The sequence below is a fragment of the Homalodisca vitripennis genome, chromosome 7 (genome assembly GCF_021130785.1).
Source record: "Homalodisca vitripennis isolate AUS2020 chromosome 7, UT_GWSS_2.1, whole genome shotgun sequence".
Lineage (NCBI taxonomy): Eukaryota > Metazoa > Arthropoda > Insecta > Hemiptera > Cicadellidae > Homalodisca > Homalodisca vitripennis.
This window is the reverse complement of record NC_060213.1, coordinates 25,990,387-26,134,565: the sequence shown is the minus strand read 5'-3', so window position 1 is coordinate 26,134,565 and position 144,179 is coordinate 25,990,387. Positions and strand designations below refer to the sequence as shown.

Below are 144,179 nucleotides of genomic sequence, written 5' to 3'. Positions count from 1 at the left end.
TATTCGTCTTATACTGTACAATTTTAGTTGAAACAATGCCGGAGAAGTGGAAAAGTATGTACTGGAAAAGTAACAGAACAGGAAAAGTAAATGTATATATATTGTGGTGTGTGTGTGTGTGTGTGTGTGTGTGTGTGTGTGTGTGTGTGTGTGTGTGTGTGTGTGTGTGTGTGTGTGTTCTGTCTGGCAATATGTCTTTCTGTACCAGTTTTGAATTACACTAAGACAAGTTCCGATAACATACATTACTTTAACGTTAACCGCGTACAATAATAATAATCTTAATCATATTATTTACTATTAATATTATTACTATTAAGTACTTTGTTTATCCAAACACTTCCAAATCAAAGCTTTGAACGTTTGCTCTACAAAACAGATAGATATTGTGAAACATAAAACATCGATTAATGATGATGTTTACGTTATCATCACTACTTAACTATTCCAAGAGTAATAATGAGCTGCAGTCTATTTGTATAAATAAAACAAACGTTATTTCATTCACAACATAGCAAAGAAAACTACGTAATCCGGTAATTAGTTAGATTACAAAATAATATCACAGTCAAATGTTTCTAAGTTTGTGGGTTTAGCCATAGATATACACCTTAATCATAGGCGCATCCGGGGGGTATTTAATCTAAAGTTTGTATTTAACCCCCCCCCCCCTATTAATACAAACATTCAAGGTATATTTTAACTCGCGTTAAACTTAAAGTATACTCGTAGTCGAACAATGTATCATAGTACAGTTTTTTTTTTTAATTATTTTCAGTATTTTTACTATAACAGCTGACATAATATAATAAAACACAGGACGCATAATTCGTAAATTTTCGGAATTTACGAGTCCGTCTGCAACCCGGGGGGCTGACACATATAATACAGTCCTCACTTCCTGCACTTCGGGCAATACGGAGAGCGAGACCACGAATGCCTAGTTTTAACGTAGTTCTCATTGCTTTCGTTGTTGGCGGTAGTCGTTTTTTAGTCAATTTTGCCATTAATGAATACCGATGTTTTTTACTAACAAAAATAAAATAAAAGTACAAAACCTCTAGATTGCCTATTTTACCATTTATAAACATTACAATTCTTAAAAGTGATTAAATTTTACTCGCTGTTACTTTTCCACTTCTCCGGTATTGTTTCAACTAAAATTGTACAGTATAAGACGAATACAATATAATATTCTTATCAAAACGTGGTTTGTAGTTGACCTAACTGTAGATATAAGACAATGAACTTGCAACCCTTTGGTAGTGAACTTCTGATACATCCGAGGTTACGGAATACCCCATTTAATTTATTGTATAACACTTTTTAATCAAATATTCACACAAACTATAAGTCCTCAATCAAAGTAAAGAAATATCGTGGTAATTCAAATATTAAATAACTTGCAATTTTTAGTGTTTTATATTACAAACAAGAACATGTTATGTTTAGGTCAATTTCAGGAATAAAATATAAATAAATAATAGTAACAAAATAGAATCGTTGATAATTTTCTGGTTGCCCTCAAAGGGTTGCCAACAGCAACAGTCAAACCCCTGGCATGGTCAAATTTTACTCTAACAATAAGTTTTATGTTCAAACTTCTTTATTTATAATAATTATTGATTATTGTGTATCATTGATATGTAAAATATAAGTACTTTGAAGTTCTCGTTTGTTAATTTTTCTATTAAACGAATTTGGTCATAGAAAATTATGTATTTGACTTTCAACATCTCTTTCAATCAATACTTTATTCCAATTTTTATTAAGTTGCTGTGTTTTTGATACTTTTCCTACTAAAACTTATCAGTTTTATTTTTTCAGGTTCAGCGTACTTGCTTCTATGAAACTGCTAAATAAAGAACCTGGCTGATTTGTTATTAACAAAAGTGTTATCTATACCGTGCTCCCTTTTCAGATCTCAGGTTGACGTTTAGTTACAACTATAACATAATTGTTAAACAATCTAAATTTTAAATAATGTAACATAATATGTATTTACATTATTTTACTATAACTTTTGCTAATAATAATATATACTGCTTAGTTATTACTGATTTAGGTTAAAATTATGTTTGAAATGCAAGAAACAATCATACTAATAGCTAAAATTTGATCCTTATAAGTTTTTGTATATTAGAATAACAATCAATTGAATATTTTTAGATTCAGTATCACTACATAATCGATTATTTGTTTTTTGTCATTTCACATAATCTAGTCAAACATATCGATTATAATATGTGATCGATTATCCAGCCGTACATATTAGATCGAGTTAAAAATATCGATGTCCAGCTCCTAAGTAATTGTAAATATTAGATTCTTCTTATCATTTGTTCTAATAACTGGGTGTAGTGTTTATCAGGCTATTACAATATAACATTCAGTCGGGAGTGTTGACGTTTAGTGTAGGCCTAGATAGTTCAATTCAATTAAAAAAAAACACAATAAGTCAATAGTCATAGTCAATAATAAACAGATGTTTCAATTGCATCGCCGTTTAATATATACCTTTTATTAAAAAAACTTACCATCAAGCTAGAGTTCATTTGACCAAACTTATTCATCCTCATTAAGCTGCAATTCAACACTTAGGTGAAAATGACTGAGTGCAGCTCTCAAATAATTAAATCCAAGTCCGCTAAAGTGGGCTGGTGATTACATGTGTAAGACACAACACAATAAATGGATATTTAATAACAAACTACAGTTATATCAGCGGACGCAATCTTCTTAAATATGTATACATTGTTGCTCTGTTTTATTTCATTTTGTACTACACACAATATATATTACTTGGGCTAAAAATTAAATTGAATTTATTTTTTATTTAATTGAAGAAGGATGTGTATTTTTAATTTAAATACGAATAATATTTACTGCAAAAGAAAAGTACAACTATAAAAGCGCTACCTACCAGTTTTAGTTCAAACTAACTCGGCCTTGCAAATTACATATATAAACAAGCACGTTCAAAGTATAAACACACAAATAGTGTTCTAGTATTGGGTATTTTTATCGTTTTATTGTTTTGCACATTGAAGATTGTGATTTTTTTTCACTGAATTGGAGATTCCCGAGCAGGGAGACATAATTCATGGATTGTAAAACTAAGTTATATACATAATAATACGCAAATGTTTACCATTTACTCTATACATCTTTAGGCAAATAATTAGGCCAATTTACGTTTATAACATTCATACAAAAAATAACAAATTAAAAAAGTGTTATGATATTTCAAAAAGATTTTAAGTGTATCGGTCCTATCTGGTCAAATGTCTCAGAATATTTCAAAGCTAGCAAACTCCATTTATTTATGTTGATTAAACCATGCCTCTATAAATTCTTCCAACACCGTAGTTTTAACATGTTTCTGATATAAAAATAAAACACGTTATTTTTTACAATTTTGAACATACTGTACAATATAAAAAGTATTAAAAACTTATACACAGACTTATCTCCCTTTTCAGTGAAAAATTCCCTCAAGTTAGAATAAACCCTTCATGATGGTAAGATATATATTTCTTTCGTGTGTATTTATTTTAAAGGAACTGCAGTGAAATCTGCGAACCGATATTTGTTGTTTTAAATTCAGTACATAGCATATGTCAAGTCTGTAAATGTATACACAATGTTGTATGGCCTCTTATATTATATACGTCATCCATATTACTTAGGTCTATACACTCATTTATCCTTAAAAGTAATTTTCCACCTAAATTCTCTCGAACAGTCCAAATCCTTTGCCTCTTTAGCTTAATATCTACTGTTCAGCTATTACTGATTTACTATTATGTTTGAAATACCAGAAACAAGCACAAAAATAGCTAAAGTTTGATTGGATTATTACTTTTTTGTCATTTCACATAATCTAGTCAAACATATCGATTATAATATGTGATCGATTATCCAGCCGTACATATCAGATCGAGTTAAAAATAACGATGTCCAGCTCCTAAGTAATTGTAAATATTAGATTCTTCTTATCGCTTGTTATAATAACTGGGGTTAGTGTTTATAAAGCTATTACAATATACCGTACAGTCTGGAGTATACGCGTTTATGGTACACAGGCATAGTCAATAATAATGAAATGTTTCAATTGCATCACTATTTACATACCTTTTATAAAAATAACTTACCATCAAGTTACAGTTTATTTGACTTAAGTTATTCATCCGCAATAAGCTGCGATTCAACAGGTGAAAATGACTGAATGCAGCTCCCAAATAATTCAAACAGATTAACCTTCAAATTCAATTTCCTGAACTGACATGACATAGAGAAATTAAAAATAAACCACAGTTTTATCTGCCGACGCGCTCTTATAAAATATATGTAATTTTCTTGCTTTGTTTTATTTTAATTTGTACTACACACAATGTATATTATTTCCAATAAAAATAATTGATATTTCTTTTTTCATTTTATTGAAGAAAGTTTTGCATTTTTAATTTAAATACTAATAATAGTTACTATCAAAGAAAAAGACAACTATAAAAGCGCTACCTACCAGTTTTAGTTCAAACTAACTCAGCCTTCCACCTGGTGGGCAAGAACTGAACTAGCAATACTGTCGACTTGCAAAATAAACAAAATTGGGATTTCTATTTAATAAAATTAAAACTGAATACTGAAAATAAATTTTGGACATTTCCCACATCTCCCATGAAAACTGTTTTTATAAGTTTTTAAATGATCTACTCATATAACCGGGAGTATAAAGATAATAAAAAATAGATTTTTAATTTAATTTTTATTATAAAACTTGGTCATTTCTATACCAAAAATTAATAATCACACTATAGGTGCTGTACCAGTGGCGTAGCGAAGGGGGGAGTCCAGGGGGTCCGGACCCCCCCCCGAAACTTTAAGACAATATATTAAAAAATAAAGCATGGAGCAGGAAAAAGGAGAGTTATAATTTACTCTTGTCTACAAACGTTTAATTGATTGAAGTGACCGTTGTTAAAAATATAATTGTCCTTTTGTTTAAATCATAAAGTATCAAACGATACTTTTGGGCTCGGCCTTTCGGATAGTGTAGTGTAATCACGGTATTTCTATAGGGCGCGGTCACGTGACGTCGCAAAGTAACCTGAACCGTAACACGGCGAACAGTTTAAATTAGCGACCACTTCGTTCAAATTCGTCTTGGGGACGTAAAATGACTGCTTAGAATTAAGTTGCGACGTTGATTTTAGGTGTCATTAAACTGTAAACGTGTATATAATTATCAAAAAATATAAAAAATCACTTTCGGTCGGAAAATACACTTGAAAAACTCTACTGGCTAGAACTTCAACTAATTTGGACTTCAGTGATTGAGGTAAACGTGGTGTTTTCGATTGAGTTAGGACAACGATTTTTGTTATCATTAAACTGTACTCGAATACCTATATAATTATCGAGAAAAAAAATCACTTCTGTTCACTAAATACCGAAGAAAAGGTCTCTACAGATTCAAGTTTTGACGATTAACTCTGATGATTAGAATTTCAACTACTTCGGACTTCGGTTATTGAGATAAACTCAATCAAAAATACCACGTTTAGAGTTTTTCAGGTGTATTTTATTTCCGATCGAAAGTGATTTTTTTTTGATAATTATATACTCGTCTACAGTGTAATGATACAAAAAAATTGTCATTATAACTCATTCATAAATACCTCAATCGGTGATATCCAAAGTAACCGAACTTCTAATCAGTAGAGTTTTTCCGGGGCATTTTCCGACCGTTAGTTTGATCTATACCCGAGCAACGCACGAAAATTGCCCTCCTTTTCTAAAGGGTTTTCAGCCGTCAGTGGCCCAATTTCCCCGAAGGGGTATTTCATTTTCTCCACAGAATATTGTTGTGTCAATTATACACTTGAGTGAAGCTCTGTTTTGTTCTTTTTCTTTCTTATCCAGTGAATCCAACATCACTTTGGTGCCTTCTACTTGGCCAGAATCGAACTTCGTAAAGTTTCTGTAGCTATTCAAGAAAATTTGTGGTACGAGAGTTGCTGTGAGAGTTGAATTTGCCTATTACATCTTTCCACTTTCTATAAGGCGTAGTTACTAAAGCTCCATATTTTTGGTATTTACCTTTTACCAGTGAATTCATTGGCAAATAACACACAAAACGTCCCCCGGATCCCCCGGTTTCGGACCCCCCCCTCCCCGAACGAAATTTCTGGCTACGCTACTGTGCTGTACATTAACATAATATGTATTTACATTATTTTAGTATAACTTTAGCTAATATCTACTGTTTAGCTATCACAGATTTACGTTATTTTTATGTTTGAAATGCCAGAAACAAGCATGACAATAGCTAATGTTTGATCTGTATAAGTTTTTGTATATTGGAATAACAATCAATTAGGTAGTATTCGATTCATTTATTTCAATATCACCACATAATCGATTATTTGTTTTTTGACATTTCACATAATTCAGTCAAACATATCGATTATAATACGTGATCGATTATCCAGCCGTACATATTAGATCGAGTTAAAAATAACGATGCCCAGCTCCTAAGTAATTGTAAATAACGTATTAGATTCTTCTTATCGCTAGAACAAGCGTAACTGGGTTTAGTGTTTATAAAGCTATTACAATATAACGTACAGTCGGGAGTGTTGACGTTTATTGTACATAATCATAGTCAATAATAAACAAAGGTTTAAATCGCATTGCTATTTATATACTTTTTATAAAAATAATTTACCAGCATGTTACAGTTTATTTGATAAAACTTTTTCATCTCCAATAAGCTGTGATTCATAGACTAGTACACAAAACTTAACTAAGTCTGTACAATATAATTTTAGACTGGTAGACTGCTTTGAAATATACTAACCAATTATAAACGGGTTACTTAAAATTTTCACTGCACAATACAGTTATTGTTTAGTATACAGAAACAGGGGTGCCCAGAAGGGGGGGGGGCATGGCACAATTTGCGCCATCAAAATTTTTTGGGGGCATGATTTTTTTTATGTTAACATTTTAAACCATGACGATAACCAGAGAAATGAGAATTATACTCAACAGTTAAGTTAAAAGTACTGATTAATCATTTAACCATATCATCAAGATTCAAGATCGAAATTGCCATAGCTAAATATTATTCCGCCGTTTAAACTAACTCCAGGATCTCTCCGTGTAAATCCTTAAGAGAAATATTTTTATTTGTTTAGGGCGATTAGGTTGGCAGTGGCTCAACTGGCAACACTGTCTTGTCTGCCGTCTGCTGTCTGTCACAGTCACATCACAGCCGTTAGTGATGTACTGATGTGAATGTGAGTCGTGAGTTTTGAGTTTGAGTACCTATTGCAACAGAACAAAACTGTCTCGTTTGAAGAAGCTCGGATACGGACGTTAATGAAGGTTGAATGTGCGTGTATTTGTTATGCGTAATGGTATGTCTTATGTTATGTTGTACAGTTGTAGATTTGTGATTTGTTCATAACTAAAACTAAAGATGCCTAAGAGAGCAAAAACGTTGTACAAATTTTAAATGCCTAGAAGTGATGTGCAACACGATCCATCGCAAAGACAAATGGTTTGGATCACTGTAAGAAGAAACATAGTTACAAGTTTAAGAACAATTTAAAAATCAATTATAAAGTGGTTGAAATAAAAGTCGACAACGGCCCATGGCAAAAATACGTTCCAGACCCAAGCCCAAGCCAATCTACATCCCTGGATGACATCCCTCATACTTTGACGAGTAGGCCTACCCAAGACCAAGATGAAGATGTTTTTTGAGCCAACATCAGAAAGTTTCCAAGATAAATCTACCAGCGAGATCGAGACTGATGCAATTACTCTACCACTACTAGAAGTCACAGACTCTGAACTAGAAACACAAAGGTTAGGCCTAACTTTGTAATAACTAACTAATGTAAACCTAAGGGGCAAAAACGGTTTTTTACTTAGTCAAAATTTTAATAATGTCTAGGCCTAGGCGCAGGGCGCAGGCTGTTATATTGTTTTTATAGAGGCAAACACGATTAACACGAAATACTAAGCCTTTATGTATCCAACCTACCTAAAAACATAATATCTTGTAAAATGTATGGTATAGCCTAACTTACCCAAGCTTGTATTCTGAGGAGTCAAACCAAAGTCTGATTTGGTTCTGCCGTATTCACTGGTATAGGTATTTTGGTACTGTTCAGCCACTCTGTGGAGTTAGGTTAGGTTATAACATAGGCCTAATAGTTATGTACCCAAATAGTTTGACCCAAATACTGAATACAAATATAACCGTGTACAACATTCTTGACGTTCTTCACTGTCTGAATATTGTTGTAGTTCGCCCAAAGTCCCGTTAGAGTTCAGAAGCTTCTTGGTTGGTTTATCTATCGACGGTAGAGCATAGAATTGGCGTGCATAGAAGGGTTAATTTTCTTCAGGCATATGTTGGAAGTTATAGGCAATAGGCCTACCATTTTTTGAGAATTTTAAAACCTATTAGCTTAGGGCTTAATAACTTCTCACAGACTAAACAAATTTTGTATATAATTTGTAGATCAAACCAAGAACTGGAAGAACAGGAACCTGAAAATTTTTGGAACAAGTGATGTAGATGAACCAGACTCGGATATTTCATCTAATGAAGATCACAGTGATCCAGCTTCATATGCTAACCTCAATCTCTCTCCTGAAGACATAAATGTGGCTCTAAATTTTGGAAAATCAAGACTTATCATCAATAGAATTTCCTTCAACGGGTGGAAGAAAATTTAATCCTCTGTGGAAAAATTGTATATTGCCCAATAACAGTGTGAAACCTAGGAAGTGGCTAGTGTACAGTAAAAAAAGGACGCTGTATTTTGTTTGCCTTGCACACTATTTGCACTTCCAACTGAACGGTCTGTATGGGGAACAACCGGCTACAGAGGGTGGACAGAGCATAGAGCAGAAAGAGATTTTTTTACTCCACGAGACTTCCAAAAATCATATATCTGCAGAGGTTGCCAGAATTCAATGGATCTCACAAAAGAGGATAGATTCGAGCCTTGCTCAACAATGTAACAGAGCAGTTTGACCAAAACCGAGAAGTCCTGTCAGTTGTCATTGATTGTTGTAGCTACTTGAGTGAGGAAATGATTGCCTTTCGCAAAAACGATGTTTTTAGAAGGAAAGCTGTTAGGGTTATTTAGACTTATAGGAAAATATAGCCCAGATGCGAGAGTTTTACCTTGAAAAAAATTGATAGAGCAAGGGCTGAGAATGTAAGACTGGGATCTAATTTCTTGAGTTACAGGGAATATTTTTGATCTTATCAATACAATGAGTGACGGTGGTAGTTAATAAAATTGTAACAAGTGTGAATTTAACCAACATTTATTCGATTATACTAGACTCTACCCAGGATGTGAGTAAAAAAGAATGTACCACTATCATAGTTCGCTACATTGAGCACATGGATGATACACAACAAACTACAATATCAAACGTAAAACCAAAAGAGCGCTTGGTCAAGGTTTTTACAAGTGGGGATACATCCGGGGAAATGTTGTTTAGAGAGCTAAAGAAATGCTAACAGCCCTAAACCTTGATCCCAAAGGTATAGTGGGCCCAGAGTATGGACGGTGCAGGGAACAATGAGAGGGCAGTTCAAAGGTCTCAAATCACTAGTCACAAAAGAAAACCCTAAAGCTTTTTATGTATGGTGCTGCTCTCACAGGTTCGCCCTTGTTGTAGAGCAGTCCCTTGATATATGCTGTCAAATGAGGAATTTGTTTTCATTCTTGGAAGATTTGTATGTTTTCATGTCAGGCCACAGGAGACACCACCTTTTGCTCGAAAATCTAGAAAAGGGGGAAAAAAGAAAGCAAGAGACGCTTAAAAAGAGTACAGACTACTCGTTGGTCGAGGTAAAACTGACGCCCTTCAAACCATTGTGAGTTGTTTTGAAACAATAAGAGATACATTGCAAGATTTGTCGACTGACAAGAATTCTGACAACAACACCAAAGCCAAAAGCAATAGGCCTCCTAAAGCAAATGACAGATTTTGAAAATATAAGCACAATATACATAGCATCTTCTTTGTTCAAAATATTGTCTCCCATAACAATTTGTTTTCAGTCACCTACCATTGATTACAGTATAGTCCCAAAAGTTATTAAAGAAACACAGGAAAAACTGGCGTTCATGCGCCAAGATTCGTCGTGGGAAAAGATTGAAAGTGGCATTACTTCCTTTGCTGAAGAACACAACATTTCTTTACCCACCAGACAACGAATCAGAAAAGGAAAAGATTCATGGACGAGTTGGCAATTGAGGAATGCATAGAAGACCCTATTAAGAAAGTAAAGGTTGATATTTATTTCAACGTTCTAGACTCTCTCTACAACCAGCTAAATGACAGATTTCCAGAAAGTTCTCTGGCTATGGTGTCGCAGATGGGATATTTTTTCTCATGATGGAATTTTGAAGATGGTAGATGATAAGAAAAAAGGCCTAAAATGTAATCCATCTTCAATTGAGAATCTTTGTGAAATACTACAATCTAGACAAGGAATTGATTGTAGATTAACTAGACATCTTCATTGATGTTTTACAAAGCTACTCACTTGGACATAGATATTTCTGATGTCATGTCTGAGAAGAAGAAATCAGAGAGAACCAGTACTGCTAAACCCCGAGGATAGTTTAAGTTCTGACCATGATGAAGATGAAGAACAGGAGGACGTTACAGTGACTGACAAGTTCAAGAAAAAGAAAAATGTTGACGACTGGGTGAAAAGAGGATTTATTAGACCATACAGGTGCCTATTGAATCTATCAGGATTCCCTCATCTCAGTATACTTATATAGGATACTGTTGTCTCTGCCAGTCACAAGTTGTTCTGCTGAGAGAACTATGAGTCGGTTGGAGATAGTTAAGAATCGTCTAAGAAGCACCATGGGGATAGTTGGCTTTCAAGCTTTGGTCATTCTTTCTTGCGAGAAAGAAATTCTAAAACAGATCTCAAATGAAGAAATCATCAACAGGTTTGCACTTTCAAGTGTGCAAAGAAAACAACTTCTTTTGTCAAAAAATTTAAGAAAAGTATCAAATGAAGCCAATTTCAACCTTTCAAATTTACACTCTATTTACCACACAGTAATCAAGTAACTATTGTAATGTTTTATTACTTTTTTCTTTTTTGTAAAAGTTGTTATTGTTATTGGTATTAGTAGATAGAATTTACAAAATGTACTTGTTCAGATGATATCTTTATTCCAAAAATCAAACCATTTAATGATACATTTTGTTAGATTTTTGTTATTTACTCTTGTAATGTAAAAGTAAATACAACCTACAACACAACATCAGTAACAACCTGTTCCAATTTATAATAATTTAGAATACCTAAACTTGCCAACATTATATATTAATTTACAGCTATGTTTATTCCATTCACTTGTGAAAACTCTGGTTATTGTTTAAACATGATGCCTCCACCATAATAGAAACAAAATTAAATTAATACATTTATTAAACTTTTTAATACATGCCGTTTTATGAAATAAAATTTACAACACTATTTGGATTATAATATGTTTGTACTATTTGGATTGTATTGTATGATCAGCTGTAAATTGTATCTCATTGTTTTTCATGACAGCAACATACTAGACTAGTGACTATAATGCTATTGGAACTACAGTATAATTACTTATAAGTAAAAGTGTTTAAAATGACATATACATTGAAGATTGAAGTGCTATTATTTCATTGCCTTAACCTTTGATAACCTTAACCTTCAGTTCTTCAATTCTTTTTCAATCCTTTTTTGGTTTTTTGGCTGGAATCTAACTTTTTATAAACGTTTCCAAAATTGTATGAATGTTTACCAAAGTTGCTATGCAATATTCTTTTGCAATAAAGAATTATCAATGATATTATTATTCAACTTTTTATAAGTAACCTTAACATTTAAAAGGCAAAGCCTCCCTTACTGACCTTTTAATATCCTATTAAAATATTTGTCATGTAGCTATTCCTGATGTAATCTAGTACTTTTTGATAAACATATAAATATTAAAAACTATAATAATTGTTTACTACTTTTTTAGTCCTCCCGTACAAAGAACGGGTGCACTGCTAGTGTCAAAAATTATATCAAAATTCAAAAAGATACTTTATTTCTATTCTAAAAAAGATAATAAACAGTGGTATAATATTTTTTACAATAATGAAAACAGAAAGAATTCCCCTCACAAGACCAAAGGTAAATGATGTCTTTTGGAAGATTAGAAATGTAAGATGTGAATTTTTATTGTCATACACTGACTAATGTTAAAAACTAAAGGGTTGGGTATTGGGGTACTTTGGGGGGGGGCATTACACTTGGATTGGGGGGGGCATGCGCCATTGCCCTTGGGGGGGGGCTGGGCACCCCTGTACAGAAACTTAACTAACTGACTACAATGTAATATTTGTATTATTAGACTACTTTTTTTAATAAATTTTCCGATTATAGCCTACAATTAAATGACAAATAAGTTTAGTTTGTTTTCATTTTTCCAGAAACAATTTTACGTTTCTATTTATTATTATTTATTTATCTATGATTATTCAATTCCTGCTCCCCTTACCATCCAGCTCACTTCACTACGTTATCGGTTTCTCAGTAACCTAATACCAGTAAAGCGTTACCAGAACTGGTCCGTTCCTAGCCTAATTGCTCGTACGATAATAGCCTCAGCTGTTACTCACTAACCAGGTTACCGAGTGACTAATGCAAAAAAATCGTTATGAGAATGGCAAATCATTCGACCCAGTTGTTACTGTAATAAAGGGTGTTATAACACGTTATACCGATAATAGGTTACCACTGAATAACTACGTTACTAACACTAATGCAGTGTTCATTTGACTAAACATATTCATCCTTAATAAGCTGCGATTCAACACTTAGGTGAAAATGACTGAACGCAGCTATCAAACAATCTACAAAGATGATGATAATAACAAGTGCATAATAGGAGGAATAAATATATATATATTAAAAAACTACAGTTATATCTGTGGACGCAATCTTCTTACATTTAAGTAATTTCTTAATCTGTTTTATTATTTTTTGTACTACTTACAACATATATTACTTGCACTAAAAGTTAAATTATATTTATTTTTTATTCTATTGAAGAAAGTCTTGAATTTTTTATTTAAACGCTAATAATATTCACTACAAAAGAAAGTACAACTATAAAAGCGCTACCTATCAGTTTTAGTTCCAACTAACTCGGACAGTATTGCCATCTGGTGGACAAGAACTGAACTAGCAATACTGTCCACAAGCAACGTAAACAATCGGGATTTCTATTCAATAAAATTAAAACCGAATACTAAAAATAAAGTTTGGAAGTTAGCCAGGTTTTTCATGAAAACTGTTATAATTTTTTTCAATTATCGACCCATATCACCGGGATCAGCTATTACAATATAACATAAAGTTGAGAGTGTTAACTTACATAGTCATAGTCAATAATAAACAAAGGCTTCAATTGCATTGCTATTTATATACTTTTTTATAACAATAACTTACCAGCATATTATAGTTCATTTGACAAAACGTATTCATTCTCAATAAGCTGCGATTCAACACTTAGGTAAAAATGACTGAATGCAGCTCTCAAATAATTACATACGAGTTCAATCAGAGTATACAAGAAAATACAAGTGTATGGCATAATACAACGAATTGACATACAAAAACAAACTACAGTTATACCTGCGGACGCGATCTTCTTAAATATGTGTAATTTTTTGCTCTGTTTTATTTTATTTTGTACTACACTTAATATATATTATTTGGGCTTAAAATTAAATTATATTTATTTTTTATTTAATTGAAGAAGGGTTTGTATTTCTAATTTAAATACTAATAATATTTACCATCAAACAAAAGTACAACTGTAAAAGCGCTACCTACCAGTTTTAGTTCAAACTAACTCGGCCTTCCATCTGGTGGACAAGAACTTAATTAGCAATACTGTGTACTTGCAACACAATGCAACAAACAATTGCGATTGTTTTCAATAAAATTAAAACTGAATACTGAAAATAAAGTTTTGACGTTGGCGAGATTTTTAATTAAATCTGTTATTATAACTTTTCAATTATCGACTTATATCACCGGGATTATAAAGACAATCAAAGGAGAGATTTTGAATTTAATTTTTATTACAAAACTTGGTCATTTTTATACAAAAAAATTAGGAATCACACAATATATTCTGCACAGTTCTCACACATTAGTGCCAAATTTATTGAAGGTGAGATTCCGTTGGGGTGTTATTAACATTAAATACAAATAAAGTGACTCGTTTGAGTAAATTAAGTGTACAGAGCGGCATATAGTCAAAATTACTTATCAGTTACATTTCATAGTAGGCCTATACATTACGAAAAACCATGAAAGTAATCTTTTACATTATATTTTGACGTGACAACGTCTTAAATTAGGTTGCGGCTCGGAGTCACTCATGAAAAAGTGTAACGCCCGGTAACGTTACGATGCCCGTCCAGTGGGTCCGCCGCACGGGATAAAGCAGATAACTGTGGGTCCGCCGCACGGGATAAAGCAGATAACTATGTTTATTCGTGAAAATGTGGAGTGCTTAGGTTCGTCATTTACAACAACTACAACAATAAAGGTAAATAATTGTACACTGATATTTCATTATCGTAAACTATGATTGATTGATTAATTGTTAGATTGACACAAAAGTTGAGAAACTGAGTTTATAGGTTATGTCATACTATTGACAAATGTACAACAATAAAGGTAAATAATTGTACACTGATATTTCATTATCGTAAACTATGATTGATTGATTAATTGTTAGATTGACACAAAAGTTGAGAAACTGAGTTTATAGGTTATGTCATACTATTGACAAATGTTGATAGTGTTAAGTAAATTATTAGTTTAAATCACTCTGCAATCAATCGTAATTCAGTCGATTGAGAAGAAACAGCGCGTATTGCTAGTCAAACATTTAAAATAACAAATTATAACCTCTAACCTGTCATAACAGTGCGACCAAACAAACGAACTAAACCGACCAATCACCACGCGCGGAGTTAGAATTTAACTGTGTTTAGCAAGAATTTCAAATTCCAATTTTAGTAAATGTTTTATTCAACTTTACCATTTACAATAACAAATTTTAATTAATTTCAAATTATGTACAATGTTTTAGTAAACAAAATATATTTCTATAGTTAAAATTTGTGCAATTCTTATTTTCATTCAATTCCTTGTTCCTATTGTGCAATTTAATAATATTCATATCAATAAATATTCTACCGAGAAAAAGACGTTGTCACGTAAAATCTTCGCCCGTAAAACCGACTTTACAGGCAACCATAATTTTTTTTAATAATAAAAGCAAAATCGATTATTTTCACAAATATTTGATTGCATCATGATAAAACAATTCATTGAACTAATTGTTTATTTTTAATTGGTTTATTCGATGATCTGATCGAGCATACGGAGTGAGTGACGTCAGAGATCTGAAGATCCGCCTCATTTCGGTGATCCGATTGAACCGGGTCATTCCTAAGACATATAAGTCTATAAACAAGGGCGTAGCCAGCGAGAGGGTTTCAAAGGTCCAGAACCCCCCCCCCCTCGAAAGCTTTAATTTCTTTCAATGACTTTGTATCAAACTATTATTATTATTTAAATAATTCAGTATTACTATTTTAGCTCTTACTTTTATTTTATTTTTAAATCACTTTAAAATTGTTTTACTACGCACCCTCTTAAAGCCCGACTTCAGTTTATTATGACTGTCGTTACGAGCTATTATATACCGAGTTTCTCGACAGTAGTTATGACAATCAGTCCTTCCCACATATGTTTCGTTTGTTGAAAGTGTTAGGAACACTTCAATTATAAATCCTCCACAGCCTACTAAAGCAGTGCCTCCACATTTATGAATAACAATCAAAAATAATACAAACTACTCGAAGACGTAAAAACTTTGTGCAAAATTCACTATTTTGCGTCTTAAGTTTCAAAGTTTCTAAGTTTTCGAAGAAGGCCCCCAATTTCGTCTTCCCCCTCCCCCACATTTTTCCTGGCTACATCCTTAAATAGTATGAGAAATATAATAAGATCGTTTATTGTGCTTGTCATATAACTTTATTGCTAGAAACTTTTGTGTCGTCTAAATATTTATTTAATATAGTAATTTACAAGTAGGCCTATAGTATAAACCATATGTCATACACGATAGTCAAATTATCAGTTTATCTTATATTTCATACTAGCGGGCCCGGCGCGCTTTGCTGCGCATTTCAATAATTTTTTGCAAAAGTTGCCCGCGGCTTCGCACGCAATTTCCCGTTGAAAACAGTACACTATATTCACTTATTCTTTTTCTATCACATTCTAAACATTGCTGAGATAATTGATAGTCGTTCCATCGTGAGCCTCTTGGGCGTATTATGAAGGAATGTACCATATTCCTGCCTCTATCTAGCTGTTACCCACGGCTTCGCACGCAAATCTTAAGAACCGAAGTCCTTATATTACTTAATAAATTTTTTTTTTACTATAATAAATTTTAGATTAAATTAGTTATATCTCCGATGCCACGATTGAGCTTGCTTTGTTGTCTCGATCGAGAGAATATGTACACACGGAGTTTTGAGAACCATACTTCTGTCAAAAAAAACAACTAAGGTTGATTTTATAACATTCTTTATATTTGTAGCCAACGTAAGATAGTAATTATGATATCTGCATTACTCTTCTGATCAAGCATGAGCATGGTTTATATTAAATAAATATTGCAGTTAAAGGTGAATTTTTACGTCAAATTTGAATTGTATTATCTGGATAGTAAAGTCTATGTTTAACAGTGATTGCAAAAACAGTTTAAACAAAATTTGTCGTTTCTCTTAAGCTTACTCTATGCTTTAAAACTATAAGTGTAATATATGTTTACAAAGAACAGCTGATTAAAAATTTGAAAAGACGTTAACATATGTTTGCTGCAATGCATTTCTTATGGGTATTTCTGTAACCAGTGGGGCGGAATCCTGAATCGGGAAAGGGATGGGCACAGCTTATAAACCTTCTCCGTGGAAAAATACATATACGTACAAATTTTCATCATGATCGGTCCAATAGTTCACGATTCCATAAAGGACAAACATACAAACATTCATTTTTATATATATAGATTATAAACACCAAGCGTGAATTGAGTCAATTTATAACTGGGTGAACTAAAAATGTTTTCAACATGGTTACAATATTACAAGAAACATTAATTGTGCTAAACAATTTAATGTTTGAAAAAGAATTGATTATCACTTGAAGTGAACGCCAAACTATTAGACGATAACATGCACACAACAGTAAACAATATTTAAATCAGTTTTACCATTAGTACAAATTTCACCTATTCTGTAGTTAATCACTTAAGGATCAATGAATCTTTTACGAGAAACAATTCAACCGTGAGTTTAATAATTGTATTTCTTACTAATTGAATTATTCGGTTTTAAACAACAGACTGTGTTACTTAGTTTAACAGCCGAAAGAAGTTGATTATGAATACAAGTTCATATCAGTAATATCCAAATAATAATTTAAATTATTTATATCTTAAACTAACTTGGTACAAGATTAGAAATGCTCTCAGTTGCTCAGTTGTTGACCTACGCAGAAGTTACTTGCAAATTAGCAATGTGGTGGATGTTTTAATGATATAAATGTGACTTTTGTTTTAGATAATGAAACATGCTCAATATATATTATTCGATCACAGAAAAGTAGTCGTTTTATTAGTAAAATCTTATAGCCCTCGTTCTGTCATTCCAAGTAAAACACACGTCGTTGTTTGGGTATGAACAGACCATGGAGTGTCACAGTTATGAATTAAAATTCATTTAATCAAACATACATTCGCTTTCTGCACAGTTTTGTTCAGAATCAAATTTTATACAAGTTTTATTAAACATTTTGAAATCTTTCTTGGTGAAACAAGTTCCTGTTGCCCAAAGATGAAACAATGTATTTTTCACTAAACTTTTTGCGTTTGGCACTAGTTTTCTCAAAAACTACTTAATTTACAATTCTGGGGCCTGGCTTATTCAATTGATCGGGTCACAAACCGAATAGAAACGATTGAATTCGCCCCTTAATCTACCTCACCAGAATTTCAAAAAGACCTCGTTTTACATGGTAAGCTGAAATCTTTCGCTAGCCGTAAAATAATGGAAAGATAAACCCTTTTCTCTGAGTTCTCAGTTAAGTATTTTATCGCAAATAAATATCCATATTTTACCATAGTCTTCAATTTTGTTTTTTCCGACAAGGAGCTCCTCATTACTTCAAAATTCGTCCGAGATACCTTAAACGATAAGTTAGTCACCGACTCGAGAGTGATAAGCTCATTATCACTATGGGCTGATGAAAGATCGTTTATGATCTTCAGTGTGGACTCTAGTGAATTGTAAAGTTACTTTAATTTTAACAAACATTATGTATAATTGTGACAATCTACATAATGGTTGAATAACTTCGAAACTATAGTTATGTATAAGTCATAGTTCAATATAGAATTTACTGTTCAATACTCATACATGTCATATTATTTCATTCTACTTATCTACTTCCTACCATAGAACGATGTCATATACCTGTTGGTGAAGTATTTATATTTCAGTGTACAACTAAACACAACCTGGGGACCAACGGATTAAAGGCGACTTTCGAACTACCACCAACAGCCGGGCAGACGGGCTGCTTGCAAGAACAGGATCGCTCAGCGGTCACTCATCCAAGCAGCAGCCACGCTCGATGTTGCTTGACCCTGTTATCCTGTGATAACCGTCGTACCCGCTACACTGCGCCAATGTCGACCTTAGCAGTAGCAACTCTGTATTTTACTCACAGATAATATGTTTTCTAGTCCTATGCTTAATGTACAACGTAAACACCTGACGATACAACTGTTGCGTGCCAATGTTGACGGTCGTCTGTTGAGACCACTGACATTGACACGTTTTTCATCGCCCAACTAGAACGAGCCTCAGGTTCTCATCGACATCTATCAAAGTCGTGCTACGGGCCTGAATGACATTTTTCTCCTTAGACATTTATCAATCCTTTATAAGAATATAAACTAGATGAATGTCACAGTGAAACGATCCCATATATTTTATATACAAATGTTACTAGATCGGGTCATTCCAAAATTTCTAACGCTGAAGCAGACCCGGGCCCCAACAAAAATACCCGAGAAATCCGGTCTAACTACGACTCTGGTTAGCATACAATAGTTTTTGTATTGACTAATTCACAACAATATACGAGTATATTCAACTATATAGACTTATCAAAAATTGTAAGTTAGCTTTAAAGTACTAATTTAATCGATATTACTTTTCCGTAGAAGAAAAACTGAAATTAATACTGGTTAGTTAATACATCATAAAGATAATATGTGTGCATGAAGAACTTAAAACAAGTTTTGTCAGTAAATTATAGTTTTGATTAGTGCTTTTAACAATAGCAGGCAATAAATAAACATATAAGCAAAGGCTGGCCAGTTGCATTTTCAATATAATACATAGGTTATGTATTTTATTCACTTTCTGCTCATGTACATGAATTAATACACAGGTAATAACGACGGAGCAGGGCCGGATTTAAGCATAAGCGATATAGGCGCACGCAGAAAATGCAATGGGTTGCAAGCGATTGTTTTTAGAAGAAAACCGTTTAGCATGGATACCTACCGCTAACATTCATTGAATTTATTACTACAGGCTGCAGCCGGTTGTTGTCTTAATGATGTAAATTCTTTCGATTTGTCGGAAAAGATTTTTGTATATTTCACTGCCTCAAGCAACAGATACCAGACTCCAACAGAGTGCTTGAAACAAGCATGACTTGATAAAACGCCCTTGTACCAAAGTAAAACGACAACAATATCATAGTCATGTTGAGCTGATGCTACCAAAGCTCTTTTGCGAAGAGATCAAGAAATAAAACAGGCACTGGTGAAACTTTCAGAAGACATGGAGGATTCAGAGATATTAGGAGTAGCTGCTTTGGTGTTACTTCGAAACATAAACAAGTTGGAGACAGAGCTGAATTCCGTTTTTGGGACAATATTTGCGTCAAGTATACAAAATTAGTGAATCTTTATAAATCCCCAAAATCGGCGTGAACACAGCCGCATGACTGTTGCAATTTTTGAAAAGTCTGATTCAAGTTAAACGGGAAAGTTTCGAGGAGTATGAGCAGAAAGCTATCAAACCACAGGAGAACAAAAGAGGTACAATTATAAAATAGAAAAGTTAATTTGTGCAGTAGGCACAAAAGACAAAGGCGGGCACAGATATGGTTCGATCGTGATACATTTAGAATAGTTAATTGAGGAACAACAGCTGATTTATTTCACTCCTCCATCGCTTAGACAGAATACATATATTTAAATAAGAATATTATTAAGTCTACTTAAAACTAAATATACCGGCTCCCTTGAAGCAAACAAGTTTCAACGTTAAAAAAACTAGACACATTTAAGCGTAAGAGTAAAAGCTAAACTATATATATATATATATAAAACACTTGGGACGAACGTGAGATTAAGTTAGTTTAAAGGATATAGGAGCACCTTAATCAAAGAGCGTTGAATGTGTTCACTGGGAATCTTGAGTATGATCTCGCGTACTACACCATATGATCCCGTATGATCAACACCAACGCCCTTTTCTTGAGGGGTTTGTGACTAGCTTCTACTTGTACCATTGATGTAGAGTGTGCTCATATTCTATTTTCTAATTCGCCAAAACATCTGAGACTTAGTTGTTCCACCACCTACCTGAAGCACACATTTAGCGTCTATAGAAGGGATAAAACGGTGGAACTTTGTAAAACCCCAACTGTTTTTGCATACAACTACCTACTAATTATATCAGAGAATATTGATGCTTATACTCATTTCACTGTTTTGGATTGAGCCGAGTTTATTAATTTCTAGTGGAGACTGTACTCCGTGGAGCTTATCAGCGTGTCAACAATAAATTGTGAACGCCATAACACGCTGTAAGGTCATCCATGACGAGAGCCTATGAAGGAGTTCCCAATCTGAGGGAGTAACATAGTAAATACAGGATAGGGACATCTGTAGGAGTACAACAAATGTTTAGGTATTCTTTATGAGAATGAAGAACCATTTAGGACCACGCCACCAAAGAAAGTTGTCACGTAGTTGAGAGGTTAGAAGTCTTCAAGAGGCGCAGTCAAAGAGATTATCCTGACTATGGACATAGTGCCAGTATGATGAGGCAAAAATCTTGAATTCGAGAGACTTAATCTGCCACGTAAGTTTGCGTAAGTGAGTGATGCGATGGAATTTGCAGCTATGCGAGGACTACTCAAGAGTCGCACCGCATAAAGGTGTTAGAGAAGTTCATTTTGTTTTTAAAATTGAGTGACAGTACACAATTTAGATAGTAAGTGAACTCCGTACGCATAGTTCTAAACGTAGTTATTTGACGCGTTTAAAGGGAGATACACGTTTTTGAAAGTATTGGTTCGCTAGAACTTCGCCACTGGATAAATTACATCGAAAATACAGCAATGATGCACGTCCACTCTCACTTTCATAAGGAAAAGTAAGTAGTTCAAGGTGGAGAGTAATGTTAAATTCAAAAGAGTATGGAATCTGAATTTCAGGAAAGTTTTCAGAACCCGTAAAAAAAGTTTCATACAAGATCAGGCGGAGGGGTGCCTTTTCAATTGTAATCTGAAACCTATAGCAGTTGCATCAGACGTTTTGCTAGCATTAGTATGGAAGGAGCTAAAAGTCTACAGGGGTCATATATCTTAGCTATGACGCTCAGGATATTGCGTTTTTTTGGAGTTACTTGAGAGGAGTTAAGCTTGCAAGAACAATTATTAGAGTTAAGAGATCATTGAAATCCGAGAATTGAAAGGTGGTTTGTTGCGATTTTCATAAAGATTGTACAGAACTCTGTACAAGTAACTGACTGATTAACACTTCTTTGCAAATTGAATAGTAAGTATAAAGCAAAAGCTGCTCTCAGAAAGTTTGAGAATTCTACAATAAAAACTATTTCGGGTTTACAATAAAGCTATTTCGGGTATACGAGTAAGTACTATAGTGAGATCAAGTCCAGTCAAAATACCATTTTTATAAATTTAATTCAGGATTGTAAGATAAGAACATTTCAGTAAACCTTAAATCGTTGCTTTTTATAATTTTATTATTTATTTTCTCATATTAGCCAATATTAATATGATTCTCAAGATTTCATTGTAGCTTGCAAGCTTTCTGAAACAGTTAAACATACTTCTTCGCTGATTTCGATGATTTATTTAGTCGATTCTTATTATTATGAAGGAAATAATTTTAAATTAAATCCTCATAACTAATATAGGAGTTTTTATTCAAATGGTTAAAAACTATTTACAATATCCAGGGATAGGTATATCCAGATTTAAAGTAAGAAATCAAAGTTAAATCCAATTATACTAACTAATACTCATGAAACACAGCGCGATCAACTTTAAGTTTGGTAATAGCGGTTTTGTGTTTGTATTACAAGTTATTTTAAAATATACTAACCATTCACAAGTAAAGAGTACGTTATTTACTTTCACTGTGACGTGTAATTTATATTATTTAATTTTTTTGGCTTTACAAACAGTTTGATCCAGAGGTTGTAATAATTGTAATTCCTAATAAAAAAAAGTATGAGTACTAGATTTCGTAGGAATAAATGACACGCCTTACATAGAATTTGCGGGTTTCCTATTAATTATAACTATTAAAATGTATAAGACTTTTTGAATGATCATTCTAACTAACGGTAAAAATATTGACACACGTTTATATTTAATTTGTTTTTAGTAACATATTTTGAGCCACCGTTAATCAAAATGCAATTAGAAATAAAACAACTGTTCCATCTGTTGGTCAAGTAGGCAATGGAATGGAGATCATAATAATTTAGTTTTGTGGATAGTATTATTGGTTCTAAGATTATTGAATTAGTTGGTGTTTATGCCATTGAATTAGTGTCAGTGATATTATCAGAGTGTAAAGAAGCTAATGTTGTGAACTAAGGTAAGTTTACATTGGTTGTATTATTTCTGTAGATAGTGAAATAAGATACCAAAGGGGATCCTCTGCCATTCACCTTTCCAGCTACAGGTAGCTTTAGTGAAAAACGTTCTATAGCTGAATTTGTTTCATTTCATACAGTTATTTCTTATATTTCAATAAATTAAACAACCAAACCACCCTTAGTGGGCAAACTATATTGATATTTTAATGCACACAATTATATTACCTAGGTTAGGCTATTATAGTATGCCACATACATTACATTATTATAGATCTAATATGTATTAGGAATATCAGTACATATTACCAAATTATGGCAGCTAAGAGTGGTTTTTATATGAAAATCTGTTAAGAGAGCTGTTACAATTAGTAGTATTTTTTCAAACCAAATATTTTATTATCAGAACATTACAAAATAGATAGTATACATCCTGTCATAAGATCATGTTTTACAATTTTAAAAATTAGGATGATATTGAAACCCTAATCAAGCATTAGCCTACTGGAATCTAACTTGCACTTTATTCATTAATATCAAATTTTCTATTGCCCTATTATACATAAATTCTGATGGGTTTATGGCAACAAGTTCCCAAGCAAAACAAGCTTTTAACACATTAGGTGTCATGGCATTTTAAATTGATTCTGGCTCTTTGTTGACTAAATGAAGAATTTGATCAACTGTTTATTGCCTGTGACGGTAAGTGTTCTCAATGATCATCCTGTTTGCAGTATAATAAGTGACCAACATTTGAATGATCGATAGCCTAATATTGAATCATGAATATCCATGACTAAAGAATCCTCGATATAACTACTTAAACCAAATTACATTATAGGCCTAGACATTTTAAATTAAGTATAAAAAGTATTATTGACATGGTGAATAAAAACAATCTAGGCTCTCTGTATTTATAAATATTACAAACGAAACAGTATATACTAACATTTCTATTATTTGAAAGATAAACGTGTCTGACACAAATAAAGCTTGTACATAAACATTCTACATACTGCCATTACAGATGGGCATTACTAGTGTCAGTAACAGGTAACCTACCTATTACCGGAAAACTGTTATTTCAGTAAAAGCTGGGCTAAATAATGTGTGTTCTCATAACAACTTGGTTTTAGGTTACTCTGTAACCATTAGCCAAGGCCATTTCATGCAGGCAATGAGACTAGGAATAAAAATATTACCTTATGAAAAGTTATTATGTGATATAAGTTGGTTTAGGTTAGGTTGTAGTAATTATGTTATTAAGTTAGTGGTAACAAAGTTAAACAGCCCTTAATAGCATTCACGTGATCCGAGCTTGAATTTAGATACTATATCTAGGGATGTTTTTCTTATTTGGTCAGAAAATACTGATAAGAGTTGCCTCTGGTCATCAGTGCTGGATTCGGTGGCGTCTGCCACCCCACGCTTTTGGTGAAATAAGAAAAACATCCCTCAAGATAGTACCAAAATTCAAGCTCAGATCACGCCGTGAGTGCTTGTAAAAATTATCTAACTTATTATATTTATAATACATATGTATGTATAGCCTAATATCAAATAGTAGATAAGGATTATGTAGTACCCAATAATTGTGTTGTTTAGTGAAAATTTGAATTAACCCGATTATAATTCTATCAGTCTATGTTACATTGTAGTGAGTTAGCTAAATATTTGTATACTAACATGTTATCATGGTAACAGGTTACTGGAACCTAATACCTCAACACTTTATTTTGTAATAGGTTATTGACCTAAAGAACAGTATTTCTTGTCTCTACCAGCCATTGTTTAAATACCATGCTCATGATTTAACTAAGTTTAAATTAATTTGGAACAATGATGTCAAACTTAATTACGTTATGGATTTTTAAGATAGCATCATAGTGAAGCACAATATTTTTATATGTCAAAGAAATATACGCATTTTAGATTATTGAAAATAATACAACTTTGTTTATATTAAGTTTGAGCAGCATAGTACTTAAATCACTTAATAGGGTAACATGTTAGACAGTATTTAAATCGTTCTTATCGTGATTCGAAATTATCGATTATTTGAGTGGACGCTTATTATGCAGCAACCTCCATCCTGTGTCTGTTAGTTCGGTAAATGTCCTCCACTTGTCTCATACATATGTAGACCAGGCTATGTCTCAACCACTATTTATTGTAGATTACATTTCTACATTTAAACATACAAAATAAAGTTGTTTCTATAATGTAAAGAATACGAAGAGTGAACAGTCATAGTTTTTTTAACGTTTCTTTGTATGATTCTCTGAACTTCAAATCTGATAATGTGAATTCCTTGTTTTTGCATTTGAACGTTCCAAATAACTGGCTGTTTGCGTTGGTTTCGACTATACCAAACCGTAAGAAAGTTTGGGTATTGCATTGTTTGACTAAGAACTTCAAAACAAGAATGCCTTAGTATATGAGCACCTAGAAATGTAGTGTAAAAATGGAAGTATACTACTAGGCTATAAGAAACTGTTAAAGTGAGATAGTTTTAGGGAACATGTGTAATGTAAATTTTATCCCAAATATTGTCGGTGTGCACTGTAATAGTCAAATTACAACATTTGAGAAACTAGTAAGCTACCAGGGAACAAAAAACTGTTATAAATGTATGTAATATATTATATACAAATTTGTCTAAGCCAATGTAGGCTATCTATTGAAATCATTGTCTTTATAAGGGTAGCCTGACATAAGTGGCCCAATTTATTGATTTTCAGAAACATTAATATTCTATAGGCCAAAACCATAACATTTTGATCAGTAGGAGATTCCTTTTATGCATATGAAATGAATGGCTGTATTTGGATATTAGCATGATGTCTTCTTCTCACATATCTTTGCAAAGGTGCATCTTTTAGATAGACATTCTTGGCTACCCCTTAAACTATCAATATTCAAGCGACAGAAATATATATATATATATATATATATATATATATATATATATCCTAGTAATATTTTTATCTTTGTCTCATTCCAATAACGCCATAGCAAATATGTTTGTATATTTTTTTGTGTCAGTGTATTCTCCTGAACACATCACAAATGGAATGATCAAATTCACTTTCCCAAGACATGATATCCTCCTGCCACTTTAATACCGAGGATGTATTGAAGGAGCTCAACAGTCTCGATGTCACCAAGGGCCCATGTTCATACTCAATTCCTCCATCCGTAATTAAACACTGCACAGAACTGCTTGCTCAACCTCTCACCAATTTATACAATAAATCTCTATCCGGCAGAGTTTTCCCTCAGATCTTCAAAATAGGCCATATAGTGCCCATTCACAAAAATTGCTCTACTAGTGGCATAAGAAATTATAGGCCCATAACAATATTACGAATCTTGGCAAAAGTATTTGAGAGAATTGTCCTGAATAAGATTATTTTCCAAGTCAGAAATATGCTACATCCAAGTCAGCACGGGTTCCTGTCTAACAAATCAACAACCACTAACCTCGTACAGTTTCAAACCTACATCATAGAAGCTTTTGCACAAAGACAGCAGGTGGACTCAATAGAGCTGGACTTCTCAAAGGCTTTCGACAGGGTATGCCACTCCATCTTGATCCGCAAACTTGAGGCTTATGGCTTCACAGGGCCTCTTCTCAGCTGGATTGACAGTTACCTGCGTGGGCGCATACTTCAAGTTAGATACAAGAATACCTTGTCCCACAGCTTTCCAGCTTCATCTGGCATCCCACAGGGTTCACACCTTGGCCCCATCATGTTCAACCTATACATTAATGATGTTGTTATTGCCCTCAAATGCAACCTGATCTTTGCCGACGACATAAAGCTATTCATGAAGATTTCTACCGAACTTTATGCGGCTCTACTGCAGGAGGACATCAACTTGGTTGTCCGTTGGTGTAGTACGAACAAAATGTCTTTCAATTTCAGCAAATACACGTCTATTACTTTTCATCACACCATTAATCCAATCATATTTGATTCTTCAATCATACACCATTGGTCAGGGTCAGTGAAACCAAGGGTCTTGGTGTTATATTTACCACCAATCTAAGTTGGGAGCAGCACGTTCTGAACACATGCAGCAGAGCCCTCAAAATTCTTGGTCTTCTCTTCAGAGTTTCTAAGCCTTTCTCCGACCTGCGCGTCTTGAAGACGCTGTATTGCTGCTTAATATGACCACACTTTGAATATTGTTGCATGGTGTGGTCCCCTCACCAGTTGTACTTGAGGGATGGCATTGAGAGAGTGCAGAGGAGGTTCCTGAGACTTGCGGGAGTGCACCTTGAATTTAAGTATCTGGATGTCCCAGTACAAGAAATTTCGTCTTATCTTAACCTACCTTCACTTGAAACAAGACGCTCCATTCAAGATGTTCTCTTCTTGTACAAGCTGGATAATGGAGTCATCGATTGCCCAAATCTGCTACAGAAAATAAATTTCCAAATTCGCACTGGCACAAGATCTAGGGTCCCTTTTGCAAGAACTTTGGTGACGACTTCCTATGCAGCCAACTGTCCTGTGATTAGGATGCAGAGACTTGGATGCTTGCTACCAGAACACATGGACTTTTTCTGCGCTTTCTTGGCTTCCTTCAAGAGAGCTCTATGTACTTCTCAGTGCTTAACCGCTCAACTTTAAATTTCAGAATACACACACGCTCGTGCACACACACACACACACACACACACACACCTGTGCTCTTGTTTAGTTTTTGATGGTGCCTTTAAAGGGCCATACCCATAAGTGTGATCGTGGTCACCCAGTGCAGTGTATTGATGGCACCTTAAAGGTCCATACTAACTGTCTTAGTGGTGCAAGGCTCGCTGTGCCTTATTGCCTGGCAGTGGGAATTTTTGTTTTTGTTATTGAATTATTTATATTGTTGTTAGTATATCCAATTTATCATTTTTATATTGTTCATATAGTTTATCTATCCAATTTATCATTTTTATATTGTTCGTATAGTTTATCTGTTTCTGTTTTTTTTTTTTTATTTTTTTTTTATTAGTATTTACGGCTGTTCCTTGTTGCCTTTTGTTGATATTTATTATTGTTTATTGTATCTCATACACGTATTACAAGGCAACTATCCATACACCTCATTTATTTTTTATTTTTGTGTTAGTCATTGTTACTAACTTATTATTATTATTATAAGTTATTATGCTCGCTTTTGTAATGGTTGATCCGTTGGAAATAAATAAAAATAAATATTATAAATGTAAAGGTACATGTGTTTTGCTTTCAGGTGTAAACTATTATTATCCAATTGTATTTACAGATTATTACATGGACATTCTTAGGATATCTGGTATGAATATAGGTCTATTGTTATTTTAAAAATTCCTTCAGGTTACGGCCAAGTGGTCTACAAAATAGCGAAAAATTCCATCTTGGTCTGTTAAGTTGTGGAATATCAAATAAAAAATGCTAACATAATCAACTTTTTTGTGTAAACATTGTTTTATGGCACCACAATAATTATGTGTTTAACCCTAGAACTGGCAATGGTGTCACTCTGTACTAGCGGCTCTATTTTAACAGCCTCGCAGACGTTTCTTATAATGTATCACATTTCATAACTATTAGTCCAAACATAACATTTAAACTATTAGTACAAAATGTAAGAAAAATTTTTTTTAAAATTTTTTTTGTAAATATTCCGTTGTGTAACTGCTTAACAATAAGCTTTACATCAAAACCGTAAATGTATAACTTATTCGAAATTTTGTCCTGATTCCAAAAATATATAATTATTGTAAATTTTACCTCAAAACGTATGTGTTACAGGGCTTTGTATGAAAAAGCACCCATATTTACTTATTTTCAAAAATGCGTACATTTCTAAATAAATATTATTGTTTGAGGTTAAACATAATCTCTTGACTGCATTTATATAAGTATGACAGTTAAAACAAAAATAAAATAATAAATTTTAATCTTACCTTATTTACATATGTACAATATATATACAAAGTTTCATTTTTCACTCAGCGTCACTAGATCCCGCCCTGCGAGCTCTCTAAGATCATTTGATCGGTCTCACTTTTTCACCCATACTGAACAACTAAAACTATAACCTAAGAAAGCTAAAAAAAAAATAATAATAACAACACCAAATACTATTGGATTCGTAACCTCAAACACAAAACCCAGCACTTGTTTACAGTTTCACAACAATGTGGTTGACCCGTACTACGTTCATGTCAGCTGTCCAAAAAAAAAACAATGTTTTACGGTAAACAAAGTAGACAATAATCGAAGTAAGAACAGTAAATCGGTACTATAGTTATTGCTCTTCCAGAATATATCAAATAAAAATCATTAATATGACCTTAATTGCCTAAAATTTCAATAACTGTACGTGTCTACTTTGGCGACGAATATTCGTCGTTGCCAAATCGGACAGGCCTTTGGCGACGAAAATTCATTTCATACCAGCTCTAGGGTTAATTAATTTCAACACAATTTTAATGGTAATAATGATGTTTCATAATCCAAATTTAATTGACACTAATTGGCTGTTGACATTTTTATGTTTTCTTTGATGTTCCAGCTGAAGTAGCCTACAGGTCTAAGAGACTGATACATTTGTTTACATTTAAATTTTATAATATAAGTGCTTTATTAGCAGTATGATGTGTATAACATAGCCAAGATATCCTATAACTTTTATTCCAGATTGAGCCAGTGAGGAATCAAAAACGTTTAATGAATTGGAAGTATTTTATTTAAAGTTTGTTTCTGGGAATGCTATTAAAACACTGTTAATGAGGAAAACGAGACTTCTACAACTCAAAACCTATCATAAATGATTACTGAAATGTCAAAACTTCCTAAGGATTTCTTCCTTATACCAGGAGTTGATATCTTTTTACCATAGTAGACTTCTCAATCTAAGTATGTATGTATATTTTCTTCATTGTGACAACAGGGCAAACTTAACTATGACATTTGAAATATCTTAGACCATAAAAAGATTTCATGAGACGTAAGTAGATCTTTTTTTTAACAGAAGTACACTAGGTTTCTGAGACCTAAGTGTATTTTCTTGGTCTTAACAATAAAGTAAACTCAAATTTGACACCTTAAATATGTTAGACCTGAAGTATATATAAATGGCCTGAAGTAGACGCTTTTTGGCCAAATTAGGTTTCTGAGACCTAAGTATATTTTCTTGGTCTTAACAATAAAGTAAACTCAAATTTGACACCTTAAATATGTTAGACCTGAAGTATATTATAAATGGCCTGAAGTAGACGCTTTTTGGCCAAATTAGGTTTCTGAGACCTAAATATATTTTCTTGGTCTTAACAATAAAGTAAACTCAAATTTGACACCTTAAATATGTTAGACCTGAAATATATATAAATGGCCTGAAGTAGTAGATGCTTTTTGGCCAAATTAGGCTTCTGAGTCCAAAGTAAAGTAGGTAAATATATTTCCTTTATCGGGACAACAGAGGTAAAGAACTACGGTATGGCACTGGAAACATATTAGACCAGAAGTAGATCACAAGAGTTGGAAATAAGTTTTTTTTTGTTTTTTTTTTTTTTACCAAAGTAGGTTTTTGAGACCTATATCCATATTTTCTTGATTGGGGCAACTAGGCAAACTCAGCTGTATTGTCAGAAATATAATTATTAATTTCAACCAGAAATTCTCCTTTACACGTAAAACTTGATATAAATTATTCCCTCAACTTCTGATCGTCTAACCATAAATTTTGAAATAACATGTAATCATATGTCTACAAATAGACAAATAGACAAATTCTTTAGACTACTTATTGTTATTCTTTGTAGACTACTTATGTTTGAAAAATATAAAAAATACATAAGTTTATCAACTAAATAGGCTACCGATTTTAAAAATTGCTTGTGAAGTTGTGGGTAACAGCTAGTATATATAGCTTTTGGTTCATCCACTAGGCTTATCTACTGGCCTATTTTTAAAATGATTAATTATTCGACCTTGACATTACTATAACTATTTCAACTGCAATGAGTAGGTCTACCAGATGTTGATGGTTGATTTCATACAATGGTTTCCCATGATAGAACTTGCCCTCTAATGAGATAAAAACCTAACCCTCACTCACACCCAACTCACTTTTAACAGTTTATCAGTTTACTATACCATAAATCACAAACACTCATTGTTCTTCACATAAACAAAACTAACAATAGAGAGAAGAAACACAATGTAAATAATACTATTTATGACGTAAACAAGTCTTAGTATCAGTCAGTTTATTTACCCGTCTGACCAAGAGGTAGCAGATAGGCAACATTGCAGGAATTTAGACACAGAATAAATTAATGAAAATGAAGTTAATATTTTTTTAAAGTACTAATATTTTCTAAATTTTCTATAAATATTTCACGCAATACATTATCAAATGCCTTAGTAAGATCTATAAAAATACCAGTCACATTATTCCCATTATCATTATTGCCTTCTAAGGTTTTAATAAAATCCGTTCCACCAATTACGATGATACAAAGCAAATTGATAGTAATACATTTTGCCAGAATCAAAATTTGTTATTAAAAATAAATTGTAAACAAATTAAACACTAAAAAAGACTCATGGAAATAATTTGACACCTGTAGAATACAAGGCATAATTTAAAAAGTCTGTAGTGTAAGTAATATATCTGTTTTTTAAGCCAAAGTATGAATCATTTTGTTTCCAATGTAGCTCTTTATGTAAATGCCATTTTTTCACATGAAATCTATTTTCTTCTTTCTTTTGTGTAATGTTCGCTGTAAGTAAAGTATTAGCTTGAAATGTTTTTTTTTTTTTCATTTGAATGGAAATTCATTAGGCATATTTATGTAGTTATTTGGAACAAATAGCAGAAAGTCCAATTAAGATCTCTGCAAACTTTACAATCCATCATTGGTCAGCAGTAAACCTTTTAAAACATTTTTTGTTTATTTTGTAAAAGTTAAAAAAGATTTGAGTAACTTTAATAGCACTCCTATCAGTCTACAAACTTTGAAACCTCTCAAAACTAAAATGTTTTTTTTTTTCATTTGAATGGAAATTCATTAGGCATATTTATGTAGTTATTTGGAACAAATAGCAGAAAATCCAATTAAGATCTCTGCAAACCTTACAATCCATCATTGGTCAGCAGTAAACCTTTTAAAACATTTTTTGTTTATTTTGTAAAAGTTAAAAAAGATTTGAGTAACTTTAACAGCACTCCTATCAGTCTACAAACTTTGAAACCTCTCAAAACTAAAATGTTTTTTTTTTTCATTTGAATGGAAATTCATTAGGCATATTTATGTAGTTATTTGGAACAAATAGCAGAAAATCCAATTAAGATCTCTGCAAACTTTACAATCCATCATTGGTCAGCAGTAAACCTTTTAAAACATTTTTTGTTTATTTTGTAAAAGTTAAAAAAGATTTGAGTAACTTTAACAGCACTCCTATCAGTCTGCAAACTTTGAAACCTCTCAAAACTTTGTTCTATATTTTTAAAATATGTAGATGAGAGTAACAAAATTTGTTAAAAGTCTTGAAGTAAATTTGTAAATGACCCGGTTAATGTTAGCCAATACATTTTGAGATATAGCTGACCACTTGAGATTATAGAGTACTCGTTGAAGCGAGGCACCCGTGGGCAGAGTCAAGTGAGAACGAGTGTCATCTGCTAACGACCCTGTAAGCGTCTGTAATTGCATCACACGGCATTGTTTTGTCCCACTAATTATCGAGTTGTTCCCACCGCTTTGATTAGCAACAGTAATCCTGCAGAAGTACGACACGCCCGCAAGTCTCGCTCACTCGATTCTTATTCTATTATGTGCCTCAGAATTAGATTAAATTATGTGCAAGGGGAAAGATGTGTGAGATTTAGGTGCAATTAAAAGTTGGCCTTATTTAGTAATTGGTTGTCAATTACGTACGAGTCTCAATGTTAATTTTGCATTATTTTTCGTCTTTGTGTTTTCACTTGTTCTCAGTGTTAATGTAATTATTGTTATTCCGGATGTAAGTTTTATTTCAATTCAAAAGATTAATTTGAAATTGTTACTTTTCCCAAATTTGTTACTGTAGAGAAAGAGTTTATGTGTGCATTTACTTCAACTATTTCCATCACAGTTGATTTTGTTGGGACTGATAATAAATAACAACCAAATTAGTTCAGTAAAATAATAATTTTTTTTTTTCTTTTTATTACAAAACTATTGAAATTTCAGATTATTTATGATGAAAGTATATATATATATATATATATATATATATATATATATATATATATATATATATACTTTATATATATATATATAAACAATATTATATATATATAATATTGTTGTGCTCTCTTCAATAATGCAAATCCACCTTTCAGTGAGCTATGAATTATAATAAGTAGAACTGATACAGTACATTCTCCTTAAAGGTTGTTGTAATTGTTATTTGAATGGAAACTTTAATAATGTCATTTGGTAAGTAATTTTTACATAATTTTTATTGGAACTGGTTCATAAGATTGTGATTCAAACAAACCAAAACACCAAGGCCTTGAAAAGCCATTGTTGTTTATATTGATGTACTTGAAAATCGTAATTTTGTTCTTTACAACTGTTAAACAACTTGAGGGTTTTAGAATTTTTGACTAATCTTAGCTGTAATAATTGTAGGCTAGTAATCATCAAATAATATGTTAAAGTAATTCTGGGCTATGTGCATTAAAGAAAATCACATAATTTTGTGACATGCAACAACTCTAAGATAACAATTCTCAGAACTAAAACCTCTTAACGAACTACAATTTATATAAGTAGAATGTCTAAACAAAAACAAATGTGTTTCAAAGTATTATTTAAATTTTCATACCATATTGAAGTAAACATATTGCTTTATGACTGTTGAACTGAAAATAGGCAGTTTCATGCTGTATAAAAATTCAAATTTTAAATCTAATTCTCTTTACACCCTAAAGTTTCAGGGAAGTATCTGTATATAAAAAAAGTGTAGTATTTAACCAAGTATTGGAGAATATCAAATGAAACTCATCAATTCAAACCTGTATTTCTTCAATTTATTCTGTTTTATAATATTTGCATTTTTTTTTTAAATAGTTTATATTGCAAAAATTTTTATTTGAGTAATAACATAAAGTAAATATATTTGTGTGTGGCACATTACTTGTTAGGCGGACATGCAAGTATATGTATAACTTTACATAATGTGGATGGCATTGAATGATAAGCAGAACTTTGCTAATTATTGACACCAGTTACCAAACTTAACTATGTTCACAGTCTACTGACAATTGACACTGCCGATAAGATCATTGCCATAAATAGGTGCAGTTATAATATAGTATTGTTTAACAAATTTTGTATTTTAAATTATTAAGTTTAACATTTATTTTTTTTATAAAAATTTATTGAAGCATTTTTAAAATTGAATAGGATTCCGTATCTAGAGTATTATCCACCCAGTCTTCAATACTGATCAATATGAGAGGTATTAAAAGAGTCATGAAAGCCTAATAAATACAGTATGAGGGTACAGTTTTGTTATTATATTCTTTGGTGTGAAAAACTGTTTTGTTGTGTTAAATTTGTTTTATCTCCGTATATGTATACCAAGAGCAAATATCAAGATATGTTCCAAAAATTAATTTTGATTTGTAAGTAATTTCCATTTTAGGACTTTATTCTAAGTAAAAGAATGGTTTTGTGAAATTAATCATCCATGTACGTGTGTGTGTAAGAATAGATTAATACTAATAAAATAGACTGATTTTGATCAAATACAGGCATTCAAATTTAGTTGATGAATATCTAAATATAATTTGTCTCCTTAAAGTAATGTTATTAATTTCAAAATAATTTTTGTAAACAACCCCAACAGTTATGATGAAATTTTTATTTTTTATTAACGCCCTCATCCTTATTAACGGTTAAAAAATTGTAGTATCACCCTATGTACAACATTTTTATTCTGTTTTAGATTATTGCATTTTACCTTGAAAAAAAAAAATTATTACAAGCTGGAAAACCACACAGATGTGTTTTTATGAAATTTGCCATTTAAGTCTAATGAATAAATATCATCGCAGACTTTGTATTTATAACTTTAAAGCTTACAAAACTGATCAGATAAAATTGCAATGAGTTTGAGTTTAAATAGTTTAGTCTAAAAATATTGTAAAAAACTAATGGTATAAACAATTGGTATGTCGACAAAATATTCTTACTGTACGACATTCATGTAAAAATGCAATTAAAACTCTGGGAACCCAAACAATGTCCCAATGACTACCGAACAACTCTGGTAATGCAATGACTGTGGATTACTATATCTAGCATTTATTTTGGCATTATTTATTTTATTCCAACATAATTTGTTTTCATATATTATTTGTCCCAAAAAATCCTTGCAATTTCCAGACTAGAAGTGTAAAGTATCAAGTTTTTGTAAGAAACCCCTATTTTAAGGAATTACTGTTCGGTGGATATGTCCAGCTTTAAATCAGTTAAACGAAGTTCATAAACGTTTTGAAACTTATTTAAATATTTAACCATCTTTCTCATTCCTTTGTTCGGTAGTGCTGTAATGCAAAGTTCCTAGAAATTTCTTTTAAGGGTAAAGTGTCTATTAAAAATATTATTTTAAAGGGATTGGTTTGTTATTTTAAACGCAAGGATGTGATACCTGATCCCAAGAACCATATACAACTCTGTCCATATATAGTTATATCTGATAACAGTTTAATTTTTAAATATCTAATAAGTGTTTTTTTGTTGCAGACTGTTTGTAACGAGCATTCCAACGACCATTCCAGAAGCAACCAAAAGTTCCAGACATGTGATAGATGACCGATCGACTGATCTTGTAGACCGATGTAGTGACAGGCGAGTGTACAACGCGACGACATGGAGGGGGAAGCCAACAACCGATACATCGTACAGGTGTTTGTGGGCGCCCTCTCACAGCACTATGAAGCCCTCTCGGTGGAGGCCAGCAAGCAAACGACGAGTGAGGAGATCGTGCAGTGTATCGCGGAGCGGCTGTCGCTGTGTGGGGGTGGGGGGTTTGAGCTGGCCGAGGTGGTGGGTGACGCACTCGGTCGCGAGTGCAAAGAACGCAGACTCGGTCCCGCCGAGTGCCCCGTGGCTGTGATGCTTCTCTGGCCCAAAAGCACAATGACACAGCAGGAGTATTACAGGTGAGCTAGGTTTACAAGCGTACGATTAAGTTACATTAGTCTTATTGGTAACCATGTTGGCAACAAGGGAAACCCAAAATAAACGAATTAGCAGTCAGTGTAGATTATAAATAATAATCATGACTTTTTCATTAACTTAACAACGCATGGGATGAAGGTACTTGTTGTATTGATAGTTTTCATGAAAAACTTGAACATTTAATTTCAACCTGCGATGTCAAATGATTTAAACAGTTTAATAGGGTCTTTTTTATTGTGTTATGTTACTGGAATTACTGATTTAAAATGGAAATGAACAGACCATGGATCTCAGGTATGTTGGTTTATATTTATTCACTTTCTTGTCTCTGTTTAATGTAAATATGTTATTGATTTTAAACTAACCTTACAGAAGCATAGTCTTGAAATTTTGAACATAGCTCTTTAGACAAGCATGTTCTCCGCTGTGGAGCCAACGCGAATCCTCCCACGCAGACTCAAAGTCTGGCATGTGTTTAATCTTGTTTAACATTCCACAAGAAATTGTAGTTATTTAAAGTAGAATGTGGGGCATCAGGTCCGCAGATAAATGGTTCAAGGTAATGATATAAAATGTTTACAGTTGTGTATGAAAGATTACAGGAGGGGACGTATTTTAATTTTCTTCAAAACACATTTTAGAGATAATTTTATTCAAAACACAAAATTCAATCATTTTTCATAGGTCAGGTTATAGATTTTTTTTAATTTCCACTTTTAAATGCCTATAATTTCTTGTAAAATTATAAATAAAAATTTTATATTTTGTATGTTCTAGAGAAGTTCTGTTAAATTAAAAAGTTCTGTTATTATTCTGAAATTCATTTAAAGATATTATAATCAATACGTGTCCAAACACTTTTTAATTCTTTCCTAAATTCTACACCTTTTGAGTATTTAAACTATTAAGTTGGAACAAGTTTGGGATTTTTTTCTGAATAACCTAAAAAAAATTGTTAAGATGCGTATTAGTTGTATCTGTAAAATCAGAAATGTACCATAAATCTATGACTAAAAAATAAGGTAGTAAAAGTGTTAAAGATGTAAAGATTTAACATTGTTCTTGGGGCTACAACCAAGATTGCCATCAGTAAACCGGAGTCTTAACTTGATTGTCAAGAGAGACCAGCAACTATAGTCAGTGATGCAATTTGTCAAAGTCAGCTGCTGTCTTTGCAACAAACACATCAAGTAAGGACTCCGAGTAGTCTAGAGTGCTAAATCTTCCTACATGGAGCACTAGTGGTCTGGTATAGTTTTAATTTCTTCTCCACAGTTATTTGGGTTTTTGTTGTTATGGGTGCAGATGGGATATGGCCACACTTTTTTCTTTTTGCATTCATTAAAATTTTTATCCTTTCTTTTTAATGACAATCAAAGCTCATCAAATTTCTCTTATCATGCAAAATATTAGCACAGATCATATTTTTCCTCCATAGAGTATGTAACTAAAAATAGTATAATACTATTTATAAATATATTTATTGTGTTTTATAATTCTTATTTTTTATAAATACATGTCAAAATAATAGTGTTTACATAGCATTATGAACATATAAAGTTGCTAAATGATTTCAAAATGTATACCAATTTAGCATTTAGAAAACTCTATAAAAAAAATCATAAAATTGTTTTTAAGAGCAAAACCGTTGTGATCTATTAAAATGTTTTGTAGTTTTCAGGACTAAATCCCCTTAAACTATTATATGATGTATTAAGTTTTGATATTCTCCTCAGAATTAAAATGAATATATTCCTTAACAGTAAAAATAAACTACTACAGTAAACAAGAGGGACTAACAATTTCATATCCTGGAACATATTTTTCGTGGTCAACAATACAAAAATATCAAACAAAGAATGTAAATATAAACATGACAATGAGCTTCTAAAATTTGTTGTTCAGTGGAAAGCTAGTTGTGAGTTTCATGGTACCGTACTTGAAAGGAGTATGTCAAATTAAATTAGCTTCAACACTCCAGTTTGAAGTCACTCAATTGAGCAGAAGAATTGTGAAACTGGAGCCAGTCAGTAACTTTGATGTTGGTTTCACAAACAACATTTTTGCCAACACTCACTTCACTCCACTGATAGAATAGATCAGTCTCAATTTACTATTCGTCAGGAGACGTAAATTTATTTTATTTTTTTTTTATTTATTTATTAAAAAATGAAATAAATATTATAAAAATCTGTCAGGTGGTTATTGAAAAGAATTTTCTGAAATACTTACAAAATATACAAAAATTAGGCTGGATTTTAAGAGGGTAAGATAACAACATAGGATTTTTCCGGACATTTGCCATTGTTCAGTGAAACAAGATTGTTCAGTGAAACAAGAAGTTCTTGTTTCACTGAACGATGGCAAATGTCCGGAAAAATCCTGTTTCCTTCACAATCCTTCCATCGTCAAAAATAACCTTCAAACAAAGAATAACAACATAGCTATGACACTCAAAGGGTCAACAAGCCTATTTATACCATGTATAATGGACAAACCTTCTCTCAAGGAAATTAAAAATACTGTTATTTTCTAAAAATGAAATTTGTTATACATATAATATTAATAATTCAAATACTTAGACAAAACTGCTATCACAGACATTGGCTAGTAATTGCTGGGCTTTGCTTTATAACCTTTCTTATGTGAAATAATATGGAAAGATTTTGTGTAAATCTAGTAAATTTCTTCACTTAATAAGTTATTGTAACAAGTGTGTGAGAGGTACACCATACTGGGAATGATTTTCTTAATCAAATGTTATTTTATAAATGCCAAGGCTATCAGAATAACTTAACCTTTTGGTTGCGCATTGCCTGTATCATTAGGTAATAAATTTGTCTATTTAAATTGTACAGGTGCGTGATAAGCATCTTTCAGACAAGCCGTTATATAGACTAAAAAGTAAGGGCTTTTATTATATCCTTTATCTCATTCACAGAGTGTAAAAAATATATAATACGTTTTCTCAATAATATGAAGTAAGTCTATTATCAGTTGTGTCAATTATAAATTTTTGAAGAATAAGACGATTTTGCAGTTTTATTTATATTAAAATTCACACTTTTTGCTATGGTTTTCAAGTTCAAAAAGTTCACTTTCATTGGAATACTATCGTGGTATGAGGAAAGGGAGATATGTCAGATATTGTCATTTCCTGATTGTATTGTATGAAATAAATAACCAAAATAGCTATCACTTCTCATAGACTTTTAAAAATATATTATATAACAAGTTATATTAACTTGGTATTGGATTGAGAGTAATTACTTGAGTACCACATGTGTTTTAGAGATCAAGCTAAAAAAATATACTTGCATAAGATAAATATTGAAACTTTGTGTATTTAACAGGCACATGTAGAATGTTTAATTGTTTAGAGAGCTTTTAATTGGCACCAAACATGTACATAAAATAATAGTTTTAGATACATGAATCGCCATACAACAATCAAGAAATTATTTTAATTATATACTGCTTTTTAACTTGTGGCAACATAAATGTTATTAAATTTATTAGTCTTCTTAAACAAAAGTAGAATCATTGTCATTTATTCATTGTCTGATGAATAATATAAATTATGTTTCAAAATAATATCAGTATTTCCATCAGTAAAATATATGTTACAGTATTATTATTAGGCCTACTGTTATTTGATATCATCAATAAAAAAACAGAAACTTCCAAATAAAACAATATTTTTTTCACTTCACTCACCAGGAATCCAGTGAATTATTGAAAAGAATTTACAGTTATATTTTTAAAGTTTCATTTTGGTTTTCCAAAAAATTATTATAATTTTTCACAATTTTAGACTTACTTGTCATGCTGTCAGTCAGCTTTTTTATTCTTTCTATGTACAGTTTACAGTAAAACAAACACCATAAAAAAATAATTAAACCGATTAAACAACAGCAGATTATATATATTATATAAATGTTTTGTTAACTTATATATATATATAAAAGATTGATATTATTTGCTTGTATACACCTTTGTTGTATCCTTTTTGAAAACGACAATTAGTTGAAATATATATATATATATATATATATATATATATAGTACCAGATTATATTACTTACATGGTCTCAAACAAATCAAAAACTAAAAATTATTATGAAGAAACAAAACTTAATTTAAAAAATGCGTACTGCCTACATGGACAGATAGCTCGAGGGAAGCATATTGTACATTGAGATGGTGAGGGCCGCTCTCTAAAGCACTTGTACCATATCGAGTGTCAGCAAGATTGTTTCCCAAGAAACTATATACATCATATCCCACCAGCCTTGCCACTTTCATGGTTTCATACTTTTGAAATATGTCACACAAAACTGCATCTGTCCTATAGCCCTGGGGTGCAATTTCAAAGTTTTTCTTACTTGGCAGTCCCCAAAAGATGACCCCATACTGCAAAAGTAACTGAACACAACCATAATGAAAAGTCAAAAGTATATCCCTAATATACACTCACGTGAGTCAGACAGCCAAGCCCCTTTTGCACATCCTTTTACATTAGATTAAACATTTATCTATTTGAATCAGAGACTCAAACTCTGAACATGGTGACACAGACCAAGATAATAACATCCTGTTGTTTTATCATCAAGACTAGTTTTAGTGTTAAGACTAGTGTGATTGTGTTCAGGTCACTAATACGTGAACCACTTAGACAAAAATAATAATAATTTTAACTGTAATATAGTTTTCATTAGTGTTTTCTATAGATGTTTACTATGTTCCTGACAATGTCTATTGTACACTTGTGTGTTTTATGACAACAAAGCTTTTGGTTTCTTCTTGTAATGCATTTACTTAGAAACTATGTGCTTCAGAGTATGGGTTTTTGCTACTTATCAGCCTTTCATCTAGGGAAGGTAATCACAGCCTTTCAACTGCCTAGCAATCTGGTGCCCCTTCTGTGCATAGTGCCCCTAGCAATATTTCCCTGTTTGCACATACTCTTATGTGCAGCTGGTTATTAATTGTTTGTTTTTCTGTTGACTCACTTCTTTCTAGCTGTGCGGAAATGTGAAGCAATATCGTTACCACCAAAACTAAGTAATTAACTTAATTCAACTATGAGACTTACAGTCAAGGAACAAATATGAGATGAGTGAGTGTGTATGTACTGTTTAGTCTTGTATCAAAGTTTGTGAGATAGGCTAATTATAAAACTTCGTCAATTAATTACCAAAGAAATTAAATTACCTTCAGTTTAGTGTTGAGTCAAAACCAAGGAGAAAATAATGAATTGTGTGTGTCATCACCCTTCCATTTGTTCTTTTCCAAGCTCCGACTTTTCTTTAACACCTAATAAAGAGATAATTTTCGATTTATGTAAAGAAACTAAAAAATAGAAACTGTGCGTAGGTTAGTATCTGAAGTGTTTTAATATATTCTCTGTCTACAGCTTCTTGGACTCTGTGTGTAAAAAAAGTTGGGATGATAATTATTGATAGGTGATTTCTGTTGTAGTGCGCAGTGTAGTAATGGTGAATTTGCAACCCACTTACAGCTGTTTCTAGTTCCTTAATTTGGACAGGTGTTTATTGTTTCTAGGATGTTCAATCAAATTTATATTTATATTCATCAAAAATATACATGGCGTCAAATTTGTTATGTATAGAGTACAAGTTCTGTTAATAAAGTGTCGCTGTTTATCAGGAATTGTCAGTCGATTTTTGAGAGCCATATGACCTATGGAAGGCTCATCCTGTGTCAACCTAGAAAGGATTTTGCTTCTCCAAAAGAAGGCAATAAATAAATTAGCTTCATTGGGAATACATGATAGCGGCAGGAAAACCTTTCAAGATTTAGACATTTTTACAGTTGTTTCTCACTACGTTCTTGCAGTGATTTCGTCTGCTTGTTCAAATGGACTTCAAAGACTTGCTACTATTCACCAACACTATACCACATTTGTAAATACTGCAATCTTCCACTTCACTGCACAGCATTCTACGCTAAGAAACCAGCATACGCCAGTGCCAAGTTTTACAACCTTTTCCTTGATGAGTCAGAACAACCATGATCTCAGACTCCATTTGAAAAAATGGCTTGCTTGACGACCATTCGACACAGTGGATGAGTTCTTTTTCCTAGACAAATTTTGACAGATATATTTTATGCAACTTTGTTCTTCTAAAAATGTGATGTAATTTAATTGTTTTGTTGCCTTTCAAATTGTAATGATTTTGAGTAAAGTCTCTCTCTCTCTCTCATTCATCACTTGGATTTTCTATAAATACCTTTAAGGAGTACCACTGTGAGATACTTGGATTTTTGAAAGGCTCTTTTATAGGTTTATATTAGCTGTAGATTTTACAAAATCCTAATTGCCCGTTTTTCACGGACGAATCATGTTCCCACTGCTCCAAACTGAAATAGTAACTGTTAGCACTATTATACTAATAGCTTTTAATAATAGTAACAATAAGTTGTATTTTATTTGTGACACATTTAACGCTTATAAAAATAATTAATGAATGCCTTTTTAATTACATAAGCAACGATTTATTAAAAATGTTCATGTATTTTCCATAACACTATGCAAGCTACACAGGTAGATCTGTTGGTGGCAAGATGCATTAGAAAAACACAGGTATGTTGGCTGTCCTGCCAAAGATGGAATGAATGAAAGGTTTCAAATTATTAAATAAAAATTTAGTTTGTTTCTCTTTACCAACACTATTTTTCTTTAAATTCTTGGAAAAAGAAGTGGAGTTGATTTCGTAAAAGTATAAATCCATAACTCAGCCTGCTCCATATATAAATACCACTATTGTCTCCCAATAAACGACAAAACATCAACGTGTAGCGGCTTTATTTGTTTTTTATGGAGGGCTTTGTCTGTTTTATTTTCCAAGAAGTGTGCTGCCAAAGCAAGCCGACTGGTGACTTTACGTTGGCATTAATAATATTGTCACTGCAGTATGGCTGGCCGGGTGCCACGTCTATTAATACCCTTTGATATAGTGGAGAAGACTCCCGAAACCTGGCTGTCAGTGAGAACTGAGGGGGTCATCTCCGTGTTTGTGTCTCTGGTGTCACTCCGCACTTGTGTTTGTCGGCCGACAGTTGTTCTTGTGGTATGCATAGACTTAAGGCTATTTTCACAGGAACTGGGTCAGTTTTACACTGTTTTGCAATCATTTTTTTATTTATACCGAGTAATTAATGTTTATAGGTGCAGAGGGCATTGTATATTTGTATACGTGGCCTCGTTTCTTGTAAATGTAACAAAACCAAGTGCAAAATTTTATCATGTTATTGTTTTTTATTTCCACTTTTTGTTACTTAATTATTGTTTATCTCACCACAACGCAAGAAATAAAATCGTATCCAATATTCCAAACTTTATCTTTTGTTTATGCTGAAAAGGTCCATATTATGTAGTGTAGAAATTGAAACATTTTGCTCAGAAATCTATAAAAATTTCTTCTCTTACAAAATCCGATGCTATTGCTGGGTTATATAAAATTAAAGAGTTAAATATATTATAATTAGTAATAATTAATAGATTTCTTTGTTTATAGTTTGTTATTGATGATGAAGGTTTGAAAGGATTTCAGATATTTGCCATCGTTATATGTTACAAAAGTTATAACACCCTTTATACCTTTAACACATAATGATGGCAAATGTCCTATAATGCTTTCAAGTAATACCTCACATGAAAATCAGAATTTTAAAACTACATTCATTACATCTAGCATAATAATGTACAAGTAGAGCATTTAATTTTTTTATATGTTTTTGACATGTCATATATTAAAGGAGCAAATTCCAACTAGATATTATTTTACATGGCAAGTAAATAATATGCTAAACTATCACAAGTTACATAGTTTCTTTTAAACTGCAACTAATCCAAAGATCGTGTTTCTAGCATGACTTTCAATTCAATTTATAATCAAATCATTTATTGCCGAACTGCTTTTCATTACAGCCATCCATCATTTTGTTTTTACAGTTTATCTTACTAAAAATATCATTTTTACACTAAATACTAATACACTAAAGTTTTTACACATGATTCAGTTTTCAGTAATATGGAAAAAACAACATATTGCAGTAACATTAGTAAAAGAAAGATGATAAAAACAACACTTAACCCATAAAAATTAACAAATAACAATTAAAAACTTGATGTCATCTTCTATACAATATAAACAGTTTTCCGTTAGTTTATTGAAGTGACTACTTCTTTTGGCAGCCTATGGATGCATGTTTTGCATGGAGGGAAAATGGAAAGGCAGTCGCAGGACTGACTGACAGAAGTGACTACTTCTTATAATGAACTGTAAATAAAATCAAACACAGACTAAAATATATGGTAAAATACTGGTGTGAGTAAATCTACGAGCTAGTAATTTATTTATTAATTATTCCAACCTAAAATTGATTAACTTACTGCATCATTTAATAGCAGTATTTAAAGCTCATCAGATTCTAAATTGAATTTCAGCACGGTTAATATTAATTCCTATTCCAGTTCACTATTAGTTTCGTCCTGACAAGATTTAAAAAAAAGATTAAAAATTAATTGATTAGATCTTTCTAACTAACAAAGCCATAGTGTAAATTAATTCTGGAAGAAAGTTGGTCTTTCTGTTGATTGTAATTATAACCTTTACTCAATTACATTGGGCCTCACCTTACATTCACTTAAGAAATAAATTTCACGTAAAAACAGATTTTAATACAAATTTTGTTGAAGAAATCATTATCTGACTTTTTAAAAGATAAGTTAAATTTAACAATGTCAAACGATAAAAAGATAAAAAAAGATAAGTACAATGAGATTTAGAAAAACAAGATGTTTAAGCAAGATTTTAGTCCAGAGTTTTTCTTTCTTATTTAATTTATTATAAACCCATAATTTAATTTTTAGAATATAATGAGAATGATAATGAAAATGAAGTAATTATCTCGGAAATACAAGATTATAGGGAAAATAATACTGACGAAATTATAGAAACTAATACAAGCGATAATAATGAAAATGTATAAATATTTATTACTTTAACATTAGAAGTTAGTGATCATTGCAATATATGAAATGTAAAATATATTTACAAGATATGTATAAAAGTAATAGAAAATATAAAATTTTATTATGTTAAAGTGTTGAGTGTCTCATATTATTTTAAAATATAAAAAATAGTTTTTATTAAACTAAATTAAATTTAATTAAACTTAAATTAAATAATTAGCAAACATACTTTTTTAAGATATACATTCATACCTTGTCATAAGAAGTAGTCACTTTTGTCAGTCAGTTCCGTGACTCCCTTTCCATTTTTATTTTTTTAATGTCTTTTTAATGAAGTGAAGAGGAAGTTCTTTTATTTCTTTAGGCGAAAATTTAATGTTTATGTTACAAAAATCTAATGCTAGTAACAAAAAAACTTGATTAAGACTTGCTAAATAAACAAAAATTATGAATAAACTTACAATTTCTGGTCTAATGGATGTGTACATTTGGATAATCGTTAATTTTGTGTGTATTATTTTTCTTCCCCAGTTTCAAACTGAAAAAATAAATACAAGAAACTGTTAGAATTCTATGCTTTAAACTAGTTGTGAACAGTATTCATTATGCCTGGCTCCAGGCATGATTCACAAAGCTCTTTTCTGTAGCACAAATATGCGTGAGACTGACAAGTTATGCCCCCATACAGTAGTACAGTAAGAACGATGGGCATGAACGTGGGTATACTACAAACTCTTTAAAATATCAATTTTGTTTCTCCTACTTACTCGCAGAACTATAAATATTACTTTGCAAACTCGTTTTTGGTTATCCTATTTCAGATCTGACTGTATTTTTGTAAATCTCAAAAAATGTATTGTGGCAGACTCATGGCCATGTTTAAAGGGAAATTATATGTCTTAGTTATTTCATTATTTAGTTTTTGTTCAGTTTGTTGACTGTGCACCAGTTTTCCACAATTTCATATTTTACTATGTAAAATATCTCATTTAAATTAATTTGTAATGATTTGAATTCAAAGAAATGTCATTTACACAAATGTAACGGGAAATATCCAGACAATTAAAATTTTAATGACAGATAATTTATATAAATTATGAATAAAAGAGGTCCCAAAACCGATCTCTGTGGAATGCTGTTTCTTACCAATGACTAAGAAGCTCCATTAAAAAATACCGATTGTTATCTGTTTTAAAAACCCTAAGTGTTATTTTATCAAATTCGTAAAACTAAAATGCTATTATTTACTCTATCAGAAGCTTTTGTCAAGTCATATGAAATATAGGTTTCGACTGATTTTTGTTTTCAAGAAATGAATAGCAGCCTTTACTAAGACTAACCATTGCATCACAAGAACTTCTGTCTGGTCTAAAACCAAATTTCAGGAGAATTTTTTTATATTCTGTTAGTTGGCAATGAACTTTTCAATACATTTGAAAATATATTTATCAGAGATATGGTGTGTGTGTGGTAGCTTTCAAAAGATTTTATACTCCCTTACTTGTCAATGGAAATAACCTGAGAAATTTTAAGACTATTCGGAAAAACTCCATCAAAACATGAATTTAAAAAATGCTGTAGAACCTCACAAAGTTCAACAGTACAAAGTTTGACTATTTTGGAATTTAAATTTATTAATGTCAGCCCGTAGGACTGTATTGGCTTGTAATAAACTGAACAGTTCAAGTAATCTGTTAAAAAATATTGAATAATCATAATCAGGTGTATGGTAAAAAAGACTAGAATGACTCATCTACTAAAATTAACAAGGTACATACTTCAAACAATTTATCTTCAGCAAGAAATTCAAATTGACTAAAGTTTTTAACATCTAGATTGTTTTAGCATACACAGCCGAGCCTCCTCAGATACAGTTCTTTCTGCAGTAAGATGCAACTAGATTGTATTTCGTTAAGTTTATAGAAAAGACTCTTAACATCAATATTCACCTAAGCATATAATAACTATATTTTCTCTATTAAACGTTTCTCATAGTTGGACAAATACTTACAAAAAGTAAAGTTGTGTCTGAAAAGTTGAAACTGACATGGTTAGAAACTGCAGGGAAATGGCTGTAGTGGGATTCTGAGTTAACTTTCAATATTTTGTAAGCAAATTCATAAAATCTCCTTCAATGATAATGGAGAGTGATAATATGTGTTATACAAAGTCTATTGATTTAATTGTCAATCTTGACAGTTAGGTGCAACTATTCTATTAGTTTAAAAACGTTGGCTAAATATTCCAAATTTGTGGGTAGTTGTAGAGATGTGAGTGAATAAGTGAGTGTTAACTTGATTTGATCTACATACAGATCCACTATTAAATGTACTACACTCTTTTCCTTCATTTTTCATATTTTATTATATCACCACTCTTTTTTCATAGTTTTACGTGTTACTATTAAATAATTGTGTGTCAGTTTGAAGCAAGACTGTTGAGATTATTTGATGCGGGGAAAGTAGCTATAAAAATGTAGCTGGAGGAAGTAAATTACGAGATAACATCAGTGAAAATTACAACAAATAAACTTATCTGACATAATTACTGTGTTGATAACATTTATGTAATAATGTTGTCACAATAGACTGCAGTGTGCCAGTTTCTGTTGGCTTTGTTTGTTTACACATTTATACACATAGTACAATGCTTTATACTTAAATAGTTTTAATGGTTGATAAGAAAAGTGGAATAATTTAAAATGTTCCACGTTTATGTTTCTAGATCTTTACAATTCATTGTTTGTATTGATTTAGAATGTCATGGCAATTAGAAGAAGTAGAGTTCTATATATTTATCTCAGACGTAGTCCTCTCGGCCAACTATTTACAGTTATTATACTACTGACTTTAGTGTAGTTGGAGCCAAGACTGATTCTTACGGTGGAAAAGACAACACAAAATAATGAAGATATCAGTTGATCTTGTATAGTTTATCAATACGTAGATTTTTTCTCGAGGGACACTTACGTAAATTCTAGCACTGCCTCTTTCAAAATTGTCAAAGCACTTCTTCATAAATAATTCCATGGTATCACCATTTTTCAAATCCTATTGTACCGGTGTATTGAAGAAAGTTATTTTAACTCTTTTTTATTGAAGTTTTTATTTTATCTTGTTCAGTTATAAAACATTAATGTATGTGCACAAAGAGAAAAATAGCAATCTTTGGAATTAAACAAATAAATAAAGAAAAGGAAAAAATTGCAAAACAGGTGTTTTAGGGCTTAGTACAATAATGTATGTAAGAATATACTTATCCTAACAGTTACCATATAATCCATCATTAATTCCTTGTATTTGATTTAATCCACTTGGTAACATATGTCAGTGCAGAAACAAACTGTTGTGCCTGAAGCAAATCGAAACCACTTCCTAAAGTTTCTCTGCTTATATACCATGGGACTATCTAGGGCACAAGTCTAAACTGTAGTTATTATTTCATTCAGGTTCAAGAAATAATTGATCATTTCTGACGCTCAAGAGATATGCTGTTAGCCAACCAAAAGGGTTACTTTAATATTCTTTATGTGACGAAGCGCCAGCTTCTTTTGATATAACAATGGTACGAAATGTAAACAACTAAATATTGATTGTTAAAATGATTTTTTTTTTTTCAAAATTATGATATTAGAATAATGTGGAGTTTGCATTTAGGAAGGCATATGAGTAGTCTAGTAGCTGGGTGCCAATCTGCACAGTATAATCACACAAACTGGTTTTTCTTCAAATAGACAAATTTTTCTCAAGAAAGAAATTGATCATCAGCCACGCTATTTTTGCTATATGTCGTCGTCGACATGGGTGGGTATCTAGAAGGTTAGAAATTTAGAACGATTTTTTGTTAAGATTTTCCTTTTTCTACCTTGGTATACAGTACTTACAACTGACCATAAGATTTTAAAAATAATAAATATATCAACCCAATTGGATAAAAAGACTGAAAAGGGTCTGAATTTGGTTAGCTGATGCTGATTTAATGTGTCTGACGTTTGGTTTTAAGTGTGTGTCAACCTAAAAAAAATATGATTTGAGAAAAATGTATTATTTTACTTTTTTACTCTATGATACATTTCCATTTCAACCATCATCAAAACTGACAATACATTTCTTTCTTTTTTTAGGGAAAATTTATCTCAACTATATCAGTAAACACCCGACTGTCTGTTTATACAATGCAAATTGGCTGTTGGCTCTTGGGCTAACTAAACAAAACAATTTTTTATGATGACAAACATTCTTAACTATTTTTTAAAATGGGAAAGATGTATGAGGAATGTATAAGAAGGTTGCATGTTCAGGTCACATCGAGGTCACCAGTATAGAAAAAGGTTGGGTTTATTCCAGTTAAATAATAAAACTTGTATATACAGGTTAATGATTGTGTGTTTATTAAGTACAATTGATAGACTGTTCAAAATATTACAAAGTAAACAAACAAGCTCTAAATGACAATCCTCGTTGCTAGGCACGGAGTTCAAATATTTTTAATATGTTGCCGTCATTCATTAGCATTTGACCTCTTTAACTGATAAAGCAATACCTTCATAACTTTGACAACTAAAATTGTAATCAGTTAGTCATACTATGTATTATTTTTAAACCAAAATTCGCTAACGATATTTATTAGCAAACCTACTAATACTTTCATCTCAACCTTTAAAAAAAAATCCTCATCATGTATTAAAGATCCCATCTTAAAGATTTAGTTGAAAGAAACCAGTACTTTTTTCAAAGCTGATATCTCCAATATATTACTGTTGGCAAATTTGGCAAAATATTGAAAAGTATTTTTAGATTTTGATAATGTCTGTAATTTTGCATTTATTTTGCTAATAAATTAGCTTTCATAGATAAAATACAGTTAAAATCTCTGAAAAGCGATGCTTGTTCTAATAGATTTACAATACAGGCACAACTAAGGTTAATGAGGAAGCATAGTTGATGTTGAGGGGACATATCCCCTGTCGCTGGGCAGGATACTGACTACAGTCACCTCTGTTGGCATTGTTTTATCTTTTCTAACTATTATTCACTTTTGTATGGAGCAAGTTTTGAAGATAGTTAATGTTTGGCATCTGAAGATTTAAGGTGGCTTACTTACAGTAGTATTGAAAAACATTGCTCTGAGAGCTTGTCATGACAAGATAATTCCATGGTATGTGTATTGAGGTATTGTTTAATTAAATCTTTTTGGGCAATAATATCACAGAAGATGATCAACCTCATTGTGTTAATCAGTAGTAATATCCTTTATTCCATAAACAGTCATACAATTGCATAGCATGCGTCAATAATAATATAAATAAAAACTATAATACTAATTACAATGCCAAAAATAAGGCTTTTAACCTAGCTTTCGATATCAGAACTGGGATTAAAGTACACATATACATAAGCACACCCATACAAACATACACATACCTATTCAATTCATACTACCTATTAATGTGTAATATATATTTCATAGCTTAATGTTTATTGACTGCAATCAATTGTAAACAATAAAAAAGTACGTACACGAAAATTACTATGAAGCATTTTCTTAAAAAATATATTAAAATTATAACATAATTTTACACACACCCACACACACACACACATAAATAGTGAAAAACTAAAATAGATGAAGCATAAGTATCATTACATTCTTGAAGCTCTTTTCTTATTGGAAATTATATATTAATTTAAACAAACCCTCTAATAATATAAGTTTTTATTTTTGTGAGGCCTGTCGTACTCAATGAGAACATCTTCGAACCCACACAACTGAATAAAAGTAATAATAACAATAATAACATAAACAATTTTGTACTACATAAAAACATATGTCATTAAAAATACAAAGAGATAATATTCTATGACAGCACAGTATGTTATATGTATATATAAAAAATAAAGTTGATATTTAGTTAGATCGAATAAAGTAACGGTGAATTTTGAAAAGGCCCAGGTTCGTTGTTTACCAGATTATTTTGGTTCTTTTTCATTTTTTTTTTTTATTTGAAAACATGCACTTCAAACTGGACACTCTTTTTCAAATGCAAAATTATTTAAAGAAGTACCTACAAAATAAAAAATTCCTTGATGCATATGAAACAATTTTTATAAATTGTTATTATTACTTTTATTCAGTTGTTTGGGTTTGAAGATGTTCTCATTGAGTACGAAAGGCCTCACAAAAATAAAAACTTATATTATTGGAGAGTTTGTTTAAATTAATATATAAGTATCATTGTTGATCTTGATTATATAGCTTATTGTTTTACTCGGTTGTTATATATTCTATTATTCATAGTCAAAATTGTAGTTCGATGTAGTTTACTCAAATTTAGCAACATCGAGGTAATAAATGCACAGGAACACATGCACGCTGACATACACTGTTGTTTTGTTCATCGTAAGGGATGTCTATCCATCTGGTACATACTAGTTATTCAATACACCGACACTGAATTGGAATTCCAATACATTGCATGGCTATTATTCACATGCCATTTGCACTATAAAGTTTATTATAGCTCAAACGTAGCACTGAGCTAGACACTACAGTCCCATACGCAGGGACTAGTGCACAAATAATTGTGTACTGCACCGATCCAACCACTAGTTGTACCTTATCTTAGTTGATAACATTATTTGGGATATTCCGACGTTACTGGTCTTTTCTTGAGTAACAGGGCTGCCATTTACTGCTGGAGTGTCTAAATAATAATAATTATTGGCTGAATGTAAGGACGGCCATTGTTTATAAGTAAGGAAATTATACGTATTGTGGGGTGTATTCTGTTTGCGCTCATGCAGGCGCCCAGAGAGTGTAGTAGAGCTGTAACATTTAAAAATTGTAACATTAAAAAAGTACTGAACTCACTATAATTGTATCTTTGTTAAATTTAATATATGATCAGCTGACCACAATACTGGCAGGCAATGTGGTTAGGTTGTTCCCTAAGTAATCCTCAAAATGATAAATTGTAAAAGAATGGAGGAATAAAAATCATTATCAGTTATAAAATACTAGCTGTTTCCCGCGGCTTTGCACGCTTTTCGTAAGCTTTGCCCATGTATGTGAACTTCTGGTTTAGTTGAATTATATTTACAACGCCGATGTAGAGTTTGCCTTGTTGCCACGATCAAGAAAATATGTTTATGTTTATAGCCATTGTGCACGTACATGTACTTTATTATAAAGTGGTCTAACACTCAAACTTTAAGTTCAATTAGAAATGTATCTTAAAGACAAATATACATAATAACTTAGCGCCTTCAAATAGTGTTTGGCTAAGTAATATACGTAACTGTCTCGTAATTGCAGTTTATAGTGTGCAGGCGCTTTGAAACCTTTTATCTTTTGCAGCGCCGCTTGGTGGTGAGTTACATCAATGGGCATAGCTTATAAACTTTCTCCGTGGAAAAATACGTATACATACAAATTTTCATAATGGTCTGTCTAATATTTTGCGATTCCATAAAGGACAAACACATAAACATTCATTTTTATATATATATAGATTATTGTTTTGGATTAATACCATATAGTCACTAACTGCTTTCTATTTCGTTAAAAAAAATAAGTGTTTAATATAAAGTAAACATGCTTTTAAATAAAAACTTTCAGTAATTAAAATAAATATAACCACAGAATTTAAGTACGGGGTGAAAGTCAGGAGTAAGCTACATGCAGCCACCTCGTCTCAATAGCAAATATGGTTTTTTTTTTCATCTGAGGTGTAACATGTTCCAGGTTTTACCTGAGGGAGAAGCTCAGTGACAATCTGTGGGCAGACGGGTTTACCATGGATCCTCAGCTGATCCGAGACTACTTCTACCGGTTCCTATATCAGCCACAGGACCGGGAATATCCGGACCTCTGTCAGCTCCCGGACCTCAACGAGCAGACGCTACTGGAGAACCTGAGGACCCGCTTCCTCAGCGGTCACATCTACACATACGTCGGGTCCATACTGATAGCAGTCAACCCCTTCAAGGTCAGAATAAGTTCTTTATATGTTATAGACACTGTTCTATGTTTAGGACAATATTCTTTTTACTCTTAATTTTTGAATGCACATCTTCATAAACGTGTTAGTGTAGGAGCTGAGAACCAATTTGTACTGCATAAGTACACAGCCTGGGTTCTCTTGATATCAGTAAAGAAATTTACCTGAAAAAAAAATTCAATTATAAACTGTGCTCATTTTGGTCTCCATCAAAATGGGAGTGTATGAAAAGGATTTAAATAATTAAACAATAATGTTTTTCTCTGATTATATTTTTTCTAGTTTGAAACACTAAAACTGACTGCTACACACATAAATAAAAGTTATATCAATGTTAAAATTGTTTTAAAACCGGCCGATCTTTCAAAATTAGATTTAATGAACACATAAAAGCATTGAAAACATCATCAAATTCAAAATATGCAGACCATTTAAATAACACCGGCCCTAACATCGAAAACAATCTTGTAATTTTACACACAAGCAAGAAAAGTTGCCTATTATCTACTTTACAACATTTTGAAAATTACAAAAGTGCCAAAATTAATCATAATATATTATTAAATGACAAAGATTTTCTAACAAAAAATTTATTATTCGATAGACTTTTAAACAATATACATTGATCACACATAAAATTAAATACAACAAATTTAGCCACCAAGGTAGTGGAAAAACACATGACAATTTCGTTTTAATTATTTATTTTCATAATTTAACTTAACCTTAGTACCTGAAGATGAATTCCCAGAATTCGAAATGTACATAGTATGAAAATAAAAGTTTAAAAAAGTGTTAAAAGGTTTATAATTATATAAATATATTTATCAAACACTTTTCGAGGCTACATCTCTAATATTTTGGAGTTTAAAATTATTTTGATATTTTTAAATATTTAAAGATACTTAGAAACATATTACACCATAATTTTGTGTTTTATTATGCTAAAAGAATGTTATGCATGTAAAGGTACTGTATACCTAACTGATGTGAACTATGGAAACTAGATATACTTGTGCCTGATGTGATTTGTAATGATGTCCCCAGTTCCACCCCATATACAACCCAAAGTACGTGAAGCTGTACCAGCATAGGCGGCTAGGACCAGAGCTTCCTCCTCACATCTTCGCAGTGGCCGACTCTGCCTATCACAGCATGCTGCGGTCCAAGCGCAACCAGTGCATCGTCATCAGTGGGGAAAGTGGCAGTGGTCAGTGTCAACTATACTTCAATAAATGTCTAACACTGGTGTTAATAAAATATTTATTGGCTGAAAGTTAACAGTACTTTATTTATGTGAAGTATTAGTATCTGTGTGAAAGTTTCTGTTTCCATTTTAGAATGAACTCGATAATAAATGAGCAAATCCAGGTACAGCTCTCAAGTGTTGTAAAATTTTTATATTTTACTAAGTCAGGTTTGAATAGTTAATTTCAGTCACTAGTATTTGGAAGGAAATTAGTCAATATTTAGTAGTCAAATTCTTTATTACTTGAACTTCAAGTACAGTAATGTGTCCAATACAGTAATAATATACAGGTGTCAGAATTGGTTAAAACTAAGAATCTCGAATAGATTGTGTCAAGTAGTTCTCACGGCCTGTGAATGCCTCCAAGGTGTAGATCGGGTTTTCGACCAAGAAACTCTGAAGACTCCAATAATTCATATCCTTTCAGAGCCTTAAGAGTTGGAGATAGGATGCTCGTCAGCTTCCCACCAATGTAAGAAAGCTTTTCAAAGAGACTTGTGCGATGGTGTGGCAGGATGTAGCAAGTTGCTTGCCATGTCTTATCTCTTTGAAGAATGAAGACTTCATTTTTCAGTGTGAAGTATAACGTCTTATGTATATATAGAGTGGTGACAGTGAGAATCCTAAGTGTTTGAATGGCTTCTCTGCAGCTTTGTCGAGAATGAAAGTTGCTAAGGTCATGTACAGCCTTTTTTTTAGGGAAAAAAGTTCGTTGAAAATTCCCATCAACGAGCCTCCCCACAAGCACATATCTGAGATGAGATTCAATGAGCGCATAATATACAGTTATTGCTGCTTCTAGTCCTCCATTCCATTTAATGCGTTTGACGACATACACTCGTGCTCACATCTTGCATAGTTGTTTTATGTCAGAACCAGAATCAGAATCTCTTTATTCGTCAGTTTACAAAGTGTACAATGAATAGAGACAGTGAAGCATGTTCATATCAAAGTACCAGAAATGACAAGGAATTATGCACAGATGCACCACTATAACACAAGATATGCAAACAACTAACTATTGCCTCACAGTGCATAAGCATACTACAACTAAGAAAAGTCCAAGCTACACCAACTCTAAGATTTGGAACGTACTACCAGGGAAGTTGAAGAAGACAGACAAAAAACACTTTGGACATAGTCTCAAGAACTGGCTACAGAACCAAGCACTCACTCACTGAAAGAATTTGATGAATGGAAGAAGACCCAAGACAACCAAGATCAAAGCTTTCAGTGTTTTTTTTTATTACGTTATTACTAAACTTGAAGTTTATATAAATAAAGATGATTTAACTTTGATTTTATCCTAAAGCTGCTTTTAAGCCATTTCATGCACTAGTAAGAAGACCATCTGCTGTGTAGCTGATAATGAGAATTGTTGTGTCGTCCATATACATCAAGTTGGTTGTAGTATTGGCACTAGCATTTTTAATGAAATCTGGAAAGATTTTGGTACAAAGTAAGAACAAAATTGAGCCTAAAATAGATCCCTTACTTTTTCAAACAAAAGTATCCCATAAAAGCAAAGTGGGAATGTCTATTGAGATTTATTAAAAAATTGTTTGCATTGTTTATAGTTTAAATGATCGTTAACTAATTTCCATAAGTTCTGTGATCAATTTAGTAATGTTATTAGTCAGATAAAATGAATGTTAATGTAATGTAAATATTAACATTTTGGTTAATTAGTAACAGTTTACACTTAACTAAAATATTGTACTATTCCTTGTCAAAACAGTTCCCAATGTTGTAAGTTTCCACCACTTGGTACAGAAAAATGTTCCATCATCAGGTGATTAAAAAATTTTGAAAGTGCTCCACATGGTATTATCTAAAGTTTTTTTAACCTATTGATGATACCCATATATGGGAGTATTACAAAAGTATACTAAATTGTTATTCAATTTTTTTAATTAGGATTTCATCATAAACATTTTCTTTTTATTTTAAAACATGTGAATGTTTAATATTTCCAAAAGTCTTGTACATGCAAAAAGTATGAAAATTGACAACTCACAGAGCAATATTTATGTGTGTTGTCCAACTCCAATCTAGATCCAGTATCACTTGCAGTTAAGTATTATGTTAATGTCTTCTGCTCTGTCAGTGACTGTGCGTGATCGGTTACAATGCTGACATCATCTAATAAAAGAAAAAAACAAATACACAATAAATATAAGACAAACCGACAAATGAAAACGCATAGTAGATCTGCATAAATCAATAAATTGTGAGTGTGCAGTGAATGTCAATCAGAAAATATGAGATAACCCATTGCTACCTTATCAAGGAACGGTTCCTTAATAGTTTGTTCCCAAATTGTACATCACAGACTTGTTTGTGTATGTGTGTGTACATGTCTGAAAAACTCACAATATAATATATCTTGCTCTTTTGTTCGTATCATTAGGTATTTATGTTTTTGGAAATGTGCATAAGAATATTGTCATATTTCATGATTAAAGGGGTCTCCAAATATTTTTAAGATGTAAATTGAATATTATTCAATTAATTAATGATTTATCTGGTACATTCAGGTTAATGGAATAGCATTGAAATACATTAGATGTAAAACTGATATTAAATTTGAAATCCTTAAAATAGAAAAAATTATACCAACCAGTCTTAATTTATCGCCAATCAGGAAAACAGGAGCCTTCGCTCCAATTATTTGTAGATATACCAAGGATAGAGGTAAGGAAGAAATTATAGCAATTAGTCTTTTTTGTCTAGTTATGTTAATACTTTATATAAGTATAATATATAAGTACAAGTGTTACCCAGCGTCAGTATAATTGAAATGTTACCCAGATTCTTAAAATGAAAACATATTCTAGCCTGTTCTATGAGCTAAAGCAACTAACCAAACACTACAACTGTCAAAGAAATACATTTTTGATAAATGCTTAACAAACTCTTGAGTTTTTTGTTGTAATTTTAAAAAGACTGTTTGGGAGGCCAAGAGTACAGAAATATATGCTAACGGATTAAGGAAACTAACCATAGAATAGAATAGAATAATGTTTATTGCCATTTTACAAAATGCATTGACAAAGTCATAAATACAACCAAGTGGCATAGTTAAAAGAAATATTACTTTAATACATAAAAATACTGTACATATATTAAAGATTTGATGTTAAATAAAACATAATTCCAGTATACAGATGAAAGCTTTAAACCACTAGATTAACAAATTGGAATATGCAATTGGACAATCTAGAAATATACAGGGTGTTCTGAAAAAAGGTGCCCATAAGTCAGGGCGTGATTCCTCACATCAAAATAAGAAAAAAAGGTCTAATTAACATAGGTCCGAAAATGCTTAGTTACCAAGTTATACAGGGTGAAAGATTTCGTCTGAATTTCAGTTCCCCTGCTGCAACGAAGCCCTACGGGTATTTGTTGGCTGTTAATTAAGATGTACAATTTAGCTTACTTTATGTAAAATGAACTGAAAAATTGAATAAAAACCGTTTTCCAGACCTGTAGCTACAGTAATTTTTAAGATATGTGACGAAATACGCGAAACTTGGTCCCGAAAAACAAGTTACATTTAGGTTTGAAGCAGATTTACTATGTTAAATGTACAATAAACACAAATTATTTTTTCACGGTACTTGTAGAAAATTTAATTTCGAAGAGAAAGATGTAAAATAAGGTCTATAATAGACAAACGCAAAACTTTAAAAAATAATCCTTAATTACATACAAAACGCATGAAAAATAGACAAAATCTGTTAAGCTCTCTACAAATGTAATATTGAAATTAAAACAGCTGTTTTATTAAAACAAATATTAATGAGTTACTATTATTTTTTATCAAGTAAATATTTTTAACAATCATACATTATCATACATAAAAAAGTTATCTGAATTATCATTCAACAAAAAAAGTTACACTTGTCCTAAAAAAACTAACCACGTCACAGTAGATGTTCAAAATGTTTCCCCTCATTCAAAATACAAGCATCCAGCCGTCTTCTCATAGACTGCCGAACTCTTTCGGAGATCCCAGGTGTCTCACGTATCCTTTGAATCCCGTTAACAATCCTTATTCGCAACTCTTCTATGGTATCCACAGGCGAGTCGTAGACAAGCGTCTTTAAATGTCCCCATAAGAAAAAGTCTAGAGGATTGAGGTCAGGTGACCTTGCAGGCCATGCTACTGGGGCTCCTCGACCAATCCATCTGTTTGGATATGCTTCATTTAAAAATTCTCTTACTTGTATTGTGTAATGAGCTGGAGCTCCATCCTGCATGAACCACATGTTGTTGCGTGTGTATAGTGGCACATCTTCGAGTAACTCATTCAGATTTGTAGAGAGACAAATGTAATATTGAAATTAAAACAGCTGTTTTATTAAAATATTTGATTTGAGAAACAAAATAATTTCTATTTAAAACATATGTTTTAACAATGTAAACATTGTTTATAATAATTTAAATAAACATTACAAGCAGCTATTTTTCCATTGCTCATTAAGTGCGTGTGTTGATCTGTACTTTAATACAAGTTAGTGCGAGTGCCGTTGAAGTTAATTTTTGATAGCTAATAATATCTTATTCATCATGGCAGGTAATATGAATATTATGTACACTAATGGTGAAATGGCAGACATGCATTTAATGTACGGTCTTGCACATTGCAACAGTCGTCAGGCTAGACGACTCTATCAGGAACATTTTCCTCATAGACAGTTACCGACTCATAAAATGTTTTCTTCCATTCATAGAAGGCTAAGCGAGACGGGAACCTTTAAATCTGGAAAAGTTTGATAGATCAGGACGGCCACGTACAACGTGTACAGCTGAATTGGAGGAGGGCGTGTTGGACGAAATAGAGAATCATCCTGGAAGAAGTACTAGAGAACTAGCCTTGGATTTCGGTGTTAGTAATTCAATTGTCTGGAAGATTTTACACGAGCAGCAGTTGCATTCTTATCACTATCAGAGGGTCCAGGCTCTTTTGCCTCGAGATTACTTTCCTCGTGTTCAGCTATGCCAATGGCTTATCCAAAGGTGCAGAAATCCACATTTTTTAAATTACATTATCTTTACTGATGAAGCAAAATTTTCAAGAATGGCTATTCTTAACACCCACAATACTCAACATGTGGGCAATTGAAAATCCACGTGCTATTTCACCAATATCAGATTTTCTATAAACGTATGGGCTGCTATTCTGGGTGATAAAATTTTATTAGTTTTTTACCTGATACGCTCAATGGTGAAACTTATTTACATTTCTTGACGAATATCTGAATGAGTTACTCGAAGATGTGCCACTATACACACGCAACAACATGTGGTTCATGCAGGATGGAGCTCCAGCTCATTACACATTACAAGTAAGAGAATTTTTAAATGAAGCATATCCAAACAGATGGATTGGTCGAGGAGCCCCAGTAGCATGGCCTGCAAGGTCACCTGACCTCAATCCTCTAGACTTTTTCTTATGGGGACATTTAAAGACGCTTGTCTACGACTCGCCTGTGGATACCATAGAAGAGTTGCGAATAAGGATTGTTTAACGGGATTCAAAGGATACGTGAGACACCTGGGATCTTCGAAAGAGTTCGGCAGTCTATGAGAAGACGGCTGGATGCTTGTATTTTGAATGAGGGGAAACATTTTTGAACATCTACTGTGACGTGGTTAGTTTTTTAGGACAAGTGTAACTTTTTTGTTGAATGATAATTCAGATAACTTTTTTATGTATGATAATGTATGATTGTTAAAAATATTTACTTGATAAAAAATAATAGTAACTCATTAATATTTGTTTTAATAAAACAGCTGTTTTAATTTCAATATTACATTTGTAGAGAGCTTAACAGATTTTGTCTATTTTTCATGCGTTTTGTATGTAATTAAGGATTATTTTTTAAAGTTTGCGTTTGTCTATTATAGACTTATTTTACATCTTTCTCTTCGAAATTAAATTTTCTACAAGTACCGTGAAAAAATAATTTGTGTTTATTGTACATTTAACATAGTAAATCTGCTTTCAAAAACCTAAATGTAACTTGTTTTTCGGGACCAAGTTTCGCGTATTTCGTCACATATCTTAAAAATTACTGTAGCTACAGGTCTGGAAACGGTTTTATTCAATTTTTTCAGTTCATTTTACATAAAGTACGCTTAAATTGTACATCTTAATTAACAGCCAACAAATACCCGTAGGGCTTCGTTGCAGCAGGGGAACTGAAATTCAGACGAAATCTTTCACCCTGTATAACTTGGTAACTAAGCATTTTCGGACCTATGTTAATTAGACCTTTTTTTCTTATTTTGATGTGAGGAATCACGCCCTGACTTATGGGCACCTTTTTTCAGAACACCCTGTATATCATTAATACTAAAAAACTCTGAAAGTTCATAAAATGGGTTCTGTATTAACCAGTTATATAGCTTAGTTTTAAAAATATTTACAGAATACTTATTAACTAGACCTATTAATTTGTTATAAATCTTTAGGGAAATTAAAATATGACTTAAGACATACAGATGTATCACAGTAAGAAGTAGTTTATTTGTGAAGTATCAATTTTAGTTTCAATTTTTCCCAAGCAATAAGTACAATATTGAGTTTTTAGTTGTAGTTGTCACAAACCTGTCTACTGTCAGCTATGGAATAGTCAGGCTACCCTCATTTAACTTAGAATCAGCTACCTGGTCTTTGTTATTTGTTTTTGTTTCAAGGTTAATTTTTTGTAAATAGTGAAAAAAAACTGTCTACAATGATAGGAACGCTTATAACAACATAACTGTTGTTAACTGCTTACATGAAATATAATAAGAAACATATTCATAATAAGGCTTGGTCTACAAATCATCCAATGATGGTTTTGACATACTATTTTGATTTATTGCACATTAACCCTTTAACCGCCATGCCCGATACATAGCGCGCAACTCTAGTTTTGTGAACAACGTCACGTCCGAGATATGCCATGCAACTGTAGAACTGTAGTATTGTGAACAACTGCCGTACCTGAGTATACTTGTTTTCATTTTATCAGCTGTTTTGTTTTTGTTGTATAAGTCTTTGTTATATTGTCTTACTTGGTGTTCTATTATGTTAGAAATATCTAGAAGATAGAATCTTGTTGGTGGTGCAATCTTGTAGACGTTACTCAAACTACTTGGACACCACGTGCTTTGTTTCGTACACGAGTTCGGGAATGGTTACGTTGATTTGTTATGAGGTGTTTACCTATGTTTACTCGTAGATAGTTGTGTGATAGTGGTAATATGTTGTAATTATTTGACAAATTGACATTATTTGAGAAGTTTGTAAACATTGTTAATTGTTTACTCTACATATTTATTAAACTTTAAATAATGCGTTAAACATATTATGTAAAAAAGTCCTAAAAATGAGAACAAATACTCTGTGCTTGGGGGACACAATATGGAACTAAGTCTAGAATTCAGGTATCACAGCGAATCCAGGAATGCGTCGCGTCGGTAAAAGGATAAAATATATATTTAAACTCATACTTTATTAATTAATAATTAATCTGTATTGATTAAACAGTGATATTGTAACCTTCTTTATTGGAAACCGATATAAACCTGCACTGTTCTAACTGCTGCCGATAGATCACAGGAATAATATCTACACTACAATGTGGACTATCACACGAAACCACTCTGAAGGGTTGATTACAAATATTTAATCAACTGTTTTATTTATTTAATAATTGTATTACAGTTTCTGATATAAATTTTTCTTCACCTGTTGTTATCAGTAATCAGCTTTGAACACTAGTAATGAGACTTGTTCCTCCTGCAGGCAAGACGGAGAGCACGAACTTACTGCTGCATCACCTGACCGCCCTGAGCCAGAAGGGGAGTCAGGGTAGTGGCGTGGAACAGACGATCCTGAGCGCGGGGCCTGTGCTCGAGGCATTCGGCAACGCTAAGACGGCTCACAATAACAACTCCAGCCGCTTCGGAAAGTTCATACAAGTTAACTACAAGCAGAACGGGATGGTCCATGGGTCAGTCTTATTTGTGTTTTACTAAACTGTGTATACAGGGTGTAACGAAAAGGTTGGGCTGGTTATGCATTTTTAGATTCTACGTGTCATTCTGAGCTAAAAGTGAAGAATACTTTTTTCAATTTCCACTTCGTTTAGCAGCCATTTTGTTCTTTTTTATTAAAACAATTTTATCTTTATTTTTTTATGATTGTTACAAAACTTGTGGTAAACAGGTCCTTGTCAGAAGGTATATCATAAAAAATATTTTAAAATAAGTTTTAATATTTTCAAAATGGGGCCATTTAATTTTTGTTTTATGAATTATCTAATAAACCACTGTTTTTATCAAAATTTTATAAGACACAAAAAAGTTTTTAAATCATGTTTTGTTTCCAAAGATACCTCATTTATAAAAATCGGTTAAAAAATAACCATTTTATGGAAGGATTCATATTACACATGCAAACTAAATGGCCCATAATGACAGTATTTGATCAGCTGTTACTGTAATTAAAATGCAACATTGAAATTGACTATTGAACTTTTAACGTCTAATAAATGTAAACACAACCAAATTTAATTTAATTTATTACTATGTAAAGCAAGTTCTGGACTGAATTTATTATTACAGGTACATTGTATCAAGTGACATCATTTTCAATCTTGAATATTGTAAAATAAAGGTATTCTCATTACAAAACATTCAATGTTTTGTCACCAGGCCAGATATGACAAGGTTTTACTGTATATTTAACCCTGGATTGGTAAGGCGTCGTCTTGATGACGACGCAAAACAGCAGTTTGTGTGTACTGCGGAAAAAAACGGTTTGTTTGTTTTACGTGTCCGTTAGTGCCAACTCAGTTGACCTTGATCCGGGTGCGTGAGTGGAGGGGATAGGCGCTAGCCCTGTTGTATCTGTGCGTAAAGTGGTCTAGTAGTCACTCCGACGAACCCTTACCGTGTAAGTAAGTTTTAAGTTTATATTGCGTAGTTCTGTGGACGAATCCTTACTTGTTTCATAGAACGTTTGTTTGACGAAGCAATACTTCTTGTGTGTTAGTTACGTCGTCACAGTGACGAAACCGGTACATTGTTCTGTTTAAAATTATATGTTTACTGACCTGTGTAGTGTTCTTTGTGCGGTTGGTTTTTTTATTATTTCCTATCCAAAGTAAATATAATTTTTTGACAGGTTTCAAAATGAATTCTGATGAACTAAAAAGGCTACAGTGTATTGAACGTTACCTAAATGAGAACACTGACTCAGAAAGTGATGTTTTTCTGCCGACGATTGTGATGATAGACCATATTTTTTCGGGTTTAGACAATTGTAGTGATGATACAGATGCCGACCCTGATTACGAACCAGGTAGCGGGCTTAGTGATGATGAAGACTTAGTATGTATAGTAGAGGACTCAAAAAAGAATGAAGATGATGCTGTTAAAACAACGATTGAATTTGTAATCAGAAAATATTGTTATGCATCATCAGATCTTAAAGCTGAAAATTGTACTGCTGGAACTAGACCTCTAGCTGTAAACCAAGCTCCATTACCATCTCCTTCCTTCTGTTCAGACTATTGTGGCTCCACTCCCTGGTGCTGAAAACAGGTGAAGACATTGGAGTTGGATGAAGAAAACTCGGTTTCCGCAACTATTGAATGTGTAATTGAAACTTACTCTCGGGAATCACCACTTCCTACTGAAGCACCACTGGCCCCTACTAAAGCAAACACTACCCCCTACTGAAGCACCACTGGCCCCTACTAAAGCAACACCACCCCCTACTGAAGCACCATCGCCCCCAACAGAAGCACCATCGCCCTCTACTGAAGCAGCACCGCCTGCTGCTGAAGCACCACCACCTCCGGCCCTTTCTGCTAACCAGTCGCCTACGAGTAAACTTCCAGAATCGTCTCATCCAAAACACGTTGTCTGCCCTATTTCGTGTCATGAGAGGAAAAATGGTAAATTTTGGAAAAATATTCCTTCCCAACACAAACACCCGAGCCGCTGCCCGAAATGTTGTGCACATTCGTCAAGGTCCTACTGGTGACCGCAAGAAATAAAATAACTCCTTTACAATGTTTTTCTTTGTTTCTGACTGAACAAATTAAACAAATTATCACTCAACATACAAACGCTAACATACTAAGGCAGCAACAGAATTATGCTTCAATCACATCCACATGTTCTGAGACTCCAAACGAGGAATTTGATGCTTTTTTTAGGCATTCTTGTATTAAGTGCTGCTCAAAAAGGACAATCATCTTCATATTGAAGAATATTTAATAGCGAGTTTTGTGGGGAGAGATACAAAAGCAGCAATGAGTGCTAAACGATTTTCGTTTTTGTTGAATTGTCTTAGGTTTGATGCCAAAGAGACGAGAGAGGAGAGACAAGCAGAAGACCGCTTTGCTCCAGTACGAGAAATATGGGAACTTTTTTTCATTGCTTCTTGTAAAGAAAACTACAGACCTGGATCATACACTACGATTGGATGAGCAACTCCTTGCTTTCAGAGGCGGTTGTAAATTCCGCATGTACATGCCAAACAAGCCTGCAAAATATGGCATAAAATTAGTTATGATGTGTGACTCGGGAACCAAGTATATGTGTAATGCAATGCCTTATTTAGGCAAGAACACCACCCCACACGAGATGTTCCTCAAGCTCTATATTTCGCCAAAGAATTGATGAGGCCAATTTATGGGTACAAACCGAAATGTGACATTAGATAACTGGTTCACGTCCATCCCTTTAGCTGAGCAAATGTTAGCACCTCCTATATCTTTGACTTTGGTCGGGACATTGCGCCGTGACAAACCCGAAAGTACCTCCAGAAATGAAAGATCCGGGAACTAGAGAAAATTGGTTCTTCAATGTTTTGTTTTGACGGTCAGAAAAACCATGGTGTCTTACAAAACTAAGAACAAAAAAGTTGTTTTACTTTTTATCTACGATGCACGATCAACCCAGTATCAATAATAAAAGCAACAAGCCAGAAATAATTGAGAGTTACAACTCCACCAAAGGAGGGGTTGACTCCTTAGACCAAATGTGTTGTCAAATGTCGACCAGCCGAAAAACAAGGCGCTGGCCTCTTTGTTGTATTTTATGGTGTATTAAATATAGTTTTGGTTAATTCCTACGTTATATATGTTCATAACAAAGTGTCCAAAGGAGAAAAACCTATTCCAAGAAGGCAATTTGCAAAGGAACTCAGCTGTGAGCTTCTCCGTCCTTGGATGGAACATCGTTTGCAAATGACTAACTTAAGCAAACCTCTTCTTCAATCCATTGCGAGAATTCTTCATGTAGAAGAACCAGCAGCTCGTCCAGTTCCTGTCCAACAGCAAGGACGGAAAATATGCAGTTTCTGCCCTTCAAAAAAACGCCGGATGACAACTCACTTCTGCGAGCGTGTTACCGAGCGATGTGTGGAGAGCATCAAGGACAATGGTGCAAGGGAATGCACAATCTAACGTAAGTTACTGAAACTATTTACCTTGTGTAATATTTAAAACTTCTGTAAACAAAAAATTCATTTTTGTTAAAATAAAATAGTAAAAAATAATTGTTTTTCTTTAAAGTAGTCTCCCTGACGAAGCCTTTACCAGTATAGTAAGTTTTAGGAGCGTTACCAATCTAGGGTTAAGGAGCTAATGCTCAATATGATACACCTTAGGATGTATGTTTATAGATTTTAAAAGATTTATTTTGACCCCCAAGAAACAATTTTGATAGTCCTTATGTTTTACTTAAAAACGCCCTGCAACAAAACTTTGCACTGTCATATAGTTCATTGTCTTTGGAAATTTTCAATTAGCATGTTGAGTTGTCCCAAATTCAAGTCGTAATTCCTAGCAGGACCAGAAACATCTGCAACCACCAGTAACTAACTAGGACCTGTCTTTTGCAGTGCCGTTGTCCAAAAATACCTTTTGGAGAAGTCGCGGATATGCTCGCAGGGCCGCAACGAGCGCAACTACCATGTGTTCTACTACCTGCTGAAGGGGGCATCTCCGGAGGATAGGAAGAGTCTTCACCTGCGCAAGGCTGAGACCTACAACTACCTTAATAGGGTCAGTGCTTGCTGGTTTGTTAGAGAAGAAAGGGAGTTGGGATAGGTAGGATGGTGAAGTTTCTATTTGAGATGTATTTTCTAGAATACAAGGCTTGGACTGTAGATGTCTGTGTTTATGGGCTCAGACCCATGAGGGTTAGAAGTACCTGCAAACTCACTGAAGTTACAGTGAAGATATCACAGCGAATTCACTCTTACTTTTAGGTTGATAACTACATTATGACGGACTTTCTCAATGTTTCATTAATAGAGAAACAGAATGAAAGCATTTATCTAAAATTTGTGCCACAATTTATTTTGTCACTTGTTTCTGATATTTGTTGTACATTTTTGTTATTGGTGTGATTGATGATGTAACAGGATAAGTAGACATTTGCCCTTGTTGAATATATAATGTAACAAAAAAAAATACAGAAACATTATTTAATGAACTGATATTGTTTTTTTGTTGAAATTTCAAGATTGGTATCTGTTTGGATTCACGGTTTATTGGATTTTAGAATTGGAAGGTGCATTATTAAAAGTATTACCTGGCGATTTGCAGAGCTTTAAAATACTTGTTATTTTCAATGCCTTTCAGATTTAATATTTTATATAACCACAGTAATTTCCTTCTTGAGAACTCATATTTACAATGATGTTTATTTGTAAAAATTCATTTAAGGATTAATTAAAACATACCTTTTCACATTTTCAGCTAATGTGCTCTTATATAAAATACAGTTTTAAGAATATACATAGAATAATAGTTTTTCAAAATTATACATCTTAATTTAAAATTTTAAATCAATGCAAAAATAAGCAACGATTTCATAAATATCTGTTCTTCTGTAGTAAAGTGAAGTGTTCCAAGTGATACATCATTACAGTGTGTTTAAATAAACCTCAACCCTCACTGTGTAGAGTGGCTGCTATGTGTTGGAGAATGTGGACGAGGACCACGAGTTTTCCCGGCTCAAGCAGAGTATGGAGATGGTGGGCTTCACACCTGAGAAGCAGCGGAGATTGTTTGCCGTCTTGTCTGCAGTGCTACTGTTAGGTCAGTGCCTGAGCTTTTTTTCACTCGCATTTAATATATGGAATAACATTGTGGGGCAATAGCAGTGGTGTACAAAAAGCTTTTAAATGGCAGAAAAAGTAGACCTGAAAGAGAAACATGTGTACCAATTTTTAAGGAGCTCAAAATAATGACAATTTCAAATTTTTATGTTTATTATTGTTTATCCTTCAGACAGAGATTTATATTAAGAAAATGGTTAATTATTGTAAATCTGACTTCGTCAATTGCACAATGTGTTGAAAGACAATAAACATTCTTGATTCTTGAAATATTTTAAACTAGTTAAATTTGTTAATGCATTAAGTACTATCACAAATTTGATTTTTGCACAGCTATGATTATTTTTTTACCATTTTTATGTTTCTAGGCAATGTGGAACTGCAACCGCGCAAATCTGTATACCATCATGATGAGGCGGTGGTGGTGGCGGTACGTAATACAGAAGTGGTCAGCATCATCTCCCAGCTGCTGAGGGTGAAACAGGAAACTCTACTGGCTGCCCTCACAGCCAAGCGGGCAAGAGCCTCAGGAGAGACCCTCATCATCAACTATAGGCTGCCAGAGGTACGATCTCCATAAGAGTAAACCCATTGATCAGCCTCATTGCTGATATACAGGGTGTAACAAAAAGGTTGGGCTGGTTATGCATTTTCTGATTTTATGGGTAATTCTAAGCTAAAAATGAAGAATAACTTTTTTTCCAAATTTCCACTTCATTTAGCCGCTTGCTGCCATTTTGTATTTTTTATTAACAAATTAATATATCTAAAACTAGTAAAGCTAAAAAAAACCAAATTTGACACATGATTTGAATAGGTCAGAGGAAAATTAAAAAAATAATTGTGTTATTTTCTTTAATGTTAACAAAATGGTCTTTTGATAGGTTTCAGCTGTTTTATATAAGTTATACAAATTTTAAGAGATACCAACAATTTTGCAATTTTTATAACTTATGTAAAACAGCTGATACCTATCAAAAGACAAAGTGTTTGCTGCTCACAGTTTGTGCAAGCGCACCTTTTAAGTGGTTGTGCTCGATTATGCCTTTACGGATTCCGTTAAAACAAGTACCGTTAAGAATTGTAATAAAACTGTCCAAATAGTTGGTGTTTTTTATAACTATACTGGTTTTTTGTTATTTGACTTTAAAAATTTTCAACAGGCGCCATTTTGTTAATATTAAAGAAAATAACAACTTTTTTTTCTCTCTTACCTATTCAAATCTATGTGCGACATTTGTTTCTTTAGCTTTACTAGTTTTAGAGATATTAATTTGTTAATAAAAATAAAAGATGGTGGCTACTCAAGTAGAAATTGGAAAAAGTTATCCTTAATTTTTTGCTTAAAATCACAAATAGATTTTTAAAAATACATAGCCAGCTCAACCTTTGTGTTACACCCTGTATATTCTCAGATTCAGTTTTAACGACAAGAACAAGAAGTATGTGTCTAAGAAGGTGATGACGCTAGTAATATCAATGTTTTCCAGCGCACAGTCACACAGTTCTTTTAAGAGTAGAGAGTTTTCCTTGAAAATGGAAGCAAATGATCCTTGGTGGTCCGTATTTTTACCTTTTTTGTTTATGTAATTACGTGCTTGATACTTATTCTGATCTGACCTGTACTGCAGGCTATAGCAGCACGGGACGCCATGGCCAAGTGTTTGTACGGTGCTCTGTTTGACTGGATTGTGCTACAAGTCAACCATGCGCTACTGTCTAAGAAGGACACACTTAGGGATCACCAGGGCAACTCCATCGGCGTCCTCGACATCTTTGGCTTCGAGGATTTTGGGCCCTACAATAGGTAAGGTTTATGTACTTTATATTTCATCAAATATGTTCTTCTTCTAGTTTGAAATAAATGTTTTACTACAGTTACATTAGTCTTTATTATTTACTAATTTAATCATCACAATACAATATCAAAACAAAAATTACGTATGCAGATCCCAAGATGGTGCCAACATAGTCAGTACATAAATACGTTCTCATGTCAAATAGTGTTGTCAAAATCCTGCTGAATTAATTGATATTGTGTTGTACAAATAAAATCAGATTGTGGTTTGACTTACCGACAGTTCTATATGTGTATAAAAAGAGGCCTGTTGTATTTGATTGTAAAGTTAAATCCTAATGAGGTTTTCGTCACTAATTTTAATTAATTTAATTAATCCAATTAATTTAATCCAAAGTTTAGTTTTACGAAATGTCTTTGTGAATCATGAGCCAATAATAAAAAACTGCAGAGGGCCAAATATTACTGAAATTTGAAAGCTAATTGTTAGCATGATATGTGGTTGTTGCAGTTTCGAACAGCTGTGCATCAACTACGCCAATGAACATCTGCAGTACTACTTCAACCAGCACGTATTCAAGTACGAGCAGGAGGAGTACCGCAAGGAGGGGATACGCTGGAGTGACATTGACTTCCTGGACAACACAGCGTGTCTCCAGCTGATCGAGGCGAAGCCGAGTGGGTTGTTGTGCGTGCTTGACGACGAGTGCAAGTTAGTACCTTCTATTTTGCTGTTTAAAAGATTCCTTTTGTAACCACCTATCCCAGTAAGTTTTAATGGAATGGCTTAGGAAATAATAAGGGCGATGTAATGGTGGTGTGATATTGCAGGTAATCAATGGGATCACTTTATTTGCTCGTATGACTTATGGCATTGAAAGCTTAGTTCAGCATGAATTGTAAATACGAGGTGGTATCAGAAAGTTCCCGGACTAGGTCTACTAATTTTTTTTTTCTTACCTGGACTGTTGGCTGTTATCCCCTTCGAAATAAGCTTCATTTCAGTTGATACAAAGAACTCACCGTATTTCTACAACTGTGTGGCGTTTGCCACTTTATTTTGTTGGCCGTTGGACGGGCCGGCACCAGTTTCCCTACAGCTGGTCGAGTCGTCCGTTTTTGCAGATGGTTAACCTCTACTTCTAGATGTTTCTGTGGAATTCTGCCTGTTTTGATTGGTTCTAGTTTTCAGGTTTCTAGATATCTGGAATTAGGTTTCTTGCCTTCTTCTCTTCAGGCTTCCGTAGGGCGAGGACGTCTTAGAGTTTTAGTGGTCGGAGTTTTATTATCAAAGCTGGCTGCCCACTCCCTCGACGAACCGGCACGGTGTTTTGGTGTTAATATCGTAGGGCCTACCTTCCAATCAACGTTTCACGACCTCATTTAATTAATTAGGGCCCAGTCGTTCCAAATTCAGTGTACAAATTTGTTGCAACTGGAAAGTGTAAAAAAAAAATAGCTTTTACCGGAAAGCTGTTGAGAATTTTCTGCTTTTTTTTGGTATGTCTTCAACACTGTCAAAACCATAACCTTTCATATGTGTTTTCATTTTTGGGATGAGAGAAAAGTCACAAAGGGCTAAATCTGGTGAATAGCCAAGATGTGGAACAGTAACCATGTTGTTTTTAGCCAAAAACTGTGTTCATGTTCATGGAAGCGTGAACCGGAGTCAGTCGTCTTCAACTGAAGTTCTGCCAGCCTTAAAACAAGCATACCACTCTAAAACCTGTGTTCTGCTCAGTGAATATTCTTCAAAAGCTTCTTGAAGCAATGCAAAAGTTTCCGTTGGTGATTTCTTAAGTTTAATGCAAAACTTGATGCAAGCCTGTTGCTTGAATTTGTCAGACATCACAAAATTCGCTACGTAATTATAATACACAAAAACAAAGTACAACTTGTAGACATAACCTAACTATTCACAACAATGAAACTCGGCGCATTGACTTAGTGGCTATTGCAGTATAGGCTTCTGGCGAGTACAGTCCAGAAACTTTCTGATACCACCTTGTATATTCTGTGTAGAGTGAAAATATTCTAGAGATTCAAAAGAAAAACATTTTTCTAATGCTGAAAAAGAAATAATTACGCGTTTTGAAAAATATGTCAATTAAAATGGTTTAGTTTCATACAATTAATGTTTGATTGCAGTGAATTTGTTAAATTTGAACGTGGCTGTGATCAACAAACTCTTCTAAAAATGTCCTTTCTCTCCCTTAAATTTTATTTTTCAACTATCTAAATATTGCTCTGAAAATTTCTTCACTCCAGGATTCAATTGAATCTAACACAAGATGTGAAACTTGAATAGCTTTTACTATTAGGGGAAGTCTCCATAAATTAGGTAACAAAGAATTGGTTCTGACTTCCCCTTCCACCCCTACTAATCTGGCTCTTTTAAGTTCGTAAAGATTTAGGTTTTTAAACCAGTGACATCATTCAGATAGCTTTTTTTTGTTACTTCTGGCCCTTGAGACAATATACATTGGGTTCATGGTCATCTCTATGTAAATGAATTACCATTGTCAATAATTTACTACATTATTATTTAGTCATTTCTAATTTTGTCTCATTATATCTTACAAATGACCTAACTGGCGAATTCTAACCATTTTGGCAATTCAGATAAATTACTGACTAAAATATTAAATTCTGTCTTTAACTTGTTTAACTTGCACTAAAAAGTTGGTTCATTCAGCCCTAATAATATGTTGTTAAGTATTTTTCTGTCATTATAATGTTAACATATTTTTTGTCTGTAGTTTCCCAGGTGCATCCAATGAAACGCTGCTGCAGAAGTTTAACCTGGTCCACAAAGACAACGCCTTCTATGAGATGCCACACAAGAGGGAACCAGCGTTCATAGTGAGGCACTACGCAGGGCGAGTCAAGTACCAGGTGAACTGTCAATTCATTTCATGTCATTTGATTCATCTGATTGTGAACCATTTTTAATAAATATGTCACTGGGCTCGTTATCTACAATCACTCCTTTTGCAATTTAGACATTGGTAATATACATGAACTATTCTTCAGTTTACCAAAGGACTTATTTTTTAAGTTTGACAAGGCTTGTGTTCATTTTTTTTTTTTTTTTTCCATTCTAGGGATTGCTCTAATATTGCCTGTTGTCTCCAATTGGTCTAAAATCGGATGACGGTATTCACCAGTAGATTTTTTAAGATAAATTATTAGGAGAAATTCATCTTTCCAGTGAATACAACGCTTTTTGCCTTTTTTGAACTTGATTCTCCACGTGCAATTCATTGTCTTCACTGCAGTTTTGTTTCAGTTATTTAGTAATGTTTCCTATTGCTATCCATTATCACAAAAAATTCAAAAATGTTACTGAATTTATCTGTTCACAATGTCACATTGCAAATTTTCAACAGATGTTCCTTTTTATATTTGTTTTAGTTTTGAACTCTGTAAAAGCAGCAAAACAACAAAGTAATTCAGGTTCAATTCGTTATGTAGAATTGAGTGAATCTGCTCAGTTGAAATGCTTGTGGTTTTTGCTAACTCATACACTTTCACTTATTTGTTGGCTAAAACCAAATCATTGACTTTTATCAACGAATTGCTGTATTAAAGATAATCTCAAAACTCCAGTATATGAACCATTAAGTTAAACTATTTTTTTTTACTTTGTGAGTGACTCTCATGTCTGAGTGGCCTAAACTTGTTGCCAGGTGGCGGAGATGAGGGAGAAGAACCTGGACTTGATGAGAACTGAGATGGTGGGAGTACTGAAGAACTCGAGTATGGCGTTTGTGCGAGAACTGGTGGGGGCCGATCCTGTGGCAGTGTTTCGGTGGGCAATATTGCGTGCGTTCTTCCGGGCGCACTTCGCTTTCAATGAGGCTGGCCGCCGCCACCGCCAGTTTAGAGGTAATCCATTCCATCCTGAGTACAATGATTCCTTAACCCTTTGCGATCGGTCGTCGACTATAGGTCAACCGCGGCAGTTTCGCTGAACGCTCGCATGTCGACAATAGGTCGACTAGATAATGTCACTGCTTGTTTGGCCATTTCTAACCTATTGCTGTTCGGTATTTGAGTTATTCATTACTTTGGACTTCTATTTTGGTTACGTGAATGCTACGTCGATCTTTATTCACGATATAGGAGGCATTGGAAGTGAAAATAGAAGACCAATACAACTGACGTGTGCACTTGCGTCGTGTTTACAAATATGGCTGGTCCAAGTACAAGTTTTATTGACGATGACGAAATATTAGATGATTGTGATAGTATTTTCAGTGAAATTAGTATCCAAAATGAAAAACAGATTATTGAAGAAGACCGTGATAGTGATTGTGAGTTGAATCATAGTGAAAATTCTTCTGAAAACATTGTGGTAAATGACGGTAACCTAGTCGCCGGTAACCTAGACGACGAAAGTGATGTGTTTGGATTGGAAACTTTAGGTAATGATGGGGAGGAATTTGATCAATTCGTGGATAATGTGATAGAAGTAGGACAAGGAGATGCAAATAACAGAGGTAGGCCTAGGCTACAAACTAGTAGACTAAGAGGAAGAGCTAGACATGTTACCCAAAGTAGGCCTAGGGCTGGACCAAGGCAAAATTATAATATATATATAATGTATTATATATAATATTATATAATATAATGAATAACGTGTATCTGATGAGATCCTAGTGCCTTTTCACCTGTATTCATGTAATTTTGGTTTATTACATATGTATAAAAAAATAAAAATTATGTTTTTATATTTTTATACTTCTTTTTTATATTTTTTAAATGTTACTTAAAGTTATAAAAAATACTATAAAATAATGTAAATATTCTTTTTAGGTTATTTAAATTGATATATAAAGAGAAAAAAATAAAAAAGTTGCAGAAAAAGGGATTTAAAAATTGCATTTGTGTATTGTCAAAGAACTGTACTCTAACAGAAATTAAATACGACCTGAGGACAGTCGAAGCAATTTTTATTGAGACCTCAAAGGGTCAAGTTAGTTTTCATTCATTACTTGTGGAATCCAGCATTATCTACGAGTATTTAAATGTTAAATTTTAGCTTTATTTATTTACATTCCAGCATTTCTGTCCTAAGTTAATCACGGAGCATGACAATGACTAATTTTATTTTCTAAATTAAGATAAATTAGTTTTTAACACTTAACACTAAAATAAACTATAAAGTTATGTGAATTGTCACTAACACTACAGAAATTAACTACCTGAAATCTGACGTTAACCACACTTGAAAATTTAAAATGTGTTTTCTAATTTAGATTTTTTTGTTTTAGTATGTACGTCATTACAATCAAACTTTTTTAATGAAAAATTTTAAACCTGCACGGCTGATCCTATATTGAATGATCTTGATTAGTGGTAATGGCTATAACACAGTATCTGCCGCAGTAAATTTATTAAACTCCTGTACAGTAACAGTCTAATCTTCTGAGACATATATTTAACACCTTTACTGCTGTACTACGTACACGTGTGCATACTACGTGATCTTGACTATTAATAACAACCACAATGCACCTAAAAATGCGTCTATCACAGTAATTTGTTTAATTCCGAATCAGCTGTCTGCTCAATGGCTTTTCAAGCACAGAGTGCAACATTGCATTGCTTTTAGTTGTGTTAAATTCCTCTTAACCCTTCGCACACTGCTAATAAATCCATAGATTTCCCCATAACGCCAAGACATCTATAAAATATATTTTTCTTTAAGTTCAAAGCTAATTTTTTATTATAAATATGCTATAAGAGGTAAATGCAAAAAAATTAAACATGAAATTTTTGTTTAAATTAGCATATTTATTGATAATAATCTAAAAATAACAATTTACTTTACTGTGAATAAGTTCAAATTCTTGGTGCAAACTTATAAAACTGATAAATTATATAAACTACTAGTTATTAGAGCATTTCCTTATCTAAGGTTTCACAGATAAATGGATATATTTGGTTATGGCTCTATATTACACACAAAATGGACAGTGCTAGACAAAGGGCACCCCCTCCCCCTGCCCAGGAGTGAATTTTGTCTATAAATACTTCTTTATCAACAGTGATAAGCATGAAGCATACACCTTCCATTTCAAAAGTCATTTTGTGAACTAAAAATGTCTCTGAGAGACACAATGTGTTATATCGGATATACTCATATTTGGCGTTTTGGTCAAAGTCTACCATTCTGATATATCCTTCTACGACTGGGAAGGGTTAAAATGACAAGAATTGTTTCATGTGTTGAAAATTAGTTCATAAACACAAGGCTTTTTGTGGTGAACCTGACATCACATTCTCTTTTTGAGTACATTTTTGATATCTCCAAACCATATAATAGACGTTATATACCCATAGAACTCTAGTAACAGTACATAATCAAAGAAACCTGAGATTTCTAAGACTAGTTTCCAGGCATTCAGAAAAAAATATGAATTTTTATTGTTGCAGATGGCACGAAACCCAGTCTCCACAACCGTTATAGGAATGAAAATCTCATCAGGTCTGTGCAGTTACTATTGGTGTTTTATACTTTAAGAACTATTATAACAAGACATGTTTGTAAAGAAAAGACAATTTTAATCCACATACTTAAACTAAGTTTTATAAAGATCAGGCTTTTAGTGTTATGCCCTTCAATGACTTACGAGAGACTAGGAAATTACTCACTGATGAAATACATTGCTAAATTTTAATATTCCGTTAACATAGAAAGGGCAGATGTGATCCCAAACTGTTCTGACCAGCATTCTTGACTGTGTGAGACATTTATTTGGAGAAATAATTTTCACTTTACGTTAACCCTTTTAGTGCCATTGTCTAAAACAATCAGACATCAGTAGTTTGGTCGTAGATTGCCAACATCTAATGTTTCAGATGTTTAGTGAGAAATTAATACATATATGTAAAGTATAAAAAATAAACTTATAATTTATACATTGCTTGGTGTAGAGCAAACTGGATAGCCGTAAATCCTTCATTATTTGCTAAGTTGAAACGTATAAATAAGCAATTTTGCCAATAATCCCTGCAATTGCTGATAGTAGATCCAATATATTTCCTATATTGGCCATTAGGTGTAATAGAAATAACACAATCAATTTCAATTTAATGAAATAGTTAACTTTTCCTAGCATCCTTATTATTTGTTGATAAAAATGCTTCACCATTAGCATAGTTACATTTGGGCATACTATTAACAAATTGAGTAATTTTTTACAGTAGTTTGCCATATATTTCTTGATTTTATATTAGTCATTTTTTCCTTGTATCAATAAGGATAGAGGTATCTTGATGCTGCCATTCAGACCACAATTTTTATAAGTCAGAATTATCGTAAGAGTCTATTTAACACCTAATTCAATATTTACTGGAATGATGATATTTATTGCACGTATTTATTCTTCCACATTACATCATAATTTTATGACAGGTGATTTGTCATGAAACTTAAAATACTAAACTACATTAAAATATAGCTTAAAATAAAATAACAATAAATATAATAAATGAAACAATATTAAAATGTGGGATATGTTTTACAAGAGAGCATGGTAACATTTAAAACAATTTTTTTTAACTAAATCATATTAAGGGCTTATATACATTCAATAAGTCTATACTAATTTTGAATTCTGGTTCTTTTCTGACTAATAAATAGGAACCCCTGTCAGCCAGTATCAGACTTAGCAAAAATCAGCTATTTTGTAATAGCTTATGTTACTCATTTGTAACCAGTGCTCATTTAATGATAAGAATGTCATCTGTTTATTATGATTATGTAAAAAATCTTAAAATCATCAATATTGTTCATGAAACCCTGAATGTTAAGATGAAAAAAAAACAATGTTTTTTATGGCTGATGATTTGTTTCTTTAAGGTGTCTGTTTCTTAAGCCCTGCTAATTGTTGTTATCAAATTCTCTCCCATAACATACTAATAATGCTTCCAAAGCAGTAACTGTTTCAATTTAAATTACTCATTTTAGTTGTGTATAATCTTAATAAATGTGTTTTAAAAATTGTAAAAATATTGAAAAAAATAAGTATACGTTTTTGTTGAGTTACTGTTTGAAGGTCACATTACTAAGACGTTTAATGTTTATCTTATTTGTAGTTCGTCCCCATTGTCAGATAGATGCCACAGTAATATTAGCTCTTTTAATCCTAAGTTTAATGTTAACAAAATTATTTGAGTTTGAAAACATGTGGAGAGAGATGCTTTTTAGTTCAATAAATGATTTTATTAAAAGAAAACAAATTGAAGCAGCTTTAAGTAAAATCTTCTTAAATATATCAGATTTCATAACGTAAAAAAATTGTAGGTAGATTTTGTATACATTTTCCGAAGATAACACAGTTTTGTGATCAGTTGTAATATAGCCATGATAAATTATTCTTATTTAGTATTTATATATTTTGGTAAAGAAAATACTAGGTATATAATTACAATAAGTACAGTCTAGAGCAAATTTTAAAGGCACATGGGAAAAATTTGTTTTAGTTGAAATATGTTGCATTGGAGACCTGCTTCTCGAACAACCTTAAACTAAATATTGGACGAATTCAGCAACAATTTGGTTTAAAAATTTTACACTAAATTCTAGGTGTCTAAGTGTAGCGACGTCTAAACAGTGTGTGTCGTGGCCTGCCTTAAGCTGTTGTGGCAGAATTCTCATATGCCAGAATGGGAGTGACTGATTGCGTGTTAACTCTTTGTCAATGTGCTGTTAATTTGTGAGCTTGAAATTCAAAAGCAAAAACGCAAAAAAAAAAATACTTTTATGAGACAAATTTATGCGTTGGAAATAATGTCCATTGTAATTATACAGGTTACCTTCTGTACACTGGAGCATGTTCAGGAGATGAAAATAAAAATTTTCCTCGTATAATCAAACACGGTTTCTTTCCGATCTACAGGTTAAAGTTAGTCCAAAATCACCATTCTATCATCAATCTGCAGAGCGAGTTCTTTCTTCTATAAGCTTAGTTATCTCAGTGACTCTTATACTACAAAAATCAACAGCCAAATATGTCATTTTGTATTGCTTTGTTACGAGTGTTGCGATAAAACGTGGATTTTGCAATTTACCTTAAGTTTATTTGTGCCTTACTACCACAGTACAGTAGCCGTTGGTAACCCCGTAAGAGTTTCATAAATTTCTTATGACTGGAATCAAATTTAACTCAGTAAAATACTTGGAACATTACGTTTTCTACTTTTCCGCTGTAATTTAAAAAGATTTTTTGAGGCAAATTACAGGATTTGGGACCTGTATCTTCAAAATAAAGAAAGCACAAGGGGATACTATGATCATGTTATCATCATGGGGATATGTGATCAATCTAGAGTACAATCATTTGAGGTTATTGTTAGGTTCATATGCTATCTTAATTGCAAATTTATTAAGAACTACAATTTCAAAACAAGTAGTCACTTGGTCAGAACGTGTCAGCTGTTGTCAAACCAAAATTTATATATTGTTGCAGTTTAGTTCTTGAACGGATTAAATGAAATTTCTGTACATTACAACACTGTACACTATTGCTAGTAGTAGTATCAACGTATTACGTGTTCACCCTGTATCTAATACAATTTGACTCTTCTGTGTTGTCACTTGGGATCCAAAGTAGGATACAAAGATCGTAAACGTAAAAGCTGATTTTGGTGTCGATTTATGTGAACTGACCGTACAATAGCCACCCAGAGTAGAGCTACTATTGTATCACGTTGTACTATTATATCATACAATAAATCGTGCATGATATCTGATCCGTAGATGTACTCTCACCGTAGTTTGACACAATATTGTTTTGTTTGTAGCCACCTAGTCACCGTTTCCACAGTTAACTTAACGGTTAACAGGATAGCGTAAGTGATGCCTCCGTCTGTGTGTGTGCCTGCTAACAGTTACTACGTTGTTGTGTTTTTTTTCTTTTCGTATTTTTATTAACAATTTGAGTTGTTAAACCATGTTTCTGTACTCCTTGTTTTGTAATGAATTTTGTTATTTTAATAAATTTAAGTCTTGGTTTTTATTTTATTTTTTTGTGTTTGGTGTTTTGTATTACACTTAAAAATTATATATTAACAACCTTTTGAGATAAGTTCATGATGTACGCTAATTTGTAAAATAAAGGCAAATTTTGTACTAATCGTTGACGTAAATAAAATTAATGTATCTAACCAATACTGATACCATTAATTTGAAGTAGGTTATGTTACAACCATTGGTGATCTGGTAATGAAAATTTTGTGTTGGTGTTCTTTTAACAAAATATTAAGGAAACGTTATTATTTGATAGTTTATTTTACTGGATCATAACTGAGTAATTCTTAATACAGCTTTTACAGTAATAATTTTTAAATGATTTAAAAATGTATTTTGTATTATTAACTGTTTGCCATTTTATTATTCAAATCAACATCAAACTATATCATTCATATACTCTGCAAGGTGTGATAAAAAGTAAATTATTTGATAAAAAGTGTTATTCAATTTTTTTTAATAATACTTTTGTTCAGTACTTAATTTAAAATAAACCTGACTTGAATTCTGTTATGGTTCTACTAGGTTATTCTTCAGTAACTTTCTTTGCTGTTCTGAGTCGGAAAATGTTAAACGTTTGTACAGTATTGTACATACTACAAATTGTGTTGTGCTTGTAGAAAGGACAATATTTTAAAACACAACTATCTGACTTAAAGGGTGTGGTTGTGTCACGTTAACAGATGCTACCCCAGGTACGGCAGTAGTGTCGGTAATTTACCCCAGTCCCCGACCCGGGGCAAACAGAGCAACGAAACGTTCGAGTCACAACTAAACAAGGAATCGCAGAGTCAACGAAACAACCGGTTGTCGTGGCCACAGTTCAACAACAACCAATCACCCGGTGCCAACAAACAACGAACACTGTCTGACAACGAGAAGGAAAACAAACCGCTGCGCAGAGTCATTAACGCAGAGGAAGCCAAAGTATTCGAACGTGCCAACCAGATTGTGATGTATGTAATCTTGCTTAACAGCTGAACTGGCGATGGTCTAAAGCTTTGGTGGTGGTGGTGGATCATTTTTCACGGTCAAATGGTGGTTGTGGTGATGGTGATTCAGGAGTTGTAATACTGAATAGTTTAGACTTCGTACATAGTAAAATGTGTGGAATATCTGCACATTTGGTTAAGTGTTGTACAATACTATTTTATTATGTTTTAATGTCTCTACTGAATCAGAATGAATCAATATCACAGATTCAGCAACAATTTATTGAATTGCAAGGATGAAATTACTACAAGGCTGTTATGTAAAACAATGAGATCACTGTCTAACTCTATTCCTTAAGAGTTGTTGAAATTCCAATACTTCAATTAAGAACAAATCTATATATATATATTATGAATCTCAATTATTTATCCGAGAACTAATTTTAGATATTTTAAATTACTGAATGCATTTAATAAATTGCATTAGGTGACCAAAACAAAAGTTTCAAATACTATTCAATATGTTGTTTGGTTTATAAGTGATTTAGCCCAGAGTTTACTATTGCTATTCCCTGTAGTAATAATACTATTATTGCCCTGCTGTATTATGTAAGAATGTTTCGTTCAGCTCCGTTTCACCTTCCACTTATTGCAGCGTCTGGAATCAATATCCATCTGAAGAGATCCAAAACAGTAGGCGACAAAGAGGCTCAAAACAAACTCTCTAGACTGCAAAGAAATGTGATCTAGATAAAGTGGTGTTCTCATTGTCTCATTAGGTGCACAATTAATTAATTGAGTGCACTACGATGTTTCTGAGACGATCCCAAATCACAGTGGAGCAACCGAGTTTTCAACACATAACGTAGAGCAATGGCGGAAAGGGTTGATTCAGTAAGAATGTTATGTTCGGCTCCACTTCACTTCACCGACTGTTTTAGATCTCTTCATATGGATGTTGATTCCAGATTCCAGGAGTCAAATCTGTTACAGTGTTAGACTTCAGATGCTGCACTAAGTGGAAAGTGAAATGGAGCTAAACGTAACATTCCTACCGAATCAACCCTTCCTACCATTGCTCTACGCTGCTGTATTATGTTACATGTTGACGTAGTTTTTAGAGACTACAACACTCACTTCATCATTCAACAATCTCACTTTGCGGACTAAAGCAGCTTATGGGCTTGTTAAATTTTCATCATTCCTAACAGTTCATCTGGCTTGCATTTTCGTCTTAACCGATAACTATCCGCACAGACTCACATATTTTTAACAAAAAGTTTTGCACATATTATTAAGCAAATTATGATGTATTATACTTAATTTTTTCTTGATCATTACGCAGTTTGCTACACATAAGCTAATCAATATTATTTTTAACATGTGGTAAGATATGTATGGTGTGTTTAGAAGGTAGTAAATTAGTTTAGAAATGTTTTTCATATTTTGTAATATATTGAAGTAAAAGTTTCCAAATGATGGATCCTGAATAAAATTAGTTTGAATTTAAAATTTGAGATCGGACAGTCAGATCTTTTTGGATCTGCACATGGTTACTCTACGAGCCTAGGGATAAGGCTGCAGCTGGCAGCTCTTCATACTTTGCTTCTCTTAAGGTCACAAGGTCGATTCCCAAGGAGGTGAATATTTAAAAACTGGGTTTGGACCACTTTCCTTTAAAAAGTTTGGGATATTTACAACTGGGTTTGGACCATCTTTCCTTAGAAACGTTTGGGATATTTACAACTGGGTTAAACCATTTTCCCTTAAAAACGTTTAGGATGACCAAATAAAATAAATCGATTTTTTACATTTGATTAGGTTTATTACCCTTAAATAAACCTATAAATAATCATTTATTGATAATATCCAAATATCCCTGTAACTGGATTTTACACATATTAAAAATTCAATTAATTTTATTTCCAACATTTTTACAGTTGTTCTAATGATCTTAAGTTAATAGAATAATAAAATCTACTAAATAATAATAAAGCAGATGTGTAAGCCAGTTTTTGTATATACATGACTTTTAAGTTTATTTTGAAATTTTCATAATAATAGATTAAGAAAAGCCCGAAGCAGAAAAATATAGGCTGTATGAGGGATTTTATTTGATTGATTATTTTAGAACTAGAAGTAAAGATTGAAAGTGTTGACTGTTCTAATTTTGTATTCCTATTTATATTATAAAGTTCTGCAATTGTTAATTTTTAAAATGTTGAAATAAGTTTAGGATTGCGTTATGGAAATATTATGTTGCTAATGACATAGTCTGTTGGTCGTCAGGAAGAACAAGTCGTTCCGACCGCGGCAGCAAGGCAAGAAGGGGCTGAAGAACCTGGAGAGTATGAAGACGTTGGCCGGCCGCACGCAGTCTCACACTCACAAGGCTCGCAAGCAGCCGCTCACTGTGACCGCTCAGTTCCAGCAGTCGCTACACAGCCTCATGGACACGCTCAATCAGGCCAATCCGTTCTTCATCCGTTGCATCAAGAGTAACGCTGACAAGGTAGGGGCTACCAGCCACGTTCAACAAGAATTAGAAAATTATTGATCTTGTCATTGTCTATATACCGGTTGTTTCAGGAGGAATCTGCCATATTGCACAAGCTTATTCCTGTCATCAAAATAATAAAAAAAGTTCATATAAACATGGATCATTAAATAAAATTGAATTTAAAAGAAAAATGTTCTGTTTTATTGAATTTATTTACATATTTTTTTTAGAATAAAATTCTCTACAAATTTTATTGAACATTTTTCTTTGTTTATAGGCAATTTAACAGATTTATCATAGTCCAAATGCAAAAAGGTGTGTTTTCTAGCCTAATCTTTTTTGCTCTACTCCGATTTCCCCGCAAACTATTGGAGAAAAGGTTCTGATACAGGTTTTATATGATTTTGCAGCTCATTAAATTGATCTAATTAACAAACTCAACTAACACCCTAAAAATTTCATTGAGGGAACTGAATATTTGACCATGTATAACTTGCCAATGAAGCATTTCCGGACCCGTGTTTAAATGAGCTTTTTTCATTACTGTAATGAGAAGAATAAGCTTGTACAGTATGGCAGATTCTTCCTGAAACGCCCTGTTTATAATGTGGCACTTCCCACACCTACAAGTCACAATTTAATAGCTGAGCTCAGCTTATCACTCTGTTTTTTAACTTTATTTTTTTATGTTGATTCTCTAAATATCCTTACTATATAACTGACACATGGCCTCGTCATGCAGCTTATTCCTTCAGTTTGTAAAATTTGGCAGCCTTGTTGTTCACGTTTTTACTAAGTGCATTATCTCACGTGATTTATTGAAATGTGTTTATGAAACTGTACTCCAATGGAGGAGATATTGAACTCATTGAACACTTGTTTTCTGATGGAGAGAAATTCAATTCAAGTTCACATAGTTCTAATGATGACATTTTAGGACATTGTGTGAGAATGGATATTGTTGTTAAAGGGGTGAGAGACGAGTGTAAATGTTTTTGTAATAAATTAGTATTTTATAAATAAACAAATTTATTAAGGGGGCCAGTGGGGGTAGGGGCTGAAAATCCAGGGAAGTATTGAGCATGGACTGAGTAATACAATTAAATTTGTTCACATTATGCGGTCTTACGTTATCTCATTTTCCACATTGAATGTGTTTAAGCACATTATAAAAATAGATACGTAAATTAAATTTTCATTTTAGCATAATCAAAATTTGTTTAAACCTAAACATAACTCTAAACATATTCTTTGTTTGAAGTTTATTTTTAATATCATATGTAAACATATGATATACATATAAAAAGAGGAGATAAACTTCCAAATTTAAAACCTATACTTGAAAGGTGATTTCATATATTTTCAAACTGAGTAGTTTGCATTAATAGTGAATTTGTATAAAAGTAGTTAAAATAATGTAAATAACATTAATAAGCACCCTAAGAATTAAACTAAAAACAGTAAAAAATGGCACTTTGCCTTACCATTTCTTTTCAAAATTTGTCAACCATTTCCACCAGTGAATCAAAACATATGGGATGATTAATACGTTAACTTGCCGTAGATCCCGAACATGTTTGATGACGACACAGTCCAGAGACAACTGAGGTATACTGGCATGCTGGAGACTGTCAGGATCCGCCAGGCAGGTTACAACGTGCGACTCTCCTTCGATGAATTCATCCAGCTGTACCGGATACTGCTGCCTCGCGGCTTACTCAGGTCAGTGCTATACGCGACTCTTAGGCTAAAATTCTGTTAAATCGACTTTTCAATCTCTTGTTGATAAAAAAGGTGTATAAAATTCAGTGTTGCACTGCCAACGCAAACATAAATACCAATGAAATTTAATCCAAAATAAAATATAGAGTTTAATAATATTATCGATTAACCCTTTCAGGGCGAGCGGGCTGTTTATACACACAAAGTACTGTCCACTTTTTAGTGTATGAGTCACAAAACTTTGTATAATCACGATTCTCTATGTTATGAAATTTATGCAATACGTTTTTGCCAGTAACATTCAAGGCAATAACATACGTACAAGCAGGGTACGTTGATTTTTCTACAAATATTTTATGTGGACATGTTGGTAATATAAGTTATCTACACCTTTTTCATGTTGCATAACACGTGTTAGTGCATTTTAGCTAATTTGAGATTTTTTACTGCTGTTACATAGTTTTTTATTGGTATTTTCCAACCAGTCAACATCAAATTTTTTAATCTTATAGAAAAGAAGCAAGAAGTGAAATTTTTTCTCACAATATAATGAATTTTTGTGCTTATAGTAAACTCTAACCAGTAATCAAAAATTTAAAAATCAAGTAAAATATATTTTTTAAATTCTATACCCAATCAAATTATTATTAATTAATGTTATAATGTAGATTATTTTACTATTACTATATACTTTATTGTGTACTTTGTATTTATAAATCATTCACATTTTCCTTATTTTTACCTTTTGTCTTTTTTAACCCTTTTAACCCCGACGTCCGTACTATACGGACGTCGTAAAAATGGCGTCAACTCCCGACGTCCGTATAGTGCGGACGTGCACTTTTTATTACTTTACTGGCCACCTATTTCACCAAATGCTTTGAAATTTCACAGACTTGTGCACAAAGATATTTTGCATCAAAATATATTAGTTTGTAATGGTTTGACTTCGTATTTTGTCAGTCTGTGACTGAGCAATTGCAGTTCGTCTCGACTGACTGCTCACGCTTGTTGCAGACAGCTGTATATCACGTGGTTGTGAATATTCCGTTTTCTTCACAGTTTTAGGTTAAAGCAGTATAAAGTACGGCAGTTAAAGTTTAGTTTATTATTTGTTTTATTTCAAAATGAGTAAAAGACATCGTTCAAAGTCTCCCGTAAGTGAAAATACAATAATTAGTAACCTAGTTGCAAATGGTGTGGATGTGATTAGTGACGACGATTTGAGTGAAGGATATCTTGAAAATTTACATTTTTGTAGTGATGTAAATATTGTTTTAAAAACTTTTTAAAAATTTAGATTATAAACAGTTTTAGTTATTTTGTCAGAAATAACTTTGGTTTTATGTTTATTTTAAGTACTGTGAATTTCAAAGGTCTTGTTACATTGCCTTGCCCAGAAATGGCAAAAAGAAAAATTTACACGGCTTTACAAAAATTGATGTTACTCCACTTGTAAATAAGGTAGGCCTATAATTTTTGTTTCCTTTTATTAAGGATTAAATATTATATCATAAAGTAAATGGGTATTTTTGTGTCAAATATTTTTTTTATCTATATGGTTTCCATGATCAAACTTGAAATTTTTTCATTTTTATTTATTTTTTATATATGTATATGCATTTAAAAAAAATTACTTTCAAAATAATAATTTTATTTGTATATTTCTGTAAGCTACATGTATAAAGAAGTAAAACAAAAAAAAGAATTACCTAAATATCTTAAAAAAGAACTGAGTTATGAATTTTTTACAAAACCCTTACATTTTGTCTGAAAATGGCTTGGGATTTCTGGCACATCACTTGATTTAATGGCCGGGGTTAAAAGGGTTAATACATTCCTCAGAAAAAGACATTTCAAAATTATGTTCCAGAAAAATTATAAAAATTCCTACAAGGATTAAGACCAGTCCCAATTATTTGTGTATTTTATGTATTATTGCAAACTGCCTTTGAGTGACTGGTTTAAATACAGTAATGACACAAACCATGAACCTTTTTATTGAAAGCTTGCAATAACACTATATGTTTTATCAATAAAAATTTTTACAAAAGTTGTAAATGTGTAGCAATTAAGGGTTAATGGTTGCCAGTTTTAACCCTCTCCCGCTCGCAAGGGATGAATCGGCACGGCCACCACATAGCCACTGCAGCTTAAATGGCACAGATCGGCACGCACTGCTTTATCTACTAGAGCTGATAAGTGCTGCTCTCGAGTAGCAATATGTTGTACTACTACGGGTTGTTTGCTATCAGGAGACCATTCACTTTACTTTTACAGTAGATTTATTCCATTATTTTGCTATTTATATTAGTTGTGCGGAAACAATGGCGGGTTGTAGTCGTACACTTGGTGACAGTGAAATTAATCTTGTTATTAGTCGTGATTGCGACGATTCAAGTGAGTGTAGTGATGTACCAGAGCCTTGTGAAATGGTTGGTGGCATTGAGAATGTAGTTCGGAGTGATCACAGTGGCAGTGACGGCGAGCCAGACAATGACCTTCACCAAGTAACTACGCAACAAACAATCACGTGCCACCGGCGCCCAGCTGTCCGTGTGCCCCCTCCCTGGTCTCGTACAGTCAACTTCATTGAACCAATATAGTAAAATAATTAATATATATATATAATTACAATGACAGAACGTGTGTAAGTTGAGGCACAGCGTATTTTTACCGAGCGCGACCGGCAGAGCGAAATAATTGAGGTTAGAAGCACCGTGAGCGCCTGGAAACAATACAAGCGAGAGAGGGATAATATTAATTCCTATTCCAGTTCACTACTAGTTCTAATCGACGAGATTTTAAAAAAGATTTAAAATAAATTGATCAGATCTTATCTAGCTAACAAAGCCGCAGTGTAATTTAAACCTGAAAGAAAATTAGTCTTTTTGTTGATTATGATTATAAGCTTTACTCAATTTCATTAGACCTTACCTTATATTCACGTTAAAAACTAAATTACGTAAAAACAGATTTTAATACAAGTTTTTCTGAGGAAACGTCAAAACCATTAATTGACTTTTAAAAGATTAACTAAATTTAACAATGTAAAAATTATATAAACTAAGTACAACAAGATATCGCACAACAATAGATGCTGTGTTTACAAGATATTTAGCAAGATTTTTCCAGAATTTTTATTTCTTATTTCACTTATTATAAATCCATATCATTTCATTAAAAAATATAATGACAATAAAAATGAAGTAATTATTTCGGAAATACAGGATTGTATTGAAAATGATTCTGACCAAATTATAGAAACTAATACAAACGATAATAATGAAAATGTATAAATATTTATTGCTTGAATATTTAGAAGTCAGTGATCATTGTAATATTTTAAATGTAAAGAATATTACAAAATATGTATAAAATTAATAGAAATTATAAAACTTTTTTATTATAAAGAATGGAGTGTCTTATATTATTTTAAAATATTAACGTACTTTTTCAACATATATATTTACAGCTTTGTTATAAGAAGTAGTCACTTCTGTCGGTCACTCCTACAACTGCCTTTCCATTTTTTTGTTATATAATTATAAAATGGTAAATAAATAGGGAAAATTTATGGAAAAAAAAACAAGGAAAGATGCCTGATAACTTAGCCCTAAAGTCGAGTTTGCTGGACAGTTCACAGAATGATGTGAAGGACTTCTTGCTGACGCTGAACCTGAACCGTGACAACTACCAGGTGGGCAGCAGCAAGATCTTCATGCGGGAATGTGAGAAGTTGAAACTGGACTATCGGTTGCACCAGCAGATCATGGCCGGCATCATCACGGTACAACGGTGGTTCCGGGCGGTGCTCGAGCGACGGCGCTTCCTGCGACTGCGGGAGGCAGTGGTCACCATACAGGTTGGTAGCGCTGTACCTCTGATTTTAGATTTACTTTTAGGCAAATCATTCTTTGTTAAAAAGCTGGAGTCATCTAGATTGAAGCAATGTAGCATAAAAAAAGTTTTGGAGGTTTTCCCTTTTCAAAAGGGTGTAACTTTTAAATTTTCAAATCGCAATCCCTATCTTATGACATGACATTTTAAAGGTCTCTATTCAATAGAAACACAGTGACCTGAATAAAACATTTTTACAACGTACTTAGCAAAAGTTATGGGCAAATAACCCCTTACGTTTAAGGGTGTATATTAAGTCTTGATACGCCTGGATTTATTCTGAACTGATTGAGATATCGATGTACAAACTTCATCATACTTATTAAAATACTTTTGTGGATGGATTTATTTTTAGAATAAAGTTCCCCCCTTTCAAAAGAGTTTAAAAGGGATAAGTTTTAACCTAATTAAAGTTGTTTTAAGGATGCTTACAATTGTGGATTATGATTCGTAATAATGTGTTACATGTCCAGGCGTACTGGCGGGGCGTGCAGGCCAGACGGCGGCTCTACCAGAGCAAGCAGTGGCACGCGGCAGCTGTGCAGATACAGAGCATGTGGCGCTCGTACACAACCCTGCGGTGGTACCACAAACTGCGGCTCAGTCTGGTACACTTCCAGGCCCACGCGAGGGGCTACCTCACCAGGCTACGACTACACAACATGCCGCCCAAGAAGGTGAGGCCAAACCCCTGATGCTCGGGCTGTCAGTCCACATTCTATTATAATGTACAACTTAAATCATTCATCTCCATTTGAATCTAAATTAAAGAAGGAGAAATAAAGAATACCTGTTTCTTATGTAGTGGTGATCTTCATGTCATACAGTTTAATCTTTTAGGTACCACTTTGATAATGATTTAAAAAAATAAAGTAAATTTATATTTGAATTGACTTTTTAAACTGGAAATCTGTGCTGTAATATTTTGTATAGTCCCTAGAATCTGTGTTTTGCAGTTCTCATAGATTAGCCTAGACGAAGTTACTATTAGGAAATGCTAAGTTCAATGTACTGATAACATTATTGACAAAAAATTTCATTTTTAAATAGTATTTTTCTTACTAATCCAAGGATTTTATTGTTCGGTTTTCAGCCTCCTGACCCTATCGTTATCAACAACAAACCTCGCATCTCAACCCAGTCTAGTCGTGAAGATGTTGGTAGTCGGGACTCTGAGTGAGTAACTCATCATTTTATCTAGAAATAATTCTTTATAGTTAAAACATTTGTTTTGACATTATGTTTCATATTAAATATGTTCTTGTGTGTTAGTAACTTGTGGAAGAAGAGGAGATCAAGAATCAATTTAACTCTAACCTGTTTATTCATTTAATAACGTAGTTACATTGAACAGTGTCATAGTGCTAAATATTTATTACACATTGACAGTTACCGTATACACTCACCGTGTAGGTATTTTACAACGTATTTGCTATATAAATTACTTTACTACATATTTTTACTGATATTACAGAAAAGGATGCGTTAAAACGATTTACCTCTGCAAGAAGTTTAGTTGTGTGGTGGGAAAGTAGGGTACTAAGAGTAATTGTAGAGTGGAAGATATTTACACAATATCAATTAATTTGAACAAATATCAGTTTATTATAATTGATCAGTGTAAATGTAAAAAAAGAAAAGGAAATGCATAGAAAATATATGATGGTCTTGTTTTTCAAAGACAATTCAAAATTTATTAATAACTTTCTAATGAAGTGTATGGCTGACCATTGGCTTTTAACCCATTAACCATTTAATATTCTTGTGTCTAATCTTGTACAAATCCAATTAAATATGCAAAACATGTAAGGGTTTAGAAAACCTCTCACAAAACATTCAATTTTATTGCTATTTGGTTGACTGAGCCATTGTTTTTTATCTAATGAAACAGGTTATAATATACTGTAATTTATAAGTACTAAATTTAAAAAAATTTAAATTTCGAGAATAATTCTTTTTAATATTATTTTTTTTGGTAAAATTTTAAAGCAAGAAATTGTTTTTAGTACAAAACACAGTTATAATCTATGATATTTGGTGTAGTTGTATAGGAAATTTAATTCTTTAAGTGGAAAATTTTATTTCATTCATTTTTCTTGTTTTTTTCAATTTTGCGTAGATGTTTGTGAAATGCGACATTTGTGTTCTCCTAACACAAATCCTAGCAAACACGCAATAAGCGCAAGGGTACAGTATTATACCTTGATTCGCATTCTTTTTCTGGTATTAATACATATTAGTATGTAAAGTATGTTATTTTGTTTAATTTTAACCCTGGAACTGGCGGTCATATTTCTCTCAGTGGCGGAGTGTTTTTAGTACTTCATACATTGCCTTATATTTATTTTATTATTACATGTTTACTTTAAAGTACCTATGTCATATTATATATTTTTTTATTCAGCATTTTTCAAGGAACATTTTTCACATAATATAATTATAACAAAAAAAATATCCTTACTCTACCTCTTCATGAAAAAAATTTTTTTTATAAAAAAGAAAAGTTTGTTCAAAGTTTTTGATTTGTAAAATTGTTGTTGTTAGTGATATGCAAAATCCAAAATATACAAAAGAAAAAGCATTTAATTCTGATTAAAAATAAAACAACACGTAGTTTATAAGGTATTTATTTCTACATGTGGTAAACGATACAAAAATCATACACTGACATTCGAAAGTACTTCTTACCAACAAAAGTAAGAATTTCAAAGCTCACTTGGATTTGTACAATCTTGTAACTATTAGTTCATATTAATTTTCTATTTTTTATTATATTATATTTTTTTAATTATGTTCTGATTGAATGTATAAATCAGAATCCTCATCGTTGCTTATTTGATGTTCAACTAGTCATGTCGAATGTCACTTGAACGATCGCGGAAATTACGATCCATTACGTAAACACGCACAAAAAACCTACTATTATCGCGTCATATACACAGCCATCATTACAACGAACTCAAACAAACAATAAACCAGACAGAACACCATGCAGCTGATGAAATAACAATAGCCGAATGAACCAGTTGACTCATCGCTGCGCGCGCAACTAGCGCGGTACGCGGAAGAATGTAACCAAAAAGTTCAGAGATTATAAAACGTACGGACGTGTAACGAAACGATAAAATTATTTATTAGTGTATTATTTACATAAATTGAACCTTCCTCTTTCGATTGGTATCAATACCGATACTCTTTGATCGTGTTTAAGTACGTAATATTGAGAAATAAAAGACATGTTAAAACGCCCGATATCGGGCGCTGCCATCTAGGATGCGACTAAAACGCCCGATATCGGGCGTTTGCCAGTTCCAGGGTTAATGTATAAACTTTATTATTTGAGCCCATACTAATGTTTAAACAAATATTTAATAACGTATGTTGTCATTACGGCACCGTCTCGTGATCAGTGTTTTGGTACTGCGTAGACCATCACTAGGTGGTACGGTGATAAGTGGTTAATGGGTTAAGAACTTGCATAAGCACCGCCACCACTAACCCACCACACCCAGTGGTGGGTGGGTGTACTTGCTTGCTTGTTAACTGTATATTTTACTTCATTACGAAATTATTATAATTATGTAAAAACATTCTTTTAACGTTCCATAATCCAGGATGACGACGATAACAATATATCAACGTGTTGTTAGTCATTAACTAAAACAATTCCTTGCCTCTTTCATAGCATTTTCTTTCGTTACATTGAACATGAGCACGTTTTAAGTTGTGGAACGATGAAAGCTCTATTGTTGCAGGAGTAGTGGAATACATGAAGACAGTGACATTGATCTGAGCCATGAACCAAAGGGCAGGGAGCTGTGTGACTCTATCGAGACCAGAGAGATAAGGTGGGCAGTTTATCAAACAGTGAACAGTCTCATTGAACACTTTAAGGAAATAACTGTTGTTACTGTGATATCATTTTATGTCAGCACTGTATATATTTATTAAAATATAATGTGACTATAACTCGAGTGATGGTTTTTTTTAATGAATAGTTTAAATTTTTTAAATAATATAGTTAGTTTGCTTGAGAAAAAGCTAACATGTTATACTGAATGTTAATATACAAAAATTTTTTTGTTTTTATTATGATGACCCTAAATAGTCTCGAACACATAAGATTTAAGTAGATACTGGTGGAAATTAAAACTACACCCCCTTTTTTTTTTTATTCAGGTTTATTAAATCAATTCAAATGTCAATTATTAACCTTGTATTCCACCAAATCAATGTTTTGAACAACAGGTTAAAATTACTACTTCCTTTGGCATGGTACTTTCGATTTTAATATGGCTCACTGTCCTCTAAATACGTGTGTATAAAATATAAAGTAAAATAATATTCTTGAATAAATTTTAATGAAATAAATTAATAGGCTTCTTCTCAAAACTAATAAAATAATAATTATAAACTTCTTTCAAATAAAATTCTCAAACAAACTAAAAACAGTTCTCAACAGGAATTTTTCACAAGTTCCTACAGGATATGGTGCAGCACCTGCAGCTCTTAATTTTTACTACAATCCCTTTAATTTCAATGAAATTTTACGTTCGACTTTAAATAAATTACTCCTTTACAATTTATATATATTATAGTCCTCACTCAACAGAATTGGATCGTTAATTTCAAAGTTTCAATTCCAATTTCAAATAAATTCACTTCTTAATTTTGCAAATTTCAAATTTAGAAAAATTTTAATAATTCAGTCAAAGTACTTAGCTCTTTGGTCGTGAAGGTCTTGGAGTTCGGTATTAAAATAATTTATACCGACGGATCCTACGCCCGACACTAGTTTTAAAACTCGCACTAAAAGACTTTACTCTATCGCTTCTCAACTCGGAATGGAAGCAGAGTGTGGTTTCTCGGCTGCACCGACTACGCTCCTGTTCCTGCAGGCCTGTTTAAATCTCTCTCAACGCAGGTTCGCCCCTAACAAAAGATTGAGTCCACTGTAAAACTATTGTTTAGCATTCACTGCCATCAAGTCAGGTCTAGACCAGATTCCAAGCGCGTTGTGCCTGCCGCTGGATTACAATATAAATTTACTTTTTTATTCCCTATCCATTTACAATTCTAAAATAAATTTTTGTCTTTTTTTGCTAATATTTTTAAATTGAAATTTTATTTATTTAAATTTTTATTTTTATTTAAAGTATTACCATGTAATTGGTATACACACCCCCCTTAAAGCGCTTGGTATCTGACAAGTTTTATACTTAAATCTAAGAAAATTTATCTCACATCCTTTAGAAATTGTATTTCCACCTAGCCTTAACATGCATCATAAAATCTACAAAACCTTTTTTTTTATTTATAATATTTGTTTTAATTTATTTTTGATAAATAGTTGTAAGAAGTGGCAGCATATTAGTTGTCAAGTTATTTTAACCAAGCGTTAATTATTATAAATTCTTTTTTAAAAGAGTCCATACATTATCAGAGTGTTTTTGAAAACATAAACAATTAAGTTCCCCAATAGAAACCTTGACCTAAACTATGGCAAATATTAAGAGTCCAATTGCCACCTACCTTTTTACAATTCTAAGTCCTACCATAAAGATAGTCCATCCAGATAATCCTTCACAATGGGTCGAACGAGGAAGACGGTGATTGTTGTTCTGGGATGTTTATTGCAGGTCCGGTCTGTTATCAGTTGGGTCGTCCTTGGAACCTTTGCCCTGCATGACTGTGTGTCCTTGGCTCGCCCATTCACTGGTTGACGCAGCTTCATATAGAATTAAAACATATCCCCAGACGGGGGGTGTCAGTTCTTATTTTATTATTTTTTACCTATACCATTGTTTATCATAGACATAACAGTCTTTTTTTTTTTTTTTGCATAAATTTTATCAAACTAACAAGTTTAAATTAATATATTCAACATTCGTGTTAATTATTAATTTACATACAAACATAAATAACACATGTTAATAACCTTAATTACAGACCATGAGTTTCGGATTTGTGCATTATTCAGAAAAATAAATACTGAATTGTTTTAATACACTCCTCCTCTCCCAAACCATGTAGTTATCGCAACTGTTTACTTCACCTGTGCCCTTTTATCCAAATCATAAACTTTTTATTCCTCTTGAGGTTTCTTCATGTTTAAAATACATTTTTACAAGATTACAATTCAAGTTAATATTTACAATTTAACAGGGCTGTAGAATTTCCCTCAATTGTTCAATCTATTTTAATTTAATCTTCCTTGTCACTGAAATTTTCTCAAATCAAACATACATACATACAGCGTACATCTAATATAGTTTTTCTTCATTCTTACAACTAATTTAATTCGTCATAATTTTTAATCAGTTCCTTTTTTAAATTTTTTTTGTAATTCAAATTATTTACCCCTCGGTAATTATTTTGTTTTGTTATATTTAAACATGCATTCTTCTTTCCCCAGTGGGTTTCACATCCTGCAAGTGTATTCTACGGAACTCATTCAATTCTTTTAAATTCTGAATACATATGAGTTGGAGCTAATAAATTGAAATTATTCTGAATGGTCCTTCATATTTCAGATCTAGCTTATATCGCTGATTTGTAACTCTACAATAGACTACATCATACATTTTTAATTGCCTGTGATTTCGGTTGTATCGGTTTCTTCTCGAATTCAGCTCATTTTGTCTTTTTTAAGTTTTGAATAGCTTCGACCATCTTTGCATTCTTATCTTTGCTCCATTTTTCATCACCAAATATCTTTAATTTGCCATTTAGTGACAAAACCATCATTTGCTTTGGAACTGAACATTAATTCAAATGCAGACGACTTTATGCTTTCATTGTGACAAGTATTTAGGGCCATTTGCACATGGTACAAATCCTTGTCCCAATTCTTTTTACAGTCATGATAATAAGCTGTCAGAATTTGATTTAAATTTCAAATTTGCCTTTCACTTTTATTTCCTTGAGGAGTATAAGGTATAATGGTCCTTTGTTTTATGCCCAAATTAAAACAAATAATTTTTGAATTCCTCGCTGACAAAATATGTTCCATTATCCGTCACGAATTCTTCAGGCAAAGAAAAATTTTTGAAAATATTATTTTCTAATGCATTAATTACTTTACCTGAGGTGCATTTCTGAGTGGCATTATCCAATTATATTTGGCGAAGTCATCTACTGCTATCAGGATGTATTGCATTCGATTGGAAGATGCAGGTAATGGCCCATAAATATCCATATATAACTTCTGCATTGGACGGACTGCTCAGATTTGCTGTTCAAAGGTCCTTGGTCCCTCAGTTGCTACCTTTTGCTTTCAAACATACTTCACAACATTTTACATTATTTTTCACATAATCATTTAGTTTAGGGTGATAAAACCTTTCGTTTATTTTCTGTTGTGTTTTTAAAATGCCGAAAGTGAAGCCAGACAATGAGTTGTGATAATACTCGTATACAACCTTGAATAAGTGCTCAGGTAAATAGATCCTTTTAGAATTGTTTTTATTGCTCACATAAAACAATACCCCTTTTTCCACACTGTAAACATCACTATTGGTATAGTTCAATACACCCTCCATAATTTTAGTTATATTTACATCCTGCTTCTGATGCGTTTTTAAGTCCATAAAGCTAAAAGGCATCGTACTTATACTATTTATAGACACTGTTTCCTCTCTTATTACTAAGTCCTTATTATTTACAGTTTCATAGTTCATTTTTAAAGAGTTATCGTTCATCTTGTCCTTATTCACTAATTTTTCTAGTTCATGTAACACATTGTTGTCAACTTCACTATCTTGAAATAGTCTAGATAAATACTCGCTACTGGGTTCGATTACCTTTAACATGCGAAATTTTAAATGGTAGAGACAATATAACCTCCACCCAGCGCCCTAATTTTCCTAACTTACGAAAATGGGACAATACCCAAGCCAATGCTGAGTTGTCGGTCACTAAGTTGAAAGGTCTCATTTCTAGGAAATTACGGAACTTATTTATTGAACAGACTACTGCCAAAGCTTCCTTTTGATAGGTAGTAAGTTTCACCTCACTTTCATTAAATTTCCTCGAATAATAGGCCACCGGTTTTAAATGTCCATTGTCCGCTTCCTGTAATAAAAAGGAACCGAGGGCCTTATCACTCGCGTCGCATTGGACTGTGAACTCCTTGTTGAAGTCAGGGATGGCTAACACGGGGGGACGGGTAACCGCTCGTTTCAGTTTATCGAACGATTCCTGACATTTTGGTCCCACATAAATTTGGTCGACTTCTTCCTCATTTCATTGAGTGGATGAGCTATTTCCGCATAATTTAGAATAAATTTAGAGAAATAACTAGTCATCCCTATGAACCTCGCAATACCTTTTCTTGTCCCGGGGTCTCGGAGATTCTAATAACGTCCGTGTTACGGTCAGGGTCCATTCTTATAGTGTCTTTGGAAACCAAATGTCCAGAAATTTAATTTCATTATAACAAAATTTTACTTACTCCGGATTCACAGTAAGATTATTTTTCTTTTTAAACACTCTAACACTTGTTTCAAATGCATATAATGTTCCTCCAATGTCTTCGAATACACAATAATATCGTCCAAAAAAGGCGAGAGTGCAAGTAAATCTCAATTCTCCTAAGATTTTATTCATAAATGACGACAAGACCCCACTTCCAATTAATAATCCAAAAGGAATTAATTCTTTTAAAGCTGTAACTTCCGAAAGGTACCGAGAACGTAGTTAACTCCTGGCTTTCCTTCGCTAAAACTTATTTGATAAAAACTTTTGGTTAAGTCTATTACTGAGTAATAATTGTTTCCCTTCAAATGGTAATATAGTTTGTGCATGTCGCCTATAGGATAACTCACTCCTTCCAACTTCTTGTTTAACTCCTTGTAATTAACTACTAATCTTTACGATTTTCCATCTTCCTTACCTACTAAAAAGGCTGGACTCGAGTACTGACTCACACTTGGTTGAATAATGTCCTGTTCCAATAATTCATCAATAATTTTTTTATTTTTAATTGTTTAGGTGGATTCAATGGATATGGTCTAAGTTTTACGGGTTCATGATCTTTAACCTTTAATTTATACTCATAATCTAGAGTTTTACCAATTTTGTCGGTAAATACCGTTGGAAATTCCTTTATAATTTTTATTATTTCCTTACTGGCCTCTTCGCATCCTATTTTATAAGTGTGATTGGTGTTCATACACGCTACTGTAATATTTTGCACAAATTTTATACACTTCTCTACATTAAAGTCAAATCGACAACAATTATTTTTCAAGTCTATTAACAAACCAGAATGTTTTATAAAGTTCGCTCCTAAAATTGCCTTTTGGGCTAAGTCCTTCACTATAAGAAATTCCACTTTCCAGGTGAACATATCTATTTTAATTTTTATATTTACACTGCCGATTACGGACATTTTTTTATTTTCAGCACTCATACATGTCAGGTTAGATAACTGGTAACACTTTACAATCTTATTCTCTAATAATAGTTTATACAGTTTATCACTTATTATATTTATACTACTACCAGTATCTAATAATACATTTAATGATATATTCTTGCCAAAATCTATTTCTAAGCTGGGCAATGAACTGACTATTTTCCGAATTTTTCTTTTGCCAAGTATGATTTAATTTAGCAGATAATTCATGTGAATTTTTGTTGGACACAATTTTAGGTAACCGGGAAAGTTCGCCCTTCCTTAACTCATTGTTCGAACTTTCCCTACTAACGAGTTTTTTGACTCCTGTACATCAAGACCTACATTTTCGGGGTTAATAGCTGGAGTGTGGTTTACAATTGGTCTCCGCTGGTTTACAACAGGTTTCCTGTTTAGCTCCGGCATGATAAGCATAATTGACAGGTCTATTACATTTTATAAACAAGTTTATTGTTTCTTGCCTCGCCCTGATCCTGTTAACCGGTACATTATACTTCCTATTCACATTCAAAATTATTCCACTGTTTTCCTCACGTTGTCAGCGTAACCTACATTATTCGCCCTTATACACATCTCATCCAGTTCGGAATATGTGCTCGGATTTCCCATAAACACTAGTTTATTTCTGGTTTCAGGATTAATTCCCACCTTAATTAATTCCACAACATCCCTTTCATTTATATTACAACAAAGTACTTCTACTGATTCCTTAATGTCTATAATGTAGTTGGATAAGCTTTTCATTATATCTTTGGGGACGGTGCACCTTTCAAATTTCAACAGTTCACGCTGATGATATGGCACAAAAATAATTCAATAATATTTCAAGCATTAATTTGACCGTGACATTGTCCTGTTTTATTTCAATAGTTTCGACAAAAGAGCTCCCTGACTATGTGAAATCGCAATCTCCATAATATCCTCTTCCGTACATCTAGTTTCCTTTTTAAAGTTTCAAGATTATTTTAAAGAATTCTAATAATTCTTGAACATTTAATCCATTGCAGATTTTTAACTCCTTCAAATAACGCTCAATGGGGTTCGGTAGTTTATTATAACTTAATTGTGGCCGTCCCGAAACAAACACATCATCTCTCATATTTAGACCAGACTTATCTTTCACTTCCGGTTTACCAGCCTCTTCCAGCTCACCTTCTATTTCCAGATTGGAATCAGATAACTTGCGCACCAAGCTATCAGATGTTTCCTTGTCAATTTTTAGGTTTTTTATTTTTAAACAACAATTCACTTAATATACTATTCCGGTTTTCAACATGTTTAGCTATATCCTTCTCTTCGATTTTAAACAATTTACTTAAGTTAGTCAGACGGCGCTGCCAATGATTTATTTTTGTTTCACACCTAACTATGTCCAATGTTAGTCCCTGTTCAATAGATTCCTCCAGTCTAGTTCCTAATAGTTGGGTTTCTAACTTAATTTTATCCCATTCCTCCTTGAAAACGACCTTTCCACTCAGGTTTCAAATAATTACTATTTACATCAAGACTTATTAACTGCCGTAACTTTTTCCTTAAATCTATCACCTTAAAGGGACTAGGAGACACTTCCACACCTCTTAAACTAATTTCATAGTCCAATTCCTCCTTGGTTAACAAGTCCACCTTAAGTGCCATTTTAAAAGTTTAATATTAAACACTTTATAATTTTCCAGTATCCAAGCCACTTATTAATTTACAACCACTAAGTTCAATTTTATTAAGGTTCACAGAATACAAGCAGAGTTGCGCACTTATTTGTATACTGAATGTTAATATACAAAATTTTTTGTTTTTATTATGATGACCCTAAAATAGTCTCGAACACATAAGATTTAAGTAGATACTGGTGGAAATTAAAAACTACACCCCTTTTTTTTTTTATTCAGGTTTATTAAATCAATTCAAAATGTCAATTATTAACCTTGTATTCCACCAAATCAATGTTTTGAACAACAGGTTAAAATTACTACTTCCTTTGGCATGGTACTTTCGATTTAATATGGGCTCACTGTCCTCTAAATACGTGTGTATAAAAATTATAAAGTAAAATAATATTCTTGAATAAATTTTAATGAAATAAATTAATAGGCTTCTTCTCAAAACTAATAAATATAATAATTATAAAACTTCTTTCAAATAAAATTCTCAAACAAACTAAACAGTTCTCAAACAGGAATTTTTCACAAGTTCTACAGGATATGGTGCAGCACCTGCAGCTCTTAATTTTTACTACAATCCTTTAATTTCAATGAAATTTTACGTTCGACTTTAAATAAATTACTTCCTTTACAATTTATATATATTATAGTCCTCACTCAACAGAATTGGATCGTTAATTTCAAAGTTTTCAATTCCAATTTCAAATAAATTCACTTCTTAATTTTGCAAATTTCAAATTTAGAAAATTTTAATAATTCAGTCAAAAGTACTTAGCTCTTTGATCGTGAAGGTCTTGGAGTTCGGTATTAAAATAATTTATACCGACGGATCCTACGCCCGACACTAGTTTTAAACTCGCACTAAAAGACTTTACTCTATCGCTTCTCAACTCGGAATGGAAGCAGAGTGTGGTTTCTCGGCCTGCACCGACTACGCTCCTGTTCCTGCAGGCCTGTTTAAATCTCTCTCAACGCAGGTTCGCCCCCTAACAAAAGATTGAGTCCACTGTAAAAATATTGTTTAGCATTCACTGCCATCAAGTCAGGTCTAGACCAGATTCCAAGCGCGTTGTGCCTGCCGCTGGATTACAATATAAATTTACTTTTTTATTCCCTATCCATTTACAATTCTAAAATAAATTTTTGTCTTTTTTTTGCTAATATTTTTAAATTGAAATTTTATTTATTAAATTTTTTATTTTTATTTAAAGTATACCATGTAATTGGTATACATGTGTAAGAAAAGTCCATGTTCCAAGCTAAAAAATACAAAAATAAAAATTCAGAACTAAGAATTTATATCAATATGAAACAGAGAAGCCTTTCTTTCACATTAACCTAAATGTAATTATTGTGAAAGAGTAGAAAAACATTGTGTAACTGTATAAGTGGAAGATTGTGTTTTTTAATTTTTATTAATTCCTTTTTAATTGAATTATAATAGTAACTATGTAATTAAATATGAAGGATAGGTGGCCTGCACTTGTACAAAGTCTTTAACCAAAGTCTTTTTTGCCCAATTTAATTGCTGCTACAGGTACTGCAGGGACCTCAATAAATACTTATTCAATGGGCTAAGGTTGATTGCATATATTTCATTAAAATTCTATATGGTATAAATGTAAACCATTTATTACGTAACTTCTCGTAAATTGGAAGTTTGCTGTAATTATTATAAATACAATGTTTAGATACAACGTATGTTCCTCTCGTACACGTTAAGTATAACAAGAAAATAAAAAAGTAAGTAGTACAGTTTGGTACTAATCAGCTGTAGGTATTTTTTTAATTAAAGTAGACAATTACGTTATAAAGAGAAAGGAGGTCGGGGAAATGTGTTATTATTTTACTCAGTAATTAGTATGAACTGTTTTAGGATCAAGATTCTTTTGATGGGACTCTAATGGGTTTTGCAGTACAAACAAATATGTGATTTGAAAAGATACAAACAGTTTGACGTATATATGTCTAAAATATCATCATCAGAAATCAGGAACTCTTTATTACAACATCTTTGAGATATGTATAGCGTCAATTTACAATAATTTCATGTCTGTTTGTAATATGTTCAATAATAATGTTTGCACAAGAGTACCTATGTTTTTTGTGTTTATAAAGTTAAAATACAGGGCTTCATTTTTTTTTTATCTTCTCAGTGCAGGTATTCTTTAACTGTGTAGAAGGGTCTTGAAGTCAGCCATTCATTCAGTGATGTCTTTAGCTTTTTTCCTGTGAGTATCATGGATGATATTAATTGTAAAAGAATAAGTATTTGACCTTATTTATGCTTTTGGAAAGAAATAGCATATAAACAAAGTAAAAAGTCTTAATTATTAATGCTACGTTAGTGATGTGATTGTTCGAAGTTCATGGAATCAAGCTTTTTTTCAAAAAAGGCTGACCATCATAAAAAACTTGCTTCTGGGTGGTATTGATTTCTAAAAAACTGAGCAGTGGCATCTTATACGAGTTTGTTCAAAAAGTAATGGGAATTTTCATTCTTTTTTTAACAAATATTTATTCATCTACATTAATTTTGTTACCTTCAAAATAGTTCCCATTAGATATTATGCACTAGTGCCAGCGCTTTTTCCAATCTTTGAAACACTTCTCATAATCGATCTTTGGGATAGCCTTTAGCTCTTTCAGTTATGCATTTCTAAACTTGTAAAACAACAGCCCTTTAAGGTTCTCTTTATTTTTGGAGACTTTAAAATTCACACGGAGCCATATCTGAAGAATCTTTGGAGACTTTGTCATCGTTAAAGCACTGTTTTTGTCCAAAGATTCACGAACAAGCAATGAAATGTGGGCAGGTGCATTGTCGTAGTGCAAAACAAAGCCATGAATTGTTTTAACGCAAATCCGTGTGTTTTTTTCGGATTGCCTCTTAATGCAAATGGCGTTGAACTTGACAAGTAATACTCCTTATTGACCGTTTGACCTTGTGGCCAACACATGATACACTATGCCATTAAAATCAAAGAACACAGTGAGGTTAACCTTCACATTCAACTGCACATGTCCAGCCTTATTTTACTCATAGCAGAATTACCATAGGCCTTTGTTAACATCTCCCACACTTTATTTCATTTTCACACAAAATTTGAAACAAATTCTTTTATACATTTTTACAAACAAAAATCGCTGAGTTCATAAAACATGTCTAATCTTAGCGGCTGCCATTGAAAAAGTTAACAATGAATACAGCTGAAGATTTTAATTATAGTTCAGGAGCATCAGTATCAACATAACAAAAAAATCTTGACAGTTGGACTCTACAAAACCTGTGAATCTTAAATAAAACTTTCATGTTACTTTTTGAGCACATCTTGTACACACACACACATATAGTGAGGGTCAGTGTTCACTGTTTATAGCCTAAGAATGTGATGTATTATTAATGGCAAGAAATCTAATATAATTGTAAATAAACGCTAGTTATATAACTTTGTTATGAAGGAAATTTACTAACACATTTATTTGTTCAAATATAACAACATTCTGGTACTTGCACAGAAACATTGAAACAGTCTCTTATAACCTATTCAGTGTTCACTACTGCAATACTCTCTAAAGACATTTTGTAGTCAGGAAGTATGATTTTCAAGCTGTAGAAATGTATGAAACAATACATAAAAAATTTTAGTTCATTAACTTTTGGTTTGAATAATTTATTTCAAAAATTAATTCTTATAATTTACATCCGAATAATTGCACCCCTTGTATAAATCATACTGTGGATTAATGAAAGTGGAGCTGAGGATAACTGCTAGTACTATCATACATATAAGTTCTTTAACGCTGTGAGATGTACTATATAATTTAAAACAATAAATGCTACTTTGAAAAGTATTATTCAGAATGGGTACGGTTGGGAGAAGGAGCCTCCTGTTAAGATCTATGAAAACCAATTTTAGGCATTAATTTTCAGTCAGGTCTACTTGAAAAAAGGGAAGACTAGCTCTGAATCAGCCTATCCGATCAAAGCAGGCAGGGATAGCACGCCCTAATCTACACTAGCAACTGCCCTTTAACCCTGGAACTGGCGGTCATATTTTTAGACTTTTTAGTACTTCATCCATTACCTTATATTTATTTTATTATTACATGTTTACTATAAAGTACCTATGTCATATTATATATTTTTTATTCAGCATTGTTCAAGGAACATTTTTCACATAATATAATTAAAACAAAAAAAATATCCTTACTCTACCTCTTCATGAAAAAAAAATTTTTAGAAAAAAGAAAAGTTAGTTCAAAGTTTTTGATTTGTAAAATTGTTGTTAGTGATATGCAAAATCCAAAATATAAAAAAGAAAGAGCATTTAATTCTGAGTAAAAATAAAACACATAGTATAAGGTATTTATTTTTACATGTGGTAAACGATACAAAAATCATACACTGACATTCTAAAGTGCTACTTACCAACAATAGTAAGAACTTCAAAGCTCACTTGGATTTGTAAAATCTTGTAACTATTAGTTCATATTAATTTTCTATTTTTTTATTATATATTTTTTAAATTATGTTCTGATTGAATGTCTAAATCTGAATCCTCATCGTTGCTTATTTCATGTACAACTAGTTCTCGAATGTCACTTGAACGATCGCGGAAATTACGATCCATCCATTATGTAAACACGCACAAAAAACTTACTATTATTGTGTCATATACACAACCATCATTACAACGAACTCAAACAAACAATAAACCAGACAGAACACCATGCAGCTGACAAAATAACAATAGCCGAATGAACCAGTTGACTCATCACTGCGCGCGCGCAACTAGCGCGGTAGACGGGAGAATCTAAAACAAACCGTTCAGTCAGAGATTATAAAACGTATGGACGTGTAATGAAACGATAAAAGTATTTATTAGTGTATTATTTACATAAATTTAACCTTCCTATTTCGATTGGTATCAATACTGATACTCATTGATCGTGTTTAAGTACGTAATATTGAGAAATAAAAGACGTATTAAAACGTCCGATATCGGGCGCTGCCATCTAGGATGCGACTAAAACGCCCGATATCGGGCGTTTGCCAGTTCCAGGGTTAACACTTAGGGAGCGCTTACAAACTCCAACGGTCATCCTCTGCAGTAGACTAGACCTATCAATCTACCCTTGCACTGCAATATCTTGACATCTGATTTTGCACTTCCGTAGGGTTACCCAGATTTAAGTGACATCGGTTTTTGCTGTACCCTCTGTAGGTTCAACTGGAAGGTAAAAACCAGCCAGAGGGCTTGTACTCGTAGTATTGTTTAATTTAGAATTCAGTCAAAGAATCCATCAAATTAAAGTAATGGTGTAGTAGTTAAAGTACCCAACAAGTGACAATGGTCATACTGTGATTTGCAGGGTTGGAGATCCGAACAAGGAGATCCTCGGAGTGGACAAGAAGAAGTTGTCTCCCAGACGTAGCAATAAGGGTGACTCTCGCCTCTTCCTGGAAGACAATTATATGGGTGAGTGCAGGCTTGTGTGTATCATTGTAGCTTTATATGTTCGTGTCTTGTCAAGTGTTAAATGTCAATAACCAAATCGTGTTATCTCACTTTGTAAGTTATGCTTTACTAAGAATCCCAAACTTGTTCGGTTAATTACAAATTATTTTTACGCTGTTAAAATGTGAAATCACACAAACAATTTATCATTTCTGTTTTAAAATTAAAATCTTTTTTTTTGTAGCAGTATATTGGTGTGACAAAAGTACACTTCATCTGTTCTGTTATTTAATTGTGTCCCCAATGTGAACTGCAGTCCTTTATTGGGACAATGAGGTGAAATGAATAATTTAAGAGATATTTGTAAGAAACGCGAAACAAATAAGTTTAAACCCTAACACTTAACCCTTCCCATGCCATAGACAGATATATTAGAATGGCAGACTTTGACCCAAAACGCTTTCAAAATGTCCGATGCACGCTCCGTGCTTATCGCAATTGCCAAGGAATTATTTATAAACTACCTTCACTCAACAGCAGGGGATGGGGAGTGCCCTTTGTCTAATGCCGACTGCCTGCTCGTCAGTTTTGCGTCTCCTACAGAGCCATAACGAAACATATCCGTTGAGTGTATTACTGTTTTCTCGGACGTCACAAGCGCATGCTTGCGTGCATGTCTACTACGTATTTTGTTATTTTTCTTAATCGAGTGACAGTGTTGTGATTAGTTTGAAATATTTATCTTGTTTTATAGTAAAATTGAAATTTACTTGAAATAAACATTTTGTAAATAGTTCCTTTTTATTCTTACAATAAATACACTAATTTTAAGTAAAATTTCCCATTTTATACTTTTTTTGCTTTTACCTTGTATAATTTAGTTATAATAAAATTTAGCTACATAAAGAAATAACATTTTTTTACTTGTAAAATACTTTGCATTATAGGAAAATTAATGGATTTATTAGTGGCGTGCAAAGGGTTAAGGTTGAAACAAAACCCATAATATTTGTTCCTTTATACTAATAGTAAATGTTATTTACATTTTATTTAAAAAAAATTAAATTGTCATTGATTTAATTTTTTGTTTAATACGTTTCTAGAGAGTCGAAGTGTTGATGTACGAATCCTTGCCTAACTGTTCCAACTTCCCACCTTGCACCCTTGGTGTCAATTCTTACAGTCCACTCTTGTTTGTCCTGCTACAGCAAATTATGTTCACAATACTGAGCTGTACAATACTTAACAACAGTTCAAATAAACAGAAAAACATTCCTTCTATGAGGTTCAATTGAAGGATTTTTCCTACCATTGTATTAATCAATACAGTTTGGAAAATAATAAAAATCAGAAAAGTTTCTTCATGAACAACCATACTAGAAGATGATACAGACACAATGCCAAAGCAAATATTAAGATAATGAAAGGATAACAGGATTTCTGACATTTGCCATCGTTATAGGTTATAAAACGTATATACCTATCAAAATCCTGTTATCCTTTCAAACCTTCCATCGTCAATGACAAATTTTAAACAAAGAATTAAGATAACGTGACAATTTAAATTTCTTTAGGATTCTGATTTTTATTCTTAACTTAGATGCTATTTACCTTTGGATATAATGTCGACTATCTATTGAATACATGGAAATTCATTAAAAAAAAAGGAAATTAGAACTATGTTGTGTGCAATTAATCATCTCTTATTGTAATATTTAGTAATTTTTTACACATTGTTGTGTCTTATCTGAGACATCGTTTAGAAAGACATCGGCCAATATAATTGTGGAATGAGTATTGTATTTTCTTTAGATTGTTATTTTCAAACTATCATAGTAAACTACTTTACAAAAGTAAATAGCCCAATTTAAAAATTTTTAAGATATTTCCACAAATATTGTTGAAAATTTGCTTTTGGAACTGTTACAAATTTTTTTTCAATTCAATGTTAGTAAAAAGCCACCATCTAAATAATTTTTCTGCAATGTTTTCCGGGTGACCAAGAGTTGGCTGTAAGTGGAGGAGACTTGTCTAGTGTACTGCACATTTGTTGTGTTGTCGCACCTGTGTTGCACGTCCGAATGTGTGTGTGCATGTCCAGATAAGGTGGAGAGGAAAGGCAGCAGTGATTCGCTGACTTCCCAGCGCAGCAGTGACTCCCAGTCCAGCGCACCCGTGCGCGACACACTCTTCCGGGCCAAGCGCCAGATACAGGCTCTAATGGGTCAGTGCAGTAGTATACGACATAACAACTGTTTGTGTTTCAAAATCTTACAATTCCAGGCAAAAGGCCAACTAATATGTGTGATGTTGAGGTTGGTTACAACCATTGAGAGTTTAATACGTTCACGGCTGTTTAATACTTACCGTACTTATTCGGGTGTTGAAGTATTTTAATGACTGCAGTCAATTTATATTTTATAGCACAAAGTTTTTGAAATTGTATAGTTTCTAATTCCAATTTTAACCCATTGCGGATCACTGACGAAATATCTCGTCCTGTGGTATTTAAGTCTAGCATGGAATATTGCAATAGTCCATGAAATAATCATATATATATTGATAACAAAAATATATTTTTTAAGTACAGTAAAACCTTGATTATCGGAAACGACTTGAGTAGTAGTGAAAACAGTTCCAGTAACCTTGAATCGAGAAACTACAGAAAGAATAAATAATTAGGGCAAGCATCATAAATATTTATTGCGGAGGTTGTCAATGGAGGGAAACACCTCAATCACTTCACCACCTGGCCGATGTTCGCAAAAAAGAGCAATAACAGACCCTCTTTCTCAATACCATCCGAGCCTTCATTAGCCACACACCCAATCATCATAGTATGATCAGTAGAAGAGTCACCACCCTTCCATCCCTACATGTCCCCCACATTGCAGCCATCTTGTCTTGCAGTGACGAATTTTGTCGTTTTCTCTCTTTGTTTGAATTTCTCAAGAACAAATAAGTTTATATTCAGTTGATTGTGAATTTTCTCTAAAATATCAATTCTTGCTCTGTATGTATTATATTATAATGTTATAATTTGCATATACTTACGTTTATTTCCTGGAAGTTCTGTGTATTGACATAACCTCTTGTTAGTGGAATTTTTGTTTTTGTTGTCCGAAACGCGTAGAGTCACCATTATTTCCGATAACCAAGGTCTATATAGACAAAAGTATGTCTAAGTTATTTATGAGAATCCAGTTGAGTCTTAACAACGGGCAGTATGATGTGGCACGGCATTACTGTTCTGCTGCTGACGCACAACTTACCTTGTGTCTGCTGGGACATGCACATCCAAACAAATCTATCCGAGATTGGTTAATCAATTATTTACTGAGTACTCATTCAACTCAACAGGAATGTAAAAGCATGTAATCACATACCTCTGTTTTACATTCAAATTAATTTAGCAGTTTTTAGGGTACTTTTCAGTAAATATGTCACTGTAGTAAACTTTAAAAAAAGTATATTTAATTTGTCAAACTTCAAGATTGGTTTTTTTTAATGGTACGGTAAATAATTCATCTAGTGCCATAGTAATGTATTTATATGTTTCTTTGTAATGTACAGTAAAATAACATATCATTAAGAATATTTTTTCTTGTTAGATTTTAGTCCGCCAAAGCAGAGGAGTGTGAACTGGCAAAAAGGCATTGTATTGGTAACGAAAACCTTTAGGGGTAAGAAATGGGAATTGTGAATAACCCTTATTGAGTTTTCTGGTTTGATACCAAAATATTACCTGCAAAAATGTATGCTTTATTTTTTATGTTTAACTGTATGATTCCCTTGAGAAAATTAAAGTGAACTCCATCAGTGCTTCTTGTGTATATTATTTTTCTTTTTCGCTTTACAAATTTTGCTGTTTGTTGACACACTGACAGTAAAATGACTAAAAATGGACGGTAACTAAAAGTAGCTAACCACAATTTAAATGAAACCAAGCTAATCAGAGTGGTATTGCACCCTTTTGTTTGTGTAGCTAGAAACATTAAGATATTTTTTGACTTAGATTTGTTGTATCTGACTACCTAAATTGGTTTCACTGTAGACAGTATGGAGTTAATTAATGGGCATCTGGACACCCTGGCGTAAAATATTACAGGAAGTTGCCTGAATTTTTTCTAATTTAATCAACAAAATGTGTTGATATACTACTCTGCCTTAAAAAATGTAACTGAATTGTTGAATATAGATGAAAACTTGCAGTCTTTTGAAACCTAAGTGGGTAAGTGGGAACCTTTTCGATTCCAACCACTTATGAAAAAGTATCTATAAAAAATATCAGCAATAAATAGACTTCAAAGTATCTTCTAAGAAACCAAGCGCTACTTTGCCTGTTTTGCTGATTATTGCAAAAAAAAATCTTTTTTGCTTATTTTTCAAGTTTAATTTTTTTACAAAGTCCACAAGAACCAATACACTTTGTAACCTTGTAGTTGTCCATCACAGTGTCCATACACCTGAGATGTTTTTAGTAGTTTTTATATTCATATTTCTTTGTTTTGGTTGTGAATTAGTCTTGATGTTGATTTCATTAGTGTAAACAATTAACCAAGTCATGTAATTGTACAATTTTTACAGTCAAGTTGTTGAAATCTTCAAAAAATAATCACGATTTGGGTGGGTATGAAAATTCAGTTAAGATATCCGAATTTTATACTGGAATACTAAAAAGTATTTTTTTTTTAGCCTTGTTTTATTTACTTGTTTAACCCTTTGAGTGCCGCAGCGTTTTGCTATATGGTATGCATAAAATGCCGAGCGAAAATGCCTGATTCTGCAAGGCTCTGGTTAAAAATTCATAACAAATTTATTTATTGGCATAATGTCTTGGGTTTTTGTTTTTTTTTTTTTAGATAAATATATTTTCTTTATACATATAATACATTGACACACTTATTTAACGTTTTTATACAAATAAAAAAAAATCATTAACAAAAACTTTATGAGCAAAAACATTTAGTTTTTTATTTTAACACAACTTGGTGTTATTGAAATATTTTATTTTTTCACTTTTAGTTATTCTATCTTATACTCCATTTAATTCTTTATAAAAAGGCATATAAACATTTTTTTATACTTATAAATAAAGTTTTGGAAAATAAGTAAAAATATGAACCACTACAAAACTAGAAATTTTCTAACCTAAACCTAACACTCTGTGTATGTGTCTACACTGATAATGCTTAAATCTAATGCCTGCAATACTAGGTCTTCATTGCCAGCAATGTTTTTACGACTCATTGTTTATAAATATCACTGAACAAACACAAAAAACAAAAACTATACAAACGTATTTAGTAAAGTACTAGATGCTTACGATCGCCGTAACTCGCGGCATTGTTCTACTTACACACAGACTAGAACAACATACACAAACGAAACAATTTGAAGATACTAACACTACAAACCCATTTATATTTAAAAACTTTCAATATCATTTGTGAAATAAATAGCAGCGCAAACAAAACACCTGACGGACGGCTCGTCCGCGACTAACGCGATTCTAAAACGCGCTACAACGTAACCGCCGTAAAAAATGTAGAATGTAACAAAACCTACATCAAAAGTTACATTGAAGCCTTTGGAATGCGTACGTATAGTCATTGAGCCAATTCAGATAAATATTATATAAAATATAAGCGGTACTACAGAAGTCGCTGACAGCGATTCTGGCATTTCTTGAATATAATGCGGGATCGCTGACAGCGATGCTCCAGCACTCAAAGGGTTAAGCAAACAAAATTCTTTTAATCAAACTAGTTTCTCATAATTCCTCAATAAAGTTTATAAAATGTTTATATTCCAATATATAAGTATAGGTGTTTTATTAAAATATTGAGTTATTGTATATAATTAAATGTTTAAGCAATATAAATTATCTAAAAAAAATTGTAAAAATTCATTGACTTAATTTTCGATTTTTTAAACAAACACTTATCTCAAATTGTTCAGTTATTTATACAGTTGTAATAACTTGGAACAGAAAATATGGATGAAGGTGTTAAGAAATTTATTCTAAAAAGATGTTGAATTGATGGGGTTGTTCCAGGGGTGGGCAAGAAAGTGGAGGGGGCGCACAGTGACAGTGAGATGGACGGAGATCTGGTGTGGACCAAGTGTGAGAACTCCGCTCGCCCCCACCCTGCCCCCGCCCTCATGCGGCAGGTTACTGCGGATGCTGAGCCCCTCGCCCCCACTCGGGTCACACGGCGCAGAGATGTCACTCGCAGTGCTGCAAGTCCTACGTCCACTGTACAGTAAGTACTGTGTGCCCTACACGTACTGACAAGCTCTTCCTATGGGGTGACACACACCTTTGATAAATATAGAAATTATGCTACCCTCTCCCATTACAGTTGTTTAGAATGTGTTCAGCACTCCAAACAGAGTCCTTGACAAAGATTGTCGTCCTCTTTAGGTGCATCGTCAGATGGCAGTAGAGATTCAAGATGTCTTTATTAGTCACTAAGCAACATAACAAGTTACAATAGACTTCGTCAAACTATTAGGCAGGAATAAGTAAATAAATAATAATTTTTAGGACTAGAAACTTATTTTAAAACTAACAGGAATGTTGCAAAAGACATAATAACTTACAAAACTGCTAACTTGTATAAATAGAAAGTGGTGATAAGGAAATTATTTAAGTAATAATAAGAGCATTGTGTGGTAAATCAGAAATCAAAAACACAAATTAAACAAGAAACACAAAGAACATATACAATTAAAACCCAATGAAAAATGTAACAATATAAATATTTAAAATATGTAAATCAGGTGGTTAAAACTTACAACTATAAAACAAAACTTAAAACTTGCCATGATAAAATTAAAAACTTAAGGAACTAATATCACAGGCCAAATATTTATTCACAGAGAAAACTGCCTTTTCTTTAAATTTATTAGCTTACAATTTGTTTAAACCTATTTATATTTACAATCCATCCTCCTTTTGGTAATTTATTAAATAGTTTTTTTTCATATAGATATGACTATCCTTTTGTAGCCCGAAAATGGTTCTACACGAGTTACTTGTTGTACAATTCATCACCAATGTTGCAAGGTATCATATATAATCCACCTTAAGCCTAGTCACTACTCATTCTGTAGCAACCTGTAAACCATACAACCGGCAACTCGTTGGGCTTGTTTGAAGACACTGTCTTCTCTGTGGAAGTACCTGAATAGAATGGGGATCTTTGATGAAGACACTGTTTTTAGATCTTCTACACAGTATGAATATATTGCTGGTCATACTCTGTACAAAAGCTTGCATTAAGGCTGTAACTGAAGATTTAACAAGATACAATCAAATTTAAATAATTATTTTTATTTTAAAATATTTTACAAGAGAGGATGCAAATTGTCATCTTGATATCCAGGGCATTTTTTGTTGATAGTATAGTTTGTGCAACTTAGTGGGTAATCAATCATTAATAAAGTTTTGTCGTTAACAAAAGTTTTCTTTTTGTAATTTTTTAGAAATCGTAGACATAAAAGTACCTAATTATTATAATAAAATACATAGATATTAAAAAGTAATGAATTAAAACCAAATTTAGCAGAGATTTAGGATAAGAAAATAAATTGTCATTCATTTAAGTTTAATTAAACCTTGTATATAATATGTTATCTTCGTGTTATAATAAATTGTTAAAAAAAAAAACTAGCATAAAAAGTGGTATGAATTAAAAACATACTTGGTATCACAGAAAGTAAACTAACTAAGGTCAATTAAGGATGCCTCATTGGCATGTATTCCGTTGACAACACTGTCATGTTGTAACAGGCCAATGCAGTTGGAGCTGAAGAGGCGGAACAGTGACGGAGCCACGCAGTTGCCTCCACCTCCCGCTCCGCCTCCACCACTGCCTCCCGTCTACTCCCCAACAAGCGACCTCCTGGAGTGGAAGGGCACTTCCATGTTCACGATAGCAGGCCACAACTTTCGCAAGGTTGCCCGGTTCGGCAAGGATGACCGCTGCTGTTTCTGCGACAAACCCATGGATGCGTTTGTTACCCAGGCTTACAAATGTACAGGTCAGTTCCATCTCAGTTTTTACGATCAATGTACAGTAATATACTAATGCTAGTCCAAAACTCTGTCCAAAATTAATATTTTTAGTGCAAAATGTTCTATAGTCCAAATGAAAATGTATGGAAATATTATAGTTATTCTTGATTTTTAAAATGTCAATATTTCTCTTTGAGTATCTTTTTGACTGTGACAAAGAATGATTGTGGACCAAAGAGACCAAATATGGACGCAATATGGCATAAACAAAAATACAAATTATAAAAAAGTTAATTCATAAAAAACAAGAAAGGAGTACACCACATCACGTGTTGCTCTACTAAGCTTCGCTGAAGTTGCATGAAAGATTTTAAGTCTATAGCTTATTTCATTATTGACGCATAGAACAACAGGTACAGATATCCGTATGAAAAAGAAAGATTTACATCGTCCGGCAAACAAAAGAGAAAATGTGTCAGCCTCTTAGTGAAAGGCTTCAATGACGCTCAGACAAATTCCATGGTTAGACATGCACCATCACAGAACTCGTTCTTGTCTATGTAGAAATGAAGTCTCATGCAAAATTTCAGGTCTACAGATGAAATCTTTCTCGAGATATCATACCACATGATACATTCACGTTTTTGTTGATTAAAATGGGCTTCATATCAGTGTTGAAATAATAAAATTCTACACACCGAGTCACCACAAAATGATGCTGTAAGTGTTGCGATAGTTATGCAACATGTGTTATTATGTCACGTTTTTAAATATCTTATGAGTGTACTGAGTTTGTTTACAAATGTTTTTATTCTGCCATTTTCTTATTGCCATCATAGTTACCCATGAAACCAATATAAGTAATATTGGCATATTCGCTCAGCCAAATCCTGTGGACTGAGATGTATCATCATTATATGCATCTTAGTATTCATGAAGTGAATTTCTAGTTTTCCATTTCTTCCTGTTTATTCTTATTTCTTTCTTCCATTGTCATAAGATGTATACACAACTTTGTCAATGCTCTTTGAAAAATGACAATAAATATTATTTATTATTTATTTATTTATTTTGATGTTTTAATTGTATAATATTTTAATGTCTTTAACTTTCTAGATAGGTGCTAATATTATAGGTTATAGTTTTATTTACAATTTTACAGTCCATTCTAAATAGTTTGTAATAGGGATTGATCAGGATGTTGTTTAGTACCTAAGTTTATTCCGTTGTATCATTTATGAAATTGTATTATTTATTATGTATGAAGATAGGTGGAAGAGAGAAATTCTTGGCAACTTTTGGTAAAAATGTTTATATTATGTTGGATTAATAATATTGCCTCCAGACTATACCACCTAGGTGTATATTTGACTTTGCTGATGCATTTTTGTAAGATGGCAATAAACATATATTTATTTATTTATAGTGTTGTTCATATAGAAATGATGCTTCATGCAAAATTTCAAGACTTTACCTTGGTTTACCTTCAAGATATTGTATGGACAGACAGGCAGAAATAAACATTTTTCCAGCTCCTCAAGTGATTAGCTTTGTTTACGCTCAGTCAATTGCTGCAAAGAATTTTTTGAAATATTTTCTGTGTGTATATTTTATTTCAGTTAATTTACTTGCTTGTTTATTTATCTTGTGAATTCCTGTACTGATGCTTGTAATAACGTGACCTGATGTTGGCCCTGTAGACTGCAAGGCGTTGTTCCACACCAAGTGTATCCAGAATGGCGGTGTGCTGACGTTGCCCTGCATGCAGACGCCAGGGCCTGGTGGTGGCCGCAAGAAGCAGCGGAAGATAACACGTACTCACCCAGCCACGCATATCTCACCTCACCTGCCACAGTTCAGCCTCACGGGTACCAGCGAGTTCACGGACCGCACTGACAAAATTATCTCTGACGCCCGGGAACTGCAACTGATGCAGGACTTCATCACAAAAAAGGTACTGACTGAACTTTCTCGCTTGAAGTTTGAATAATTAATTTAATTAATCTTGGAAAATGTCTGGTAACTTGTTGGTAAATTTGTTGATCCATTGATTTTAACTGATGATACTGTAAATCAGTGGCTGGGACAGGGATGAGAGAAGAACTTGACAATAGAATAAATAGTATTAGAGTAGTAAGTACCCTTGGAGCTTACTTTATATTCAGTTTATAAATTTTACTAACCTCATTTTTTAATGATTACTAAATTTTACATTGCGTATATTTGCGCAAAAGATAAAAGTAATCATAAATAATACTTCCGGCTCAGTCGAAAGAAGTAGGTAGATAGATTTTGTGGCAACTGAAATATTATTAATTTACTCTCATGGGATTTACAGTTAGCCTGAAAACTGATTTGAGTTACAAAACATTTCTCTGTAACAAAAAGTTTAGGAAATGTTATAAGTATTCCAGAGCACTTTTTATTTTCTCTCCAAGTTTATAAGTAACTAAGTTGTGAATTTTTTTGAAGTTTGAACAGCCGCAATAATGAAACAAAACAGTGTACCAAATTAACCAATGTACTTAATTAATTGAGACTTGTATAAAAATGTTCTTACCAATTTTGAACTTGTTTAAATATGTACTATTGTTTCCACAGGTTGAGTTACGTAGCATAGGCATGAGGATATATATATATATATATGTATATGTAAAATTTGATGGAGGGTGGTTTTGGGCTCTGGGTGTTGTGTTCGGTGAGTTATGTAGAAATGTTTGACAAGTGCTTCCAGAAACATAAATGCAATAGACTGATCTTGTATGCAAAAAGACAATTAAATCCTTAACCCTCCAATTGATGACCGACGGTACAGACGTTCATCAATACCGCTTGTGAACTAATCAGAAATCAGAAATTTATTGTCACGTAACGTTACATAAATGTAGTAGATAAAATCTACAATGAACAGGTGACTCGTCAATATAGTTTAAAATATACTAATCCTAATTTAAAAAAGTTATAAACATAATTAACAATTCATTGATAAATAATCAATATTAATCGCACAAACAGTGATCCAGTAAGTATATAAAACATTAAACTCTAGTGATACAGGTACAGATTATAATTCATATTAAAATTAAATAAAGATAGATGTAGCTATTATTACACTAAAATAAAATAATTTACAAAACATAAAACACATTTAAAAATAATTAGTGATAAAATAAATACAGTGGAATTAATGTATATACATCAAAATGTTTTGATATGGTTGGGGGGTAATTTAAGTAATGAAGGTTGCATCATTTAGAAAATCAGTTTCTGAATAATATTCTTTCTCTATTAAAATATGTTTTAATTTTATAGAGAACTTTTCTGGAGGCAAAGAGGATAGAGATATTGGAATTTTATTGTAAAATTTTAGTCCTTTGTAATAAGGGGACTAATAAAGACGGCACAGCCGTCGGTCAACTTTCCGCTATTATTACTCAAAAACCGTTTAAGTTATAAAGACATAGCTTGCACTAGTCAAATCCTCTTCTCATAAAGATCAATTCATTTCATATAGTTTATATTCGTAATATTACTCGTTGTCAGCTGATATCGATCCAAATACCGCACGGCATACAGCTGACGGACTATGCAGCTGGTGACGTGCTGCACGGCCTTGACGATCTATGTTGCTAGGTTGTTATGTTGTGCAATAGGAGATCCTTGTTGTTCAAATGATATACATGATCTATTGGATGATGAAAATATTAGTTCTGATGATGAAATTGACATATCAGCAAATGAAGTGCATGATGATATTTCTTTGTCAGATTTGTTGTAAGGTAGTCTGGATGATTATAAACCTGTGGAATGTGAGTTGGGTTGTGAACAAATTCACAATGACAGTGACAATAATTCATCATTATCTGATATTCCTCTTACCCAAAGAATTCATCAAACACCAATATGGACGCGTACTGCCAAAAAAGTAGTACATACTTTACATTTTTATCAAAAAACGTTTTTGTGTTGTAAATAAGTGTTATATGATATAATTGTTTTGTTCTCTATAAAACTGTGTATATTTTCTACATTTACAGTATCTTACTATTTCAAGTCATGTGAAAGTTATATAAAGTAAAACTTAGGAAACAAAATAATTACAATACAATTTTTTAAATTTATGTACTTATAGAAAAAGCAATATTCTAGTAAGTGCATATTTGAATTATTTTAAATTTTCCTTTGGTTTCTAAAAAAATTATATATATATATATATATATATATATATATATATATCACTTATTACTTAGCATTAAGCACCTATTTTTAAAAAATATCAGAAAAATATACTGTGTAACATTCTGGGAGTTTCTTATTATCAGTCGGAGGGTTAAAAAATTCAAGAATTATATAAAAAAATTCTTAGGCCAAAGCAGGATTCAAATTTATACTATTATCTTTGATGAACGGAACTTGGAAAGGTGTAACTGTGAAATGATTGAATTTTGTATGCAAAAGAATATTTCAACTGCCTGGAAATTTAGCCAAGATCTCTATGGTTAAGACTCCAAGTAAAACTGAAGACTGGTAGATCATTGGACTATTAATTACATAAGGCCTCTCGGCCTAAAATATTGTTCAGGAATCAGCAAGATTCTCCTTGCTTGTTTATTGTGACTTATTTCATGTAACTGAACGACTGCTTCCTTTAGATGAAACTCGCTGGTTCCCTATCATGGCCATTATTATTGTCATTTGCTAAGAAGCAGTAAGTTTAGTTGTTAAATAATCCCTACAACTCATTCATCAATAAAATTAAAATGCATTCTTAAATTCATATTCTCCTTTATACTTTGATACATCTGCAAGTTTAGTTGGTCACATTCATGATCATTTGAACTTATGTTAATATAAATTACTTAAATAATGTTATCAAGTATTAAAATTATGTTTCATATTCCAGTTTAAAGCATATTGAAACAATTTCATTGTAGCTCTCAATTTTAGTATAAGGAAGAACATGATGATCTTACCTTCACCTGTCAAAGTAAAAACTTAATCAGTTTTATTGCTATATCTCATATTTAGTTATTTACTGTTTCACCAATTTATCATTAGATAGAGTTGAATTTTAGAATTCAATTATTGGAAGTTTTTAATATGACTGTACGATTGTTCTGTTCCGCAGATCTACAAGATAGAGAGTGGGGACAAACAGAGCCAGGTGGACCGAGTGTTCAAGCAGGCGCTCCGAGAGTTTAAGGACAATCTAGTGGCCACGTACAGTGTGGTCAACAAGCAGGGACCTGAGGCTCTCAACATCAAGTACAAGGACCTCATTGCCAACTTTCTCAGGGTCAGTTTCTTGGATTAATAAAGGAGATAATTCGCTTTTAAAAAACTGAGTGCTAAACAATATCAACTGTCACATAGTGAGAATCAGCTGTTTTAATTAGCTTTTATGATTACATTGTTTAATTGTGATCATAATATATTTACTTCTTGTAGGGTTTAGGTTTTAAAAATTTTGAAGTGCTTTTAAAATTATATCTAATTTGGAGATTTTCTACAGCATCATTCAAATTTTCTAAATATATGTCATGTTTCATCCATGAAATAAATTTTAAATTAAGGTTTTACAAACTTATAAGGAAGGTTATGTGTATAATGATTGTATTATGATTATTTTAAAAAGGTAATACCTTATAGTATAATTTTATCCTTTAGATTGTACTGATTCAAGTACAAAAATGCTACACCATACAAATGCAAATTTAATATTGTTTAGTTGTGTAGCCATCGTTCCCTTTACTATCTCTAGTAATTATTGTTAAAAATATTCCTTTGTTTTTACTGTTGATCCAAAAAATATACTAAATATATTATCCCCCAGGTAATGGAGACGGTGTGTATGCAAGAACAAACGAAAACTGATTTCCCAGTCACAATGGGCGTCAATGCTTTCCGAGGTTTCCTGAACGAGTTTATGGCACAGACGAGGGTAGAGCAGGTTAAACCGCACAAAACGAAGAGGAAAAAGGAGAAAAAAGCGGAAAACGGAGGACCCAATCTCACACGCAGGCCACCACTTCATACTGACCATCATCAACATACCCACTGCCTGTGAGATCTGCACCAGCTTCTTCATGTGGCCCTTGGAGCGGGGATTAGTCTGCCAGAGTGAGTATCTTCAGCTGTACTGTGTTAGTGTCCACATCCTGTCCTATGGTATGGTAAAAAGTAAACAATTTCATTACCTTGCCAAAGTACAGCATTTTGCAAATCAGACTTTTGTCTGACCCTTCTGGGATCCGAAAGCTCGTAGAGCCTGATCACCCTTTTGGGATCTGACTTTTGTCTTTGATGGTACTGTGTACTTTGGTTTGCTACGAGATAAAATAAAATTAAAATAATCTTTATTTATCATTTTTATTCATGTACAAAGAATGGTTTCAACTGATAAAACAACTATTCTATTACAAGAATGTAATCATTATTGTAAAATTTAAGTTATGATTGGAAATTGTTATTGTTTTAAGTGAAGTGTTGGTGGAAAAATTTGCCAATTAAATATAAAGGTTTAGTAAAAAAGTATTTTTTTAAAGATTATTTTAAAATTTAGTAATACTTTTGAAATCTTTTTAAATAGTTGGAATGATATTATAACATTTTACATTTTATACCAATGTAGGTTTGTGTTTGTTTTTTTTTTTTTTTTTTTTTTTTTTTTTTTTTTTTCAAAGAATATTTAACTCATGAGACGGTATTAAATAGTTATTTCTATTTCTTGTGAAATATTGTTGAAAATCCCCTACCAGTGAGACAGTATTTGGAGTTTGAACAGTGTACAAAATGCATTGATAAATATGGTACACAAATTGATAAATATCCTACGAGAATTGGATAGCGCAATCAATCCACACCAAAAATATGCACAAATTAATTGATTTGTATAGTTTACGTTTATTTTTCAAAATAATTGAACAGCCATATCTATTAATGTACTATTACCAAAGACAAATATGGCTAGTTAACACATAAATGTAAAAATCGTTCGCTTTCAACTTTATGTGAATGTTGAATTTTAGCTCCAGTTCACCTTCCTCTTATGAAATCTGATGCTGTTGCAGACTTGACTACTGAAATCTGGAGTCATGTTCGTCTGAAGGGATCCAAAAATAGTCGGTGGCGAAAAACACAGACGCTCAAAACGAACCCCCTGCATCATTTTGGAACATGACTCCAGATTTCATTAGTCAAGTCTGCAACAGCATCAGATTTCAGATGCTGCACGTAAGATGAGGGTGAACTGGAGCTAAATTCAACATTCACATCAAATCAGCCCTTCCCACCATAGCTCCTTTATGTTGTGGGTTTGTTTCTGTTAAATAACAAAAGTATGTCACAACACTGTTGACAAAGTCGAGTGTGATGTTACAGACTGCAAGCTGACCTGCCACAAGAAGTGCTACCTGAAGGTGACGACCGAGTGCGGGAAGGAACTACGGGGTCTCGGTGGTGGCAGTATTTCCCCCCACCGGGTGTTTGGGGTGCCTCTCAGCCAGCTGGCGACCGGAGACGGCAAGGTGCCGATAGTGGTGGACAGACTCATTACCACCATTGAGATGTACGGTCTGTACATGGAGGGGATCTACAGGAAGTCAGGGGTGAGTACAGGGTTAGATCTAGGTCTCATTAACACGTTCACGGTCATGTTTACCCCATCGGATACGTACCGGATCATCGGATACCCCATCGAGACTTTCGTAAATCGTGTGGTGCGCCCGGTGGGGTAGACGTTGCTATGCATTTTCGTATTGCGTTGTTATTGTTTGCCTGTCTTAGTGGTTTGTTTAATTTCATCTCGCGCTTTAAAAAATACCTCAGAGTATCGTGTACCTAGTCGCCCACATGATTACTTAATTTTTTAGGTACCCCTTGGGGAACACAAAAGAACATTGTAAAAACATATTGAAATGATTTTTTTGTGCAAAATTGCAAAGCCTACATACTTTTCTCTTTATACTCAGACGTTTAACTTTAAAAATTCGATTGCGGTTTTTTCCATTTTTATAGAAAAATTTTATTATGCAGTATATTAAAAAAGTCTGGAAATTTGCTGTCGTAAACGTGTTAAGCACGTGTCAATGGAACAGAACCCATCTGCAACCTGAATTAGTTGTAACAAATATTGTATTACAATATGCTTGCTTAAATAGCAGTAAAAAAATTGTATTATGAAATTTTCCATAACTTGTCACTCATGTTTCAGGCCAATAAAATCAATTTGGGATTGAAATCATTTGGAATTATTATAAACTTTTCTTTCCGTACAGGCCCTACTCAGGCCATACTACTCAAATTTACTACCTGGACAGTGATAATACAAACTAAACAATGTATTACAGAGGAGCATCTCTTAATCTCTATTAATATGCAAGCAGTGGACCGAGTAACAAATGACATGGGGAATTCTTTATGGTCAGAGCTTATTATAAATCTTGTTTTAATATTTGTCAACCACTAAACAAACTTGGATTTAAAAATTATACATACATTTTTTTCACTGAGCTTTGAAGACCTAATTTTGAAGTAGTGAATACTTAAGAGCCGGTTCTCACGAGCGAGAATACGCCTTCTACGCACTTACTCAGCTCAGTCTGGCATCAAGATTGACGAGGCAAGATTTAAGAAAAGTGTTGTGCTTATCTATTTGGCTTATCAGTTGTTTTTTTCCGCCTAATTGAACTAATCCACCAGTCAGTTCTAGAATTTTAAAGGGACTTTTGTTACTTAACAAGTTTAACAAACTAAAAGATATGAATGTAAACTTTTCAATTTCTTCCGCATAAGCTTTCTTTTATTTAATGAACTAGTTGCCGAGCTAGCAGATGTTACTAAGAAGCATAATACGAAAATGAAACTTGCAGTTTAACCTATAGAAATGTTGGTAGTGACACTAAGTTAACAATATTTATTAATAATGCCTTATTTCTAAGCACAAAAGCTTTATAATAAGACTTAGGGAACCACTCCCTTTGGTTCAATACATTACTGAATCATGCCAGGGTTGATTACCGCGATTAGGCATGTGAAAATGTCACTCATGTGAACTGAGCCTTATATTTTTGTAAAGGTATAATCATCTAGGAAAATAACATCAGCTGATGACACATTAATGTTCCAGGTCAGTTCCAAAGTCCGAGAACTCAAGGCGAGGATGGAGGAAGGCAATATTGAAACTGTCCAGTTTGAACAATATCAGGTGTTGTAATATTGCATTTAGATTGTACATATAAATAATTATAGGACCATTGTATTCTGCAATTATATTTCTTTACAAAGATGCTTTTAAAATAAGACATGTAAAAGAGTGAAACATTAATCTAACAACCCTAAATTTATTTATAACTGGTTTTTATCTTTCATATTTTATACTTGGAAATGCTAGAACTGGTGTTAAATTCTTTCCTATTCTATAGTGTTTATTTTAAGTTCATAGGTTATACTAGACATAGTGCAAAAGTGGGGCAATAATCTCTTTATTAAGCCTGGAAACTTCGATTGACCCATTTAGTTGAGTCTGAAGTTAGAAGTTGTTGAATATTGTTTATTTTGGAGTAAAAAACTGACATAAACCGTTTTACATCAGATAACTTATAAAAAGGGAGAAAATGTGCATTAATTAGCATTATATTGTATTTATTTCATGTGTTGCTTAGCAACTGAAAATTCATAAAGAATTGCCACTGCCCTTTTCTCTGTAAAAATCAAAATTATTACCATTTTTCTTTCTGAACCTGTACAAGATATCTTCAAAAAGTAATGGAAAATTTAATTTTTTGGAAAAAATATGTATTTATTCGTTTACATCAATGTTGTCACCTTCAAAATAGTCCCTGTTAGATATTATGCACTTGTGCCAGCGCTTCTTTCAATTCTCAAAACACTTCTCAAATTCTATTTTTGGAATAGCCTTTAGCTCTTTCAGTGTGCACGTGTAATGTCATCTATGTCACACGGAGCCATGTCTGAAGAATATGGAGGCTGGAGGTAGCATTACAGTACTGTTCTTGACCAAAACTTCACGAATAAGCAATGAAATGTGAGCATGTGTGCATCGTCATTGTACAAAATCCATGTTTTGCCACAAATCCGGGTTTTTTTTTTTCGGATTGCTTCACGCACGATGTTGAACTTGGCAGGTAGCACTCGTTATTAAATGTTTCACCTTGTAGCAAGAATTCATAATGCACTATGCCATTAACCCGCCAGTGGACGCATAGAATTTGTAACGCCAGTGGACGCTTGCTGTCTTTTTGGAACGCGCCTCTGGAAACAATACGAAATAACAAAGAGCCGTTACTTTATGTTAATTTATATATTTTTCTTGCTTTTTAATATATATGAGAATACAAAACAATTCAATATTTTTATAATTTGACATATATTTTAATCAAACATTATAAGTTAACAAAATATGCAGACAGAAAAATATATATAACTTAGGCCTACGACGAATTATGATGTGTTGTTTAATAACCCTAGTTAAATCATATTAATTGCATTTGAACATTATAAAAATATTTACAAAAACACAGTTATTATAGAAATGATCCAATATATATATCGCAATACAATATGAATAAAAAAAACATAAGTTTTGAACTAAGAAATTTAAGTCCATTGTACTTAGTTCTAATAACACTCAATATTTGTTATACTAAATAAAAAAATAAGTTCTTTACTCGTCACTGTCTAATCCCTCGTTTTCCTCATCTTCACAACAGTTTTACACAAAGAGTTTTGGTATGTTCACGGCACAGGTAAACACCACAAGTATCACACTGTGTGTTTTAGTTTTTCTGTTCTTTTTACGGTCACAAAACCAACAGCGGACCAATCACATTTCCTACAGGTTGTCTTGGGGTTTCTGTTTGTGTCATATCTTCCCTCTTGCTTTTAAAATTTGTATTAATATAGTTTTAGTAGCCTAGGTGTCTGTTTCAAAGAAGCTCTTGATTTCATTTGGTCAACACACAAGGTCCATGCTAACTCTTTGAGGTAGTTCCTCCTTTCCATGTTTTTCTGTGTCACTGCCTTGAATATGACGAAAGAATTAATTCCCCCAATGTTTAGTAAGGAAAAGAAAATCGTCAATGGCCATCGCCGACTTATTCGGGAAAACTGAATAAGCATTTTTCATTTCGTCTACGACATCCACACCACCTTTTAGTCATGTTGTAAAATGTTAGAATGTCAGGTTTGGATGCATCTCCAGAATCAGGGTTAATACTGTCATTTTCATGAAAGGTTGACAGCAAAAGGACATTTTTTTTGTTTTTTCTTGCCTTGTAGCACACTGTTGTGAGCTGTAGGTCGAAATGCAAATATGCTGCTGGTTACGGGTAGTTCTTTTGTATTACTAAAAATCAAAGGCAGTTCCCGCTTATCCTTCCTAACAGTACTACAACTGTCAATCTGTGATCATTTCTCAAGCGTTCTGCTACAGGAAATGACGTAAACCAATTGTCCATGGTGACATTACGTTCCCGTCCCTACAACTGGTTCTACCATTCTATCTACAATATCAGCAACTCTGTAACTGATTTCATATGGTCCTGGAGGCTGTTTATTCACGTAAACCTCAAGTTTGACTGTATAGTACGTCCTTGCACAGCACAAAGCAAACATTTTAATCCCGTACTTTGCCGGTTTAGATGGCATATATTGTCTGAAAAGGACAGTTCCTCTCTGAACCCATCCAACATTTCGTCTAGAGTAACATATTCACTAGGTGAGTATGCACTTTTGCATCTCTAAACAAAAGGATCTAGAATAGGACGTATTTTTGCCAATTTGTCTACCTTTACACGCTGATCACGATCCTCATTGTCATCAAAACGTAAAGCTCTAAGTAAAAATCTGAATCTTTTACTGCTCATTGCACATCTAAAAAAATCTATACCTGTGCCATCTTCAGCCCACAAATCTAAAATGTTCTGGGTGGGAGGATTTGCAAACCCCAGCAAAAAAAAGAATGCCAATCAACGCTTTTATTTCGGTTAGATTTGTAACCACGGGCATCTCGCTCTTGAACTAATGTCTCTCTTGCAGCATCAATCCATTGGTTTGTATAACCTACAATTTTTTCAAGTTCATCATCTGGAAAAAATAACTGAAAAGATTCTAAGGGGGAAGTTACGTTTCGTGATTGACCCTTTGGTCCAGGGCAGTTCTTGTAATAATGTTTTGTTGTCTGATGCGACCACGTCGTGCAGGAATATTTGTAAGGTCTTTTTCCCATTCAATGTAGGAATCCTTTGATAAATACCTCTGTCCGTCGTGTGAAAATCCCGGTAGTTCAAAATCCGCTGCCACTCCTCTACCTCGTCCTCTGCTCGTTGACTGACGCCGACCTCGAACACGTGATGTTCGCCGTGGCCCTCGCGCTGTTTCTTGAGGAATATCCACTGGATCAACATCAACATCCATTTGGAACTGCCTGCTTGGTCCAGCTACAGCCTGAAAATAACACACCTAATTTAATTTCCTAGTTAAATTTTTAATATTATTTCATAGTTTATTCAGGCACTTGTGTTAGGTGATTCATTCTACCGTGTAACAAGTTATCTTTACCTAGTCAAAGTGGACCTCTTGTTTCATTATGTACGCATGACAGATCAGTAAACAATAATTTTCACTTAGTTTGAAACAATGGGTTTAGAAAACATCTTTACATTCGTACATTTTTGCCTAAATTTACTTTGAAATTATCAATTCATAATATTTAATTTATTTATCTTACTAATTTTACAAGCCTTAAATTTGTAACACATTTATTACGTGCAATAATGTAAAATAATTCATTGATTCAAATAACTTTAAAAATATTAAAATTAAAACTCATTATTATGCTGTTTTATTTCAAAAAAAGCCATTTAATGCAACATCATTGCCTATTAGATTATTGTATACTTCAAATTAAATTTCATGTGCTTACCTAAGGTTCTACAGGAGTGTTAATTTGATCTCCTTCTGGCAATCCTGCACGCTGGGTTTCTTCTCTCGGTTGTACTTCAGATGATTGATTGTACTGGGATTTCTTCATTCATTTCCACTTCACTGTCTGTATTTTCAAAAAAACTGTTTCTACACAATCAACTTCGTTTTCTTCATCCAAAACTGTAAAATCCTCATTCTGTTCATTTTCAGAATACAAATTGTCTACGCGCAGCCAACTGGTCTCTTCTAAAATTACGATATCTATCCCTTTCTTCTTTTTCCACACTATCAATCAAGCACCTAAGCCGTTCTTCCTCAGCGGAATTCATTATAAAGATTTTAAATACCACTACACGAATGGACGCATGCGGTGGAAATGACCGACACGTACTAAAAACGCGAGTGGACTCATGGGGTGGAAAAGACGCGCCTTACTTCTAGGAACAGAGAGAGAGAAAGCAATACTGCCCCTGGGACGTCCCCACCCCTACACCATTGTTCTGTAGACCTACCCCAACAAGTGCAGTAAAGGAGAAAGTACAAGGGCAACGGATAAGAGCAATAAAAACAAAATAGATCGTGTGCGGTCTAAAAGACCACCATGCGTCCACTGGCGGGTTAAAATTGAAGAAAGCAGTGAGCATAACCTTTATTTTCAACTGCACTTTTTCGGTCTTGGGGATCCAGAATACCTCCACTAGGATGATTGAGTCGTAGTTTCGACATCATATAGTTAATCCACGTTTCAGTAATTCTGTATCGTTGTTGACTTCATTTAGTGATCCCATAGCAACTTCCATTCTCCTCCGTTTATGTTCAAAATTCAAAAATTTTGGAACAAATTTTGCTGCCACACATTTCAAAAATTTCATGGCATAAGCCAAATGATATACCAACATCATCAGCGACTTCTTTGATCGTAATACGGTAATCGTTTCTTCCACTGTTTTCAAGTTTTTATCATCATAGGTCTTTATTACCATTTCCTACACTTTATTTCATTTTTCGCATCTTCACAGCTTAATTTTCTAGTATACAGTAGTGAGCGATACGATGTGGCGCACCATTGCTGTTCGTGCGGCCGTTGCCGTAAATTAATTCGTGCCCGCGCGCCAAAACAATACGATCCGCAATGGGTTAATATTTTTTATGTCAAACAATAAATGCTGTAAAAAATATATACATATTTTATTTTTACTTCAGAATCGTGTAGCTTTATTCCCTGATTCTTAACCCTTTTACTGCCGACGTCCGACATATCGGACGTCGGCATTTTTGCCGAAAACGCCAACGTCCGATATGTCGGACGTCTGTTTTTTTTTATCGTTACTGGCTACTGTTATGTTCAAATGCCAAAATATTCGGTATTTTGGTTGTTTAGGAGCAAAGGATAATGAAAGAAGCCATTTGAAGAACATTGGATTTCTATTTTTGTCGTCTTTGACTAGAATTGACGAACTACCTAGACAGCTGTCAAAACCAGATGATCGGATTATGTTACTGAAATCTTTGTTCATTGTTGTTGTTTACAATGTTATCGAAAGTTTTTTGAAGTGTTACTTTTGTTGATCAAGGATAAAATGAGTAAAAGAGTTACATCTAACTCTCCTGTGAGTGAGGGAACAATAAGTAAGTGCAAGACGAACTAAGTGACGATTTCCTTCAGAATTTGTCAGATTCAGATGCCGAGAACGAGTCTGATATTATTGTTAGGGCTATTGATGACAATCAAAGTGATGTGGATGACACTGATGACGATCCTGACTGTATATTACCATCAGATAATGAGGAGTTATTAGATAGTGAGGGGGATGTGGCACAGATAAGTTTACCTTCAAATTCCACTGGTAGGCCTAGAGGAGGCCTACCAGTTTTGGGAAAATCCTCATAGTGCAGTTATGTTTCAAGGTAGCACCTTCAAATTTGGTATATGTTCTAAACAATTGCTCTAGTTTATAATGATATCATGCTCATAATTTTAGTATAATTTTAAAAATAAATTATCAGATGCCAAACACAATTTTTATTTTTTTATTTATTTTTTATTTATATCATTTTTAAAAATAAATAATGTGTTTGTTTCAAATTAAAATGTCTTTTTATTATTTAAAAAACAGCATTTAAATACGAGTAAATAAAATAAAAATTCATGCAAATCTAATGAAAAATAAAAAAGATACAGCATTTTTTGTAAATGAATGCACAACAGTGATTTTCCTCCTTGGCAATTTTGACTGGTACAATAAAAAAATGGCCGGCAGTAAAAGGATTAAAAGGAAAAATTGTATTATAATACTGTATGTATATTATATGCCATATATAAGATTTTTTATAAAATTTATAAAGGAACTCTGTAAAACCAGCAAAAACCAATGCAGTTTAGAATATCTGATAGATGCTTCGAGGGATATATTTTAGCCTAACTATGTATAGTTTGGGTGATCCTTTTAGTGTAAAATAGCACACCACACTCACTAAATATTGCTTTTTTTCTCCTTCCTGGAAATGAAGGAGATACGTTTGTGTTTGTCAATCGAAACAGATAATTTGGTGAATTGATTAACCCACTCTGTTGATGACTCATTGGACATACTCTCCTTGTGAGTAGTTTATCTTTAATTTTAGTGATATCAGTTCTGTAAACTTTAACCTTTGCACATTGGTATTATCACTGTCATTTCCGGACACACATTCATGGATATCAACCGGTCTACGTAAACTCTTAAGTTACTTATACTTGGAATTGACTATTCCTTTGCATGAACAACAAGATAAATTAAAACATGGTAACAAGATAACAATGTATAATAACTCTTTATTTTTCCATTACTTTTCATGCAGAACTCAAATAGGCCTTAGCAATGCCTTGTGTGTTTCTGGCAGAAAGTTTTTCAGAAAAATTAATTTTTATAAATACCCAAGTTATAAGAGTAATGGATATAATCAGGTCGCTTCTGGCACCAAGTTCTGTCAATTTATAGCAATTCCAAGAACTGGAATAAATGTTTCTTACTGCATAAACACTGGTTTTAAAACTGTTATCCCAACAAACATCACTAACTTTGCAGCCAACAAATATGAGGGCTATTCTGAAAGTAAGGAATGTTTCCACCAGGTGCGCACTAATCGCGTATATATTGGTGGTTGTAGATACTCCTACAGGCCAAGTCTGTAGCTGTGGAATGTTAGCGTAAGATATATGCTAAGTCATGAAGATCCTTTTATTTACAACTATTTCAGATGTTAAGCTCTTGTAGCCTTCTGACTCCTTTCCCAGTGTTCATGGAAAAACACCTGTGGGTTTTCACTGATGATTTGTCCCACGTCTTTTGTTTCATATAATCTAGGATCAAAGATTGTGGGATGGTTATCTTTCCTACACAATACTGAATTTAATTTATGTTGTGCAGATTTCATTAGTCATTATAGTTGACTTTGTTCTCTAAAACTGATATCTGACAAATATGTTTCATGATCTAAGGAAAACTTTAAAGTGTTAACAACTTTTAATTTTTATGAAGAGGAAAGTATTTTTTTCCTTTACGGGTTAGTAAAGAAGTGTAAGTTACAATAGATAAAAGAAAACGAAGTTACAATGACTCATTTGGAGATCAAGCAAGTTTAAAGAGGGTTGCCCAGAATTTTTATCTTGAAATGCTTTAAATAATGGTTTTAATGTTTGCTAAATATTTAATAAAACTTATGAGTTTCCTAAATTGAAATTATGATTTGTTTGTGTCAAATCGTTTGAATTTTTCTTTCTGATGATTTATTACAAAAAGATATTTTGTTTTTGGAGTGCTCATTGATAGAAAGCATCATCCCCCAGCATTTTAGATTTGCCAAACTTCAGGTCCTTTTTACATACTTAAAAATATTTCCTAAGTTTCCCTTATATATCTGCAGTTTTATAAAAATTAGTCAGGGGCTGTACTTTATCACTCTACATACGTTTTAAATGTTAACAGTGCTTGACTGTTACTATTGCATGCATCATAATTAATGAGCTTACCTTATTTTATAACTTCTGTTGCTGATGACAGGTGCATGTTCTGGCGAGCGTGCTGAAGAGTTTCTTCCGCGACATGCCCGAGCCACTGCTGACGTTTGACTGCTACGAGGACTTCCTCAGAGCTGCCAACCTGACAGAGGATCGTGTCTCCACTCTATTTGCCATTCTCAAAAAACTACCCAAGCCTAATTTTGACCTCATGGAGAGGCTAATTTTCCATTTAGCCAGGTTAGCCTTAACCCGTCACAGTTTAAGTTCTGTTAATTAAATTTTAATGCTGTTTTTAATTTTAATATTAATTTAATGGAGGATGGTCAGAAGTGGCTTTTTTTATTTTCGCCCAGTTTACGTAATTACAATCTTGAGATATTTTGTCTTGTTGTGGTGAGTCAACCTGAAATGTTGGACTGTAACCACAGGTTAACATTATTTATTGTTTGACTGAAGATGAATCTGCACAGCAAAGTCAATATATTTCAAGGTAATAATTTTCATTTACAACGCTTTGACTTGTTGTGATCTGGAAAAATTTAGGCAAAATTTTCATGACACTGGATAAATAGGCATAAAAACTAACATTGTTGTTTTTTCTTTCTTAAAAATCAATTATCTAAAAATACTCCCACTGGTAAAATGATCATGTCCATTTACTCAGAAAAATTCGTCCAGTCTCATTACTTTTAGGGCTAAATGGTCAAAAAAAGTAATTGGTTGTTGAAGAAGTAATGTAATTAAACAGGGTGTAAAAAAAACTGGGTATGCGTTTTCACATTTTACATGTGATTCTAAGCTAAAAATAAAGAATAAGTTTTTTCCAGTGTCCTTCTTTGCTTAGCCGCCATTTTGTATTTTTTACTAACAAATTATTATCTCTAAAACTAGTAAAGCTAAAGAAACCAAATTTGTCTCATCAGTTTGAATATGTAAGAGTAAAATGAAAAAAATAATTGAGTTGTTTTCTTTAATATTAACAAAACGGCATCTGTTGAACATTTTAAAAGTCAAATAACAAAAAAACCAGTATAGTTATAAAAGATGTACTAGACACCAACTATTTGGAGAATTGTATTGCAATTCCAACAGTACTAGTTTCAACAAAATCCGTCAAGGCATTGGAAAAAAGTTATTCTTCATTTTTAGCTTAGAATCATTCACAGAATTTGGAAATACATAGCCAGCCTAACCTTTTTGTTACACCCTGTATAACATAAAGTTTGCTCAAGAGACCTTCAGATTGTCCACAAACAAAATTTGTTTTATTACCTGATTTAGAAATTTTGATTAGATCTGATGCAATTTTAATAAGCTTTTTCAATCTTTTATGAAATTAATTTGTTAGGCCTATGTTCCTGTAATAACCACACAATCATAAACAACAATTACAATGTTTTTATTACCTTTTTTATCAGTTTTGTCAGAGAGAACATGTAGAATCTGCCAAAGTGATTCCCACACTTGAACTGAATCACAGATTCGCTCACAGTGACTATAGCAGAATAACATAATTTGTGCCTTTACATTTTGTTTCTTTATCAGAAATTATTATTAACTTGAATAAATTCAGTGTAAATTGTATATGTTATATATATTTTTTTAATAATCTTCTCTCCCCATTTTTAATTAAGGAAACAAGGTTTCAAACAATTTACATAGGGAACATTCTAATCATAACAAACTTGACTTGCATTTCAGAAAACCACTCTTGTTCATCCCTAATTTAGAATAATTAACGACAATGTATTATTTTTCTATCATTCAGTGTTAAGGTTCCTGTTCATAACTTATTACGTACCAAGACAGATGGAATTTACCCAGCATGGATCACTTCTGGCTGGTTTATACCTATCAGTTAAACCCACCACTGGGCACAGCAAAAACCGATGTGCCACTTCAATCTGGGCAACCTTATGGATGTCCAGTAGCGGCACATTACTAACCGCAAATGTTGAGATTCTGGGGTTCATGGGCAATTCGATAGGTCTAGTCTACTGTGGGAGATGACTGTTGGAGTTTGTGGGGTTTGTTCCCTTACCTCAGAGGTTCTTGTTAGCCTCAACAAGGGTGTGCCACCCCCTGCCTACTTTGACTGGAGAGGCTGTTTCGGAGCTGGCCTCCCTTCTTCCAGGGAGACATGACTTTGAGATGTAGTGCCCTAATTCTTCCTCATGGATCTCAAAAGGAGGCGGCCCCTACTCCCTAACCATTGCCTATCCTGTCACTCCGGAAGCAGCGCAAAGGTTCTTACAGGACTTAGTGCAATTTATAAGCTTCTTGTCCTAAGAGAACAAAAACAAAAAAAGACAGATGGAAATCTTTTTGTCATACTGAATTTATTATTTATAATATACATTTATTTTCAAAGTTTTGTTACGTTTTGCTCAGATATGTGTTTAATTTCAGAGGAATGGTGTTCATTATTTATTCTTGTAAGTTTACAGCAAAAGAGCATGTTTTGAATAATCTAAAACTCTGTTGAAACTAGGTAGTGGTAGTCGTGCAACGTATTAGACTTGTAACTAACGAGTATTGTTTAATTGTTACAAACAGTAACACTCAGATGTTGTTGTTAGTTTGGCTTTAGATGTTTGCAAGATATGAATTGTTTTATTATTTTTTATACTGTCAGGTAAAAAATGCTCTTATATTATACCCTCTATATGTCTCCAAGGAATTGCTATATAAGGAGCTTTAGGAATTCTAGCATTTTTTTTAAACAGTTATCTTTTTATGATTAAAACAACAAGATAATAAATACAATGTTTTAAAATACCTCTGTTATTGTCTCATAATTCTAATACAGTCTCTGATAGAGGTGATTGTGGTTTCAATTCTTTAATAAATCTGTATCAAACCATAAGTTAAAAAAAATTTCTCACAATGTTGTTTTAAAATTATTTAAACTTTGATTTTTAAACTTAAAATCGTAAACAACTGTTTCAGATCGATGGAGTGACTTTTTTTGATTTGATGGAATATTGTGAAAGAACGAAAATCACAGTAGTTTTTTGTCAGGTGCATTATGTGGACAATATTTGGTATACAATGAATTTAAGGCGACATTAACCTTTTTTGTTTTCGTTTTTATAAAAGGTATATTAACAAAATAAAAAGTCTATTAGATTACTTTATACAAAAGTAAGATTAAAATGAGCAACCACACCAAATTTTATAGATTTGCCTCACTAAATAAATAAAATATAGGAGTTTTACAATCAGAAATTTTATCCAGAAAGTGGCAGTTTTCTCTGCATTACTAAATAGGCTTAACATTAAATAAAAAAGCACTGATATAAAGGAAGTATAAAAATGTAAATAATATTTTTTTAAGTCAAAACAGCAAGCAATACTTACTCAACAATAAACTGCATATTTAGTTGTTGTTTGCAACAAATTTCAATAAGCTTATGAAGTCACGATTGTACATTCTTTATGATTATTTTGGTAAACGTAAGAGTGAAATGTTGTAGATGGAGCTTATATTGGTACTGATAACTTATTTACATTAAAACATTAAACCAATATTTAACACTTATATTATTTTGTGAGGCCTTTCGATATCTAAAGGTGATGTGTCTGAAGAAGACAAAAGTGATGTGTCTGAAGAAGATATCTTTGATGTCGAAAGGCCTCACAAAATAATAAAAGTGTTAAATATTGGTTTAATGTTTTAATGTAAATAAGTAAGAGTGAAAGTTCTGTTACATTTTAAAAGAATTAATTTGTGACCACCCATATGATTTTCACACGTTTAAATCTAAATGCTTAAGAAAATTAATAATTAATTGTGATGGCTCTACAGAAGGAAGCTATGACAACAGTTATTACCAGATATTTTGTTAATTTCAAACTTTCTTACATGTTCAGGGTGGCGTCACATGAGGATGTTAACCGGATGAATGCCAGTGCCCTGGCAATCGTGTTTGCGCCGTGTATCTTGCGTACCAACAAGGCGGTGCCAGCTCAGGACTCACTCAACGACATTGCGCGCCAGACGCAGGTGGTGGAAACCATCATCAGCGAACAGTTGCGCAAGTTGCGAGCGACCCTGGCGGACATCGATACACTGGACACTGCGGCACACACGGCCACACACCGTCTGTCATCATTGCGCAGCTCTAAGGTAAGCTCGGTTCCTCGTTTTTGGGATATATTTAGTTTTGCTCTTCTTTCATTTTAACTATTTGTTTTCACAATTAATTTTTAGTTTCCTATATAATTTGTCATATATTTAATTTTTTCAAAGAAATGCATCAGTTATTTACATGAATAAATGGATGTATTATCATGTCTTGATGTTTTTATCTTTATTAGGCATTTTTTTAATGACAAAATTCAAACATTAAAATCTTGAGACATTACAACAGCCTGTCGTATTACAAGGCACACACATAAAGTAAGTTTACTGAGGTTCTCCGGCCGGAAGGGTTTTTTTCTTGACATGTTGGCTACACTGCCGTGATGTGTGTGGTCATTACGTTGGGAACTGTCAATGCGACAATATGTTTCAACTAAAGGTAGTGTTCGTCTGATTAAGTGTCTGTATAGAGAGATGTGTCTGTTTTGGCTCTGTGAAATCTCTCGAGGACAAATATGTCAACTAGACAAGTTTCTTTCTATTTATATCTTGCGGTGTTCGACATTTGTGAAGGGGGATGTACAGAGAATTGGAGATTATTCAAAAATACACAGCAATAAAACCAGAAATCACTTCAAATTAATTAACAATTTTTCTTCTTACAGCAAGTCTTACTCAAGTTTTTATGGTGAGCATTATTATATTTTTTCAACTTTTTGCCTACAGAAATAAAAGAACCCCCTCTTTATTCGTTTAAAATATATGTTAAAAGTAAACTAACAGAAAACTGTTTATATTCCATAGGAGACTTTTTTACATTAAGGTTTCAATTGTTATTTTTTTATTGTTGTTTGTTATTGGTTAATTGTTTTTTTTTGTTACTATTTTGCTTTTAACAATATTAATGCTATATATATATATATATATGAAAATATATATATATACATATATATATATTGGTTTTTTTTTCATATTACAGAAAATGATTTATATGTCAAAACTTTAGTATTAATATTGATTAGTATTTAGTGTAAAAGGATAGTTTTATTACAATAACTGTAACTATCTTTAAGAAAAAACATGACGGATGCCTGTACTGAAAAGTTGTTTGCAATAAATGATTTGATTTGATATAAGAAATAGGTTGTAAGTTTTAAGTTGATTGCTTCATTGTATTCTCGCTGTTGATTCTGCACCAGTTAACTTGTGCGTGTGCTCCACAGATATTTTCTCCTGAGGAGTTACTGCCACAGAAGCCAGACGAGGAGGAGGAGTTGCTGATGGATCACATTGAGGAAATCCAAAAGGAGAAGGCACTTCTGACGTCTGCTCTACCCTCTCTCACTCGTACCACATCAGACGATGACCTGCTCTCCACAGACGATGGCAGCCTGGACGACGTGGAGACACAGCGTGAGTGCTCCTTATACTCAAATAAAATATAGGCTGCCATCTTTTTTTAGTTATTTAGTTATACAGTAGTTCTTCAAAGCCTTCATTCGATATGTGACGAGGCTTTGGTGTGTCACATCAGAAAAGTTTGGGAGATAAAACTTTCATTGTTTATTTCAGTACTTAGTTACTGAATAAATCTTTCCTCCACATTGTTGATTGGCATCTGCGGTATTGGGATGTCTTTAACGTTGTAGACGCAGCGTATTTTTATATGTATTGGTTCAGTTTATGCCAGTTACTGGCTGCAAACGATGACAGATCATCCAAAAGCCATAGAGTAACGATATTTGAATATTTTATTGCCGACGACCAGCTGTTTAAACGTCTTCGATGTGAAATAAAAAGAAGGTCAGTTCGGATGTTTACATTGCGAGCGAACTGACGCTGTGCTTTGTTTACTCTGTTTTATCTTATTTTATCCATTAAATTGTGTTATATTTGTGAAATACTACTTCATTAGTATTCCAAATCATTGCGTAACTTCATTTTTCATTTGTGTTTTCCGTGTGTATTATATTTTACTAAGTTACAAACTATGTCTAATAAGAACATTGCGGGTTATGATGAGTTACTTCACCTTTTTTATAGTTTTATTACTGAATAAAACAATTATTTAGGTAAAAAAAGTGTTAACTGTGCTTGAATTTCTTCTTTTATAAATAATACTAAAGTTAATAGAGTATTTATGCTAATAATAGTAAGTGTATTACATTTCTCTTGAGCGTTTCAAACATTACATATAGGGCAAAATTTGGCACGGACAACATATTATATGTTTTATCCACACTTCTTACTTGTTGTGTAAAAATAAAATAAAATATATGGAATTTGTTTAGTTTTAGTTGCTCTTTCCAAAGGTAGCATCAGAAAAATAATATAAAATTATTTACATACTAATATTGTATGACAAAGTGAAAAAATTATAAAAAAATTTACATTATAAAGAAAATTGTTTTTATAACAATCCAAATATGTACAAATGTACTTTTTTGTATTTGTTTCTGTTTATTGGTTATTTATCTCCAATACAAAAGAAAAAGTAACAAGATATGGCCTCAAATAAGGAAATAGTAAGGAATTTACTAAAACTCTGCATTTATGCACTAAAATGCTTAGCACTCTTGGGTATGGCAATGCACCAGACCCCTTAGCACTAAAAGGGTTAATTGGTCTATAAAATTGCGTAAACTATGCAAAGTAATTTAATATCAATATTTAAATTATTCTAAAATATCTCAGGTATTTAACACTTAGTCTCCAATTGTCTCAAGAAAAGTTATATCGCTCCTGGATTTGAAATAGTATTCACAATTTTTTATCTATTAGTTAATTTGCAATTCTACTTCTATTGAATTACTCTTGGCTATAATAAATAATTACATTTCAAGAAAGCTGAAAGACTGTATGCTTTATGAGAATACATTTACATTTTTTTCAATCTGGTAATAAATTTTAAGTTAAAATCTAAAAATATATTTTACAAAAAACTACAAGACTGTTTTAAGAGAATATATTTACATTTTTTTCAATCTGGTAATACATTTTAAGTTAAAATCCAAAAATATGTTATATCCTTTTATTTTATTTCGTTTAAGATTTTAATACTAATTTTCATGATGTTGAGTTAGCCGGTCATCCTCTTCCAAAATCTAATTGTAGTCTCTTTTAAATGCCCTGTGCATTGTTTTAGGCAATAATTAACGTTCTTTCTCTATAAATAACCAATGTAAATTTTATTAAATTTCCTTGTTTACAATGCATATTCCTTATCAATAAAATTCTTTGTACATTACAAATAATCATTAGTACGGGAACTCAGAAAAGGGAAAGTTAATTAATTATTTAGAGGGAGGAGGTTTCTGCACCCCTGATCCATTCATTACTCCTGTGTGTGGGGAATGAACAACACATGCAAACAAATTTAGTGTAAAAAGTTCAAAGGTTTATGAAAGTTATTGTATAACAATTTTCACATGTGCTGATAAGTAAGAGAAAGTTATATTGTAGTGTTTATAACTGTTTGATTGTTAAGTGAACACACTGTTTTGCAGCCCAGCCCCTATCCAGGCATCGAGCTGTGGGACAGAAGCGGTGTAAGCGACAGGAGAACCCCCTCTACCCCCCCTCCAATTCCCTGTCTCAGGACTTCGATGAAGACCCGATCATGGTCTAAACATTCCTTAACGACTGTTTTCACTCTCAATTCCCTATTTCTTCCAAAGGAGTTTTTGGACGGCATTTATAATTTTTGTTTGTATTAAAAAATCAATTGTTTTGAGTAAATTGATGGTGCTTATAAATATTTATAAATATATAAATAATATATCGGTAGTGTTAATTATTTTTATGAGTTGTACAAAAGATAAATAAAACTAATGAAATATTAAATGGATGTTCCTGTACAGTTGTTGCCCTCGTATGAATTGTATTTATATTTTGTATAGTCGATTTTTTTTCTTATCAATGAAAATTTTATATAATGATTAAATTTATTCTTAGAGTAGTTTATTTCTTCTATTTCTTACTCCTTTTTGATGACGTTGTCCTTCGGTTTGTTAAGACTGTTAAATCGTAACGACATAAAACATTTGTATCGTACGCCGTGTGATCAAAGAAATTTGTGTTATCCGTGCTATCGATATATAGATGTATGAATGTTCGTGTTTATATATTAGGTGTTAAATTGATTCTAAATGCCCCGCTGTTGAAAACTAATTGTTGTACTCTGGTCCCTGCTGCCTTGCATTGTCCCTTGAAACTCGGATAAGATGTAGAGATTGTTAGTTAAAATTAAATGCAATATTATTTCTTTAAAACATATTCTCTGTGATATTAGTGAAGTTTAGGTCTTACCTGTTGCGTTCGGTGTGATTCTGTTTTACTAACGAATGGACAGATACTTTCATGTTTCCAGAGTTCCGTTTCTTTTTGAATTCAGAGAAATATTTGTTAGCGTAAACTTGCTTGTATTTGTATTATTTGGAAGTTTGTCTCTGCAAACAAGGATTTAGTTTGCTTGTGTTGGTTTGAGATCCTTAGTGTGTTGAAATATAATACCATCATACTTATTTCCAGGAATTGTTTTGGTTAAATAACTTAAACACAGTTGATGGAAAATTGATATTTCTTCATAAACATCCAATCTACTTATTTTCATACATATTGAGCAATAATTATTCTTATTATTAACTCACAATGTTGTATACAGCTAACAAAAAATTTGTTTAACAGATTTTTTTATTACGATTTAAAATTAATATTGTTTAGTGTAATTATTTTTCATGTCTTATTTATTATTGTAGTACAATTTAATTTAAATTTTCTAGCATTCTAGGTTTGATTTAAAAATTATATCCATTTATAATATATTATGTTTTCACTTTAAGTGAAAATATTTAATGATACTTATTTGTGTGTGTTTGTATTGAAGTAAAGTTAAATCAACAAGCTTAATAAAAGATCTATAGTATTTTAACAGAGGTTAATGTAGAAGATTAAATTTATTTTTCAATGTCTCAAATCTTTCCGTTTGGAAATGATTTACATTCGGTGAGTGTATTGGTTTCTGTTGATAAAATGTATTCATACAGTCAAAATGTACATTTATTTTATTGCTATTCTAGGAAAGTTTATTATTGTACTTATGTTACAACGTTTAAAGTTAGTATTAAAATCATCGAGTGAGTATCTTCCTTGTATTAGGTGCCAAATAATGTTGTTCCTACATCAGACATGTTATATTTAACATTTTTTATAATTTCTAATAGCTTTTATTAAAATTTATAGCTTTAACCTTTTAATTATAGGAATGAGTTGGTTCAAATTCTATTTCTGGTACTGATTATAAAGATCTTAGCTTAGTTATAAGATTAAATATTACTTTCTCTTTAAAACTGCAAAACAAATTGGAATATAATTTTCCACTTCTTGAATTGTGGGACAGACTTTTGATACAATAATTAAGTCTGTGATTGTGTACTTGATCTTAACACGTTGTTTATCTGCGATGCAGTTCACTAAGTTATTTCTTATCAACTTGTGCCAGAGTTTGGAAAATTTACATAATTTTTAACTTATTGTATTTACTGCTTATGTAACACAAAAGTATTTAGTTAAGTTTGAAGAGAATATTTTTTTCAGTTTTCTATCACAAATTTGTTTGTAAAAACTGATATGTTTGGCTCCATTTCTTGGCAATTTCGGCTAAAAACTGGCAAAATCAACACCCAGAATCAACCATTCCTAACTATAATTTCTATTTTTAACGCTTCCCCTAACAATGAAATATAAGTTCTGTTGTTTAAAATTTCAGCCAGTATATTCATTATATTATATTCTTGTTAAAAATTAGCTATGTAAGTGAATATATTTGGAGAGCTTCCAGTTTTTATTGATGTTATGTTTTGTGTAAAATTTATTGAATGGAAAATTGTTATCTATTTAAATATCGATATATTGATGATTAAAATATTATATCACAGGCTAGTGTGTGAAGTAATAATTATTAAACTAAAAAAAGTATTAATTGAAATACTGATGTGAAACATTCATTACCGACACTAATTTTTTTTACACCTATAAAAGTTGTCTATGTACAAATTCCCAATAGTAAAATGTGTTGCTGTTAGAAATTGAGTTATAAAACGTGACGCATTGTTGCAAAATAAGTTAAATCCACTAATCATGAAAGTAAGTAATTGGTGTGCTTTATTGTGTGAAATTTACTCCTAAAACGTAAAACTTCCCTCTTTTTCTTTAACATTTTCCAAATAAACCTTCACGATAAAGAACTTTATTAACACTAAACACCAAAACTGATTTATGATTTATAGATTGTCAACGTAGTGAACCATGGTCTGGCAGCCTAGGGTATGTACTTAAAATAGATGAGAAACAATAGCTGGAATACCAGTCAGCTCTAGAAAAGAAAGAAAACCCTGCAAACTCTAAATTTGAATTTGGTTCAAATACTCAATTGTTACACACTGTAATGTGTAATCAATCCTATAGATGTAAAAAATGTACATTTTTCCCTTCTATTTTGCCACATTCACTCAACCAATGGTTTTGGAAATGTAAAAAATAATTAATACTGGGACATTGTGGGCCCCACAGTTTCAATTTTGCTATTTTGAACAAATTGAAAATACAATTTGTGTTTTAAAGAAGAACATTAATAAAGATATTGTCCATGTATTATATTAACAATCTAGCAATGTACAGATGCCATAAAAATCATGAATTCTCAAAAAAAGTTTGTACAAATCTTAAAATTAAATTTACCAAAAATTAAAAAATTTTACGTTTTTTAGTGAGATGCAGTTGGTATATACTTTTCAGAAGCTAATGCTTGAATGTAAAAAGGTAATAATAAAACTTATTTTTAAAACATTGGTTTTTATAAACAGACATGGTTTTTAGTTTAAAAGTTTTTAGGATAAATTCCATCAATTATTATTACTATGATTTACTGTTGTCGGTTATGCAGGCATGTTGTGTGGTATATTTGAAAAATTACAATTAAAGCCCCTTTTTGTATTGGGGGGGGGCCTTAAAAGCAATTTTCTTATAAATCGTATGAACTCTGTAACCCCTTTTCTGTCAGACAATGTGCTTACTTACTACATGTAAACATAGTGCCCGGCCCTTTACGTTATTTATGGTCACAGGTGGTTAGAGTTTGCGTTGATTTTAAGAAAATTAGTATTATAAACAGTATTAAAATTGATTATATTATAATTTAAATTGGACAAAATCTTTTTTTCGGCTCGGTACAGAATATTGAAGATTCAACTCAAAAATTTCATTAGTCAACCCACAATACTGAGCCAATAAAAAATAAAAATACCTTTATAAATAATATTTTTAGGTATAAATTAACACAAACAAGCAAGTTACATATCTTTGTGCAAGAATCAACGAAAAACTTCTTACTGTCAAACTAATTTATGGAAAAGCCCAATGTTGCAAACTGTAAAGCTGATAGGGAAATCTTGCGGTTATTCATTTAGGTCTTACCATAAGTTTTCCCTTGTGTATGCTTACTATATTTAAGATTGTTAATATATAAACTAATGCACTAGCCTGTGTTTATATTATTATATTTCAAGTTCCAACTATGTTGTTTTTACAATCTTCATTATAATGTTAAGTTTGGAAAAAAAACAGTTTATTAATGTTAAGGACAAATTTAATTGAATCCTTTGGAATAATCTTCAAGTAATAGAGTAGGTTCACTGTTCATAAATTTTTCACATTTAATTTTCAATAATTTTTTATGTAAGAATTTTGAATCCAAGCTATTATTTTCTTGGGTTTTACAAGCTATCTTATTGTTTTACGTAAGATATGGATAACCAAGTTTGTTTCTCAGAGATGATAAGAATATAGCCATTTTACTTATTAAAGTTTAATCAATTATTGAATTAAAATCTCTTTTGTACTGTTAATCCTTATTTACAAGGTTATCCAAAATTTTAATAGATGGTCTACATGATCACAAGGTCATACATAGAAAGACATAAACTTAATTAAAGGTATATATGTGCAGTTAACGCTAATTGTATGTTTTATGGTGGACCTTAAAAAGCACTTTCTAATTCAATAGCAACTGCATTATACAATTTTGTTTTATACCACACTTACAAATATTTGTCTTAGTCGAGGTTAGCTAATCAAAAGTTAGCATTCTCAAAACTAGATCTCTTTAAAGCTGGTAAATTTTAACGCAAAAAAAGTTGGCAACCAAATGTTAACCCTTTATGTGCCATGGCCGATGTTAAAATACAACTTATACTTGCCGAAATAATCAAGCATATAGCAAAGTAGAGGCCAATGTGATTGTGTTAAAGCAGTTTAATTTTTCTTTCTTGATCAAAATCTTTACTTATAATAATGAAATTTTACTTGGATTAAAGAGGTGATAAATTTTAGACTTATGAACAATCCAAGATGTTTAATTGAATTGAACTATAAATATTCAATACAAAATTACGTCCAATAAAATTATCCTGTGATAAATCGAAATAAATAACCTAGGACAGTTTTGATCAACCTAAGGACCCTTAATGGGATAAATTTGTGTAAGCTTAAATTTAATAATCTTGTCCGTAAAGTAAGTTACGGCTCTGAATCGAATACCATAACCATTACTAGACAGCAAGCTGTAAGTTCCGTACATCTCCCAGGTGCCATGTAAAATAATAATTTCTATTTTAAGAATAACTGTATAAGCCCACGTTAATGTATTACTCTTTAAAATTTATGTTACTGTTTCATGACGCCCGTTTTCTTATCAAAACCTCCTAATCTTTCAAGCAAGAATATATGAGAAATTGATGTTAAAACAAAACGGCAAACAAAGTTCGGAACCAGCTTCTTTATTGTGAAAAGGTACAATACGTTGGGAAAATAAATTAAACATTACTATTTATTTTTTTCTTAAATTGTGGTGAATGAAACTTCCCCTCTGGATGGGAGGGAGATTAAAACGTCCAATTGAGGTCAGTGAAATACGTGTAATACACAAGACTTCTCAACCATGACCCTTTGCGTCAATTTTCAGAATTTGGTAATATTTTCGTGGTTAACAGTATTGACCACTTGGGAACTCGTTTTAACTCCCCTTATATTTCTTCACAAGACCTTGAACGTTTGTTAGTCTTTAGCTTACTTTGCAACAAGCAGACGGTTCCATCATTGGTCTTCTTCACCTAAGTAAGAGAGACTATTATTAAGTCGGCGTAGTGACCTAAAGAGATCTTAGTGATCTTAAAAAGCAAAACAATAGTTGACCAAAACTTCCAATTCACCAACTTAGCGTGTGATTTTCTCCTGAGGAAGTAAAGAATCATAGATTACACAAAATGCAAATTTTTTGCCTGCAGGGTTTCATTTCTATCATTTAAATGATTTTAAATTTATTATCTATCCACATAACCCTGTTACCGATGAGAGGTCCCACCTTTATTACTTGAAATAAATACAGCTTATATTTTGGCAAATTAGTTCTAAAATATTATATTACATAATAATTTTTTAATTTATTTTGTACAAAGACCATTAGAAAAGCTGGAATTCTCTAGTTAATATACATAACAGAATATTTCCTTCAAAATATTTTGTTCTACTAATGGGAAATTTTAAATTCGTATTACTCATTTTGTTCAGGAATTTGTTGGATCTTGACATTTAAATGTATACCCTGTGTAAGTTTTGGAATGTGTTTTGTCTTGTAATTTGCCCCACATAGATGCAATGTGTGTTTAGCATTAATTGATGGTTGTGAAAACCTATACTGAGCATTTACATTAGAGCATTTGATGAGCAACTATGTAGAAACTATTAGGAATTTGTTTTCCTGAAGAAAAGATCGATAATATTATGCATATCTCACATTATTTACAGTCCAACTGAATATTTTGGGACATAGTTATATTTTTTTAATATTATTAACTTGTAAAAAAATTTAATAATGTAATATATTTGATGGA

At 32.6% G+C, this 144,179-nt stretch overlaps 1 protein-coding gene across 1 annotated transcript; it reads left to right on the top strand.

Annotated features, from left to right (window-relative positions):
* The first annotated feature begins 22,779 nt into the window (after positions 1–22,779).
* LOC124365723 (unconventional myosin-IXa-like) lies at positions 22,780–138,190 on the top strand. The gene is given in 34 exon segments (XM_046821707.1): positions 22,780–23,138; positions 35,924–36,342; positions 53,106–53,349; positions 54,409–54,571; positions 62,412–62,619; positions 66,525–66,687; positions 67,593–67,728; positions 68,117–68,313; positions 69,380–69,555; positions 70,058–70,258; positions 72,306–72,441; positions 73,236–73,434; positions 75,988–76,039; positions 80,269–80,541; positions 82,807–83,029; positions 84,582–84,739; positions 88,379–88,604; positions 89,113–89,316; positions 89,733–89,815; positions 92,395–92,487; positions 105,092–105,198; positions 107,279–107,401; positions 111,236–111,443; positions 112,976–113,226; positions 114,901–115,154; positions 118,329–118,496; positions 119,034–119,183; positions 119,185–119,320; positions 120,581–120,807; positions 122,328–122,405; positions 130,189–130,385; positions 134,022–134,277; positions 135,456–135,645; positions 137,739–138,190. Coding segments are annotated over 33 exon segments (5,895 nt in total). The 5' UTR covers positions 22,780–23,138; positions 35,924–36,049; the 3' UTR covers positions 137,861–138,190.
* The last annotated feature ends 5,989 nt before the right edge of the window (positions 138,191–144,179 follow it).